We start from the raw sequence: 144179 nt of genomic DNA, 5'->3' as shown, positions 1-144179 counted from the left end.
TTGCAGTCCGTCAGAGGGGTCCTTTTAACTAGTTTTGGAAAGCTGTAATATCATTGGAAATCACCACGTGGTGTGTATTCTGCAGCCCCAAATGCACTGTAGGCACTGAGGGCTCTTTGCAGCATATTTTTCTTATGAGCTCTCTCCAGGCTCCTCTCCCATCTACTGCTTCTTCAGGTGTTCCTGCTGGCTACAGTTTTGCCCTCTTGTGCTTGGAATATTCTTATTTTCATCTCTACCAGGAAATAAGGGCATCCTTGTCTCGCCCTCTCATCTCCCTCTCATTTGCTGAAGGTCCCTTATTTGTTCCTGTGCTAAGAGCTTGGGAATACACTTTTCCTTCCCGCCAGTCTTCTCTCTCAGACAGAGCAGAAAGTAGTAGTAAATTATTCAGTTGCCCACATTTTAGCTGTAATGGGGTGAGAAGCAGATGGTTAATAGCAACTGTTATTTTTCTTTTCAGTACATAAGCCATTGCAGGGGGAAATAAAGGTGTTGGTTTGGCTAGGGAGAGGCGAGGGATTGCATGCATCCTGCACTCTTCTCTTTGGGTGAACGGGTTGTCATCAAAATCATATGGTCTGTGCTTTGATTTGTAGAACTTCTCCTGAACATCGGGCTTGCTTGGAGATGACATTCAAAAGTTCCCATATTACAGGCAGACAGATGAATGCCCTCAAGCTGAAAGTAAGACCTTGCTCGACTCAGAAAACTAATGTCATTTTCCTGGTGTTGTTATTGAAGGTAGTGTTATACTCCTGTGTATCTGAACATGACAGCAGTTATAGCATGGGTAAGTGCTTATAATCAGCTGCGATAGTGTTTATTTTAGAAGTTGAGTGAATCACTGGAACCTGCTTGCTGAATGATTTTATCAGGGAAAACTGTTGCCTTACAGCTATGTAAACTTACAGACAACTAGAAAATGATGTGTTACTGAAGCATCACAACACCTTAGATACATTCCATGTTCTAGGTATGGAGAATGTCTCAATTCAGCAGGTAGTATTTGAGAGTGCTCTTTGCTTGTCAACTACTCTTTTTTGCTTCTGTCCCAATTTTTCTTCCCTTGGTGAGAAAATGTGCTTTCCCATCCCCTCTTCCTATACAACTCAAAATGTCTAGTATTCCAGTGTACATCTGCCACCACTCTACATTCCCGTTACTGAGTTATTCTTCAATATTGATCATTGTCTTCTGTCACAAAGCTTTAGCAGCAAAAGGCCAGAGTATTCTAATCACATCTGTATGACTCCTTAGATGTTACTCTAAGCTTTGCTAACCCTGTCCAAGTTCAAACTCTTGACTTGTTTGTGAGTTCAGACTTCTTATCCCCAGGTCCTGTGAGTGATCTCTTCATGTGGGTGGCCTGTGTGCTAAAAGGTTGGGCCTTGCATTTTTCCAGCCAAGTCACGTGTGGGCCTCTGGAATCTCAGAAATTTTCCACTTGATAGAAGAAGGGGACTTCAGAAGCACTGCTATAAGTACTTGGAAATATAGGGTGAGAAAATGTTTCAGTGTGCTGCTACCCTACTGTCCTGCCCACTTTTGGAAAATGGTGATATATTTCTCTAAAACTGCAGCTTGGCATGCTAGTGGGCGTGGGCTGGTTTTGACCAGGGTTTACTTGGCTGTCACAGAAGGGGCATGAGGGCTTGGAAAGCTGCAAGATGCAAGTTTAAACTTGCATCAATTACAGGAGTATGCCTGGTCTTTGGTGAATTTTGAATTGACCCTTATGTCACAATAAGAGCTTCCTGGGGTTCAGGATACTGTGAAGGAACCCTGCCCCTTAGAAATCAGTATGTTAAAAATTCAGCAGATGTATCGAATTAATAACTTTTGGATTCCCGAGTTTCAGATGCAAGGCACTGTTTTTGACATAAGTACAGGCTTATATTATTAGTGAATGGTCTCAGCAGAGGCAAAACACCATTTACAGGTGAGAAAAATGATCAGCTTCTTTTTCCTTTAAGGGGGGAATGTATTCAGATGTTTCCTAAGTAGATATGAGTTTACAGTTCTTGAACGCAAACGACTTAGGTGAAGGCCTCTGTAAGCAATATGGTGGGTCATTAAAGGTCCACAGAGGAGGCAGTAAGTGGTGACAAGTATCTGCAGGTGAAAGCCAAGTAGATAAATATAAGGTACTTTGGCACCTGTTTTCTTATCTAACCTTTTAAGATTGTCATTAGCAGTTTCCTGTTTATCCTTCAGTTGAAATCTCTGCTCACCTTGAAGCAGCCGATTGTTCAGTGAGAAGACTCATTAGGAACTGCATCTTGCTCCATCTCAGCAATTGGGCAGTCAGCCCTGAGGTTTTATTCCCAGTTCTGGCTGCTTTGCATAACAAAATGTTGCTGAAGCCTGGTGGTATCTTTGGCCATCAGAACTTAACTTGCTTTAAAGCTAAAGGTTGTGTGGTTTTCATTTTTTCTTAATTTTTTTTTCCTTCTGTTTCTTTTTTTGGGCCCATTTTAAGATTAAGACCAGGAGGTATCTCAGGGGGGTTTATGGTTAGCTCACCGTATACAAAATTACACACAGTAGGAAATCTGGGGACTTCTCTCTCTTGCTTCAGTGACTCTAGCAGCTTGCCCAGCAATCCTACAGTGACATGTTGTAAGGGTCATGGGTTTGGAGCAGAGCCAGCAGTGGTGTTAGGAAGCTGAATTCCTTATGATTCCACTACTTTTTTTTTTCTTTTTTTTTTTTTTTTCCTGCTATTGGCCCAGTGCAGGCAGCAAAAGTAGCGTGTCTGAACCTGTTTCCTTGTCTGTTCTGTTGGCTACCCACTTTCTTCTCCCCCTCTCAGTTCAGGGAAAGTTGTGAAGAAAGGTTTGCCTGTGCCCAGCAGCACTGCAGGTGTCTGTCCCTCTGAAAGAGTCCCAGCACTGTGGGCGTGCTGGAAAGAAAAATCCCCAGTGACTTCACCCAGCTTGGCTTGTGGTGGTTACTCACAATGAGGTCATATTTTTTTTCTTTTTCTTTTTTTTTTTTTTTTAGCTCTGCATGTTTAATGCTACATCTGGGTTTTTGCATATGAGTGAAACTGCAGCTCCGGGACTGATTCAGGGAGTTTTCTCTGCAGAGTAGTTTTGGTGAGTAAACACAGATAAGAGGAAGCTGGGTTAATCCAATAACTCCTCCCTCAAGGGCAGGTGCAGCAATGTGGCTCAAGGTACAGAACAGAGGAAATGCCTTGTTGACACAGGTGATCAGAGAAAAGTGGCCAAAATTGATATAATGATATTAGTTAGCAATGCAAAGCCCTGCTTTCTCAAGGCTGCTATTTTCAGCCCTCCATAGCACGTCTCTGTTCTTTCACCTCCGTTTGGTCAGGCATCCTGTTGTGGGTGAGTTCCCAGCTCCTCTTCATGATCTCTTAGTAGCTGTGTTGCTGCAGTGCAGCTTGGACTGTGCTGTGTTAACCTATGAGAATTATTAAAATAAACTCTGAGTCATATTTGAGCTGTATGTGGGATAAGATGGTTATCAAGGTTTATTTTTTCTTATAATTAGGTCTCTTAAACATTGCCTCATTAGATATCTTCTGTGACTGTTGGAAAAGTCCTCAGGGGGCTAGCGGTTGTGTGTTTTCAAGTGAAGTTCACGTGATAAATAGCATACAGAATCTTGCCACTCTGTGGAGGTTTTTTTATTAATGACAATTAACCAGGCGTTTATCTTAAATCCTGTGTTCTTGTTCTGAATTCTCTCCAGCTGCTATTACAGCTCTGGTATTGTATAGCAAGTAAGAACATAATATTACAACTGTCTGTTCACATGTGGGAGATGGGGGAACTGCATTAAGAGCCCATCAGATAGGAAGGTAAGAGGCTGCTTAGGTTTGTATGGAGCCACTTCCAAGTTTGGCAAGCTGGGCTGGAGTGCCTTGGCCTGGACTGAACTCTGACTCCTGTCAGCACTGCTGGGTTTGCAATAGCTCAAAGCAACTCTTTTCCGTCATATCCTTGCATGTTTAGCACCCAGGGTTTCAGGGATGGCCCATCTTTGTCTCTGGGTATTCCTCTCCTTTCTCCATGCCTAAGGGGCCACCTGGGCAGTAAGCACCGTAGTCTTTCCCCTGCTCTGCAGTAGCGTGAGCTTTCTGTGTTGCCTGTCCCCTGCCCTCCTTTGCTCACGTGGCTGCCCGCTGGCTCACCTCCACTTCTCAGTGCCTCTATCTGATAAGACCGGTGCTGTTTAGATACGTTTTTGGGAGGTGTCAGAAAATATCCAAAGAGACATAGTTCTTTCTTTAGTCAACTTTTCTTCTGACCTCAATCAGGAAATCTTGCTCTTCAAATTCTGCTTCTCCAGTGGTCAACACAGTTCTTGCCTCTTGTCTGCCCTCGCTTCCCCTTCAAAAACAGGAATAACTGGCTTGCTGCTCCTGCTCAGAGCTGGTGGGACACCACATGTGAAGTAGGAACTGCTCTTAGAGAAAAAAAAAGGATGTTGCTGGTCCTCTGAGGCATACCTCTGCCTTTCTGCTTTCCACTGTTGAATTATCTCTAACTGCCACAAGTTTTAGGTGAGTTGGTTAGATAGAGTTAACTGCATAATACGATCTCTCCAGTGATAGCTTTTACAGTCAAACGTTGCAGGGTTTTTCCATTTCTTTCTTCATCGTTTTCCTTTGTATTCTCTAATTTTTTTTGTTTGCTAATGATGGGAAATCTAGGAGGTATTTTTAGAAAGAGTGGTGAATCCAGGATGCTCACAAATTTTAGTAGAAATGGCTTTTTTTTTTTTTTTTTCCTGCAAAGCTGTGCCAAAGGTTCATACATAATTTAATACTTGTCGGTATTCTCCTCAAGTCAAGAGTTTCAGCCATGTAGTCAGGGACAAGGAGGAAATAATATGTGGTCTACGTGATCACTGTTCTATCAGGAGCAAAGAGTAGTGAGCAGAGACCATGAGGCTGGGACTTGTTTCTCTGCGTGATTTGATGGATTGACCCATGAATTATCTGCAAACAGGAAGAAAAAGGGGATAATTAACAACAAACATGAAATTTGGAATGCATAATTTGACCAGTTGAAGCCGCAGATTAGCTGTTTTTTCAGATTCAGAGACTATTTGGAAAGGTTAAAGCTAGGAGGAGTTCTGGAATAGCCTGCATCAGCAAACTGGTACATTATTTACTCTGGCAAGGTTTTCAGCAGTAGGGAAAGCTATTCCAGGAGGTGTTAGTCTGGGCATGGTCAGCATTGGCTCAGAGTTTGTATAAAATGCAGATTCAGGAGATTACTGAGAACAGAAGCAGACTTTAGGAGTTGTAAGGCACCTCAGAACATCAGCCTGTTGGACTGTTGAATCTGCTGAGACATTCTGTTCTTCTCTCTGGAAAAGAGGAGCTGGCCCATGTTATGGAATGACTAACAAATTGTCCCTGAGGACTGGCCAGTTAGGTAGGAAAATGTTATTTACCTTAAAAAAAAAAAACACAACCAAAACCAAAACCCAATGATTTTTACGCACATTCAAGATGCTAATAATAAACTGTCGGTGGAGCTGTGCCGTCCGCTCATAACTGTGGTCATCTCTTCTCCACAGCATGACTGTTAGTATTTGTCATTTCACCCAAACTACTCATGCACTAAAACTAACAATTTGGCCATCACATCACTCCTGGGAGGTTTGGATGTGAATCATGGAAGAGGTTTTGGGTCTGTGCCACAAGTCATGGGAATTGTGGAAGGAAATTATTATATGCTAGATTTGTTTTATAGTAAACCACATACTGTCCTAGAATTAGGCCTCTACTTTACATTCTCAGGAGCCAAGTTGAGGACTCCTAACTCAGATGAAATTCCTCTTGCTGTTGGAAAGTTTGGCTGTCCCAAACATAATTTAGGTTTTCACTTGGCTTCTTGTTTACAGTTTCTTTTCTTTCTCATATATTTTCTCCTTGGATTCAGGTTTGCTCTTTCACATGAAAAAATATGCCTTAATTATTTGAGTGGCTGGTCAGTACTTTTGGTATTTATTTCTCTTCTCTTTCATATAGTTAAAGATATTTTGTTGAGCATCCTACCTTCACATTCTGGTCCATACTTTTTTTTTTTTTTTTCCTTCTGCAGTCTCACAGGGGAGGCAAGGGTTACAAACATCTTTCTGGAGGTGGCAGATACCTGGGGTAGGGCCCTGTTTAAAGCTGGGTTTTAGTACACACTCCCTCAGGAGCTGGGGGCATTCAGTACATTGCACATAAACCAGCTGAAGTGAACTCAGCTGCAGCAGAATATATGGCTATATAGTTGCCCACTCTGAGTAACTCACTGGTGGAAAAAGTAGACTGATAAACCCTGTGTACTGATTTCCAAGCGGTAGTAATTTCACTAGCGTGCCTTAAAAAACAAACACCACCTCCTCTCCCCCCCCCTCCCCAAAAAGAACCTCTACTCCTGCAAACTCCCCTACCAACACCAAAACCAAACAACTCTCCAAAACTGAACCGTAAACCCCAAACTCTGTAGAAGGGAAAGCAAAACTTACAGGGAGATATTGGGTTCATTCTGCCAGAAATGTATTGTCTGCAATATTACAGGTAAGGTCTTCTGCAGGGAAGTAAAATAGTTTGTGGGAAGAACTCTTAAACCAGCCTTGTAGAATCAACGTGACATTTTATTGTGTTGTTGAACTTGCTTTTATATATGAAAAATAACTAAAAGGGGAATACAAGTAAGCTGAAATTAACTAAGGCTGGATAAATTCAGCATAGGAAGTGATGACATCTGGGGCTTCACAAAAACCAACCTGTCGTGCTCATCCAAATGGTATTTTGAGATGCGTACTGAGCTTAAAAGAACTAATATTCCATTTGAAAAGAATAAAAGATACTATTTTGGATCTTATTCTTTTCTGAGGCACAGCTGAATGGTGAAACCAAGCTTTTTCCATACAGATATATGAGAAAGATTTCATACTCCACCAAATTAGACCTTTACGCTTCCACCTGCATATTATGGCTCTAATAAACACGTTATCAGCTCATGAAAATGATGGCAAACAGGTGACTGGAGGATTTGATAAGTCAGCAGCAAAGATTAACAGATTTTTCTCAGGCAAAAGCTACGAGAGATTCCTTTATTTAAAACAATTGCAGCATGTGAATTTACTGCACTTAAATCATTACTGGCAATTAGTATGTGTCAGAAAGGTTGCAGCTGGCTCCAATTACAGGTAGGGCTTTTAGAAGCTGAACTTAATTGTACATGTGATAGTGAGAGGCTGAGCAACGCATACCAGCATAATGGTGCTCCCAGTGCAGAAAAGAGGGCAAGATGTTACGAGCCAGGAGCTGATTATTCTAACTAGGCCTGGTCCCTGCCTCCTGGGAAATAGATATCGTAGGGAAAAAGTGCTGGGAATGCAACAGTTCACCTTGCTGAACTTCTTTGGTGGTGGGGATTGCTTAGAAACTATGCAATGCTTCTCGTTTGTCCCTCTGCAGTAGGTTTGTCCAATTTAAGGTCTTGCAAGTCATATCCAATCTGGGCTGCATAATTCATCCAGCTCGAGGCCAGCTCCCTGCTGCCTCACAGTCCCTGCAGCTGGAGGCAGGGAATGGTTTGCAGGCTGCCTGGGTTTTCTGATGGGGCTCTTCCTCTTGTGTAATTGTCATATGTGAAAAACTTTCCTTGTATGATGGCAGCATGTTGGACTGTGGTATAACAACTTGTGATCTCTCCTAGCTGTGTGCTTGGGATGCTTCTGCTCTAGTCATGTTATCAGGACCTCTCTAAGTTGCATGGTAGAGCTATGGCCATGCACCTTCACCCTAGTTGTGGACCAAAGCGAGCTTTTTGTCTTTCCAGTTCTCTCTGGTTGCATGAGTGTGTTTCTTGAAATGTGGCAAGATAGTGATATTTTGAATAGAAGACTAGGATGACATCATATATTAGGAATGGGGACCACAGTATGTGACTGCCTGTTCATACTTCCATAAGAAGTAACGTGGTCCACCTTGACAGAGAAATTTATCTTCAGTGCTCTTGAAGTTCCAGTTATACCAGCGATTGATATCTCTTCATGACCTGTGTTACTCTGCCTAACTCCTGTTACAGAAGCCTTGAAGCATGGAGGATAAGCATTAATATTCCCACTTAGGGATTCAATGCTACATATAAACCTGATGTGTGTCCCTGTGTCAAGATGATGCCCTCAGCTGGAGCCCAAGCTTACTGCTGGCTTGTGAAGGGGCTTGTGTACGTTTAACGGAGGAAAGGAGAGGGTGGAAAGGATGCTATCTTTTTGTCTCTTTCCTTCCCTGTCTTGTATGTCCACTGAAGGAGAGAGCCTAAACCTCTGAGATGTCTTAGCTCCCTTTCTCTAAAAGAAAGTTGTACCTAGCCTACTGCATTTTGAAATATTTTCTTGGACCATTTCAACTGTATGTTACTACTTCAGCTGAACTTATTCATAAGCTGCGGTATGACTGTATCTGTGTCTCCTTGTTCATTAGCCAGCAAACAGTGCTTGTGTGGGCAGAAGGCAGGCATTCTGCAGTGTGCTTGTACTTGGGCTGATGCATGGAGCGCAAGCATCCTATTGATTCTTTGTATTGCTCATAAACCCATGTTTGATCAGCAGGACATCTACCATGAAACTCATTAGAGCTGCTATTTTGGGAAGGCAGGGTGATGTTTCACATACCATGTGCTAATGTGAAAAGGATGCCATGCTTGTAAAACTAAACTGAAACTTTGTTGGAGAAGCGTTAAGCATTCCAGCAATGCACACAGACCGACTTTCCAGTAATTCCTCCGAAGTCTTCCCTCTTACAACTTTTCTACTTACATCCAAGTTCCACAAATGTTGCTATAATGTTGATAATCTGTTTTAAATCCCTAGCTCTTTCTCTGGGTTTTTGAGATGGTAATAGTAATAAAATAGCAACTGGGACCTGGGATTCCCAAAGTCTCCCTATGTTAATGTGCTTTTCTTAGTATCAGCATCAACAGAAGTACTTGCTGCTGCGTGGTCAAGTAGGGTAGTTGTTTGGAAATTGTGCTAGTTTGTTGTCTGAGGCCTTTGCAAACAGAAATGCTGCTGTCTCTCTCCATGTGATTTGTTCAAAAGCAGAAGACCCATTTTTTACACAAAAACATACTTCTTCTACAACTACAACAAATGATATGTCGTAAGTCCAGTAGATAATGTCTATTCTGCCCCGCTTATTACAGCTGGTGGAGTGCCCGCAGTGCTATTATTGACATTATGGATACTAAATCTAACATTTCATTGTGCTTAACTGTGCACAAAGAGCTAAACTTCAGCATTACTGGGTCTAGAGGGGAGCTGTAGAAAACGGGAAAGGTAAAGAGCAGTGCTCATTGGGCAAAGCCCCCTTTTCACAGACTCTCTGGAGGCCACCAGAGGGTCACAGCAGGGCTGTCTGGGATACTGCAGGGCCATGGGGTTGTCCTGTTGTCACCTCCCCATGAGTGCCCCGCTAGCATTGTCTTAGGGCTGTGAGCTGCCTTCAGCTTCTTTGGTAGATTCAGTGTTGTCAACTCCATGTAGTTCCTGCAGCTCTCCATGCACGCAAGAAAGAGACAGCTCCTTTTATTTTTTAAAATGAAAGCAGAGATGATCGTCTTGTAAAGTAATTGCTGGGATGATTTTGCCTTCTAAGAAACAAAACATTACTGTTCTTAATGCAAATTTAAACAAATGCAACACTGCTCTTTATGGAAACTGCCATGGGCTATGCAAGAAAGTTCATGTCATGAGAAAACCAGGCTGCTAATGGGCTGTCCTGGGTCTTGTTGGCCACATCTTCTCTTTGAGGACTCCAAGAACCATACAGATTTAATTATATTTCCACAGCTGAATACCCTGCTTGCTTTGTGGGAACAACGTCCGTCTTAGGCAATTCACTCTGAAGACTGGAGATTGCAGATAGATTTCTCTCCCTTAGTGGATTTATTTATTGGGAAGAGGTTCTGAGGGAGTAAAGTTCTGGAGAAGTAAATCCAACCTCACACGTGGGACACGTTCTTTCATACGCAGGACTCCAGCAGTTTGTTCTGCTCTCCCACAGCTCATGTATTAGAAGAACTTAGGAGCAATATACAAGAGACTTAAAGATACAGCATTACAGTACTAAGTAAGGAACTCCTTGTCCTTCTTTAGTGTTGAGGCTTTCTTAAATGTTTTCTTTTGTCTTTAGTCATTATAATCATGTCACGTACCAGCATTGACTGTACAGATCTGTTGGGGCCTTTCAGTGAGACCTGGGGTCTGGGAGAACTTTTGTAATCCTGCTGGCTGCTCTGGCTTTGTGTCCTGGGGCATAGCATTTTAGCTTTCTGGGCTCTTGTACAGTATGCTATGAAACAGCTATAGGAGTAACTATATAGAGAAACATAATGGTGTATGAGAGCTGCAGATGTGTAAAATTACCTGTAAGTTCTTTAATGAAAAACATGGTCTAAATATAAATTATAAATCCCTTGAATCTCGATCTATTTATGGATTTGGATAATGTATACCAACAACAAGAGAGCTTCTCTTTGCTGTGGCAATCCTGTCTCTGTGAAGCTCCTCAGCTCCTTACATGGCTCTTCCTCTCTCTTACCCACTCCCAACTGATACTGTCTAAAATGACTTTATTTCTAACAGTCTGCAGCACATTCATGATTATACCTTGTGTGTGAAAAGAAAAGGCTTTAAAATATGACTTGATTGGACTGCAATCCTTTTTGAAAAATGAGAGCTTTGCTGACCAGACCTGAGGATCCTGGGGTTTTAGGAACAACACCGGCTAGTGCAAAACTTGGGGTAGAAATGGGGAGTCAGCAATACTTGAGGTCACTTTTTTTGTTTTGGTCCCTACTGAAGACAGCAGCAACTGAAATGATTCTTTCTTGCAAAGAAGCGTCCTTCTATTTCTGTTTTACTTTTAATAACCTGTCTTCTTGTCTCCCTCCATGCCTCAAGCAGTGATAGCATGGAGTTCTCTAACAGCCCAGGTGGCATTTTGAAAACCATAGGACATTTCTTTCTTAAAAATCTGTCCAGTGAAAAAGCAGTTTCTTATTTTCACAGGTTTGTTGTCCCCCTCTGTGGGAGGCAGTCCCTATTTTGCTTCCTCCACTGCCATTCTCATCCCCCATATTTCCTTTACAATGTCTTCTCTGTATTTGGGCATCAATGGCTGGGCTTCACCGTCCTCGGGGCTCCAACTGGTGGGGATTTGCCTTAACAGCCAGTCCTTTCGTAGCAGGGCTTTTTCTAAGACCTCTTGCTCCCTTGGGAGAAGCTGTCAGCCCACACAGCTTGTCTTGAACAAGGGAATATTTGAAGGTTTTACTTAACTCACTTTCACATTTTTTCACAGATTAGTATTTTTTTAAACCCCGTTATGTTGTTTTAATTGAGTCTTGCCACCAAAACAAATGAACATTGTGTCACCACATCTCAGTTCCTTTCATACAACCACAGCTAAGAGAGTTTGGAGACGGTGCTACCTGCAGAAATGTTGAAGCCAATGCTATGTATAATCGTGATGGATTACATTCAAGCTACTCCGTACATAAATCTGGTCACACCAGAACAAGAACTGTGGAAAGTATATAACATTAATGTATACTCATTACATTCCTCCTTTCACAGGCTCCAAGGCTGTCACCCTGTCAGGGGGGTGGGGAACTTCGAGTAATGAGGAGTTAGATTTAAACATTTTACTAGAAATCACTGCAGTTCTTCATCAAAAGGGGGGTGGCCTGTAAAAAAACAGTGCTTCTGTCATGTACAATGGCTGCTAAGCAGTAATGAGTTCTACGTTTGTTGTCCTTTTATTGGTTGCAAAGAAGCTTTTCTCATTTTGTAGGTTTATTGAAAAAGGCAAGATTTAAAAAAAACACCTTGCAAAGTGTTTAAAATTTTTAGTGCAGCTTTCTACTCTCTTTGAAACCAAAGACAAATTTCCTACTGATTTTATCAGAAGCAGTATAAAGCCCTAAAAGATAAGTAATGTTCTTTCTACCTCATGTGGAAATGTGTCATATAATGGGGTTCCTCCCTGGATGGTATTGGCTATATCTTTACAAGCATACACCAAGGACTGAATTTGGCCCCATAGTTAACATTTTGTTTATTCAATTTGCAGAACCTTTGCTCAAGATGAAGGCCTAACTGGCCCACGAAGTGGGGTGGAGGAGTGTAGAGCAGGCAGCCATGTAAAGTAGGGTGTCTCCCTCCACGATTAGAGAGTGGCTGGACCAGAAGATCGGTAGCTGGGGTAACGCTTTGGAGCTGCAGTGCCTCACATTGGTGCTTACATCTCTCATACCGCTTGTTTTTCAGAGCCAATGAGTGGTCAGTGCCCCTAAAAATCCTTTTCTCTTTTTCAGGGGAGTAAGTGTGGATTCAGTCATCTAATTTAAGTCCCAGATTTGAAACTTTTGCTGCGGAGCTTGGTTGGTTCAGGCAGCGGATGCCATGTTACAACAGGTATTTTTCAGAGAAGAGCAGCGCTTTAGCAGCCAGCTCAAAAGGAGGGAATTTCCTTTCCAGGCAGAATGAGCAGACAGGTCTGTTGCTGATCACCAAGTCTGTGGTTTATTCAACTGTTTTTCTGTGTGCTGAAGGCCCTAGCTGGTGATAGGGCTGCCAGACTCCATTGCCAGCAGCTTACTGGTGGCACTAGGGCTTATATCTGACTTCCTACAGCTGCAAACGCAGCCAGCAGTAAGATTTCACAATGCCTGGGACACAACCACTGGGATGAAGGAGAGTGGCTTCTAACTGAATTTGGGCAGAGCGAGAGGCTCTAAGGAAGGGTGGCTTTCTGCAGAAGGCAAAGCTGATCATCGGATGAGAGCTGCCCCCTGCTTTTCATTTACAAAGCCCACTGCCCTTCCTGAGTTTATTCTTGGTTTGTTATGCCCTGAAATGTTTCTTTCCCAACTCTGGATATTTTTTGACTTTGCATCTTCCACTTGGGTGTGATTTGGCATGGTGATTCTTGTCTCTGTTACTTCCAGACCTCCACTCCTGCAATGGAGGATGAGGACGGAGGCAAATTGGAGACTCAGCTTGTGCAAGTATCACACCTTTGTAAACTTGGGAAGACGAGCCACTACCACCCCAAGCCTTTGCGTTGCTTCTGGCTCCCAGGCTATTGGCTGTGGTCTGGCTCATCAGAGCCATGTGCTAGTTACTACCATCTTGATTCACTACAGCCAAGAGTTCCAGGCCAGGTCGTGCTCGTGAAAACTCCCCTTTATTCACCATTGTCCTGTGATTCACACACCTGTGTTGGCATGCAATTACATTCCTTCCTCTGAGCTCAGCCGTGGCTTGCCAGTCAGCATGCTGTTCTTACACTAATAGTAGGTGCTGGGCCCCTCAGTATTGCTTATCGTTCTGCTGAGTCTGGTTTTGAGAAATGCTATCCACCTCCCCCTTCAGCTAAAGCAAAGGGCAGTGTTATATGCAGAGAGAGAATTTTATAGTCCCTTATAGACCTGCATGTATAGATATAAATAATATTTTCTATCATAAATAAGCATAGAAAATTCTAGGATATTGATAAGCCTCAGCTTTTAATACTGTTATGTGTCTTGACATTCAAGTTTTGTCTCAAATCAAGAACAGGTATTTTCGCTGCTAAGATGTTCAGGGGCTGCTTTCTGGTATGAGCTCTCTCTCGGTAATTCACTTCTCTGGGCTTCTAAGTAGTTGGTTTGCTCAAGGTGTTGTAGCTGTTGTTATCCTTGAGAGTAACACACAGGTCATGGCTGATACAGATAACAAAACAGACACTGTTCAAAAAAAACCCCTCAGTTCTGAGAGCCGATGTCGTTAATAATCCTTGATCTTCACTGGCTGCTTGCAAACTTGACAGTGTGCTTCAAGGGTAGACTGTTGGTATTTGCAGTTCTAACTAACAGGGAGCTGTGCTGCGGGGTGTGTGTTGGGATATCATTAGGATCAGGATTACCGAACCGAGTTACAATCTAACCCGAGATCACACCTGAGATTTCCCAGTTCAACATGGGACTCCCTCAGATCAGGTAGCTGTTGAAGCTCAATTTGAGCTTCAGAAAACAGGAAGAATTTGAAATTGGGGTCGGAGTTGGTGACATGACTCTGCCTGTAATGATGATAGATATGTTAGGAATTTACTGACTTTTTGTGCTTATTTTTTAAAGGTGGGCCTAGATATGAAGACTATTTCTGAGTTTTCCTGATTTTTCACTGTAATAGTATTCAACTCAATTCTGCAAGGGTAAATTGGCATGGGAGAACTCAGGCAGAAGAGAAATGTAGTAGGATAAAGCAAATACACATCATGTTACGAGACCATATGGGCAGACTTAGCCCTACCTAAATGTGAGGGGTGCACCCTGACAGCATCTGCCATGTCCTGTCAAGTGAATGGTGCTGTATCCCCTACTGCTGGGGAGAAAAAAGTCCTTTTGTTGTGTACCCTAGTGAAGCTGCATCTGTAGGACAGGCTGTATTTATTATGTGCATGTTGGAAAAATGAAGTAAAGAGAAGGAAAGAGGTTATAAATGTAAAGAAACATGTACATTTTTTTTCAACACAGCATGCTACAGATAGCACTGTCAGGCTAATTGGTAGTGGACTGCATGACTCCAGGCTCAGTTTAAATCCTGAAATTCCAAGACAGGAGGTCTTCTTTTGAACTTGCTGAGAGAGGCAGGCTGAATTTTGGATGCATTTGAAGCTGATTTCAGATCTGACCCTTGCGATAAAAGCACGTAGGATATGGTGTATATCTGATTTGTGATATGCCCCTGGTTACCTTATTCTGTGGCATAAGTTGATAATGCACCCAGCCGGCACAGATAATGCTTCTTGGGCCAAAATCAAAACAGGTATGCAAGGGTGGGAATGAAGCTTAAGTGTGGAAAAGTTGAACACAGTCTCAGGCTTTTCCCATAGGCATGAACAAATCCCTTGAAGCCTCTCCCTTTCTAATTTTAGTGATAGAAATGGTGCTTTTGCAGGAACTTATAATTGCAGATGATTTCTTTACATAGAACTTGTGTGACTTGTTTAAACAGCATTGCAGTTCTGCAGTTCTTTTGCAACATCTTTGAAGGGCATTAAAGCAGTATGACAGGCCTGACCCTGTGGGAGTTGAGACATGGGTTCAGAAAAGTCTTATTCACTCATTCTTTCTGCAACCCAAGGACAGCCATCATGTTCTGCACCCGGAGTTTGTCCAAGGCACAAGTTGTCCCTGCGGTTATTGCTTTCCATCCTCATACCTTTCCATGGCATGGAAATCTCTGAAAGGATCTACAGAGGTTGTGCACATCTCTAAAAGAATGCCTTTGTTTTTCTTGTCACTGCCATAAATGCTTCCCTGTGGGTTCTGGGTTATAGGAGAGGGTTGTACTTCTGGAAGTGGAACATCTATATACTTCCCTTGCAGCACCCTAGGTTAAAGATAACAATGATAATTGCCTGTTGCTGCAATATCCTTGTGGAAAAGCTGGTGTATTTCTAGAATAGAAGCATATGGCAAAAAGTGAGTAAAAGTTTAATCCCCTGGTCTGCCACAGACTGTCGGTGTGTCCTTGAGCAAGTTCATTGGTCTCTGTGTAACCTGATTTCTTATGAGTACAATTAAAATAAGTACACTTCCCTATTGTATTTGAATGCTGGGGTGAGAAGTGCATTAAGGACTGTAAAATACGTGTTGTCTGCAATGGTCAAGCCATATAAACTATTACTTTAGCTGTTAAAATACCTGAATAAACAATATGGCCAGAAGAGCCTGAGTTCTCCATGAGGTATTCCAGCCATTGCTGAATGCCTGTGCCAGCATGCTGTACCGCCTTGTATGTCACTGTTAATCAACATTTCCCTTCCTGAAAGGATTTGTTGAAGGAGCACCGTTTTACTCCATCTCAGACAATGCAGGTTGGCTAACATCTCTGGGATTGCTCATCACAGACAGTAAGCTCTGAGAGGATGCTAATACCTCGTACGGGACCCGCTAGCCTGAGGATCCTTCTGGTACTTAGGCATTAACTGGAGATGGTCAGGGCTTCTATACTGTCCTAGATCAACACACTTCATTGTAGTTCTCAGCGTACTGCAACGTGCATCAGATCTGTCCTGTTAAATCAGTGGAATTATTTAAATAAATTATTTTTATTAATTTATTATATGAAAAATTTTAGAGCAAATTCCTTTGATGTGTGATATCCTAATCACACCCGCAGGGCATTAACAGGCACAAGGCACATCTGAGTGTCTCTAATTCCCTAGTGGTGTGATTATATCTCATAATATTCACAACCCCCTGGAGCTTCTTTACTGGTATAAATAAATCAATTATTTAAGTCAAATACTTTGATCATTAGAAGCTGCCAGTGAGCGCTTGAATGCCTGAGCTGTGCGATTCACCAGGAATGATCCTGCCTCTCAAAATGCTGAGCAGCCGAGCTGAGTGCTACCAGCACTTCATTTCAATCTGCTTTATAAATTAGATTAGAAGTCAGTTTCCAATACTTCATCCTGGATAGCAAGGAAGGGAGAACTTTACAGGGGTGGAATTATGAGATATTGCTGCCAACAGATCCTTTTATCATTTAACACTGCTGTCATAGGTTAAATATGAGCTACTGTTCATATTAACTAATAGCTATTATACAGAAAACTGACACAGGGATTCTAGCTAATGCACCATGAACCTGGTTCACACACACTGCACCATATTAACTATTATTTGCACATATGGATGGAAAGGAGTTTTGAGTCACTTGGGATATATGGCAAATTAGCATTTTATATCATATTAATGAAGTGTTAATTGCTCCTTGCAACCTTTTTTTGTGCAAATTGAATGGGTCCTATTTGCATTGTCATGTAACTGCTGTATTACCTTGCAGCACTTTCATTAGGATGAGGCAGCACAGAGTTCATCAAGGAAAAATATTAGTAATTGTGAGATAATTAGTTATGAAACTAATATTGTTTAAAGTAGAGCAGAAATACTGCAGTTGACTTTGGTTTAGCTTGGGAATATTTTTTATTAATAGGTTTTATAAAGTATCTTTCATTTTGCATATATTAAACTGACATCTTTACAAACACAGCTCCCTGCTCCAATATTTTCTTTTTCAGTTCCTGTTTGTCAGGGTGTTTTGTATCTTCTAATGAAACATGAAACATAGCAAAAAAAAAAAACCTGGGGGGAGTAGTTTATTGCTGGCCATTTATCTAAAATGAATCACAAGTCTGGAACTTTTTGAAATTGTGAAATAGGAAAATATCTCTAAATATATTGTATTTTCAGGTGTCCACGAGCCTGATCAAACAACAGCAAAGTCTGTAAAACAATGTAAGACATGTTGAAGGTGTTATAGTCTTAATCACTTGAGGGATCTTGTTAACTATCACAGAAAAAAATCTCCATAGGAGTAAAATACAGTATGTGGTATTTTCAGCCAGGGCAGGTATTTTGGGGGAGAGGTAGAAAAAATGAGGCAAAGAAATGCTGAAAAGTAATTTCATGCTAATTCATGTTTCCATGATTGCAGAGGAAGCATGATTAATTTCTGCAGCCTCTGTGGGGAAGGCACCCAGACAAAATGACATAAATCTACATTAGAGGATTTAAATGTTTTTGCCAAGAAGAAAGTGAGCTGAACTTTAGGTAGCACAGCCCTTTGCTAGTCAATTCATCCAGATTTAGGGCCTGCACCTATTCTTTTTCAGTGACATATTGGATACGGACAGATTGCAAGTTACAGCCGAAGGCAGTATGACAGCTTTATTGCTATTGCATGGGCAACATGTTGTCTTTGATTGGGAAATAAGCTGTGGACTTACAGAAAGGTATGTACAAATAAATGCTTTCAGATATTTGTATTAGTAAAATAAAGCTTTTACAGATTAACTAGTATTTTAATTTTCTCTGTTTTTGCTGTGTATGCCTATGCATTTGTGTAAATGTACATATTTATCCAAAAGTTAGTCTCATCTTGAGAGAAAACTGAGTGAAGAAACTGTGCATAATATAATCTGTCACAGAATATATTCTCAAGTGTCCATAGGGGAGGGGAATTAGGTCTCACACCTCAAACAGATATCCTGAATGCTCTATCCAGCTGTACAAACAATTGCACAGGATGTTGTCCCAGGTAGGCATGAAGCAATGCAGCAAGTAAAGACCTTCTTGCTGACTTAGACTTAAGAGCATTTCCAAACAAGCACAAGCAGCTCAGCATATTTTTCCGTCCTGAAGTCTAGATAGGGGCGTTTGCAAATTGCTTTGTTTTGCCCTGTATGTGATCCTGGCTTACCTTATGTAAAAAATGTGGATCATCTGGCTTTCAGCTGTATTCTGTCCACCCAGGGGCCAAACCAGAAATACTTGATTATGGAGCTACATGCATCCGATTTGTTCTGAACCAAAGGAATTGTATTGGTGAGCTGGACAAAACTGGCTTTGCGACATCTCCTTTTGCCTTTGCAAAATGCTTTCTGCTCTGTCTACATGAGCTTAGACTTGCTGAAGTCTCTATGGGGAAAAATATTTTCTCTTTCTTTTTTTTTTGTGTGTAATTTTACTTTTTTTTCTTTTTAAAAAATATTTCATAGCCCTTGCCATGGTATTCTGGGAGACTTCAGTAGATGATTGAGAACACAAATATTATTTTATTGGTAAAGTTGGAATGCATCAGCAATGTCTTACCTGGCAGCAGTGCACTGAAGCTTGCTGTATAGTGTGCGTCAGAGCTGAGGTTTTAATGGGCTTGTTAGTTATCACAATAAATGTGGACCCTGCAGGGAATTGTTTACTGTATGTGAGAAGATGAGGAGGTCCTGGGTGTGGATAGAAGAAAAGGGCGATGTGGCAACCTCAAGAATTTTATGGGTTTATGTTAAACAAACAGCTGCGGTAACATCAGGAGGTTATCAGGAGCCTGAGGAGATCCAAAAGCAAAGCTCTGGTAGAGAGATAGAGGAATCGGATGCACAAACATTCTACCCTGCTGACAGGTAGGGCTGCACTGGTGTATTCCTCTGCTAGTCCAAACGAGTCCGGGAAAGGAGCTGAGCAGAAAAGGGAACTTTTGGTAAATGAGGAACGCTGCGTCTTGCTTCACAAGCCACTTCCTGTGTTACATGTGCATCTCTTCTCCAGGCACTGCTGACAGGAGTCCTTGCTGAGCTCTGGAGGCCAACACTGGGCTACGCAGCTTTTAAGTTCTAGTTAAGAGTCTAGCTTAAGTTAGTAGCTACCAAAAGTCATTAACGTGCGGCACAGCGTTCTGTGGCTGGTGAGTTCCACTTCAGTACAATTCCCTGCAGTTACTGTCTCTGGATGAAAAGGCACCACAGATTTCCTCCACTGGCCGTGCCTACAGAAATAAAGGGCTCTGAGCGAGCGTGTAGCAAAGCCAGCAAGTGTGTGCCAAGGTAGGGGGGGCTGCAAATCAGGCTTGGAGACACCTCATTGCAATGACATGGAGGAAACTTCTATGGCTGAGATATGTATCTCTTCCTTGTCTTAAAAAAGAAAAAAAAAATTTAAAAAGGAACACTTAATTCTACAGGCTGATGAGTAAGAAGCTTTTCAGACACCTAAAATGAGTAACGTGAAAAATTAATAGTTTGGAGTCCAAAGCAAAGTTTGTGTGACCTCAGAAAGGGAGAGAGAAAGAGAGAGAGAGTCTTTAAGAGAATGAGAAGAATCTAAAAATATTGATTTCAATTTGCCATGGGAGGGAGCAGGAGAAACAAGCCATTGGAACAAGTTCCTGAAGCTTCTCGCTAGCTGGAATGTTGAACAGCAGAGTGAAAACAAACATTTCTATAAGATTTGCCTTCCCAGAAAAGATTAAGTCCAGTCCCTTTTGCCTTGCACACTGTTGCTGGCAGCATCTGGTCCTGTTTGAAACAGCAAAGAAGGCAGGACTTCCAGTGCATTCATCTGGTAACACTGATCTGTGGAAAAAGAGGAAAACCTATGGAGGATGTCTTTCTTTGGGACGGGGGGTCTAGGCTGTGGCAGGGTCCAGCTTGTACACTTGCGAAGGGCTGTGCTCAGCCTCTGGGGCTGAAGGGAGAAGAGGGGATGGTTGTGCTCTGCACAGAAACCCAAGGCAGCACCCTGCCTTCAGCGGAGCTCTTCCAGGGGTGCCTGTGTCAGGCAGCCCTCTCCTTTCCCTAAATTCAGTCCTTGGTGCAGATTTCATGAGGCATCCCGAGCCTGCGTGATTCAGTTCTGTGTTTTCTGGGATTTCTAGTCAATCACTGTCTCAGGAATATTGCTCCTGGGTTAGGAGCCCCAGCAAATCCTGCTTTAGATGGCCCACCTTTCTCTTGATGGGGGAGGATACTGTGTGTGCGTGTGTCTCCAAAAGGCCAGGCAAGAAGGAAGCTTTGATATTTGACTTGACTTTTTTTCTCTTTAATATGGAGTCCAAGCAAAGTCACAGTCCCTGTAGCTTGCTGCCTTTGAGAATAATAGAGTGACTGAAATAAGATGATAAATTGAAATGTGGAAATGAAAATTGCTTAGAATCAATGCATCCGAAGGTTACTGGGCTATTAATGTGAGATGAACTTTCTTGTGACCTATATGCACGCAAAGATTGACACCTATACAGGATCAAAGGAGCTTATGAAAGGCTAGAGTACATGAGAGGAAATTGAAAATGTGTAGGTTGTCGATCTCAAGAGTGGCTTTTATTAGTTATTGTACATAATAACTATTGTGTCAGAAATGAAAGGGATTAACTCTCACCCAAGGTACTGCACCTGAGCAAATATTGTCTTGCCTGGGTGAAATTTGTGCCAACACAAAGAAGACCTGGTATGAGGCTATGTACTGCTTAAGTCTCACTTAAGTCTTCAAAATGAGGATTATGCAGAATTTTAGTGGTGCAAAAATATAGGGACAAATTTCAGCCCTTATATTACTGCAGTGTATGTCCCTGGGGCTTTGGGAGCAACGTAGAGTCTCACCAGAACACATGAAAGCTGTCAGAAAGCACTTTCTCTGCAGAATTACCATTTTACAGATTTGGGAGTTTTTCATGTCACTGAGCTGAAGCTCTGAAGGGATGATAGAGAGAAGCTAAGTAGGTAAATGGCTTTTAACTGCTGAATGTTTTCTTCTCTGCTGCATTTTCCAATGGCTCAAATGCTTTGGTCTATGTGAGCAAGCTGGGGAATATTTAGCTGTAATCAATAGGACTTTCTGAGAAATACTTATATGGGACTGCAGATGACAGTTTGTTGTTGGAAGTGTGATTAGAAAACACTTGAAATTTCAGAATAAAAGTAACAAACACTTTCAGGCCAGGGGAAGAAAATTCTCAGCCTTTAGTACGAAGGAAATATTTCTCATGCTGAATCCTTCTGTCTAGATCTGCTTTCAGCAGATGACACCCACCTTTCAATCGCGCTCTTGCATCTGTGCCCAGTTTGCACACCTCTTGCTAAATATTTTCCTGTTTGTGGAAGAATGGTGAAATGGTTTCACAAGAACGCAGACCATTTACTTGACAGCCGTTCCCATATTTAATTGTCTGTCTTTAGTGATAAGGCGTGCCTATGTAATCTGGACTGTAACCACCAGAGGGGAAAGGAATAGGATATAATGTACACTCAGCATTTTCAGAAAAGCCTTTCTTAGCTTTTTTGGGGATTCCCATATTTATTATGTCTTCCCTTCCTTCTGCCATCACAAGTTGAGGGGAAAAGAAATGGGGAACCTCATGGTGTCTTTCTATAAAGCTCCCCCTCCTGTGTATTAGCCTGTTTCCAGGGATACCTTGTAGAGATGCCTCTGTTTTTTCCATGTATGTTCCAAGACATGGAGATTGCTTAGAGGGTGTAAGAGCCTTGGAGACGCTGTTGTAGAAAACTGTTCCTTCTGAGAGGATGTTTGAAACTGCTTTGAAAATGCAGTGGTTTTGAGGGGCTTGTCACCTGCTACCCTCACTATAGTTTCCACATCATAAAAACACTTTTCTTCCCTATAAAGCTAGTATTGAACATTGAGCCCTTGCTCTATGGCTGACTTAATAAAGTTATTGGTTAGATTGAAGGATCATTTTACATTTTTTTTCTAGGCTTTTTACTTAAATGCTTTTCAAGCTAAACGTATTTTGATCTGATTTTATTAGATTCATTTGTCCTGTGCTCCCCTCCTCCCCTTTCCTTATTTAATTTGATTTTACACATATAGCTGTAAACAGTGTATTTTTATATCTTGCATCAGTATAGTGGTTATGTTCTGATCTGAAGCTGATTAGTGATCTGAGGAAGCCAGATCAATCTGGCTTAGGTAAAATGATCACAGATCTTTCCCCGGTGGCATGCATGGTTCCCTACCTTCCTGTCAATCCAGAGTGGAGCACCAGAGCAAAGATTGTTCCTCCTGGTAAAAGGAAATCTAATTTACTAGGTTTATATAGTACTGCAATCAGCATGTTTATAGCTAGTGGTAATTATATTGAGTTTGTTGGCTGATAAATTGATCCCATCCTACTCCTGTGTGCCTTTGGATATTGTGTTTCTTGTGTTGCCCTGGCCAGTATCTACAGATCACAGCGTCATTTGCTGTTGCTTCACAGCCTTTGCTAGCAAAACCTTGGGCTTCTCTTTTGCTCCTTTGAGTAGCTGATAATCAATAACAATAGTATTTACAAGCAAGAATGAATAGGGCTGGTTTTCATGCCAGAAGCCCTTAGTGCTTCTCTGACATGTGAGAAGGTCATAGGGTGATGATGGACTCCTTTATCCTTCATTTAATGTTTGCCTGATGTAAGAGCACTGCAAAGTAATTCATTATCCTCACAGAATCCCTGTGAGGTTGGCAGTACTGCTGTCACCATTTTGTAGATGAGGAGTTTTTTGGCAGAACAGAATCAAATGACATAACCAGCATTCCTCTAATATGTATATCAGATGGTGATATATAGAATGCAGGAATTCTTCATTGCAGCACCTTATAGCTCCTTCCCAAGTTTGGCTGAAGACTTTGCATTATTCTTGATTTCTGTCCTAGTCAGAATTGCTCTGTCATCTGCTCCAAATTAATTTTTGTAGGTTTTCCCTAATTTGCCAAATAAAAATACTGGAACAACTTTTGTGTCATGTTTGCAAACTGAATAGAGGTGAGAGGAAGTCTTGGAGGAGTCAGATCATGGATGTTACAACTTGCACCTGCGTGACTGTGGCTGAGCTGAGTAAGCGAGAACCTTTCTGTGCTAGGTGTGCTCCTTCTCAGTGGTCAACGTCAAGTTTTGGAAAGCAGGATGGTTTTCCTTTGATATGTTTTTGATATAGCAAGGCAAAAGTAAAGGAATATGCATTTCTTTATTATTAGGGGGAAAAATGCATTTAGATATTAGTTTTGACCAACTTGCTCCCACTTTGAAGAGAAGGAGAAAAGAAGAGGGGGAGAAAAAAAGGGGAGACAGAACGTGTCAGAAGTTTTTGTCTTATTTATTTCTAGACAAAAACATCACTAGTGAGCTTATTAGTATGGCATTTTCAGTGGAAATACAGTATTTCTGCTGGACAAAATGCAAGAATGTTTTATCTCATGGAATTTCCCACTCAGGAATGGAATAGTTCTTCGTACTGCCACGGCCGCCTTAGCTCCTAATATGGATTTAGCAAGTAGCTCAAAAATACCCATCAGGACCCAAAGACACAGCTGCTGTGGTGGTTTTTCAAAACCTTAAAGGGGCATACCAAAAAATATCAGGAAAAAACTTGCTACAAGAATTCTTGGTTGCCACATAGAAAAGATTCTGCATTTTGCCACTGAGTTTTTAGCCATTTGTTTTGATTTCTGTCACAGCAGGTTCTGCCTTGAATGTGCTATGAAATTTGTTTTGGTTTTGTTTCATGTGCACTGAGCCCAAGCAAAAGCCTTCTGTGAGAATGTCAGTGCCATTTTGCTCTTAGAGATTGTAGCTTTCAGCTTGATGCTGTCTTGTAATGACACTACTCTTGTTTGTCCTTATTTTGATGTTCTTTTGATGTAAAATGCATTTTCTGAATGAATGTGGTTGCTCCATATTTATAATTCAAATTACTAAAGCCTATTTTCACTGACTTTTTAATTACGCAGTATCTAAATCCAGAGTTCATTTTCTCTCAGAAGAATCCTCAGGGGCTGTTAAAAACCAAAATACTACTTTTGGGTCAGGAAGTCCCTAAGTCACAAGCACTTCAGGAGGGTGCACTGAGGGACTATCACTGCACCCTTACCCTGAGCTTATACTTTTTCCTAAGTTTGTGCCGTTGGTTAGCGTTGGACGCACTATGGATCTGTGCTCTCACCCGGTACAGCTCCTTTATGTCCCTACACACGCAAAACGTATGTATGTCTTTGTTCCGCATGCCTTTTTTTGGGTCTTGCTTACTGCGTTTATTATTGTGCACCTGGAAGTTACTTATGGAAAGGTAAACACGTTTTAGGGTAATATCCTAACAGAACTCCCAGAGTGTATCTGTGTTAGTAACCTGGACAGGGCCGGGAGTGGTGGCATGTGATGTTTAACTGTTAGCACGCTCCATTGCATGGTTTGCCTGTGCCAGCCAGCACTCTCCCCCGTGGTGCCTGGATGTGGGTTAGGGCAGCAGAATGAGCCAGGGACTATGCCAAGCAGGCAGATACGGATGAGGACTCCTCTTTGGGGAATGAGCAGAAGGACAGAGTTTAGCCATATGGACATGGGCTGTGCCATAAAACTTGTGCTCAGGGGCAGAAAATTGGCCCTGGACTGCTTTATTTTCGATTCCAAGGCAGGTCTGTTGATTTCTGCACTGCACTGCCAGGCCCTAAGACAGAATGCATTTACAGCTCTCTGTATACAAGACGTAATTTTAATGCCTGGCTCCCTCTGCAAAATATGTCACAGCAAACTTCAAGAGGATTGTTTATGTCCCCAGAACCTTAAGCTGGAATAATGACTCTAATTTATTTATGCACATTCTGACAGCTTGTTATGTTTTATTCCGTAAAGCTAGATGTGGTCTCAACACCTTGGAGTTATTGCTACTAAGTAATGATACCAGGGAGGGATGAGGTTTTTTGTCTCTGAGCAGATCTTTTCCACTCTGTAAGGATGTGAAACCACTGTCCTTCTGTCTGCATATCTGTTGGAGAAAGGACGGTGAAACTGAGGGGTGATGTGGCCTAGTTGTGTAACTGAGCAGGAACAGATCGACTCTACATCAATAGTGAATGCTTGAATAACCCAATAACCAGTGACCTTTGCGTGGGACCTGTTACACTCGGACCAGAGCTGGGGAACTCTGTCCTAGAGTAGAGACCTGTGAATGCTTGCTTGCTTTCTAATATGGCTCAGTTTCTGGTTTAGATCTGCTGAATGATACAGCTTGGATACCCACTTAGGAGACACTTGGTCTAATTCTTTCTCCATGGAGGTCTGAAAGACAGTTAGACCCCTTCTGGTCTGAAAGGGTTGTATCGTTTATGGGTGTGGTTGTATAATTTACATACCCACAGTGTTTCCTGGGTCTAATATGTTGACTTGGGTTTGATAATAAATTTACTGCTAATCAAGATGTTCATAGGAGCATTGAATAGTTCTGTAAACCAGCAGGATATGATATTGGTGGGCTGTAAGGCAGTTTTGACCAGGAATTTAAATGAAAACAGAAGAAGGCAACTGTAAAACCAAAGCACTATGAACTGGATTCTGTATGACTTTGGAGTTTCTTTTTTCTGTTCTCTACAGCAATGTATATGCTGCTGAAAAACTGTAAGGTAACATTCCCAAGCACAGCATTGTCTATGCTTAAAGTGTTAGAAGAGTCCCTGGCAGGCTTTGATCTGTGCCAACTAGGATTCTCCCAAATAATTTAGAAGCACCATTCAGGGATTAATTCCAACCAGGGACCCATTCTGAAGAGGTACCTGACCATCTTGTTTTGGAGGCTAAGAGGGTTAAACAGTATGAATAGGAACTATTTGGAACCAGCATCTGTAATCACAAAGTACAGTCCCAGGCTTGTTCAATTTTCTAGTACAGATGTAGCTAATGCAAGCTTACTTCTGTTCCATATACTTTTGGAAGCAGTGCTGCAATGGGGAAGGGGAGAAAGAGTATGTTTTACCTAATCCAGGATATATGGGGATGACAGAAATCACATTAACACAGACTCTTAATTCCTTGCTGAATATCTTCTATTGGCTCTAAGCAGTAGTAGCACAAGAAAAATAACACTCATGATGGGCCAGTGTGGATCCCTGGAGTCTCAGTAGGGACTGCTAAGAGACAGAGCTGTAAATATGTCATGGTAGACTGAAGAGAAAGAGGTACCACTCTGGGGGGAACTCTGTGCGTAAGCATTGACTCATGTTCCCTAACCTGAGTGACAGTCTCAGAGACAGACTGATGATTGCCTTTGGGCTTTAGTCCTAGTTTTAATGCATTATTTTTATTTATTTTAAAGTCTTCTCTTATCTGCTACTCCAACAGCACAGTTACCAGGGCCAAGCTTATTTACAAGTCACACGGAGAACAGTAGTTACTGCTCCAGATACAATGGGAGGGTGTTACTCTGGTGCTGATACAGATACACAGATGAGAATGATCAGGTTACCATTAACTTACTAAGTTTATAATCCAAGAGAGCGAGCTGTGGCTACACTAGAATTCATGTGTAAAGTCATTCACCATCAAATTCTAGTGGCAGATTTCGTTCTCACTCCTCTCCTGAGGGAGAGCTGTTAATGACCAAAGCCAATGTGGCAACTGACCACCTTTGCAGTCCAAGCAGGGAGATCTGCTTCAATGTGGAGAGTGAGCTGAATTCCCACCTTGTTTGCATTGGTCCTTAATATCAGGATTTGAATCTCATATTGTGCGCATCTCACAGGGATGTCAAGTTTATCAGGATGGCACTCACATATGTTTTTGTAATCACTGTGACAGTTCCCTGGTTGCTCAAGTAAATTCCTGGAAAAATAATGTGAAAATCGTGAGTGTTAGTCAGTGATTTATGGCATTTTTAAGTAATCAAAAGCAGCTGAAAATATTGATAATTAAAAACTTGGGCCAAATTTTGTCTATAACCTTATCTCAGAACTGTGTAAGAGTACTGCATGCTCCTCTGTCCTTTTCGTGAGAAGGCAGAAATTTGTTCCATTTCCTGAAATGATTGCTGTACCTGTTAGAAGAGGCAGAACTTGAAGGTTATTTTAAAAATGAACCACTGGGAGTTATAAGTTGAGTTACACCATCAGTGAACTCTGCTGTTGTCAATCACAGGCATTTCTCTGTGGCACTTTAGCCTTGGCTCCTAGTCTTAGGACTAGGTGTAAGTACCCGGTTTCTTTTCACAAGTGGCTGGTCCTGACAAGCTGTGTAGATTGCACAGCCTTGGACTCTGTTTCATCTGGTAAAATACACATAGTTCATCTCTAGTTGTGTCCCCGTTTTCGACAGGAGGCACTGGCAACAAGAAGTAGCTGGTGGAGTTCCTGCCAGCAAGTGTTTAATTTTATTTGGCTGTTATAGGGGTTTTTGATATACATGATTATTTTTTTTTCTTGTCTGTGAATTAATGTGAAAATGAATTACGAAGCTGAGGCCTGGCCAGCATTAGGAAGTTGCCCTGCTTTAAATTTATTCTCTGTACAGTCAAATGGGACCTTTGGGTGTTTGGAAAGGTCAGCCACCAAATTCTTCCCATTTTCACGCACTATGGGAAGGGGCTCTTGTTATACTCCTGCTCCAGAGAGATTCAGCCCGAAGTACAATAGGGTATTTAATTTTCTGATAGATAAGCAAATACATCATGGACAACATCATGGCAAAGTTGTAAACTTGGTGGGTTTTTTTCTAACTTTTCTGTTCATTTGTTTTTACCCTCAAGACCCACAGTTTCTGTGGCATGAGGTACACTAGTGTTTATCCCTAAAATATTGTCCCCTGATCTTTGTTAGCCCTTTGAAACCAAATGCACACTGTGCAGAAGTTACTCTGCTTAGTCCTTCAGCTAACAAATGGCTAGCTAGCTAGGTAAAAATAAGCTACTCCCTAAAGACTCTCATCTCCAGCCCATCAGGGTGCCAGAGTATACAGAGCTAGAGCCCACAGTAACTTTTAGCATTTTGCAGTGTATGGATATATGTGAAAAGGAGAGGAAAAGGTGACTTTGTATGACCTCTATAAGGAGTTGGCACAAGGTTATATAGTTTACTTTAGGGCTATATTTTCCTAGCTTTTTCACATATGGAATAGTACCTTCCTCTGGAATAATCTCACCTATATAATGGTGTCAGAATCCGTCCTACCAGCTGGAGTGAGCTATTTCACACTGTATCTGATATTGTTTCCTTTTTATCTGTTGAGATAGAGTGCTTTGCTGTGTATCTTGATATCCCATGGCTCTCTCTTTGGAGCTCTGTTCACACATCTTGATTCCATCTGTACTCCTGAAGAGGCCTGTTAGGTGGAAGATGTATCTGTCAAGCACATGTAGATTCTGGACAGCAGCCCTTTACGGGTCACGCCTTGAAACATTACTAATTTGATTTCAAAGGGAGCTATTACAAAATGTCTTTTGTGTTGTTAGGCCTCAGGAGAAGGACCTCAGTTGGACACAGTGAAATGCTGCATTTGCTATAGCTGTGGAGCCCCTTGTTGGAACAGATATAAGAATCAGTCATGTCTTTGTCTTGGAGCTCGGTACCTCTTCAGGAGGAGTCCCCTGATGAGAGAGGGGGATGGCCGAATGTCTGTTAAAAGGTCCAGGGGACAGAAACTTAGTGATCCACAGCATCCATCTGATGCTGTCCAAAGCTGTTGAGCCACCTCAGGAAATGAGTAGAAATCTGACTCTTGTTTGACTATCCTGAGTCCTGAAAGTGGGATCGTGGGTGCAAGAGGGTTGGAGTACACATCTGTGCACTCTGTGGCAGTGCTTTGAAGATCTGTGTTGTAGCCTGTGGCTTTTTATGATGCAGTCATGTGCATTTTTTAAGACTAAGAATTAGACACCTTTGTGCTTGAAGTTAGGCATGACCGTGACTCATTCAGCTGTCACTCTAACAGACTTGGTGTGAGAACCATATGGATGGGAAGAAGTAACCTAGACTCAAGATGCAAGTTCACGGATTGCGAGACGGGAGGCCAAACACAGAAACAGCATCTGACAAAAGTGAGTAATTGGTGGAAGTTTCCACTTCTATTCGGTCAAATTTCCAACATAAATTGATCCATTGTTTCGAAGTAGTGGCTTTTTCCCTTGGTAAGCTGTAGATCTTCCCCCACAGCTACTTCACTATTTGCAGTTAGTTACAGTTGCTCATAGGCTGCACAATCTCTGAGCACATTAGAGCCGTAGTAGTAGCTTGACTGGCATTCATAAACAGACAACGCTTGGGACTTAGTAATACTCTAACTCAGTGCAGTAGTGTGCCAAAATAAAGGTCATTTCAATTTCATGTTATGTCACGCAGTTTTGAAGTGACATGTGTTTAACGAGTTTTCTCCAGTAAATGAACGATAGCAAGTATTACACTAATAGGCTTTGATGATATGCCCAAAAAAAAAAAAAAAGGCAAAATCTTTCCAAAAACATTAAACTGATATTTTACTAGAGAAAAAAAAAAACAAACAACAGAACAAAGATTCAAACTCCTGCCCCCAAGCTTCTGTAATGAAGAAAGTTAGACTTTTTGGCCCTTTCCAGATGATGGTTTGCAGAAGTTTCACTGTAATTTATTTAAGTGTGCCCATCGCTACAGACATTGAGGCTGATCTTCTGATAGGAGTAGGAGAGCATGAAGGGCACAAGTTGAGCTTGTCACAGAAGCTGCATCAGAAACCTCATGACAGGACCACTAAAGGAATGAAAAACTAGTTCCTATGTGTATGGAGCTTATAATTGTGCATAGAAAGGTTTGGAGTAGTTTCTGTCTTCTCATATAGCAATGTCTGCTTGTCTTGCCACTCTACCCGGTACCCCAGCTGGTTGTTCCCTGTCATCTTTCTATCAGGCTATGGACTCAAACAAGCACAACCTGGAACACAGGAGGTGCCATCTGAAAATAAGGAAATACTTCTTCATGGTGAGGGTGGTCAAACAAACACTGGCACAGGTTGCCCAGAGGGGCTGTGAAGTCTCCATCAGTGAAGATATTCAAAAGCCATCTGGACATAGGCCTGGGCAACCTGTTTCAGGTAGCTCTGCTTGAGATGGATGGATCAGATGATGTCCAGAGATCCCTTAGAACCCTAACTATTCTATGACTCTGTGATTCTATGACTGCTTGATCAGAACTGTTGGCATCTTCTTGTTCAAAGGCTTAAAGACATTGAACAAAATCTGTTACCTGATCTTTTTCTTGGAAATGTTGCTTTTGGTGTCAGTAGTGGGTTGTCTGGCACATGAAAAAAATAAATAGTTCCTTCAGTAAAGAAGAGGAGGGAGAACTGTTTTGATTCTTGGTGGTGTAGCTTTTGAGTGTGCAGGAGGGACCATTGCATTGAGACCTCCTCTCCAAGGAGGATGTGTGAAGAGTATAGGAGGTATGGTAAACATTCATAGATGGCTGGTAGTGTAAACGCTGGTAATGTACACCTTTCAGCAGTTTGAAGCAAAGCCTATACCAGTTGGGTTTTGCAAAAGTTGGTTCTTAATATTCTATGTAATATTTAGTAGTCAGAGAATGAACTCTTTTGAGCTGGTCACACACTAAGTCTTGTCTTCTTTTTGTTCACTACTCCCATTGAAGTCAAACTGATGGTAAACTGTGAACTGAGAAGTCAATAACATATGCAAAATAAAGTGTCCATCTTCCACCACCTCCTCTCCACACAGTGAGCAATAGGAATAAGAAGAGATCAGGTCTGGTTTCCTGGTACAATATGGCATTAGGTTGCAATCCTAGAACTGGGCAGCTAAAGTCATTCTAATTAAATTCCTCTGGAGATGTATTTTTCTGAAAGGCAGTGGTCGTGTTATATAACACGGCATCTTAGGTACACAAACTGCAAAAATGCTGCTGTGTTGTATACAGATGCTAAATCTTTCTATGTTGTTTAGCTGATCAATTGCTTTTTTGGGTCAATGGTTATATGGCATTATTTAACAGAGGGCAGCTAAGTCCATATAAATAATAATTTAAAAAAGTAGGAAGGGACCACGTACTTGCTGTCTTAAGCAATATGATGAAATTTAATAATATGACCATTTGGTACCACTGTAAATTGTTCTTATGACCTGTTCTACAATGTTTTACTACCACCCAATAACCATGCCAAATATCATGTGATATTCGTATTTTTCCAGTACATGGGCAGGAGCACTTGCATGAGCTTCCATGATGATAATATTTGGCTTGCAAAATATTTTAACAAATTTTGAAGTGTTTTTAGTCATATCAAATTCAATGCCAGAAAATAAACAAAATGGTTTCAGGAATATTTTTGATGCTGTGCTTCTTATTAAATGCAGCCTAATTCATTCACAGCAATAGGAAACTGAAGTTGCTGTCTTTTGAATGGATGTGTCATAGAACTGAGAAATCTCTCAGGACAACAAAATACGATGTCTTTGTTACTTTTTGACTGATACAATGCCCAGCAAAGTCAGTAGAAATTCTCTTCTGAGTAGAGATAGCAGGATAGCACTGTACTTCTCTTCCTTTGCCATAGATTTCCGTATAGCTGCACGTAGATCGTGTCACTGTTTTTAATTGGCTCTGTTGTCTGGCAGGCTAAGTTATTCTTCAGCTCCCCTTGTACGTTCTAGGTGTGCAGTGTCGTCACGGTGCCTCTCTGCCTGATCAGCCCCTGGCACCGTACTTGGGTACGTGCACTCGGAAGAGGGGCTGAGGAGGAGGGGAATTGTGAAAGGGCTGGTGCCAGGGATGTCAGAGCCAGTAACCAGCCTGGCGTTATGGGCCTGGGGGAAACCGCCCCTGGGACTGCAGCTGTGCTGCGGGACTGGAGACAGGTTGGATTGCAGACGTATAGTAATGCTTAAAGGCTGGCTGCGCTGTCAGAGCATCATGTCTCTTGTTTCACAAGAGAATTGTATGCAGTCTTCGGGCCTTTCATGTCTTGTATTTTATCCTGAGACCCATCTCCCTTTGAAAAGACATTAAAAAGGGCTCTAACACGTACGTGGGTAGGATTTTTTTCCTAGCAGGAGAGAAATTTTTCAGACTTTGCATACAAATTGTTGGAAAGATGGGGCACTCTGTTATATAAACTTGGAGCATGTGAAATGTGAGAGGAATGTGTTCTGTAATTGATGCATTTGTTTGAATGAGTGATCACAATCAGACAATGCATCTTAATTGTTTTCTTTTCTTTAGAATAATCTTGCAGTCCAGGAAAGAATAATACGAACACCAGGAAAGCAGTATCCAAACTTTATTGTTGTAGAGTAAGATTTTAGATGGGATTATCTGCAGATAGTTGTTGGAAAAATCAAAGTTACTGCTTCCATAATAGCCGTGGCTTTGCCAAAACTGAATTTGCATTACATTTGCAGAGATCCTATATCTATACAAATGGGTTAAAAGACCAATGGTGGGGAATTCTCTTACTTGCCTGTAAAAAATAAGTCACTGGCCAAAAAAGAGGTGCAAGTTCTCTAAATTCTCTCTGTTGTTGCTTTTGACTGATACTGTTAAATAAAACTACTACTAAGTTGGCAATTTATTTTAAAACTTAAAGCTCAGTTTTTAAAAAAATTTTTTTTTAGGACTCTCAGCTCTTTGTGGCTTGCGTTAAATCTCTGTTGTCCTCTGGGTGCATCCTCTCTTTATTAGTCCTTCTGTTAAATTTCAAGATGATATATGCTGCCCCTGACACAAATGTATCTCCCGGTGGAACTTCCCATGCTGGCAGGGTTGGAGAAAAGACAGTGCACAATCCTTTTGGACTGATCTACATCTAACAATGGGAGCAATTGTGGCATCAGGACACATACCTTAGAAAGTAATTCAGGTGTTATTGGAGTGCTGGATGTGTTTTTGTTGTACAGAGCTGGTTTCAGTGCATTATAAGAGGAAAAGGCTCTACTTAGTATTCAAGGAGGGATGAACAGATTGGAAGTTATGTTTGGGATGGGCTCTTGTCGCTACTGAAAATAACTGTGGAGTCTCCAGGGAGTCTATTCAACTCTGCCACATCTATGTTAAAAGGAAACCACGTCAATTGTACTGAAGAACTTGGATGAGTTTCACAAAACCACTTCAGTGTGACTTAGTGTTCTACCAGTTTTTTTAAAGAGTGCTGTACCTTTTTCAGACAGGATAGGGATATGAAAAGTAAATAAACCATTCCTGTCTCCAGGATGAAGAAAAAAAGTGCATGAGGAGGAGCATGGAAAAACATACTGTAAATGTAGGTTGTACTGCACAAAGCCGCTGTGCTGGCCTTGGGGACCAGCTCTCCACTGTCCTGGTCTGTGGGCTGCAGAGGGACTGTGAAAGTCTGCTCAGAATGACCACATTCCACAGTCTCTGCACAGATTTAAATACCCATTATGTGACACAGCAAAGAATCAGACCCAGATATGGGTTATAAGCAAATACTCAGTAGACTCCATTCTAAATGCAGGAGGTTTCCCTGCTCATTGCAAACAAGATCTGCAGCCCACTCAGCAGCTGCTCCACTTAATTGTTCCACAATTTTCTTGGCCAAAATCTTTTTCCGTGTGTGTAAAAGAGCACCTTTAAGATTAACCGTGAAAAATGATTTTTAAGATGTCTTATTTGCCCTTGACAGAAACACTCTCTGTTGGGGGACTCTGTGTCACAAAGTGGGAGCTGTGGTTCAGGCTTGGTCATGCTGCTCCTAACTTTTCTCTGCATGACTGCACTGTAGCTTGAATTGATCATGGCAAGTAAATTGAAGCTGTTAGTTCATTTAATTGTCAGTTCTGTGTCTGTGCCCTAAGTCAGTCAATGATTCTTCTGAAGTGACTGCTGCTATACCACATAGCTGCTCACATGGCCATTGGATGTGTATTGATGGCACTAATGGAGTCACTGAGCCACGCTCACATCTAGCAATGTCACAGCCCTCCAGATATTGATCATGATGGCGATTTGTTCTGCAGCAGTGTCCTGAAAGCCCAGGCAGTATCAGAATCCAATGTTCTAGTTTGTAGATAGGATAACATAGCCCCAGGGCTGAAGAGGCTGCGTGAAACTTGAAAGAAGACAGTAAAAAGCAAAACCAATGGTGTTAATGATGATACAGAATGCACAGGCTACCTTTACAGTCATTGAGATTCAGCATCCCTTGCAATACCTTAAAAATAGTGAATGTAGTAATGACTTTTTTTAAATACTGAACTTGAACATCATATTTTAATTAAAAAGAACTTTGCTGGCCATTCTGAACCTAGCTAACATAGATGATTAATGTTTTATTGACTAGATGATAGAGCAGTTTTGATGAATGTTAGAAAGACCAGCAGCAATCTTAGAAGTTAGTCTAGGGAAAATTTTCATTTGACCTGAGTGTAGCAATGGTCCTATTAGATCTGAAAACCTCTTGTAGAAAACAGCTGTTAGGTCAGTAGTCCACCTACCCTGAAGAAAGGATTTCTCTTAACTGTATTCTCTCTAGAGATGCGTTTTCATGTTATTTTGACAGCTAATATTAATTTAACCCTATTTTGGTTCCTTTCCATCTTCTATGCTACTTGAAATAATCATTTCACCTCTTGGATGTTTTGCAGCCTACTAGTATTTGTAGACTCACCACTTCTGATCGCTGACAACCTCAGCCACATCTGAACTAGTGACCTGGAGATGAAAAGCTGTGTATTCCATTACTGACTCTTTGAGAAATACATTACCCTTCTCTGCCTCCTTTGCATCTAAAGAAAATTATTTTTCTTTATAGGCTGTTCTTCTTCCAAGATTTCTCTCTCTTTGTCTAGCCCTTTCATTAGAAATGTCTTTGAGACCTATCCTGGGGAGCATAATCATCTTCATCAAAGATCAAGAAAGCACAACAACCTGTAGCTTCAGAAAATTATTCCCCACGTCTACAATTGGATAAGATGGGATTGATGCAACATCTGAGAATAAGTCATTTCTTTTGCAGCAAAGGCATTTGATTTTTTTTTTTAAACTGATAGTCATTCCATCATTCTAAGAATTCTCCTAGAAAACAGGGTTCTGTGTATAAACTAAAAACTTGGCATTTCTGGGGGAGAAGGTCAGTGATGATATTCAGGGTTGTACAAATGACCTGGGATGATGATAAGTAGTTTGCAGCCACCTGACAGTGTGTGATGCAGCCAGAGAAAGGTGCCTGGGGTGTACTGGGGAGAAATGACACAGTTGTGTATTTATTGTGCTGAGATCAACTCGCAGGATCATGAACAAGAATTAGTTATTTCTCAGAATGGAAAAGGAAAAAAAAGTGTATCCCATTGGGCACCACTGGAGAAACACTTAGCCAAATGAAGGTGCTAAGCCTATTGAAATGTTGAGAGTAAGTCCTGTTTCCCTATTGCTTACTGTGCTGAAGCAAGACCATTATAAGACCAAAGCAGTGTATCCATGGGAACGTAGAACTCAACTTTAAAATTATAAGCTCTTAAGAAAGCAACTGTTGTTTTTTTTTTTTTCTCTCTCTTTTTTTTTTTGTAACAAATGGTCTAAAAATGGTACTTTATGAATATACCTAAGAAACAATAGGTACGTTATGGCACTTAGACAGGATGTTAATTTAATGAGTAAATTTGGATCTCACAAATCAGGATTATTTTGTAGTGTGATTCACTGATAATATGAATAAGTGTTTTCAGGATCAGATTGCACTCTACATTGGAAATTTCTCAGAGTTAATGGTTCCTCCAGCTAGTCATTTATTCCCAGGAAAGCCCTCCTTATTGATTATTATTGCATATTAATGGGTATATCAGATATTTATTTTGCAAGTTTCTTGGTTAAATTTTCTTTAGTGAATGTCTCAGGGGAAAATGAGCTGCAAAAGTGGAAACAGGCAGTACTGTTTTGCTATGTCTAGATATTTAAATGTATTTTCAAAATATCAAATTTATTACAGGAGCATTTGGCACAGGCATTTAAATTCTAATAACATAATGAATTGCAAGACTTTCTATTATATAAATGTGAAATCAGGAAAAGCTGAATGGACGATGTCAAGGATACTAGAATGTAAGGGATCACAGAGGGCCAAATTTCCAGTACAGTTCTAGATACCCATCTTCAGCACTGTATGTGAAGAAGTTGAAACTGTATATGCAAATGAAACTGCACATTTCCAGCTAACATATTTGTGTGAGCAAATGGAAATTTAGCAAGCGTAAATTTAGTAGTCCCCTTTAAATTGGTCTTGCCAGTGTCTGAGAGGTGATTGGATGAGTTTATCAGTGTTCCAGATATAGCTTATAATTGCTGCTTCGCATTATAAACAAAGCCATTAACTGAAACATATCTACATTTACTGAAATGACTTTCACTCATTGAAGACATTGGGGCACGTTTAATGCCTTTTTGCTTTGTGTAAAGATAACAATAAATCTTGCACATTTGCTAATATTTAAATCAAGCTTCAAAGTTAACCCAGATGACTACTTTGATGGAGGAGCAGGGTTTATGCATTCAACTAAAAATCTTTTTTTTACATAAACATTTTTTGTTGCAGGTTTATTTTTGACAGGCCCTTGTATAAAGACATTGCCTTCCAGAAAAAACCTTGGAATTTTAGGGTTACTTGAAATGAATGCATAAGGATATGTTACATGTCATGACTATGCTGCTCCATGTGCAGTTGGATAAAAAGAAATTGAAGTACTGCAATAAAACTCTCTAATATTTCAGTAGACACTGTTGCATGTGAAGATACTGCAGAATGAAGCTCATAATCCTGGACCTCCTCTCATGAGAGGCTGAATATATGAAGGTATTTCATAAAACAAATCAGAATGGAGACTTGTAACAGTGCTTGGAGTTACGTACTTCTCAGGGTTGCTTTTGGGGCAGCAGAAGGCTAGAGAGCAAGACGTAATTTAAACTTATACATGTGTACCAGGATTTGAATAACTGTACTCTACTGCAGTTAAATCCAATGGTAAAACTAGCCTGCTGATTAAACAATAATTGCAATGAGAGAAGAGGTTCATGCAGTGATTTTCCTACCTTGTCCTGCAGTAAGATAAAATATCAGATGGGCAACATTTTCAGAGTTACCATCTCTTCTCATGGGTCTATCAAATTTGGGTTGCAAATCTAAGAAATTTAAACTCGAGGTAATAAGTGTTGGCATTAAAAATTCGGTGTTTGCTTCTCAGTAATTATGAGTAATTAAATGCATTTTTTTTTTTTCCTCAGAATAAAGTCTAGTTTTGAACTGCTAGAGAATTAAAACAGTTGTTCAGAACACTTGAATTCACTGAGTTCTTTTTTGGAAGCACTTATTGGAATCACTACTTTTTACACATCAGACACTATAAATCTAAAATAGGTTCTAAAAATTAGGCTAGTCATTACCTACCAAGAACTGTTACAACTGATTATCTTTATGCCCACACTATGAACTTGGGAGGCCTACTTTTCATACAAATATTTTTTTTTTTAATATGAATTTTTATACAATGGACACAGTAATTCAAGGCTTTCTGCCTTCATTTGAAAGTTAATTTGGATGACAGTAAGGTTTGCATTTAAAGTGCAAAAGCTCTTCCTGTGTAACTGCATGTGTGGACGGTTCTAATTCGAGAATCAAAATGTCTTCTTGTTTCACTTAATCTACTTTGAAAATAGAAGTGTTTAGCTTAATCCTTCATTGAACTGGAACAGGTCCACTTGTTCCAGTCCACCTGTGAGTTATGTTGGAAAAGGAGTAGCTTTTCTGAATAACTGCTATTCATTTCAGAAATATTTTTCCAACTACTTTAGGTCTGAGCCTGATCTCAGTTGACATGCATTGCAGCCTTCCAGATCTCAGGTCTAAATTTTGCAACCATCCCATCAAGTAACAGACTCTGTTTTAAATGCTCGGAAGACTGGACTCCAAAACTGAATCTAAAATGTACTGAGTATTTGTGACAGAAATGTGACTTAGATTTTGTGGCTTTTACCAATCTCAAACCACAATTAATTCTTTGTTGGCTGTAGATATGGTAGCAGCAGTATTCTTTAACAGTAAAAATAGCAGTGATGATGGTCATTAATTGAACAAATGAAATCATTAATTGTTTTGGTACAGAGAAATCAAGGCATGTGCAAAAATCCCATCAATCTCAGTTAAATGGTGCCATGACTTAGGAATAACTCCCTGAATCAGGACTTAAAGCTGTCAGCTCTAAGGAGCAGGTCTTATCTCTGAGTGTCTGAACTGTGCTTAACCAACTAGAACTGTTATATGGTTGAGAACTTGAGACACAATTGCAAAATATTGTATAAACATCTTTTGAGCACTTCAGTAGATCTGAGAGTTAAAAATAAAATCCTTGTACTTAGTCTCTTGGGGGACTCAAATAATTTTATTTTTTGTTTTTAATTGAGAATTTAAGCTCCTCATGCAGTTTGTACAATGACTGATGTGCATACCTGGGTTACTCTGAAGGTCAAATACTCTGTGTATTGGACATTTCAAGCTGGTGTCCTGCTTAAGTTCCAAATCATTAGCTTAGCAAATAGGAGCTTAAATATAAGAATAGTCAAAGCGGAGGAAAAAAAGTCCACTGCATAGTATGTCTAGCAATAGAAAAATCTACAGAATGTGAACATAAATTTTTAATTCAACATTCCTTAATTTAAAAAAAACACACCACCACCAGTCCCCTCCCTCCTGACAAGCTTGCAAAAACTAGGTCTGAATTCCCAGTGGGAATAATGAGCAACAGCAAGAGCGAATGCTGGGAGAGAAGAATGCAATTGTATTAGGCTCCATCACAATGGGAGGTAAACCCAAATCATTTATAAAAGGTAAATGCTGGCAGAACACAGGGAGCTCAGAGCACCACACTGCAGGTGTGATTTATGAGGCTGGGGACTGGCTATAAATCAAACCCTTTTGTTTTAAATAGTACTGCTTCAACGCAGGAGATCAGTTTACATGTAGAGGAAATGATGAAAAAAATGCAGTACATTGCATCCCAAGAATATTAGAGAATCAGCTTTACAATGCCACTATCAGTACCACGTTCAGACAATAGATATCTGATGCGCAATTTAACGAATGCTCCCACTGCTTGAACAGAGGGCCCTAATCTAGCAGCTCAAGTTTGTTTCAAATGTATTAATTATGGGATCTCTTTTGTGAGTCCAGCTGTTAAAATCATTGCACTTATGATCAGGAATGCATTGGCTATTCCCGTTAACTAGCTAGAGGTGTCCTTTTATGCCACCGAAGTCTCTGCCTGTTTCTGTGTTAGCCGTATTTTTCCTTAATTATAAAGGTTTGTGGGTCTTATTATTTAGTGGCCTTGTCCTGTGGAAAGGGGTGGATAAAACAATTAATTCCTAGGGATTCAAATAGAGAGTAGGCATCCGGGAAAGTTCTTCACGATTACAGGAAAATACACACCTCTGGCAAAGAAAAGTGCTTTTCTCTCTCTGGTTGTATAATTATCAAATGGAAGAGATTTTAAAGGTTACAAGCAAAATTATTTCTTCTGCTCTGCTTTCCAGATCTGCCAGGGCTTATCTTGGCTGCATATTTTGCATTTATTTTGCATGCATACCACTGCAAACTATATGCCCGAAACCACACTGTGTGTCCTGCAACGTGGGCCAGAAAAGCACTTAAAAAAGCTGAGAGGACAAAAGGCCTACATAAAGGGAGGTACAGCAATTATATCAGTGTTTAAAGAAATTTATAATGAAACAAAAGCTAACTGTGTTACATTTGCACGTATCCTAGTTGTTTGATGTAATGGTCTTATATCAGTAGTGATTTAGCCATGTGAACGTAAGAAGTTGCCTTTACCTCACTGATAAGCAGAGTGCCTTTATGTCAGCAAGGAGCTAAGAGACATCTTGTATTGCAATGCTTTATTACTTTCCAAGAGCCCCAAATGCAAACACTACAGAAACACATGAGCACAATTTCCAGGATCTTTCCGAGGCTCTGATATTGATAGTCAGCATCAGCTATTGCTGGAGGCGCGAACATCAATTGCTAGTGTGAGGAAAATATCATTTCACTGAAATAATTGATTTTTTTTCTTATTATTATAAAAATACATCTAGTGCCATAAATTTATAGGGCATTCTATAAATGTAAAAACATATTCTCTGCTCAGTAGAGCTTGCAATCTAAATTGGACCAATATATGAAAAAGGTAGATTGGTGATGAACAGAGAAAGGAAAGAAGTGACTGAAATTGCTTTTACCAATTTCTTGAATCTGACCAGGTTTCCAGCTGATAATGGGCTAGACTTTTAAAAGTATTTGGGCTTCTGTTTTTCCAAGATTAGGACACTTAAGGATCAGCATGAATACAGTTATTTTACACGTAAAATGCACCACAACAAGCACATTATGTGGGAGAGGAGCAAAGATGGCTTTGTGCCTTACAAATCTTATGTTGTCCTGGACACTAGAGTCAATTTAGATAGATAGCCTTGAAAGAGGTCTGCTCAGGTTGTGTAATTCCTCTCAGATTGCAGTGCCATCTGTAATCTTTACAACATTTTGCGTTTTAACTGGATTCCTTAAAACTTTTTCCATCTTAGTGTTTTTTTGGTTTTTTTTCCTAGGCAAACACTCTGTCTCATTTCTTTGTCTGTTGGGTCCTGTGAGACAAATACTTTTGTGGGCCAGAAGTAGTGTTTTAAAACCCATTTTTTGCAAACTCTTCTGCCTTTTACACAAATAAAGATGTCGCTCAAGGGACCTTGTTGCAACACGCAAGAAAAAATATAATTAAAGCTGATTTAAACATTGAATTTCTTTGCCATCATAAAGGTTAAATACACGAAAAAGCAAAAGAACATTCATATAACAGAAACAATAATGAAGGGTTTACATCTGCAGCCTCCTTGAACAGTAGAGGTTGTGGCTTTTCCTATGTACAGTCATCAGGAATAGCTGGTAATTACCAAGTTCAAAGCCTATTGTCTCCTCCAAAAAGCCAAATTGTTTTTTTGGGGTTATTTCAGAATGACGTGACGTCTGATGGCTCTATTCCTTTTATAGGTCTTCTTGATACGCATTGAATCCTGACCTGGGATGGAAAGTAATTTTTGTGAACATATTTACAGAATGATGTGTAATAGATCTAGCAAAGGCTGAAGGCTGGTAATAGTGACTGATGTAGTACCGTGGAGAAAAGAAACCTGAACACTGCTCTCCGAGGAGGCTGAGCGAGGAGTGAGGTAATACCAGGTTTCATTGCCCAGTCAGGGTTGACAGAAGGAGAGGTGATTTTGCTCCTCAAATTGTGCTCAGAGGACAGGAGGCAGAATGCATTTTACATATATGCAGTAGGTGATGGGACAGCCTTGTTCGGTGATCTAGGAGACATTGTGCTATATACAAAGGTCCTCTGCAAAGCTGATGAATATTTTTTCCTATTGCAGGGCTGGTATGTTGAATGCCTCTGATAAGCTGAATCTTGAATCCAGCCTTGTCGTGGTTTGCTTGCTGTATAATCTCATTAAGCCAGTGGGGACTGCACTGAGGAAAAATCACCGGAGAATTTTTTGTATTCTGTAGCTGACAAAGGGAATGTCCTGAATTTATTCTACTGGCATGGTTTTACTTTCAGGTAGGTGTGGGCATGCACAAACCATTTCAAAATGTCTGCATCAAGCATGAAACGTTCCATAGGAGTTTACATAAAGCAAGCACGCTGTCTGTGGGTAGGGTGTATAAAGACGGCAATTTGTGAACTTTTCTTCTTAAATCGTAACCTTCCACATAGGAAGCTCAAGTAGGTCATGTGCTAAGGGGAGCCAGGAAATGCACATACATGTGTGTGATGCAAATCTGATAGCCTCTCTAGTAACCGGGAGTGGCCAACAGATGTGCATCCCAGTTTGTTGGATGTGTTTGTACATTTTCTGAGATGTTACAGATATCAAGTGTGTATCAGAGCCTAGAATCTGACCTTTAAAAGTAGATGTCTTCTAAGATTGTATTCAGCTTCCTTGTGATGAGAATTAGCTTTCCACCTTAATCAGCATTTGCAACTTGATTCAGCAGAGCATTGAAGATGTGCTCACAGCAATCTCCATTCAGCAAAATTTTTAACTCTAAATACATGCTTCAGGAACAGAGCTTAAAATTAATGTGGGTTTACATGCTTTGCAAAACTGAGTTTTGACTTTGAGCCTCTGGATGGGAAAACTAGTCATGAACGTTTGGTTCTAGTGTGAGATTTCTCCCTTTTTGCTCAGGAGGGGAGTGACACAGGAGGTGTCACTGGAAACCACCACTACTGGTGAACATTTTAGAACCCCTTTAAAAATAACATCTAAACATGTGAGTAGGTATAAAATAAGAAGAGGTAGTTTTTTTAACATTCGCATAGTAAAGAAAAGAAAAGAAAAAATTTTGGAAGACTAACTTTTCAATTTCAAAATTAAGTGAAAAATTTGTAATTCAGAAAAAGTTTGCAGTCATCTGTAACCCTCAGGGTGCTTATGCCTGTGGACAGATGTTCCCTCTCTAAGTCATTTTCCCAAAATCCTAGTTTTGTAAAAATGTAAAATAAATCCACACGTGTTTTGATGCTCTCCACCATTCCTCTGATATTGCCCTGTAGAATACAAAAAAGACATGAGGAATCAGAATAAAGGGATCAGGAATATCAGGGATACAGACTTTCTTTTATTCTTTGTAAGGAATAAAGACATAAGAATCAGCGCTTTGGAGGATGCCCTGTTACTGGACCCTAATACATGTTAGAAATGCCATCTTCAGCTGTGCTGCTGGTGGAGTTCTGCAAAGTCCACTCCACAAAGATGTTTGCCATCTGCACACGGGACCTCTTTTGCTTCTATGTGCCATTGGCAGCAGCAATATCTCACTTCCTTCCCTGCGATCTGCAGACCAGAAACATCACTATCTCCCAGCCATGGCAAATTGAAGAACCCAATCATCCTTATCTGCTCTCAAAAACATGCACCCGTGAGGAATGTTCCAAAAATGGTAACTTCCTCATGTGACTTAAATACTGCATCCTAACATCAGTGGATGGCTCCTGAATTTTTCAGCATTTGTGTGGGGTTTTTTAGCATTGATATGAAAGATGTTCTCTTACAAAAGAAGTTGATTAGTTGGACAGTGCTTTTTCACAGCATTGAAGGAATTAGTGCTCCAGATAAGAGCGCTTTCTGGTCTGGTGCCTATCTTCAGATTTGCCAGTGGGCAACACCATAGAAGCCTGACAATGGAAAGATTCTTTAAAAGCCCTGATTAGGCATTAATGCAGGTGTTAACTTCTGCCTTTATAAATTGTTACCATAGTTAGTGATTTGTAAGGTTTGAGTTAGGCTGTCTGGGAGGGGATGTGAGAGGGATGGAGGATCTCACCAGACAGCCTACCTCAAACCTTATAAATTGCTGGAAGTAGGGTTTTAGAGCAGGAGTCTGAATTTGTTTGTAATTACATATGCAAGTTTTATTGTTTAATAGGTGTGAAGAGTGTAAAACACGGTAAGCAACCTACTGCTTAAAAGGGAAATGTTTCAAAAAAATTTGAGAACGGCTGTCCTAATTATTGTATATGACATTAGTTTTCATTTCCAATTAAACTCTGAGCTAGAGAATACCTTACACACATGACTACTACTGGTCACTTGCATATTATGGAAAAAAGCATATTTTGCTATTTTTAAATTATTTATTTAATCTCCATGTAAAGTTTCATTTTTCTCTCTATAGTTCCAAGACAGGTAAGAATTTGGTTTTTAAACCTCATAAATTAGCAAAATTTTCTATTAATTCATCTGTCATATCCATTGTTAACAACATTAGATTTTTTCGTTATGTGTTGTATAATTGGTGATTGATCCAGTTTAGTTCTAACTGTCAGAAGAAGCAGAAACCCCTCTAATTTCCAGAACTTGCTTCACAACTCCATAGACTGTGTATATTCCAGTCACAGTCTCTATCTGTGTAAAATTTGGAATAAATGTATTGAAGTCAACAAAGCTGTTTTAGTTTAACATAACGTAATAATAGACTCCGTCCTCAAACTCAATCTATCATTCCAGCACTCGTTAGGCATTCTGGTTTTGTTCATAGTAGGAGCCATCATAAAGAAATTGATTTCCCTCTGTTCATTCATCCAATTTATTGCAAGAGAACTCCATGTTCATTTGCCCATTACACAGCATTTTGTGGGGTGAGACAGAAACAAGCCAAAAGAAATCAGCACAAGAAGTAGTTATCATGTTGGGTATAAATGCAGAACAGCTCCACTTCCCCCAGAGGAGTTCATTTGCATTTAGTTGGGTAAGACCAACTCCAGATTATACTCTGAACCCCCAAACTTACCCTCTCAACCCCCATTTGCTGCACTGAATTACAAAAGAGACTTATGATCCTGTAGCCTATGTGCTATGATTTCCATTACCTCTGCTATTCCTCCCCCTCCTTCGCTGCTAGTTGTGTTCCCCAAGTTGGGCAGCCAAATAATGTGTCCTCCATGGCTGTTAAAATTGCACTATAAATAGGCTGGGAAGCAATATTGTTGGAGAAAAGCAATTGGCACAGTCCTCTTTCCTCTCCCCAGTGGCAAAGTTGTTCATGACCATAACGCACCTGTTCTCTGTTATCCAGAGAGCATAAACCCGGGGTTGTTTCTGCATCTGGATCCCTCACAGGGTTGCACAAAGCATGGTGCATTTCAATAAGGATGCCACCATCACTATGTCAAACATCATACAAAGGCAACGACAGAAAATGAGAGCCCTCTCCTGCATTGCTCTGCACTATGATTAAGGTGTTCTTGGTAGAGCCAAATTGAAAACTTTCTGCACAGTTGGCTCAGTTAGAGATTTGCAGTCAGGACCTTATTAATGCCTACAAGTATCTCAAGGGCGGGCTGAGGGAGGAGGGAACCAGACTCTTTTCAGTAGTTGCCAGTGAGAGGACAAGGGGCAATGGGCACAAGTTGGAACATAAAGGGTTCCACTTGAATATGAGGAAGAACTTTTTCACAGTAAGGATGACAGAGCCCTGGAACAGGCTGCCCAGGGAGGGTGTGGAGTCCCCTTCTTTGGAGATTTTCAAGACCTGCCTGGATGCCGTCCTGAGTAACACGCTCTGACAAGCTCTGGGTGGTCCTGCTTTAGCAGGGGAGTTGGACTAGATGATCTCTATGGTCCCTTCCAACTCTAAAAATTCAGTGAAATTCAGTGAAAATTCAGTGAATGCGTTTAGCTGGTAAATCTGTAAGCTGTGAATTGCGTAGAGACTTGGCATGACAGTAGGTGAAGTGATCAAGTAGAGAGGTGGGTGTTGGCCTCTCGTCCCAAGTGACTAATGACAGGACCAGAGGAAATGGTCTGAAGTTGCGGCAGAGGAGGTTTAGGTTAGATATTAGGAAGAATTACTTTACTGAGAGAGTGGTCAGGCACTGGAACAGCCTGCCCAGGGAGGTGGTAGAGTCACCATCCCTGGAGGTATTTAAGAAACATGTAGACATGGTCTAGTGCCCCGGATTGTTGGTTTGTGTCTGTTTGTGGGTAGGTGTGGTGTGGTTTTTGGGGGTTTTTTTTGTGTGTGGTTGGACTCGATGATCTCAAAGGTCCCTTCCAACCATGAATATTCTGTGATTCTGTGTAGTAGTAGCTTTGCTTTCCCTTTATGCCACTCATTGGCTTAATGTTTGGCTTACATACCATGATATCTTCCCAACTTCAGCTTCAAGGCCTTACAGATGTTGCCTTCACTGCCATGTCATCTTCCTGTACTAGTTTACCAGCTTCATATCTGTCCCCTGCCTACAACTCTGTGCTTTCAGTTATATGTTTTCTATCCCTGGCCCAGTTTTTCCCCAGAACACCAACCTGCTTCTGTACGTCAGTAATTCTTTGCCTACCTACCATCCCTTTCTTGCCTTCTCCATCTAGCGTCGTTAGGCCTTTAAGTAATGGAATAGCTTGTTTTGGTTTGTTATGCATGCTGTATAGTTCTTTATGTTGGGTGGGCTAAGATCAGTACTATTCCTGTGGCATTGTGTTTTTGAAAGCTGTGTGTACAGGATCCTTGTAGACCATAATAAAAATCTCTGAATATATCTTAATTTCAATGATGTGAGGACAGTGAGGACAGGCTGAAACCAGTACTTCATTGCATGATCACGGCTGAAGTAATTACAGCCATCCCTTCCAGCTAAACATGTAGATATTGTAGATGAAGTGTTTATACATTTGTGTGATTCTGTGAGTAAAAAATAATCTGTTTGGAAATTCTGAATAATGGTTTCGATTAAATTAATATTTCAGAGACTCTCCCTTTGGAATGATGATTTGTCGGCAGCTTAGAACGAATCAAGCAAGAATCTTATACAAATAGCAAACCGTTATTTAAAATGTGTCGGAGCATGGTAGGGTAGGGCACCTCTGAGCTGGTGCTAAACTCTGCTTTCAAGTTTCTGGTGAACTCCCAAGCTCCATTTTGACTGGGTGCTTTGAAACACGGTCTCTTCTTTTGGCTTCTCTGGCAGTTTTCCAATAAACAGTCTGTCAGCCTGTTATGCTTTCACAGCTGTATTAGCCCCTTTGGCCTCCCCACCAAGCTCCTGACTAACACGTCGGTCCTACTGGAAAAATGAGTTTACAATTTATTCTTCAGGGATGTGACAGCTGATAGCAAACAGACAAACACTCTTTGCACTCTTTGCACACCAGTCACTTTTCTACTGAAATAGCGCAAGAAATGACACATACGCACACATACATGTATGTGTATATATATGTATGCATTTATGTATTTATTTATGAACACAAAAATGTGTATTTATGTACAAAAATGTGTATGTTTGTCTTTCTAAGAAGAAGAAATTATATATATATCCTCATTGCCTTTTCTTTCTTCTGTTTCTCTACCACTCCCAGGAGTTGTCTGTGTCAGAGCCTTCCAGGCAGTTCCCAGTCCTTGTGTGATGCACAGCTTTCCCTCTGGATCATGAGCTCGGTGTCCTTTGGTTCCTACTTCCTTACTTGGCCCAATGCCTTCTCCAGCCCTTTGTCTCAATTTCTTTCTTGCTCAGCTTTCCTCCCCAGCTTCTTAATCTGTGAGATTTTATCAAGGCAAAATATGCGCTTCTGTAGGATCGTATCAATGCTTCATTTCATGCTTCTGCCTTTAGGAAAATTCCCAGGCTCTAACTCCAGGACCCAGTACAGACAATCTGCCTTTTCCTAGATGTTAGCCTTCTCATTGCTCTGCCCTGGTGCCCAGACAACAACCCCTACATGAGACTTTTTTAAGGACAGATCATTTTTGGCCCTGCTTCCCTGCTTATTAACACAAACTGTGTTGAACCAAGGTATGGTGAAAACAGATGGATATAAAAGTGCAAATAATTCCTACACTGAAACTAGGATTTTGTAAGGTGTGTAGATGTGTCCTGGATGACTCCTGAAAGGTTTTGGAAAAAAGACAGACCTAGGGGACTACAAGGCCCCAAACTAAATTACTTACTCAGAAAAAGGTGTTGAGCTGTCAAGTTACAAAAAAGCCCCCTCTTAAACAATGCAGCAAGGGGACAGTTTTCACTTTCATGCAGTAAACAGGAGTTTCAGGAGTAACTTGATTTCAAATGAGCCGTATTTGACAGGCAAACTCAGACTGAAACCCGAGTGGAGTGTTTGAATGCACTTGGGCTGAAACTGAAGAAAAGCTTTCCATGAATCGCTGTAAACGGAAACCACTGTGTTAACCTAGATGGGTGCCCTACTTCCCAGCTGAGGTACCTCCTTCTGCTCCCTCCCTATGGACCAGCACGAGGCTGTAAGAGGTGACCTTGAATAAAGGGCTCTGCCCCAGATACAACACCGGGAAGGAACTATTATTCAAGCACAAACCATTCTGCTCCTCTCCTGGGCAGAGTGGATGACAGAGGAGGTATAAACCTTTCTGTGCTGTGTCCTTTCTTCTCTCTGCCGTCTGCTCTTGATACAGCCTTGTCCTCGTCCTGCTGTTGGGGTGTTCAGCCTCTGGGCAGCACATTTCCCTGCAAGCCATGGGTTGCAGCCCTCCCTTACATTTACTGGTTCTGTGCCAACACTTCCAGGGGCTGCTTGGGTGGTACCTTTTCAAGGGCATTTCAGTCTCATTTCACTTTTTCACATCTTTTTTTTTTTTTTTTTTTTTTAATATAAAAGTTACAAAGGACTTTTTTTTTCCCCCTCCACCCTGTTTCTTGTAGTCTATACCATTCCCTAAAGTATAGCCACTGTTGGGTTGAAAAAATAAGTGTTGTTTAATGATACACAAAAGCCCACACCATGTTTATTACCACTGTGCTAAGGAAAAGGGTTTATTTAGTGCTGCAGGTTTATGACACAGAAAAGGATCTTTTTTCTAAACTTATGGCAAGTTTTAATTTTAGATCAGTTTCCAAAGCTGTAGAAATACTAGGTAGTTAGATATATGCTTAATATTTCACATTACTGGATTGTAATTCTTTCTGATAGAGGATTTAGCTATTTTTCTTCATGAAAGTTGGGGAAGTTTTAGACTGTCCAAGAGATTTCACTATTAATTTAAGTCTGAGCAGAGTTCAGTATATGTCAGTAGTTCTGATTTGTGCTGGTTGTTGCACACCAGCACCAGCGCTGACTGAATAAAATGGAAAAAGCACAAAGACTGAAGTCAGTGGTAAGATGTGTGGCTGCCTTATTGCTGCCCCTCTTGCCCCCATCAAATCCCATCTGTCTGTATTGGAAATCGGCTGTCCAGCCTGCTGTTGATCAGACTTCACCCAGGTGCTTTTGGAGAAATTTATATTAATATTGTGGGTGTCTCCATGCAACTGGTAGCACCAACCTGCCACAAAGAGAGAAAATGGTTCAAAATCAAGGAAAAGTCAAAGAACCCTAATTTCTGCGGAATCAGAATACGCGCCAGTTCCTTCTTTGTGGCTCTATGCTGGACTTGCACCAGTAGGTCCATGTCTTTTGTACTGGCCTCCAGCTAGACTTCATGCTGCTGATCACAGCCCTTTGATCCCAACAGCTCAGCCAGTTTTCAGTCCGCCTCAGTGTTCATTTATCTAGTCTGTACTTCATCAGTTTGTCTATGAGGCTGTTACAGCAGATAGTATGGAAAGCCTTGCTAAAATCAAGATAAAGCCTTCCTAAGGTCAAGACCTTCAGGTCTGTTTCTGCCAGGAGAACCTTTTCTTTTCTGAGTTATACCGCTATTGAGGTCTTTTGTCCTTGGATGAGTTGCTTTGTCACTTAGTCTCTTTCTGTCTCACATTTTACAAGGCTGGACCTGAGGTTTGCAGTTGTAGGGAGAAGGGAGAAATGATCTTTCATAGAAAGTATTTTAATACTGTCAAGTGTGAGCAGTTTACACAATAAAATTCAGAAGTGAAAGTTAGGCACGGACCATTGATACCAAATATTTAAAATATATATTAAAAAAGTATTTATAAAAACAGAGCAGTTTGTTAAAGCTTTTGAAATTTATTGAACTTAGCATCCACAAATGTTAAACATGTACAGCTTTACCTTTAAGAGGAAAGGCTCTGCAGTGGGCATTTAGCTAGATTTGTACACCTACACACTGCAGATGGTTTAGTTTTATAAGAGATGAAACTGCATTTGGTGGAACTGATTAAATATAAAAACACCACCATCTGCCATTTATTCTAATATAAAATGGTTTGGGCAGATGCTGACATCTTTTGAGATGATTGATTCATCTCTGACAAGTGAAGATTCTCGGAGGGTTCCAGCTGCCCACTGCTCACACAATACACGCTTACGAGAGCAAACGCCAATCAGCGCACTGTGATTTGGATGTAGCAGGTGAACGAAGGGCACTTTAATAACCAGCAGCCTGGAATTCCTAACTACATCAGTGGTGGGGTATTTTTCTTCTTTTTTTTTTCTCCTCTCCTACACTTCTGGCCCACATTAAACTGTGAGAATATTTTATGCACACGGTATACTGCATTGGAGCACAGCTACCCTAGCACGGCAATAACTGGAAGAGCGTCAATTTCTGGCACAAATAGTTCTCTCTCATTTTTCAGAGTGCAAAGCCATCAGATACTCTCCACATATGCTATTCATTTAAAAATTAGTTTTTGCTAAGTGTCCATCAGGGTTACATTTAAACTTCCTGGAGTACTGTTTATAGAGTATGACACCAAATGCTTTGTAATAACTTAAATAACAGATGTCTATCTTGTTTTATTTGATAACATTGTCACACTCTCTACTGTGGTATGCTTTAGGATAACTTGCTGTAGCATCATCTTTCTTAAAGGCTTTGCTCAAACTTTTTAGAATGTGCATGATAAGTTATGGAAGAATGCATTTAAACATACTCAAGACCAGATTGTGACATCCGTACCCACACTGAATAGCTGTTTGCACCAGCAGTAAGTCCTGCTGCAGACAGACCGTTTCTTATGAAATATGGTCCTGACCCAAAGCTAGACTTGTGGTAACTGCAGTGGACTTTTGGTCCATCTCCAAGTGGGAGAAAGTGCGGTACAATAAGACCATCATGCAATAAGGAAGTAGATCAAATCAGTCCTAACATTGCAAGTATATAAACCACTGCATTTCTTTGGAATATCTTAAAAATAGAATGCAGATTGTACTGTCATTTGCTGTTCAGTGTATCTTGACTAGTTCCAACAAAGTCTGGAATAACACTATTGTACATGGAAGAATTTGGTACTACAATATGGGCAAGAAAACAGTCTGTGGGCCATTTTTAAGCTATTGAGAGAAGCTATTTGGAAAAAGAGGGATTCTTATAATTGGTACAGAATATTTTCTGCTCACCTGTTGCTGGAGGCAAGGCTATAGATAGTGTCATTTCATTGTTTCAAAAAGTGAGGGGTAAAAAATAAGTCAACCAGATCCTTATCTGGCATAAACTGGGATTTCAAGTCAGTGAAGCTAATCTTATTTATATCAGTTATATATCTGGGCCAGAGGATTCAGAAATTATTTTCCTTCACTTCTCTTCATATTAACCCCTTCTTTAGTGATGATGTTTCCTTCATTCAAAACCTAAGATTCTTCACATTTACCTTTTTTCCTTTTTTCTCAGGTGCTTTTTCAGCAGGAAGGGGCAATCTGACATCTTGTCTGAGAACAACCTGACTGGCCCTTGCTGGATACTGGTTTGTAGAAGGCACTGATGGATGCTTCCCCCTGTGAAAGGAGGACCTCCCATCAGTGAGTGACTGTGTTATTTCATTTAATGATCTGGGAAACTGGATGCTAGGAATTACCTCTGAGGTTGGGTTTACTGCTGTGAAAGAGCAATGTTTGTGTTAAACTCAAAATGCAACACCTTAATTTGAATGTTCAGTAGGTTTGATTTTTAAACAATGAAATAGAAGTGGAAAGGAAAAACAGAATCCTAATGAATATACAGTACTTAATATATGGAATGCATATCTGACTTTGGGGAAAAGACTTTTTTCTCCGTTTTGGCTCCTATTTCTTCTGACATAGAAACATAATACAAATCTAAAGTGTCTAATCCAAGAAACAGCCACCAGAACCTTTATAATGCAAATGATCTGACTGTTCTATAGTGTCTTTCTTCCAGAAAGGTCCCAAAGTGCTATACAAATTACATGTGGCTACATGAATCAGTTCCCACACCACTGAATTACAGGGAGCTCTGGGGAGCAGGACGTCTTTCTACCAGTGCACAGCAGCATTACCCAGCATTTTGGGATGGGAAGCAGAAAATACAAAGGAGACAAAATAACAAAATAAGAAAAGATGAAACAGATTGAAATTAAGATTCAAAGAGGACTGGGGAAAAGGATAAAATCAGCTCCATGTTTTTCTTTGATAGTGTCATCAGAGATGGTGATATATCTTGTTCTTGATAGCTATAGCTGACCTTTGCAATATTTATCAAGGGGTTCCCAGGACATGGGCAAGAGTATCTGGGCAGGAAACAGCACTGCTCTGTGTTTCTGCTTCGTTTCTCACTGCAACCTTTCCTCCTGTGTGCCCAAGCTTCCACGAAGAGGACCCTGGCAGAAAGGCAACGGGGTACCTACACCCTGGCCAGATGCGATGCTTTCAAGGAATGCTCTCAGCGTGCCTGAAACAGGGCTGAGTTTGGCTCCTTTGCCACTTCCCCCCTCTGAGCCACCCCAGCATCAAACGGCAGGGCTGAGTTTGATAGTGTCATCAGAGATGGTGATATATCTTGTTCTTGATAGCTATAGCTGACCTTTGCAATATTTATCAAGGGGTTTATAGCTGACCTTTGCAATATTTATCAAGGGCATGGGCAAGACTCTTGCCCAGGACATGGGCAAGAGTATCTGGGCAGGAAACAGCACTGCTCTGTGTTTCTGCTGCGTTTCTCCCTGCAACCTTTCCTCCTGTGTGCCCGAGCTTCCATAAAGAGGAACCTGGCAGAAAGGCAACGGGGTACCTACACCCTGGCCAGATGCGATGCTTTCAAGGAATGCTCTCAGCGTGCCTGAAACAGGGCTGAGTTTGGCTCCTTTGCCACTTCCCCCCTCTGAGCCACCCCAGCATCAAAGGGCAGGGCTGTAGAGCTGGCCTTGGACTCAAACCTCACCACTGCTGTTAGCAGTGCTCTCCTGGCTGCCACTGCTCCGGCCAGAGCCAGATGGAGCAGGGAAGGAGGAAGGAGGGACCAAAAATAAAAGGATGAAGGGAGAAAAAGAGGAGACTTTCCCACAAAAACAGTTCATCAAAAATGAACGGTTGTCCAAAATCCAATTTTTTTTATTTCTTAAAAAAGATTTCCTCAATTTAGAAATGGATACTCTTTTTATTTCCCTCGGGCTCCCTAGATTTGAAATTTGAAACATGAAAGAATCCCTCTCTCCATCTGATTTTATGTCAGCTGAAAATTTTGTTTGACAAAGCTAAAGCTTGCCATACAACTCAGTTTTGAGACTGGGGTTTTATGTGAGAAGCGCTCAACTATTGTCATTACAACTGTTGATTTGCACCTAAATTCTGTTAAATTGCCATTTTTTATGTTGAAAAGAGGTTGGTTGGGTTTTCTTGTGTGTGTGTGTGTGTGGTTTTTTGTTTGTTTGTTTGTTTTGTTTATTGGTTTTATTTTTGTTTTGATTTTTTTTTTCCCCCTCAATGGATAGCTTGCAATTCACTCTTGTGAGAAGTGGTGTGGGGCTAATCATTTCCAGAGCCTGTCTGAATGCAGTGCTGGTGACAGTGCTGCTACTTTGTGCATAATAGTTCCTTCACTTGTGGGAGACACACTAGGTAATTAAAAAAGTCTGTAAACAAAAGCTGAGGTGCAGCTTCGCAGCAGAGTGATGCAGAGTGACATTGTGGTAGATGATTAGTCTTCTTGGGAGCAAAATCAATGAAAGCAGCAGTAGTCAGATGTGTTCTGGCATAATTTTTCCTATGTGCAGGTGAGGTGTTTTACAGGAGTCTTAGGAGCTGTCGTTATTGTCACAATTTTCCACCAGCCCTACAGTCAGCATTTACAAAAGTATCTGACTGTAGATAAAACCTGTGTATGGGATTTAGGCAGGTCAGAAAAATGGAAAGGGGCAAAAATCTCCTAGCTTTCTCTCCATGAACTCTCATTAAAACTTCCCAGGTTTGTTCTCTTATTGCTGCCCACTCCTTCCTTCCCCCTCAGTACTGCTTATCTACGGGAAGAATCATGGCTGGAATTTATAAATGCTTCTCTGTTGTGCAAAAGAACTTTGATAGCATGAAATGAATAGCAGGTAACATAATAAGAAAAAGTATCTGGCTGCAGCTTTGGAAATGTAAATTCTTTTATCAGTCCCCCTGCTAATTGGAATTGCTGTTTGTTGTTTCACATTTAGTGGATTTCATTATATTTTCTTTGGTAATTAGATATTTTAACTATAAATTAAAAATACCAGACAAAAAAACCCCGACGACTCAACCCCAAACCACCAACAAAAAAACCTTCATTAAGATGCAGTCGAAGTTGCATATAGATACGACGTTAATTAAAATAATATTGTTAGAAGGCCCTGTTAAGGAAAACAAAGCAAACAAATGAACCACAAAAATTTGAAACTTGGAAAGAAGGACCCAATCCAGCCCTTCCCAGCCACTGCAAAGGCGCTTGCAGTCTGCACTGTGCTTTGGAGGGAGCCCACGTCCAAGTGAGAGCTCGAACTGAGGGGCAGGTCCGGGAGGAGGAGGAGGGTTTTGCCCCTTTCCTTCAGTCTCCTGGTGGTGCCTCTTTCAGACTCTTCCTCTCACGCTGTATTCAGCTCCAGCATCAGCCAGGTCCCAGCCTGATGTGGGCTACCAAATACTCCCTGCCTTGTTTGGACACAATAGAGGAGGTGTCAGAAGAGGATTTTTGCATCGTTTGTCATATGTCCGTATGGAAAAATCCTCCCCAAATTGATGTTGTTCCAGGTGGGTGGAGAAAGCACTCTGTACACCTGAGAAGTTTTTAAATGGGAAGGCTTGTGAATTTTTCATGCTTTTTTGATTTTTTTAAATATACTGAATGGTAAAAATATAAAGCAAAATTTCTTAAAAATACCTATGCTTCTTTAAATTATTTCTTAAGGGAAAATTTAGTAAGATGCATCACACTCCTGTGCAAATAGCAAAGAGGAGGTCAGAGACCTGCTGCTTGCACTTCATTGATACTGCAGAGCTAAGAGCTGTCCCAAAATGTATTTTGGAAGATTAATGAGCCTTTCTCCATTTGCGGCTTCACTTTTAGACCTGAGCTCAGACATGGCAGAAGGAAAACTATTGCACAAAGTTTTCATTCTTTCTGAGGCTGAGTTCTATATTATTAGCCTGAGGAAAGGACAACCCAAGAAGAAAATATCTTAGGTAGATTTGGGTCCAAACTTGTTAGCAAAATGAACCTCCCCTCTGTAAACTAGACAGACAGAGGCAGCAGTGTCTGAGAGATTATGAGGTCTAGAGACCAGTGTATAAAGTCAGCTCGTCTTTGAACAGGAGGAAAAAAATATCATTTACTCACTCATTTACTTCTTTGTCCTGTGTGAACTCCCACATTTATTAAGCTTTCAAAACAAGCTTTTTTGAGATTAATTGCCTTGTACTGAAAACATTAGATAAATGTGAAATATACCAAAACCCAAATGAATCAAAAGGAATGACATTTTTCTCCAGCTGAAGGTCAGCGCAAACACTGAACGCATTGCCATGCTTCCAGAATTGGCTTCTTAATTTCAAGTGTCTCCCTGCAACTATACCTCCTCCCTTTTGTATCACCCCTTCTATTAGTTTAGTAATATGCTGTCATCCTGATTTTTCTTAATTTCGCTTGTGATATTACTTCTCCTTTTCCTCCTCCTATGGGAACAGATTTCTTCTGCCATATGCCCATTTAAACCTAATTGTAGTATCTGAACATCTTGTGTGCTTAGCCACAGCATCCCTTGGGGTTCAATCGAGGCAGAGTATGTATGTGACCTTTAAAGCCATGTCAATGTGAGACTCTCTCAGCACATGGGTCTTTAAAGCCTGGATGTCTATGCTTCATACTAACAAATTCGACCAGCCTGCCTTTTTATGAGGATATCATCATTTTGGGCAAATTCCAGGTTCCATATTTTAAATCAGCATGTAGAGCACTTTTAAAATCTCAGTTTCCCCGAGATCAAGTTCCAGAAGATTAAAAATGAAAAAAATCAAAGCAGTGTTATTTTATTTATTTATTCCAGAGCAAATTTGTAGTAGTAACTGCTTGAACATGACTAATTGGCAATTTGTAAAATGGACTGCTCTCAGTAGCAAAGTTTTAAGCACGTCAATGCTGTAACTGTTTCCTTATTATGACAGTTCTTAAAAAGTGTGATAAGGTTGTTATAGAAAACAGTGAAAATTCCCTAAACTGCTGAGGATTATAGATTTTGTATTTGTAACCTAAACAGTCTTTATTTTCACACTTTTTTGCATACACCAGAAATATGATTGTGCTCGGTAAACAGTGAGCTGCCCTAACAGTCCTGCCATAATAATGCTATACTGTGCTGAAGTCTCATGAAATCTCTTTGGCTCAACGAAAGCCTTTTCACAAACATCCTCAGTTTGGATCTTTGTGTCAATCCACAGCATTGTTGCTGAGCTGTTGCCTTCCCAGAGCCACTCTGGCAGTTCAGCATATAAATTGTACAGATTTAAGTGCTTCACTAATATAGAAGTCCTTAAATATAAAAAGTCAGCTGTATCTCGATACTTATAAAACAAAACATTGCATTATAGCACTTACATTATAAAGGCTTTTAAAGACACCAATATTTGGGGTCTTAAGGATATTTTATGATGCAGCTGGCTGGCGAGGCTGGAAGAAGCATTGATTGATTTGTACTCTGAACTAGAAAAGAATGAATTTTACTTAAAATTGACAGTACGTTCTGGTAGCATGAGGATAACATACATTACACATGTATTGAAATTAAACCTATAACAAGTACATAAGACAGGAAATTTAGTACTAAAATGACACATCAATTAAATAATTATGAAAATACAGAATTATGACATCCATCCAAATAATATTAACTTTGCTCAGTAGTGCTGTATATCATGCAATAGGCTTTTGACTGTTAGGCATTTTAGTTCACCAATTAAAACTATGCATTTTAATATTCATATTCCAGCTTAGCTTGGTTAGTTACTTTATAAAAAATAGATACATGAATATTTTGTTACTTTCTAATCCTTCTGATATCTTTAAATGAGAATTTCTTATCCAACAGCCTACAGCTTTGAAAGATTTCTAAATATAGAATTGGTCCCAAATCTAAGTTTTGTCAATTGTTTTCTGCTGAGAATGTAGTAATGGAGAAATTAATAGCATTTAAACAGAAGACAAAACCAGCAGCTGGAGTTGGCAAATATTGTAAGCCGGTTTTAGTCCTTTTCTTGTTTTAACTCAATAGTGAGGAACTGGGAAGAGCAGTAGCCTTTGCAGTGCAGATTATGAACAAAATCAAATGCTAGGGGACTTGACGCTTTATGTTAATTCCTAACTCAGCCATCTTTTCCATGTTAATCACTTCCTAAACCTGATTATACCCTCTCTCTGTCCAAAGAAGAACTCAATTGATGTTCCTCTTTGAAAGAAATTTTTGTGGGGGATGCTCAAGGGGAGAAGTTTGAGTAGTGAGTACATCTTTTGGGAGAGGTAGCTTTTGTAGACTCATAATGTGTGAAAGCCAAGCTTATGTGTTGACCATTTGCCCTGTTAAGCCACTGTCAAACCCCCATCAAGCCAGAATAAAAGTAGCAGCAAATGCGTGATTTCCACTTCCCCCCTGCCGCAAACACAATTATTTATTTTGGTCTCCTCCTACACAATCTTTGAGCTGCATTTTTTTCTTGTGCACATTATTTCATGATGAATGTTATTTTTTATGTGCCTTGAAAAAATAAACATCAACGACAAATGCACCTTACTTTAAGAAAATAGACACAAACTCACAGCATACAATTACAGGTGACGTATATGTACGTGTAGGGGTGAGTGTCTCATGTTATTCATACAACTTTCAAGTCGTGGGCCCCCTCAGAGAGGGTCCTCTTGAGCGAGTGGTTCTTCTGAGCTGGTTGGCAGAACCTAAGGGGGATGCTGGGGTAAGCAAAAGGCACTTGCTGCGGGGAGGGATCCGACCCCCGAGTTCAAGTGATGATGCAGCTGAGTGACTGCGTCAGAGGAGAGTATGCTTGTGTAGTTAATACTGGCTCACAGTTGCACTTTGGTTTTACTTGCTGTCTATATGATGAACTGTAGTCAAGACTTTTTTCCTTCAGTGATATTATCATATTTTTATTTGATGCTTGAATCAAAGATATATTGCCTTTTAATGAATGTTATGTTCTCCTACACATTTATTTTCTGGCATAAAGAAGGGTTATCTAGAAGGTCAAGGGCCAGAGAGAAAGATGGTATCTTGTAGCTTGAATTAATCTAAAAATAAGAAAATAGATTTTTAGAGAAGAAAACAGTATGAGCCTGGCCTGAATTGGATCAGGCCCAATATCCTTCTGTGGAAGAAATAAAGGGCTTGAACCTTCTCCCACTGAGAGCAATTACAAACCTGCAGTTGACTATAATAGCTGTGTGTGATAGGGGCATAATAAATTTAAGGTCTGAGATAATCAAGGAGGACTGTGTAATCTTCTGCTAATGCTTCTGAAAGATGCTCTGGTAAAATGCTAGTCAGGAAGAGCCCTACACTACTCTGTTAACAGAAGAAATAGGCTTAAGCCACTTGCTTGTTGCACTGAGATATAGCCGATCCTATGAGTCTGATTTTAATTTGACAGTGATTTAAAGTGAAAAAGTTTTGAAAATAAAATCTGTGGAATGATAACTGTGAATGTTGTAACTGCGGGGGAATGGGGAAGAGGAGAGGAGAGGGAAGAAGTTTGGCAAAGATACCTGCCTGATTTTCTGTGGAGTACATAAGAACATTAAAAGGCCATTTTAGCCAAAGGTCCCCAAGCTTGGTGTCCTGTTTTTGACAGAGGCCGACAGGAGATGCTCATGGATGGTACAGGAGCAGGGCCCTCACACAGTGTGCAATCCCAGCCTCCAGCAATGTACAGCTCAGGGATTTCACATGAATAAAGTGCTTTTCAAGGAGAAGCTATTGCTATCCATTTAAATGTCTTCCTGAAACTCACTTTATTCATAGAGTAGCTTATTCAAAGACATTCATCAGGCATTTGCAAAATGTAAGGTTCACTGAGTTTAACAGAGTAAGCTAAAATGCTTTATGTCCTTAGCTAAATTAGATAAAAATATGAGTTCTGATCCAAAACACCACTGTAGCCATTACATATCTTTCCATTGACTTAGGTAGGATTTGGTTCAGAACCTATATGACCTGTATTATTTATCAGTTTGAAGTGTGACAATGGCATTTTTTTCCCCTTTTCCTAAACTGGCTGACTTGCAAAGATGTTGCTATAACCTTACTTTATGCCGCATCTCTTCTGTTGATTGTCTTTAGTTATACCTTAGCTAAAATTTAAATTTTAGATTTCAGAAAGGAGACACTTTTATTTTTTGTCTTCTATTTTGAATCCTATAATATAATAGTAGTAACAGATCCTAGAACTTTGTCAGTATTTGGTATGAAGATAAAGATACATATATATAGCTTTTCTGCTGTAGAAAGCATATGAAACATTATAAATATCTGGCAGAATTACCTACCAGTGATAGGAGAATACTTTGAGAAAAAAACCTGGGAGTTATTTTAGTAGAGAAATAGGCAATATGTTCTGTTAACCAAAACTTGTTCAGAAGTCAAGAATATATCAAATGTTACTGAAGATTATTAAGTTTGAGGGAGGTATTAGGTAATTTCCTATAAATCCCATAGATATGTAATTTTATATGCAGATTGACCAGTGGTGGGAGTTTTGCTGCCTTTTTTTCCTCTCTTCTGTTTTGCAGCTTGTGTATTTCAATTGGCATAATTTGTGAACATGAAAATACATGTTGAATCTCTAGTGAACAGCTGATGGATAAGAAAAAATAAAACAAAAATGCTTTAGCTTATTCCATATAAAGACATTGATGTCCTAAGTTAACTTTCAGCTAATGTGCTTTAAGTTTCAAAGCTGAAACACATGTGAGGTTGTATGTGGAAGCGCTGCTGTGGATGTAATCAGTGTAAATGGGATTTAACCTATCATGTTTCATACAGGCAAGTTCTGTAACCACCTGGCTAATGTGTATATACTAATCCTTCTCTCCTAATAAGAAGTATATTTTATGCTGAAATTGAAATGAAACATGTAAAATCATGCATTATATATAATAAATATATATATCAATATGCATGCATATCTAAACAGACTTTGGAGTTTTGGAAATCAGTTTTTGAATGGTCATTTCTCATTTTATTTTCTGAAGAAACTTGGTGGATTCATACACTTGTTTAGTATATGCATTTTACTTGCAGACTGAGAGGCTCCAGTACTTAAGGGAACTACTGACAGCTGAATGTCAAAACCAGTTTCTGGTTAAATGTTATCCTTGGTTGTCGTCAGGAGCACAGACTTTCCAGACAGTATATTTTCTACAGTATTCCTGGTTTGTGCATCATGTTTTCCTTATTCTTCCCTAGACACAGCAAAAATGGGCTCCATTTTATAAGCACGGTAGTCAGCAATTCCTAGAAACATGAATATTTGTTTTAAAAAGGAAAATATTGCAAGCAAATGATTAAAAATTCTGCTTTCAGAAGTTAATAAAATTTCTATTAGTAACGGGAACCTTAAATTTTTTTATTGCCCATGGTGTTAGAACTAAGCTAGAATTCAGAAACACAGCTAGAGTGTTATTTCTTTGGCGTATTGCTTTGGACCTTTGGGGTATGATATAAGGCACAGAGCATTCAGTGCACTGCAGCAGATTGCTGCTTACTGAATAACCAGGGGAAATAGCTGGAGAATGGAGTCAAGGGGAACGATGGTCAGAAAAAATTCTGACTAAACAGTTTTTCATTGGCAAATGTCAGATTGCTCTAATCCTGGGATGCATTAACTGTGACAACACTGGTGAAGAGTTTCTGGTCACCTACCCCAGCCTGTAGCCCAGACTAACCAATAGCCCAGTGCTTAAGGGTGGGCAAGAAACGTAGCTCTCCAAAAGTACTCCTGAGCCATTTTGTCATGAGCCTCTCACTTTCCTGAATTGAAGTTGCTCTTGTTAGTACAAACAAATATACTTTGAATCAGGGAGAAAAAAATGGACTTTATACAGTGAAGAACTCCATGGAATGTGGAAAGTTACTACTGAGATTTCCTCTCCAGTTAATATGTGATTGTTTACACAAAAGGAAGTTAATCCAACAAGGGAGCTGGATAGAGTTTAGTCCAGAATATCCCCGTACCAGTGACTCAGGCATTCAAATGGAAGGTAGAAGATTAAGGTTTAAGCCCAAACCTGCATCTAACATCTCCTGGATGTCCTCAAACTACTGGGTTGCAGTTTTTCCTTTGTTGCTCTGCCTTTTTCTTTTGTTTTGTAAGAAAAATGTTCAAAGGATATCAGTGGTGCTCAGAAATCATCCAGAGCCCGTGTTTCTTAGTGCCTAGTTTCTGCTGTCACAGCCCTGGGGGCACGAGCCTCTGTACAGCACAGTTGCTCTTGTAGATGCCCAAATCTCCATGCCTCATTTCCCATATTGTCCCAAGCATAACAATAGGAAGAGAACTGCCAATAGTAGAATACAGCATTAAGCAAAGAAATAACCCCACTGACACCCTTGTAACTTATCTCCCGTTATCTCCTGACTAATACCCAGTTTGCCTCTGTGATGCCTTTGGAGGTACATGGACCCTTGGGCACTGTGTGGGTGGCCAGCACCACTCTTGCTGGAAAAATCACTTAGTTGTGGCTGTGCCTGACATGGAGCTTGGCCATCTCCATCTCCATCAGCTGTTGCCTGGCTGAAATGTGAAATAGGGCAGATTTGGACCCACACATCATCCTCTTGAGTGAAAATATGGTGTCTGCCTCTCAAAGCGGGATTATTTAGCCTTAGTTCAGGCACCTGAGCTCCGTATGCAGTACATAGGGGATGCCAATACGTCAAAACTGTTTTTCCAGAGATCAGGACATAAACTGAGGGTGAAGGCAGTGAATGCCTGTGCTAGCAAACAGCAACTCCTCTTTCCACTTCTTAATACCCTCTGGTGGCCTGGGATGTTGCCTTTGGTAAATCAGGATGTATAACTGAACGGCTTCCTGGGTGTGTGTTTTGCCTTGGGAAACCTGGACCATTCTAACTTTTCAGGAAGCAGCTACTGGGAGAGATGGTGACAGAGGTGCTGAGAGGACCCTGTGGTGAGAGCCCATGCCCAGGGAGCAGGACCTTCTGCTTCTGCCTTCATCTGTGCACTGCTCACCCCCAGGAGAAGCTGCACATGTTGGTTACAGCCCTGCATCCAAGTGGGTGAGCAGTGGAACACTCTTAACCTCTCCACGGTGTTGAGTGGGTATTTTGAGGATCACACTGCTCTGTGTAAGGCTCTTTTTATGTGTCAGGCTCCAGTATTGCAGGTCTATGTATTATCTGCACCATTAGTGCAAAGCTGTGCTTGGCTTGCCTTCTTTTGTTGTGGGGAGGGCATTTTTTAAGTAGCCCCTTCATTCAATTAGACATTTTGGGGTTTTGTCTTCTGTGTATTTCCCATTTGAGTTGTAAATGAACAGCACTGAGGAATATGAACCTCCACATGACTGAGCAGCCAAATCAAGCTGGTTCATGCTAGAGCTGCCATCGGTTTGGCTTCAGATGCAGAATGGGGACAGTTCAAAATTCCTAATATTGATATCACAGGAGCATTGGTTCCTGCCTGTTGAAAGGACCCTTGAAAGGATCTCTCTGCAGTGTTTTTAACAAATCTGTTTATTGGAGGAAGAGTTTATCCCCATGGGTGTTTCCCCAAATTGCAGCACACCAAGAAGTGATCTGTTGGCAGAAGCTGGCTGTGGACTCTGTGCCTATCCAGCCAAACCATCAGAGCAGTGGACATGAACATCAGTAAAGCAGACCTGGTTTGCTGCTGCTGGGGGTCTGGCTCAGCATATATAGCTTTTTGCCCTGTGGGTAGTGTGGGCAAAGTAATACCACAGGGTGAGAATCACAACTGGATCCCAGCTTTTATATTCGGGGGACGAGGGGGGATGTTTGTATTTCATTAGTGTTAAGTTTGCCATTTCCAAGGATTGGGAAGAAAAATCTCTTCCCTCTTTGCTAGAATATAGAGTGGTGTTTACTTTCTCATTTTGAAATTTTCTCATCTTGTGTAACAGCTGTGCTAGGGCAGGACTCGCTCTCTGCTGAACTGCTGCTTTTTCCTTTGGCCTTTGTTAAAATTTCTGATAAATAACAGACTGTCTACAGCTGTTCAAATGATGTTGCTTTTTCTAAGTGTCACTTCGGTGTTCGTTCCCACCAATGTGGGCTTTGCTTTAGAAGGTAAATAAGGGACAAATAGGGCTTGCTGTTGAGTAAAATTGAACATGTGGGCAGTGGGAAAAGAATCTGAAATGTGAATTGCCCAAGCCTACAGAAGCCATCCACCTCCGGCTGTGATGGAGACACTGTGGCATCTTGGCAGCATTGCTGTGTGCAATTTTCTTTAAATAACTAGTGGGGTTTTTGTTTGCTGCAGTTGGTGCTATTTCTTCACATTTTCTCATTTGAAGGTAATCGGCTTCTAAGAAGTGATTAGTGTGATGTGTACATGGAAGGCTTCACTGGGCTTTGAATTTTTGCAGTGGCACTGGCTATGCTAGTGCTACCGGGCTCACCACTGTAATAAATAGTTAGAAGATTATATCAATGACTTACTAGTATACTAATCTATTGTTATAAAGATAGCTTTGAATAGTTTATATTAATCCACATTTTAATCTGGAGGCTTTCTTTAAAAACTTTATAGTATCTTATGAGTGAGGACTGAAGATTTTCTATTTCACACACTGTATCTCTTCTTTCCATAGCAGTATTTCTGTCCATTTCTTGCCCTTAACCCTAGTGTACAGATCACTGTAAGAAGCTGAAAGGCAGAAATTGGTCTGCATTTGAAAAATGGATCAAACAAGAAGAAAAAATATGAATGCAAAGTTTTGTCTGTGCTTGAGATTAGAAATTGAATTTCTATAGTAATATTTAGGTGAGTTTAATACTCAGATAAGCTCGATTTATTTCCTGGTGCAAATTGCTTATAAAGGCAAAAATATATAATTTATAAATCCAAAGAGAGAAAGAAAAGGGAATGAACTGAAGTAACTCAACTCTGTCCTTTCCACAGCTGAGGACACAAAGTAATAATTGTTGCTTAGCTAAATTATCACACAAAAGAACAGCAAGTCATTCATTTCCACATGAAAAAGCACAAAAATAGGGTTTCTGTGAGACTGATTGGAAGGCTTAAGATGAGAATGTCAATGTTAAGGTTTCTCTTTAGAGGTGTTAGATCTGTTTAGGCTGAAATCAGTCTTGGTTTTGCACAACCATAGCTAGTACAAACCTGTAGCAATTGAATAAATGGAGAGTCAGTGCCATGGTTTAAACAACTTTTTGACAAATATGATGGGTCACATCCTCAGCTCTTCTTGCTTTTGTAAACCTTTCTCAAGGTTGTCGGATTTGAAACTATTTACATTGTATATAAGCCGAAAGTTTTGGTGCCAGTTATGGTACCAGTACTCCAGAAAGATGACAGATCCAATGGCCCAGTAATTCCTGGCCAACTCCTTAAATACAGGACGCCGTCTAACAGCAGTGCTGCCAGGCAGATGATAGATATCATTCCGTTGGAAGACATCAAATTGTGGTGCTTTTGGAAGGAAGCTGGGTTTGTCGGTTACAGGGAAATCTCGAAAAGCAACTTGAGAATTTTGCAAGTGTGTGCTTCAGGTTTGCTCAACATTTTGAGGCAAGTGTAAATCACTTCTCAGTAAGCTGCGACGAACGAAATGTTCATAATTACAAGCTGCTAGCCAATCTTTATTTTTGCCAGAGTACTGCTTAAATTACTGCAGCATGTTTTGTAGACAGAAAAGTGTGACTATTTAATACCTGCAACATCAGTAGAATCATGTAGGAATAACAGTGAGAAGAAGCCAAACTAACTCCTTTGGTTGAATATGACCACTATTTCTTGGATTATAGGTAAAAATTTGGGTACCTCAGTTGAAATCTGGCTGACCAGCTACTCCAGGCACTTTTCACCAGCTCAGCAGAGAGGCCAGGCACTGAATGGAGGTAGAAGTTGAACTATGCTCCCGTTCCCTGAGATGGCTCCTTCTCATGAGGGTTGTGGGCAAAAGTGTGACTAATGAGAAATGCATGTCCTGCTGGAGCACAGCTGCCTGTGTTCGTTGAATGAGTGAAGACCTGCAGGCCACTTTTCGGTTGCAAGTGTTTTAATGGTGATAAACACGGGATTTTTATCAGATTTTTCAGGCGGTGTCAAAAATGCACATGCAAATTGTTGATCTTGGTTGATCTCAGGACCTATTTTTCCTGTGACAGCTGGGGCCATCTTAGAAGAAAGCAATGATAACACTGCGATAAAAGCATTTCTCTACAGCTTTGTAGTTGGTGAGAGAGGATGTTCAGTTTACCCCAGATAGTAGCCATAACACGTAAACAGCAAGGCTCATACATGCTATTTTCTGAAGCGTGGTTCGGGGAGGCTGACCACTAGCTGCTGCTAATAGCAGTGGAACAGCCACACTCCGAACGTTGGACAGATAGACATCTAGGTCACTGCTGCCGGCAGCCAAAGTGTGCGGCTGCAGCCACTCGGCGAGTGTGTCCTTATCACTGCCGTTGTGCATTTCTAACTGTTGTACCCAGGCCCTACATCTACAAGGAGCAAGGCTTTTTTGTTGAATATTTAAATGCCTTTGAAACTGGGCTTTCGTAGGAGAGAGAATCTGGGTCTCTTCGCAAATACATACTTGGAGAACTGGAAGATTTTCTAGGTTCATAGGGTCACTTGATCATTAGCTTTATTAGCGAGCACAGCAACCCTGTTCAGTCTCAGCAGCTTTTACCCTGGTTTGAAAGCAGAAGTGAATCCAGGAATACCTGCATTGGTAGAAATCAGGCAGGGCTTTGCTGTGTCAAAGCTGGTGGTGTATGGGATTTTGCCTTCAACTAGCTGGTGAAAATTGTAAGTGTGGAGATATTAATCAGCATCATGGTTATGCTATGTTGTACTTTCATCACCGTGTTTTTGTAATGAAAGGTGGCTTTCATATACCTACAATTGGAAAGCATTCATTCCTGATGTGTACTGTCTGGATACAAATATTGCATCTAGAGACTGTGCTTTTAACAAGTAATTGCATTTTCATAGTAGGTACAATAGATAGAGAGGTTCTATAAAGACAGGTAGTCCTTTGCTTTTCCACAAGGAATTCTACCTTTTCAGTTGAATCATAGTGTTTGCCTGTGTGTTCAGTTGAAATGCCCAAAGCAGGATTTCTAGATCCAGAATTAGAACTCAGGGGTTCCTGATTGTCATTCCCTTTTCATACCACTTATTCTTTAAACTGTCTTATAAGAATACTGTTAAAAAAAATGGAAACAAAACCCAACCTCCCCCTCAACCCTTTACTGCATTGATATTTGTGGAAGAAAAGCTGCAAAAACACTTTATGCAGAGCATATGAAAGGTAAATGATTTTACTTTTTAACCATAATATTTTACTTTCCTGAAATTTATCTTCTCTCTTGGAGGTTCTGTACAAGGAAAGAGAATCTGTAACCCTTCCTCTGGTGTTATTTGGAATCTCTTCTAAACTTTCTCTAATTACAAATGTCATGGATACATTGTTGGAAGGATTTATTGGCATGATGGGGTCAATTAATATATTAATATTTTGGCTTGTGACATATCCTAACAGCTTCTTACTTGCCTATGTTTTTATGCATATAAATTTCCTATTAACTCCCTATGCCATTATATTCTCTGCTTCCCACAGTAGAATTGACTTTTTTTGCCTCTTTTCCTTTCAGTAGTGAGCAGAACGTCCTAAAAACGTACTTGTGTGCGTGTGCCTGTGTGGCGTCCGGTGTTTACACTCTTAGTGGACATTTCACTCTCAGCCTTTTCCATCCCCGATGCTTTATGTGGTCAGCTGTGGCTCTGCAAACCTGGCCCGCGCCTGTGGGAAGGCATGAATAGCCCTTGTTGTGCTAGCACACCTGTGTTCTGCGCACAGCTGTTTGGTTCACAACAGGGTTGCTGTTAGCAGTTATGAAACGTTTTCACACCACCCACCCACCATCCACTGGTTTATAACATTTGCTGGCACTTCTGTCCAGCTTGAATTTTTTTTTTTTTTTTTTTTTAATTTAAAGGACACCAGGATACTTTATGTATAGGAATAACAAGCCAAATTGGCACAACACCTTGTTAAAAATACTCCCTCTCTCCTGTGTCAAAGATTACTCTTTTTCTGTCTGTGGTAAATCTGCAACTGTAAGAAAAAAGTGTTTCTATTTATTTTATTCCCCCCCCCCCCAGTTATCAGACAGTTTTGTGTTGGCCAGAATTTAAATGGTCTGGAACATTATTTTTTTTCTACATATTGTTGGAGATGCAAAGTCACCCATTTGTTCTATGTTTTAGCAGTATGTTGTAACAGGATGTTAAGACACAGAGCAATAAAAGGCTACCCATATAACTAACTTTTTAAACTACCCCAACTGCTTGGATGGATAACTCAACTCTTCTGAAAGGAAGATGGCTAAAATCTCACTTTTCTGGTAGTCTAGATGACGTCAAATCTCCAAAATGGAAAACAGAGCTAAAAGAAAAAACTAAATACAAAATGAGGTGGCAAAGTGAAGCAGGTGCTCCGTATGGAGGGGAAAAAAGACAAATTAATGTAAAAACGGCTTCATTTCTATAGGAGAATGCTATTTAAATTCATAGACTAGGAAGACAGCTGAACTCTTCTGTGTAGTTTTATCAGCTGTGTTTTGTATCTCTCCATGACACAGTATGTGGCTCTTTTCTGAAAGCAGGACAATGTGTTTTGACAGCCCTTGGCAGTAAGAGCAACAGTGAGAAAAGCAAACCAAAGTGATTCAAATTAACACGAGCTGGCTGTTGCGAAGCTGGACCGTACAAAGCGCTTCCCATGAATAGAGAACCTCAGATATTGTAAGATGCAACATAGCCAACTGGGTTAGAAACGAGGAAGGGATGCTGCTAACACTGCTCACCATGCCACCACCTACAGAAAACATATTTTTTCTTTGGTAAGCTATAGGGCATTTAGCTCTAGTCCTGCTTGACAAGGTGAACAGATCCTACACCGAGCTCCTTTTAGGACCTGCAGGGAGAACAGCATCAAGCAGAAAGTTAAAGCTGAATTAAAATTGCTTTAGGTAACCATGACCATTTCTGTAGGGGATGGTTTGCATGGGACTTTGTTGCTCTTCTAGATCACATACGGGTGTGTGTATATTTTTCCATAATAGCTTGTAGCTTTTATTTTTTAAATATTTTATTGCCCATCAGAAGGAAAAAGACTGAGAATTTAATATAGCCTATTTGTTTTCTAAAGTTTTTTTTTTAATTCAAAGGAGAGGCAAATGTCTTTGGTGACCTTAGAATTATGGATTCTCTGCTGACGCTACAGCAATCTCCATGAGGTCTGGTCCTGCTCACTTGACTCACAGATGACTGATTTGAGGAATTCAAAGGGGTCCAGAAAAGAAAATCCTTAAAAGTCCATTGAAGCTGAAAAATCTGATTTCTGTCTTTCACTTACTTCCCTTCCTCTTCTGGTCTTGCATGACAGTCTTTTCATATTCCTTTGCACAGGAATATAATAATAATATGTTCTGACATATAATAATATGCAAGAACATATTATTTTCTGAGGTGTATAGTGCTATTAGCCATCTCTCTGTTTTGTGTCACATAATTACTTTATCCCATGTTCTGACTTCCTAACAATTTTCCTTTCACTTAAGATCCTTTCATTTTGCTTCTCTTCTGAGTGTCTTCCCCCATCTCATCACAAAATGGATCTTGCTTTAGATAATTCAAAGTTTCTGTTGTTTTCTTTTCCTTCCCACACCTGCCCACATATGAGTGTTCTTATCACTCTCATTACGAGTTGGAGGTCCTCCTATTCTCATCGTAATAAACCCGTTTTTTAAAAAACTTTTCCTTATGAATTATGAAGAGGACAGTAACCCTTCTACTGGTATTTCAGCCCCTCATAATCTATAATACATTTTATCTGCACTGTGCCCTGTGAAGCAAGGAATTGTTGTAGTTGCAAGAAATTAAGTGATTTGCCCAAGGACACAAAGAAAGTTAATGGGTAAATTAAGCCCAGACCTCGTGGATCCTAATCCTAGCTGTGGAGGCTGTAATAGCAATAGCGAGGAGGGTGGAAAGTCCAGGCAGATGATTTGTATTCCTTGCTTATGGCCAAATATGACACAAATAGAGGCACCCTGTTCCTGACGAGGAGAGGCGGGAGAGGGGGACATAATTCATGCTATTCAGATTCTGCTATTTAGCATTTGCCGATCCCTAATGGGATATTTGCAAAGTATAATATTTTCTAACAGCTGTAAGGACAAGAGAGCCTAAAATTTCTCCCTATACATAATATCCATGAAATTGCATTGAATATTGTAATGATGTGTTATGCTGCCATTAGTTCCCTGTGAATACCTAATTTGGAAGGTTAATGAAATTGACAAATGTGTGTACTGTACGTGCATTGTCAGTACTAGTTAATGGCAACTCTCACATTTTTATTTGGAAAATTATATAAAACTGAAAGTGACAATTATTGTAACTTCATCTTTTTTGGAATCTAGCATAGTGTGCAGTTTATTTAAATAGGGTTGTATGTATTTTAAATTTGTATACCATCATATGAAGTCCTTTGCTCATCATGTGATTATATACTTAATTTTTGTATGAATGAATGCGTATATTGGGGTCTTTTATAGCATATTGGGCCAATTTTTGGGGTTTTGTGTGTATTCCACACTAAAATACCATAAGTCCTTGTCTTCCTGTTGGCTCAACAGTGGTTGATTACAAAACTGGTGCCAGTTAATTCAAAGAGACATCACACATCCAAAATGAATTTTCCCAGGCAAGGAAAGTGTGGTAGAGTACACTGGAAGAGTATGCTCTTCTATTTTCTGTAAATGATTGAGTGCCATAAGAGGTCACTTGCAGCTGCTGCTGCTTTCATATATGGATTTTATGACATCCTTGAAGTTTGGCCCCTAAATATTTCTGTGGCTCTGGAAAGTACTTCTTTAGGTCAAGGTTACATTTTTAGGTGAAAAAATTCTGACTTGATATCTTCTTCTGGTCTAAAGCTGTTTGATTAAACAGAGCTTCACATAGTGAATGATCCCTTATGGTCCTGGGGAACTCAGATTCATCTGCTGGCAAGGAAGAAGAGACATTATGATAATCCTTTGTGACACGTCGCAGCATGGATGATGTTGCCTCATCTTTACCTTGTGAGCTGGAAAAGGGTGGATGGAGTGAGAGCTGCACAGCCCACTTCCCCTGTTACTTAGTTTTTGGGCATCTCTTCAACTCCTTGTGGAGTTTCTTCTGAAGGAGCAGGTGCCACAGAGGAGGGCCGCTGCCCTGAGGAGACCGTATGTGTCACTTCCAAGAACAAAGCAGTCTTTTAAACCTAGTGCTATATTGAGCCTGTGAGTCATGAATCTTTAGATCAATAACCAAAATGTTTTTGTGTGTGGGGGCAGCCCCAAACAGAGTGACTCAGCGCCGGCAGTTCCGCGTTCAGCACACCTCTGTGCAGGATCTGGTTTCAGATGACTGATCGCAGGAGTGGGGCCGGGTGATGCGTGGAGGCTGAGGTGCTGCTTGTGGGCACGGGGGAGCAGAGTTTTCTTTTTGATACTCGGCACACCTGCCCCTCATTCATCCTCATGCAGGAGCTGTGTTCTCAGGCTGTCCCAGATGCCACCTGCAAGTCAGCAGCCCATCTGGCTGTCTCTGGCACTTTTTATAGGTGACTTGGAGGTGCGAGGTTTAAGATGTTCTCAGGCTTAGATTTTCTTGTGGCTTTTCCCCCTTTTATTATGTTGTGTTAATAAATACATGGGGGAAGAATATGTCTATTTAAACCCTTTGCTGTGGATGTCAGAGATTCCAGTGGTCTAAAACTCTGAAGAGCAATCAAATGTTTGTCCATCTCTTGCTTGACAAAAGGGACTCCTGCTCTTGCTCCACTCCTGGTGGCCATCTCACATCAGATTCATGGTAACCCTCTGGGAGAAGCTGGGGTCCATCAGTCACCCCACGGACCTCTATCTCAAAAGCACAGATCACACTTAAGTGTTTGTATCAGCTGTGGTTCTCAAGGTGTACATTGATTTGAAATAGGAAATTTGGGGCCTGAAAAAGCATTACACTGAGGTTTGTCATGTTAAATGGAAGTGTTTTGCTCCTCTGTGGATTAATGATTTACTGATAGCTCAGTAAAGGATAAGGGATGTCTGCACCTGGCCTATTGAATGGACATTTGCATTTGAAGAAGTTAGGCCAGTTAATAGTCAGAGAGAGGACACTGAAACCACCCCCTGGATGGAGGAGGGGAAATGAATTTGAACGAACCTTCAAGCAGAACTCCAACAGGGAATACAGGCTTATAAGGTTTAGGGACATTGTTTAGTGGTGGACTTTGCAGTCCTAGGTTAATGGTTGGACTCCATGATCTTAAAGGTCTTTTCCAACCTAAACGGTTCTATGAGTCTCTAAGCTAGCTTCCTTTCATAGCCCCAGGTTCACTCCTGTGAATATATATTTGGGATGGAGAGTGTACATCAGCTCTGAGACCCTGGCCATGTAGATCAGGTGGGGTTTAGATCTTGTTTGGCAGCAAGATACACAGTGAGGCAGGGACAGCAAAAAAGAGAGTGGTAGGCCTTTTGGACTTGATTTTAGAGAAAGTTTTCTCTCCTTTTTGCCAGCCATATGTTATAAAACTCTGCAACTGTATTGGTTGTTTTGGTTTGGATAAATATTTTCCTTCCTTTTGACTTGGATTGTGCTGAGGATGATTTCTAATGAAGGCTAGAATAAAAAGACTACCCTGAAAACTGGTGTATAGGCATAGTCTAGTAACATGTAAGTCCTGAACACATTGCTCCATGATATCCCATGGTCAACAGAAATTGTCATCTGTGTGTGGGTCAGTATAGGAGCTGGTCAAGTTGGCGGCCTATACTAATGTAGAATTTTTGGTTGGCCAGCACAAGTCAGAAAAGGTCTTGTGCACACACAAGTGGGTCACAGACCATATTGATCCTCCAGGTTTGGGTTCCTCTCCAGGGATCTCAGGGAGCACATAAAAAGCTGGTAATATGTTTTAGCTTTCCATTGAGAGCTCTACCTCTTATATATGGAGAGTTATTTAGTAGATCTCACAGGACTGAGCATATTTGATACACATATGAATTATTCTATTCTTATCTGACCAATTTGCTTCTGGACTCTGTGTTTGCAGGAGGGAGATAGATAAGATAAGATTGCTGCTGCTGAATCAGATTTAATTCAAGGTAAGGAACTAAAGTTATGTACTGTTAACTCATGAAATTGGAGTGACTTGGAGAAAGAAAGTAATCATGAGGAAATATTTAAAATTAAATGATTTTTCCTCAAAAAAGATAAGAAGATCATAAAATTTTTAGAGCGTTTTACCCTTTCAAGCAGAAGTAGAAGATTAATTATGAGTTATTTTTAGAGAAGGTGCTGCCAGGGCATTGCAGGGTTTGGGGACCAGGAACGGCAGGGGATCCCTGGGCTGTGAACAAAGGATCATCACCATCCAGGGCCTGTCCCATCACCTTCAGCAGTGATTTCTTCTAGGAAGTTTATTCCTGCCCTGAAGGTGGTAGGTGTGGAGCCCTAACTCCTCAAATAACATTGGCTTTTTCAACAGCTGAGAGGCCACTGAGAGAAAGGAATCCTCTTTAGCAGAATGATCCCTTACCTTTAACAGAAAAAAGTGTGCTGGAAATTTGGCTACAGGCACAGAGTGGATGCAGGGCAGTATAAAAACATGAAACTGAGAAACATAACAGAAAGCTTTCCCGATATCTGGGGAACATAACAGAAGTCCCAGCTATCAAGCAAGTATGCATAATTATTGCTTCATTTATTTCAACATCCAGTGTTTTTTAACTCTCGCTAACTTAAAGAGATGCTGAACTGAGCCCAGGGAAAGATAAAATGTAACCCTGGTTGTTTACCTAGTAGAATTTGGAGAATGAAGGTTTCATTTATTTTCTTGTAAAAAAAAAATAAAAATCTCTTTTCACCAGGTATAACATACAGAGAGCCATGTTATACCTACCCTTTTCCCAGCTTCCCTATCACACATTAGGGAATGTGTGATACCTGAGGTGTAGGAAATGGTGCTACACTAGCAGCAAAAGAGGCAAAATTAAAGTTCACAGTATTGGGAAGGGTGATTATTCTGTTGCTTCTTGAATATATTTGTTTCATCTGTGAAATTCAGCATCTTTTCCTAAAATGTCTATACTATGCAAAAAAAAAGAAGGGATGCCATTTGTCTGAATGCGTTTTGTACAAGCCATAGCTCTGCCTGTGCAGCTGTTTCCCAAGCTAGAAGATAAAAGAATGCTTTGGTGCTTGAGTGAAGAGTCTTGATAAAAGATCATGGTATCATCTCTGACTTGCTAGCCTTTGATTTTAAATGTAAAAAAAATGGGGGGAATACCTTCACTGAAATAGTTTTATTGAATCAAGGAGATACAGATAAAGTAATGATGTTTTGGATGTGAATTTTTGCTGTGTTACTCTCTAATTGTGAGGCAAAAATTGAAATATTGCCTCTTATCTGAGGTTGGGGGGCAATAATCCTTCTGAGTCCGACCTATCTGGATTTCTCTGCTGAACTTCTGCTTTCACAGCTGATGAACCAGCACTCAGAGTATTTAGCTTTGACATATGGAAGCTTTCATGGCTTTCACGGTTCTTCTGATCTTCTCTCTATCCTTTAATTAAATGTATGTTGGACATACCATCCAGCTTTCAAAAATTCCCTCAATTTCTTCCGTGACTAAGTTTGTCATAGTCAAACCAGAAGTTCAGGCAGGTGGAAGGACTCTATCCATTGTCTACTCCAAAATGGTTCAGACTATGTAGAATTAACTTTTCATAACTGCAATCAAGTGTTAGCAGTGTATTTTGCAATCTGCTTGTCATCCTTGTTGCCCCGGTAGAAAATCATCTTTCTGGATCACATTAAAAGCATTCAAGTGCCACAGGGATCAGGAACAGCATTACCAGGGAGGTAGAGGAGGCTGTCAGCTTCACACCAGCACTCCTGGATGAGGTGCAATTCCTTGTCATATTATAGTATGTCACATCCCAGCTGTGCTGGCAGCCAGCGTATAAATGCTGGAAATAAAGAACTGTGCCCATCCCAGTCTCTTTCCTTCCTCTGTGCGCTTTGTGGCTTTAGCTCACTATGCCAATCTTTGCCGGGCCTTTAATTTGTTATTATTTCCAGCAGAAATAATGCTATCTGAGCAGGCTCGCCCTGTAGGAGCGGGTTTTGGCCAGCAGCTTTGTGCTTTCCAGACAGTATGTGGAATACAGGGCATGAGGGATGCTCAGCACCCAGCAGTATTGGAGTCTGTTTTCTTGACTTTGGTGAGTCTGCCTGGGTGAATGAGGCTTACCTGTGGGAGTTGTAAAGCATGTTGCTAAGCTTATTTTTGGTATTTCTTGCTAAAATCTTCTGTGCCTGTTGCCAAACATACGAGGTTTGTTTTCAGACTCTTAACTTCTCAGGTAAAGCTGTCATGTTTATTCTGACTCACTACATCAACACATAAATATGTGATTTTTGTTTACATTTATGGCTTTTTGTATATCTTTAAATAGCCTAGAAATATTGTTTTTCAAGGCTTTATTCATTTCCCAGATATGAAAGAATGAGGGAGAAAGAAATCACTGTATAACTTAATCTCAGAAGATGAGTTTGGGCCTGTATGGTGGCTATGACACAGTTCATTATGGTTAAACCTGGTAGAAATCTGGGTTTACATCTTCCGGGATAAGTAACAACCTTAGTTGTGACCATCACTTGACATTAAAAAAATTTTTCCACTTTTCAACATGAAAGCTGTGAGTCATCCTTGAAGTGAGCGTCGCCCCCGTAGTGCATTTGAGGAACGGTTTGGGGCAGGCTGACTTGCATTCACAGGTTCTGTAATCTGTCATCCACTTTGCAATACTTTAACTTACAAACATTTTCACAGGCTGTAGACGGTGGCTCTCTGCTCGGATTAACCACAAGCTCATTCTGCTTCACCACAGTTTGACCTCTCTGCTGAGCCACACATTAATGTGTTTACAGGCTGTGTATGTATAGCTGGCTATAGATTTGTCAAGGCATGCACACAGTCATTTTTATTTTCAAATGTGTTTGGTTTTGGCTGTGGTCTGGCTGGTCACTTATTCCTGGTAAATTATTTTCATGGTGTCAGTTGGTCAGTGTTGTGGAGCGCTGTTAAATATTGGCCCATCCTTTAAAAAAAAACAACCCAGAGAATGTAATCCGTGTGGATGCTACAGAATGAGGTCGGAAAAGACCTTGAGAGGTGATCTAGTCCTGCTGTGTCGGCTTAAGGTAGGCACTCTGAACCAGTTAGCCCCCCCACTGTCGTCTCCAGCCCACTCTGGAGACTTGTTCTGCTCCCTGATGTCTGAGTGGGAATGCTCAGCGCCCTCTGAGTCACCACAGTTTATTGGAATAGACCTCAGTTTATTTTACTAAGGCAAGCCACAGACTGTGGAAGCCAGGCGAACGCTCCTGCTCCATCTCCTTGACTAGGAGGTTGGAGAGGGGCAGAGCAGACAACTGAAGGTCAGGACTGAGCTAGGACAGCTGAAGCTATCTGCCATGGCACGTGCATTCACGTCCTCAGCTTGAGCTTATAACTGCTGAGTTTGGGCACCTGCTTCTCAGCTGCACCAGGTCTTTCACAGCTTACCTCAGCAGAGGCTGTTCTGAAGCGAGAAGCCAGCTGACCCTCCTGTACCTTAAATTTATACCTGCAAGTGGCCCCTGTGACTGGATAGATAATCAAATATTTCAGGGAGTCTGTACTGTGCCACAGGAATGCACGTTCTCACCTGAGGCATGAGGGTTCAGTGCAGCTCACAAAGAAGCCTTTGCAATGTGCTGCAAGGTTGGCATCTCCAGAGGACAATGGACCTCACCACTGGTGAGGGATGTGGGTGCTTCCCCATGCTCTTGCACTTCTCTCCATCCTTTGTAACAGTTCCATACTGGAACATGCTCTTCAGAGCTGCTAGCCTGTTGTTGGCTGCACCTTCCCCCAGGGGAAGCTGAGCGGCAGGAGAGTGTCGATGCCCATCCTGCCACCCCTCACGGAGTGCTGGCTGTGACGCATTGGGTTGCTGTGGTCTGCAGTGCCCAGCCTCACGCTGTGGCTGTGGGGATGTGGGTGGGTAGGCTGAGGGATGAGTAACGTCTTCCTTCGAGGCCAGGCATAAGTCGATGCCCCTTAGTCACTGCCTTCTGACCCAACCTGTATTTTAATTTTCCATTGCTGTAATTTCAAAGGGGGAGATTGTCCATGTGGTCAAACAAGAGCAGTCCCAGGGATTTATACAAGGGTTTCAGCTGATTTATTTTTGAAATGCACTTTCTCACTTGCTCTGACATAAGGCAAGCAGAGGTAGTGTGCTCCTCTCCCTTTCTCTCTTTTTTTTTTTTTTTTTTTTTCAGCATGTAGAAACTTGTTATCAGTTTCATTGTGCAGCTGAAAAGCTATGTCTTGAGCAACATCTATAAATGTCACAGAGCTGGGGCTTTTTGAGTGTTTACTGAGAACATATTATGTTTTAGTGTCTCTATCATAAATACCTTTTTGTTAATCTTTCACCCTCACTAAATCTATTACAAGCTTTAATCAACCTTTCTAAGCAGTAATAAAATGTTATCAGCAGTTGGCAGAGATTATAAGTGACAGACCCTAATGTTTTCTAATGATTGTCATTATTTAGAAGGTTGTTTGTAGTTTTACAGAAAAATAATTAGATCTATTGCATACATTTGAAGAGAGGTGGAGTGTGCCTCCTCTGACAGTTTACTCTCAAGAAATCTAATTTGTAAATAATTACTTAAAAAGAAAAAAACTAAACAAGCCAAAGCTGAGTGGAAATTCAAGATATATTTAGGCAAATGCAGGCTGAAGAGAACATGTTTTATGCTAAAAGACAGGATATGCCCCAGATGAATACATACAGTTCAAGTTTTTCACCTGTTATCAACAAGGTCTGAAGTCTGAATTTTTAAGAATACGTCTCCTTCTTTATCAACCTGTCACCTTGTTACACACACAGGAATAGGTTTATGAAACTATTATTTTATATTATGCAAATTATTATCCTCTTTAAGAACAAGTCAATACTCTTTCACTTACATGCCGTGTTTCTGCAACTGGTGAAGTGAAAGGTTTCAAATGGGACATAAATGAGGTGAGATTTTCTTGGTTCTCTTAAAGCTTAAAGGGCTTGGCTGTTTTTTTTCCCCACATAAGAGAAGATCCTGTAAGCGCTGTGTTCTGGCCAAATTTCAGATTTGATCTCAAATGAGATACATTTCCCTCCATTCTCAATGGTGTGACTATATTTTAATTTTTACTGTCCTGACTCTCCCCTATTATATGACCCCAGACGTGTCTGTTGAGAAAGGGTATCTACGAAGCAGTGCATCCAATACTTGTGAATACATCTACAGTACGTCCAGCAGAGACTCTCCAGATACTTGCATGTCCCCCCAAAACTGAAATTCTTGCCAGCACCAGGCAGGGAGCTTTTTATAGTTTAATGTTGTTTCATGCCCAGTGAATGCTCACTGCTGACCTGCTTTCAGAGGGTATAAAAAAATCTGTGCAGGTGTTTAGGTCTCATTGATATGTACACACAAGTAAGCACACACACACACACATGCATGACCCTTTAGGCTAAGTGACCAGTTTAAGCAGGAGTGTGGGCCAAATCAGATTAGTGTAACTGAACTGGATCTTAGCTTTTTAATCACGGACCTCATCCAGTCTGCTTTTAAGCCTCAAACTTGAAACTCATTCCCCAAGTACATGATCTTCTCTGATTTCAGCTTGCCTCTTGCTCGGCATGAGCATCAGCCATGCACTCAAGATGAACTTGGGCCTTTTATTTTTTTGCAAATGATTATTAATTTCTGTGTATTTTTGAAAAGTTTGGTTTATTTCTTGTGGTGGGTTTCTGTTGGCCAGTGTAGATGTTGACTGTCTTTATTCCTGTCATCACCCCATAGGCATTTCTAGAGTGTTATGCTGACCACCCTTTTTTGTCTCTAGTGATCTCTGTTTCTGCACATCCCAGAAATTTCCTTGTTTAATTCTGCTTACAAAAAGGATGATATGTTTAAAAAAATTAAACTGATTTTTAGGTCCTTAGTAAAAACTAAATGGTGAGCTTTTTCTAAGCAAACCAGGCATTTTTAGCAATTAATTTCTTTTTGCAAACTCTCCATTACCCTGGAGAAGGATGTGCATCCTAAAGATATTATAAAGTAAGCAGAAAACCCAACTTGAAAGGACTGGCAGTGTTTAAAGTTAGCATTTGGAGTATATCTGCAAGAAGCAGCAGCAGTGTTTAAATGGGAAATTCCAGACTATAAATTCTTTTTCAGCTAGATTATATGCAGTACAAGTGTTGACTTTCAATTTATACCTTTGATATGACTCATTGAATGTTCTGATTCTTAGTTTATTTGTCCTGTCTTCAGCAAAATGGATTGAATATAGGGTTATCCAACCATGATGCGTTGTCTCTGTGCCTCAGATGTTATATTGATGAAATCTTAGTGTCTGGCACTATCTAAGAGGAATATAAAAATTTGATTTGGTCTGCAGCCAGCTTTCCTCCCACTCTGGAACAATGATGGAACATCTGGGAGAACGTTGTATTCATTAACCCAAATCCTGAACACTTCACATAATACCTGATCCTGTAAGAATCTGCTTAGTTTTCCAGCCTGCGTAATTTGTGCTGGATGCAGCTAGAGCATATTCAGTCAAAGGACCCTGTCTCTTTTACATTTTTGAGCTTTTATGTGACATTATGCTTTGTCATAATTGATGATAACAAGATTCCTATTTGTTATCTGATTTTAAATGCCAGTTACATGCATGGTGGCTCACTTCGTTCTCTCTCCTCCAGAAATTTCTCTGTATTTGTCATTTGTATTTTCAGCTGGAGACCTTAGGGCTTTATCTTGCCCATCGTCTCAGCTGAAGCCATATGCCAAGAGGCCTCTTAACTTTCCTGAGGATGGATCTTGGAATATCAGACTGGCGTCAGTGTGCCACCTTTATTGTTTTTCCTGTTTTCATAATCTCCCCTTCTCACAGTGGCAGATGCACACCAGCATTGTGCCTGACAAAATAGCCATTTTCCTCCTGGGGTTTGGTAGTGCGCTCTGGCCAGCTGCTGTGGGGTTTATAAAAGGGATGCAGTTGGTACATCCCAAAGTTTGAACACCCCCTGTGATTTCATAGTCTGTGCTTGCCTAAGAAAGGGATTGTATTTGTGTTTCCTCATGATCCCAGATCCTCTGCATGGATTTGACTGTTCATGAGACTAAATAAAGCTAAACTCCTGAACTGTTATTTAAAGATGGCTGTCCTAATGCAGAACATGGGAGCTAAGTTGTCTAGTTTAAGAGAAGAATTTAAGGCAGTGGTTAGAACAGCAACCTGGAACTTTTTTCTCCCTTTGCTGTATAGATATACTCTGTGCTTGACCTTGAAAGTTGCACGGGCTGAGATCCAGAAAATACTTACGCACCTAAATCCCACTTTGGGATTTAGCCACCTGGATAGGAGAAAGGTCCACATTTTCAATGACCCTACATTTTTCAGAGCACCTCAACTGCAAAATGAACATGGAAGCTCATGGGTTTCTTTAGCAAGATGTCATGAGAGCAGATGTGCCATGTTTGTAACATATGAACTGCTCATCTTTGCCAAGCCCAAACACTGAATCAAAAGGAGGTAAAAGTGTATGCTGTGCAACTACCTGCCTCTTCTACTGATGTTTTAAAAATGTACCATTTCCTTGCAGGGTTTGGCAGAGATGGAAGGGTGTTCAGGACCAAAGTGCAAATTCCATATTTGCATTTTGTCAGTAGAGCCTACCAAAGGTTTACATAAAAATGGCTCAGAAGGACCACTTTTCAAGGCCTTGACATCAGTATGGCTGAAAGAGTTAAGGCCATTAGGTGGGGGCCATAAAAATACTTAGTATCTAACATCTTCAAAGCAATGTACAAATACTAATTAATCTTCAAAATAGCCTTACCTCCACACCCCACAGTCAACCCTGATTAAAAAGTAAATATTCCTCTTGCACATGTAATCAACACTCTGAGCTTTATACTCTGAGAGGGTAATTGACTTGTGCCTCAATTGTGATTTTGATAAACAATTCAGAGTGGTTCAAAGAATGCAGAGGTTTGTCTCATGCAACTGAGACAGTGATATTTTGAAGTAAAAACACTTAGGTGACCGCTTATTGGAAACTGTTCTCATTAGACTTGAGTATTCATGATGCTGCATCAGGTGAAACTGCCCAGCATTCTGCAACCACCTGCTGCTGCACAGGTGAAACTCTTGCAAGACCACTTGCTACTTTTAAATGTTTTGGTATAATAGGGGATGTACGAAATCCCATTGCAATAACCAGATATCTACATGTGGAAACAGATCAACAAATAAATGCTAATAAATACTGAAGATCAGGGGATATGGATGCCTGGCCTGCAGCCAGCACCAGGCTCACTGGCTCTGCTTGTGGCAGAAGGGACATCCAGAGCCCTGTGGATCAATATGCTTCCCTGTGGAAGGGAGGGAAGCAACACCTACCCATCCACTTGCTACTCTATGGGCTCAGCTGTTGATCAAGATACTGAGATAAGTTGTTATGGTTGTGTTTACCCTTGATTTTAGTGCATAGGCACACTGATCACTTGACTCTTAGACCTTGTATATGTTGACACAAATCAACTGATTCATGGTCATATCTTGTTTGTCTGAGATCTGAGACTTAAAGGATGCACTTTTGGGGTGAGAACAGACTCCTTCCAAGTGACTGCAGGAGGTCACTCTGTCTACTCACTTGCAACGTGTGAGCTATTTGCTCTTTTCTACTCAATGCTTTAATGATAAGTATTTCAGGTGCTGAAGTTTATTACTGCTGGGGATCGGGGTTAATATGTACAAAGTTTAAAAAAAAAAGAAAGTCTGAAAGCAGGGAGTTGAAATTTGTGTAGATGAGTTGGCAGGGTTGGATATCTGCATCATGAGATGAAATGTACTTTTAAATGCAGCACATTTAGGCAGCAGCAATAGTTGCATTATAAGCGTGGTATTTGGTCTTCTGAGTGCTAAACTTGCGACTTCAAATTACCATTAGAGTACCTGTATCAGTAAAATGTTGTGTACCCACCAACCCAATAGTGTGCTGATTTTGTGGACGTTTTAAGCACCATGTAAATCTTATGGGCGAACCAGAGTTTTAAAGATCACAAAGCAGTTCTAGTAATGAGTAAAATGTACAAAAAAGCCAGTAAATTAGAACACTTGACAAGGTATTAAAATATGCTGTCTGAAATTCAGGTGTGGTTGGTTGAGTAAAAAATAATGGATTCTCACTGTGCACAAATTGAGTCAGTTTGCAAGATATTCCTGGTCTTGCTTTTGAATATTAAAATTTCAGTGTTTGTCACAAAACCACTTCAGCTCAGTTCAACACACCTGGGTGCACGCCACAGAGAGATTATCTCTGATCTAATCACTAGGGAAAGTGGTCTTTTCAGGTCAGGACTGAGGTCATGGTTAGATTGTAGATAGAAAATTATGCCTCCTCTCTCTGAAGCATGCTTATTTACAGTATCAGGTGGTATTCACTCATGTCTCCTCATTTCATCATTGAAATGCTAATACTCATTCATCAGTGTCACTGATACTCTGTGTGTGTGTGTGTGTGGCATGTTTTATATTCACAAATAGGTGGTCTGGCATTGCAGTATCATTTTCAAAGGTAGAGCTTCCTTAATACATTTAGGTAGCTCTATGTATGTATTTAGGTCAATGGCTTCAGTAGATATTAAGTTTTCATCCATAATAATAATAGTATTGGGCCCTTTGTATTTAGCTTGTTATTAGTAAAGCCATGAAGCACATGTGCAAGGTTTTAAGCAATTGCAAACCATAAATCATTATCTTTGTGTTGCAATATTAAATATTCAAATGCCGTGAAGTTCCACGTACCAAGGATGCTCCAGCAGTATGAATTCACTGCTTGTCTACTGTGCTTTCTGGTTTATATCATACCATAGCCTTATCAGCAAATAATTGATTAAAATGCATATATTTAACAAGGACAGCATTTTTATTAGAAGTGAGATTAATATTTTGAGGTGAAATATTGGAAAAAAGGTGAAATGCAGCTGAAGGCAATAGCTGTAAAAATCTTTTGATCCTTTCTGTTTCCTTGCTATCATTTTCCTGGATCTGTTTTGGCATAGAAATATCCAGAGGCTCTGTCTGTTCCAGCTCCTCCTATTCCTCCAGACTATTATGTCAAAACTAGGTGTAGTTACTCTCAGCTCTTGACCCATAGCATCAGCTTGGTGTTTCTCTCCTCAGGATTTAAAATCCTCTGCAAATGTTAGAGCCAAACTGGATGTGATACGGAGACAGTAAGAGATCAAAACAGGTTTTAGTGGTTTTCTTCCATTGGCCTACTCTTCTGTATGTAGAAAGTAATGGGTTTTAATATTTTTTTTCAAGATCTTGAGACATGGTGCATGGGTCAAAATATGTTAGATTCTGAGCTGTCATGTGAGATTAATCACCAGTAACTGTCTGGATGGCCGGACTCAAAGAGTTGCGGTGAATGGAGTTAAATCCAGTTGGAAGACAGTCACAAGTGGTGTTCCCCAGGGCTCAGTATTGACGCCAGTTCTCTTTAACATCTTTATCAATGATCTGGACAAGGGGATTGAGTGCAGCCTCAGTAAGTTTGCAGATGACGCCAAGTTGGGCGGGAGTTTTGGTCTGCTTGAGGGTAGGATGGCTCTACAGAAGGATCTGGACAAGCTAGATTGATGGGCTGAGGCCAATGGTATGAGGTACAACAAAGGCAAGTGCCAGGTGCTGCGCTTGGGTCACAACAACCCCATGCAGGCACTACAGGGTTGGGGAAGAGTGGTTGGAAAGCTGCCTGGCAGAGAAGGACCTGGGAGTGTTGGTTGATAGCCAGCTGAATACAAGCCAGCAGTGTGCCCAGGTGGCCAAGAAGGCCAGTAGTATACTGGCTTGTATCAGAGACAGTGTGGTCAGCAGGATCAGGGAAGCAATCGTCCCCCTTTACTGGGCCCTATTGAGGCTGCACGTTGAATTCTGTGTTCAGTTTTGGGCTCCTCCTTAGAAGAAAGAGGTTGAGGTGCTGGAGCATGTTCAAAGGGCAATGAAGCTGGTGAAGGATCTAGAGAACAAGTCTTGTGATGAACAGCTGAGGGAGCTGGGGTTGTTTAGCCTGGAGAAAAGGAGGCTGAGGGGAGACCTTATCACTCTCTACAACTACCTGAAAGGAGGTCGTAGCAAAGTTAGGGGTCAGTCTCTTCTCCCAGGTAACAAGTGGTGGGATAAGAGGAAATGGCCTCAAGTTGTGCCAGGGGAGGTTTAGATCAGATATTAGGAAAAAATTCTTCACTGAAAAGCTTATCAAGCATTGGATTAGGCTGCCCAGGGCAGTGGTTGAGTCACCATCCCTGGAGGAATTTAAAAGACATGTAGATGTGGTGTTTAGGGACATGGTTTAGAGGTGGACTTGGCAGTACTAGGTTTACAGTTGGACTTGATCTTAAAGGTCTTTTCCAACCTAAATGATTGTATGATTATAACTATTTATGTAGAGGGACATGCCTCAAAAAGTGGGTAGTTCCTGGGAAAATGAAAGCTAGATGTACAGATAATGTCAAAAGTTATGAAAACTGTGGCTAAAAATAGTAAAGATACAGGAAGAACAGAGCCCTCTGTAGCCATGTACATGGAAACGGAAGATAAAAAAGTAGGTGGAGTATATAGTACAACGTAGATGAGTGCACTGTAACTGCTTAAAGTCTGAGCTCATTTTCTAGACTCGCTTAGCAGCCATCAAAGAGAAATAGGTACTGCCGGGTCCTTATCTGTGTCAGCCTAAATTCAGCCTCTCAGTTCAGATTAGTGCAGCCTCCATTTCTCTTTGTTGACTAGGAGAGGAGAGTCTACCCTGCTAAGTCAGGCACAGACACCTACTTTATGGATAATCAGAAACTAGTGAGGTAATTTGTATCTGGATCATGCTGGAGACACGCTGCATGGTTTTTATCCACTGCACATCATCCGACTGTGAATGGAGGGTCTGAAAGAGCTGTTTTATGCTGGTAAATAAAAAAAGGAGGGAAACCCTCCACAAAAGGCCAGGTGGGATTTCATGGTATCTGGAATACAGCAACATGAACTTCCCAACAAACAGTGCAGTTTATTCTGTTTCTACTGATATCAAATAGATTCTGGTGAGGGAAGAGGCAGAGCTGGGCCCAGCATTTCCATTTTGGAGCCCTTATTAACCTCATTTTGAAGCAGGTGAAGAGCAGAATGCAGATGTTGCTGGAAAAATAAACCCTAGATTAAATAGTGCACATGTATCTTTGCATTAGTCCTGCTCAGATATGCTTGAGGGATAATGTGTGTGTTGAACTCTATGCTTTTTCTTGGGCACAAACCAGTAATGTACCTTACATGTCCTCTTCGGATATCATGCACACCTACTAGAAAACATAATCCAGTTTTGTCATCCAAATCAGAAGCAATATTTTTTAAGGGTGGTAGAAATATATGTTCTTGCTTTTTGAGTGTACAATAGTTTGAAAGCTCTTTGATAACTACAGACTTGTTTTTCTCCCTTCCCCATTCCCCAGTTTCTGTAATTGATTTTCTGCTCACATGTAGCTTGGGCTCATCTGCACCGGTGTCAGCAGTAAGCACTTAGAGCAGCATGGCTGCAGTGCCACTGAAAGCCTTCCTGGGGCTCATTCCTGACACCACAACAATGCAATGCACTGAGGCGGGAGCTGCTGGCGTTTCAAAGGTGCTCAATTGCCTTAATTTTCATCGTCTGTGATCAACAACAGCTTGGCTGAGCTGCGGCCGCGGCGAAACCTCGGCCCCTGCTTCTGGTCCTTCTCTCTGCTCCAGCCCTGTCCCTGCGGAAAGCCAGCAGCCTCCACCGGCATTTTAACTCCTCTGCCACTGGGCTAAACTGGGCTGCAACGTGCTTGTGCGGGTTTCTTTTGTGCTCAGATTCCTGGATGTCGGCAAGGGCTAAAAAAAAAAAAAAAAAAGGAGAAAAAAAAAGGAAAATCCAAACCATTCTATTTTGCAGTAGGAAAATCTTTGCCAAGTCAAGCCATACATTCCCGGGGTACTTGGATTAGTAGCTAGCCCTCTCTTTGTTTATAGACACATATACAGCTGGTATGAATCTCTTCCTACATTGAACACTATTGCGGCTTAAATAGTGCTCCGAAGGAAGGCTCTGTAATCTGGCAGTACAATTTGCTTTGCGTTTAAGAATGGGGAAGAGTACCTGTGCTCTGCTAGAATATCTCCTAAATATTGCCAAGGCTAATCTCTTTAAGCATATCTTTATTGTACAAGGCAAAAATCCATCAATATTTATAGTCAAAGAGTTCTGAATCTGAACTAGCACACTGATCCAAACCTTATGAAAGGGAATGATTCTTCAGTACACAATAGGCAGGTAGGGTATGGAGATATTTGCCACAATGTACTTTTCAGGTTGAGTTTGGTAAGATTGAATGCTATAGCGAGCTGAGCAGACCTGCTCTCTCAGAAGTGCAAACTCTATACTCCTCATATGTGAAGCTGTAGCCAGCTGTGTTGTGTATTGTAATACAGTGCATTCCTTTTTTCGTGTTTTATGCAACCATTGCATGAAAAATGCTTGCAGTCTGCTGAAATGAGGACCATTTAAATATTCAAGTGTCTTATACTTGCTTTGATAATTCTCTGCCTGGGACTCCTATACTTGAAGGTGTACACTTCCAGAGACGTGTCTTCTGTTTCACCACATGGTATCTTCCTCTGCACGCAGTTACTGTGACGGAGGAATAACTATTGGTGAAGCTGCTTGACTTTAAGCTTTTGATTCATTATATAGAGCAGAAACTGCAGGCACAATAAAATGGAATATGGGTCTTAGGCCAATGAATGTTTGCTTCTTTTCAGTCTTGTTTGGGCCAGGTATGTCTGTGCTGGGGAGGATAACCACAGGTGTAAAACTCAGAGAAGGGTAAATGTGCCTTGCTCCCAGGCCATTCAGCTCTTTTGTGCATTTACCCCATTTGCAAACACATCTAGAATCATTTGTTGTCTCTGGAGACCATTTAGACTGTGAACTTCCCAGAGGGATCGGCAAGTGAAGGAGCCTCTCTAGCATTCATGCTCCTTAGAGATGGCCCAGCCCCAAACTGGTCATGATGTGGCAAACCAGGTACATGTGGAACACGTGAACTGCCATGTCCCCCAATAGTTGTGGTCCTCTGCGCTGGAATCAACCCAAGATCTCCGTTTGCCTTTTTAAAGCCTAGGACGTTTCCTAGTTGTTTTGAAAGGTGAAGGCAGAGCTAATGATATGTGTTTAAGAAACAGATGAACTGTGCAAAAATTTTAACCTGACATGCTTATTTCATGCAGAGGCACCAAAGACTGCGAGGGAGGGTTAAAACATCAAAAACTGTTATTTCCCACTGGAAAAGAAAAAAATCAGTGAGTGAAACATGTTTCTCAGTGTGAAGCTTTTCATTAAGAGATTGGCATGGTGTGATATGAAAGAAGAAATCAGGGGTTACACTGTTTTCCTAACAAATGAGGAGATTTTCTTAATGCTGAGGCACTTGCAACTCGATTTTCCTCTGTAAAAGTCAAGGTTTGATTGTAGTTCCTGCATTATTATTTATAGTTTAGCAGTTATACATGCCATGTCCTTGGCTGTGGCATTGCAGTTTGCACCATCTATGTCTGCTTCCTAAATTTATTGATCTCATTAGAAGATAAAAATGACAAAGATAGCTCATAATACTTCTGAGAAATGTAAAACCATTAGCAGGTCATTGTCAAAGTTATAACATGTCCTTTTAAGCTGCTTAGCAAACTGGTGGCAGCCTATGATACAGGGATTAACCTGTGCCAGGAGTGACTGAGTGGATCGCAGTGGATGGTTAATATTCAGCCTGCCTACAAAGCTTTGAAGCTGCCTCACAAAATGATACAATGAAGCGATAAACGGAAATGCATTAAAAACAAAGGGAACAGAAGTTTTTCCTTTGCTCTCCTTTATCTTGGTCTCTGACATATAAGAAGCAGAATGGGTGTTAGAGCTTTGGTCTGAAATTGGAGTTGCTTTTTCGAGTTGGGTTTTACTTCCCCAGGCGAAGGAGCCTCCTGGGCTTTGCTCTCTGGGTGCAGGCTGACCTTGGCTGAGACCCTGCATCAGCTTTTCCTGTGGTGGGACCTTGGAGGTGCTATCCTAGAGCCGTGTTTAAGGTATATGGTTTTAATAACGAGTACTTCAGACACACGGTGCACAGCTGTATTTTGAAGCCAGCATTTGTCGCCCTGGGCGTAACCTCTTCCATACTGCCCAGTACACCCACCAGTGCAATGGGCATAGCTGCATAGCCAGATTTCCTGCTTTTTTACAGGAGAGCCATCATCTGGATTGTTATTGTTATTGTTTACATTTATTCCCTTAGAGAAATGGCTGCAAGCACTGATTGATTATGTTACTGCTTACTGGACTGTTTGGGTTTACAGAGAACATTGTTAAACTGGGTGGACCATATACTGCTGTATAAGACTTGGGCTGGGAGCCCAGGTTTTCTGCGTTGGTTCTCAGGGATAAGAGCAGGATAGGTGGTTAAGGAGAGAAGGACTTCAGCAGAAAGACTGGTAACTAATGAGTCTCTTCAGTGTCTCACCTGACTCTTCACTCATAATAGAGGCCCATAGCATAAGCGTGTTCAGACACAGTTACTGCCAAATCCTTTGCAGGTAGGTTGGACACCCAGAGGTAGGCTCTGGCAAGAGAAGTAAGAGGGAGAAGAGAGAAAGAATAGAAACCACTTTGCTACTGTTGGGCATCATGGGACCTGATTTACACCAACGCGTTACTCTCTTTCAGGATCATTTTATATGCACGTTGCAGTAACAGGAAAACAAGTGTTAGGACAATGAAGAATTAGCCTAGACGACAGTTTACACATTACAGCAGGAAAGAATGAGTATTATAACATTATTAATCATTTCAGTTATTCATTCAATTTTTAACATATTAATGACTATTTGTTTATTTTACTTATTGGGGAGTCATAATTGTCTGGAAAGGGACCCAAGAGCACTGGCACACAGGCTTCTCCTAACAAAACTTGGTTCTCTTTTCTGGTTCTATCTACATAGTACTCATTTTAATTTGATGCAACTGTGCAGTCTTGGCTTGACACACGAATCTATAAATTAAGTGTCATACTCCTATATTTTCTACCTCACCAAGGTGGTTTTGGGTTAACAGATGAATTTCAAATACTCAGAATGCTTCATAACCATGCTGTATAATTATTAATGTGTATAGGCATTCTCAACCATTAATTGCACTATCATTGTAATCTGGTCTGCTAGCATTTGATTGTAATAGAAATATTGTTTTCTACTTGATTTAGCAAAACAATCTTCAAAGTTTCAAGAGCTATTTTCCAAATCACAGATCTTGTAAATGCTGTTATGGGATGCAGTCAATAAAGAATGAAAAAATGCTAATATCATTAATAAAATTGTGTGAGGAAAGCTGATTCAATTTCCTAGAGAATTCTGAGCTTTAAAACAAAATTGTTTGATTCTAATTCAGATTGGAAAAAACCCCAAACATACTAAAATATAAATTCTCCTGTCAAAGACTAAATTCTAGAGGCTCTGGCTCTGAAGGTCTTTGCCTTGTTTTCACATCCAGTCACTGGGTAGAGAAAATTCTTCAATTTCTGTCCCAAGAACAGCCTCCCAGCCTGGTTTAGCTGGGGCTATGCAAAAAGCTGACGGCCATTGACTCTAATACCATTCCCGTGGTTGGTGCTCCAGACCTAGGGATGTTTCCCATGGATTTCTATCCCGGAATCCTGTAATCCTTTTGCTGAATGTCCTTATTCCTGAAGGATTAAGGCAAACTTGAAAGGTTGCAGAAAAGAACAGCAAGAACAATTGAATGTCTGAAAATCCTGCCTGACATTGAGAGATTAAAGAAGCTCAGTGTACTTAGATTGTCTGAGAGAAGGTTAAGAGGTGACTTGATCATGGTCTCAAAGTCCCAAGTTGAGAAACACTTTTCCAGCACACGGGGGAACCTCTAATTTAGTAGACAAAGCCATAGCAAGATCCAGTGATTGAATGCTTAATCTGGGCAAGTTCACACAAGATGTAACAAGTATGAGATTGTAGCAGCTAAGAGAGGGTACTGGTGGAGTCTCAGTCATTTTAAGATTTTAAAACCTGTACTGGCTAAAAGCTGTTCTACCTTGACCAGAAATTATAGGGTTTATGCAGAAGTCCTTGGGTGAAACGCTATGGTATGTGTTGTGCCTAAGGGCAACCTATACAATCATAATTTCAGAGTATATTAATTCTTTAGCAATGAATGTTCCCTACTGCTACATAAAACGGGCCCATATAACATATTAGCATTTGCAGTTTTCTAGCCCTAACGTCAATATTCAGAAGCTCGTCAAAACCCTTTTGTACCTCTGTATGCTTAGCCCAAAGAAAAGGAAAGCTGGTTAATAAAAAAGGTATTTTTAGCCTTTCTGAAATCTTCTTATGCCAATCCCTAAAAAGAAACAAGAATTTTCTCCAAAAATGCAAATGCTCTGTCTAGAAGCAAGAGTATCGTTTTCAGTTTTAACTGCTTCGTCATTATGTGTCACTCCCTATGTATAGTAAGTGCTGCGTGACAGTTGTTTCTAAGAGACAATCAGGGACTTTTCCAATAACTACATAATTATATTTCATAACATATGAATTTGTGAAACATGGGGCTTTATGTGTTCAAAGCACCCAGCGGTTGTTAATTAATGCTCACAGTACCTCTATGGAACAGGTAAGATGATATAATAAAGGCAGATGGACCTCCAGACCAGACAAAGCATTGCTAGCAGAGAAAGGAACATTGCATGTTAAAGTCTCCAAATCAAAACATCATATTAGCTATATGACTCTAGAAACACTGTTTTTAGTATTATACCCTGTAACTGCATCTCTTGCAATGGTTATTAGCTATATGACTCTAGAAACACTGTTTTAGTATTATTGGCCTACTACACTAATACAAGGGGTAATGCCGTGGCACTCTGCATAATTTGTCAAGATCAGCAACATTAAGTTCTGTAGTTCTTACAAGGGCTTGACCTTACTTATTGGGCTAGTCCTAACTGAAATTAAATCACTGCATGAAAAGTATGTTTCATTAAAAATAACTGTGAAGAAGAAGTGGTACTGCTTATTTTCAAAGTTTGCTTTTATTTTACAGATCAATGGCATTATGATATGGGAGTAATGTCCATAGAGCAGCAGGGGCTAAGTGCTTACTGTGCCAAGCACAGCCCTTGCTGTTAAAAGAGTGCTTTATACAAGTGACTACTTAGGTAACCAATACTAGGCAAGCATAAATGAAATCTATGAAAGACCTTCCAAACTATTTAGAGTCCATTCTTTCCTTTTGTATGCAGAAGGGAAGTGGACATGTCTGCTGCAGAGGAATATCCTTTCACAAGGGATTTCTATGACCATGGGGCTCCACACCTACCCACAGCCTTTGTCCCTGCTCCTTCACCCTACATGTCTGGCAGAAGCATTTTGAAATCATGTGTAGGTGCTGGGATGGCAATGCACAGTCCAACCAGGCCTTAATAATGAATAAATCTCATGCATGCCAGACCCGAAGGAGGAACTGATAGTCACCTATCTCATCCAGAAACTTTTCAGTGCCATGTTATGCTTTTATATTAAGAAAACTGTATGTTCAAAACGTGACTTCCTCTCTGGATTTATTTTGCCCTGAGTTTTGGGCACGATCAGGCATGGCTTCTGGACTGCTTTCTCCTTGGGACTGTTACTGTACCTTGATGATTCAATAGAAAACTACTGAGAGATGGACTGAATAGGGGAAATGGGTGGACTGCTATACAGTTACTTCAAAGACAATCACAAACATATAATAATATATTTCAGAGATGGATGACTGGATGAATAATCTCATAGCAGGCATTCTGAGTTTGTATTTTGACCACTTCTGATGGAGACTAATCCAAAAACCTAAGAAAATACAGATTCTACTGGGCTGCCACTATGTGTGTTTTGAATTAGAAAGGGAAAAATCTTCCCCCCCCAAAAGACCAAGTTTCCTTTCCTCTTTTTGGTTTCTGGCACAAGACATGCAAATGTGGGAGGGAGAAAATATCCCGCTCAAAAGAAGAAAGTATTGGGAAGTCAGCAATATATAAAAAAGAAAAGTTTCTTGAGAAAAAACCCACCAATGCAAACTCAGTGTTTCACCACAAAATGAAAAGTAAGGTGCAAAGAAAGCAGCAGTCGCAGATCTGTTTTTTTCATGTTTTCAACTCACCTCATTCCAGATAACTTCTGGTCAGCAACTTCCATGCCACACGGGCTCATCTCAAAGGCTTATGCCATGAAGAGAAGAAGCACCACCAGTTTTGCAGAGTATGGTCCTGGCAGGTGGAGAGATGAAAGGCCTTTACAGGCAATGATCTACAGAGCAAAAGCAGATCATTACCTCATGAATGAGGTAGGTTATTCTTGTGAGAAGTGAACAAGAATCTTGACATTGGAAAACACAAAACAATCAATCTGGTAAGATCTGTGCATTCTCTGCATTTTCAGATGCTTTTTTTAAAGTTCATCTATATTATGGTATCATTTTATGGCTTGCCAGTGCAGCTTACTGATCATATAACAGCCCAATAATCTAACCATTCGCAAAAATCAATAATGAACAGTAGTCAGCAATTGAAATGGGCTGGTCCATTCCCTTTGAGGAGGTACACTAGCACTTCCTATAGAGGGGAAACACGAAATGGAGGAGGAACTTTAGCATTTCTGGAAAAGTACATCTGAATTATTGGTTAAGCTACTTTCAGTAGCATTTGGATGCTGGATATTAGCTTTCTTCTCAATTCCAAAATCACTCAGCTCAAAAGAAAAGAGAGTGCAAGAATTGAAAGCAGTGGGAGAATGGAGGTTTTCTGCACAGGTTTTGAAGGGGAAGGTGGGGTCTGAACTCGTAACCTCCATCATTGAAGTCTGGGGCTATGGTGCATACTGAGAAATGGTATCTAGCCAGAGAGCGCTGCTCATAGGGAAGGGAATAAAGCAAATAACATACAACTGCTATTAGTCACCACCATAACATCATTTCCAAGTCTAAGCACTTTGGGTTTGGGGGTATTTTATTAAGAATATCACATTTTTAGAAGAAGCAGATGTTTTTGTGAAAAGCTGACAGTAGCCCAACACAAAAACCTTTCCAGAACTATTAATGAGAAGTAAAGTTTAGTTATGTGTTTTCAACCAAAAGGTTGTTTGTTTGTTTTTTTTAACTTCCAACCCTAGCTGCTGGATCAGAGTTCCTAAATTTTGCAGTGGGATAATTTAGGAAGAACCTTCTTTTGTGAACAATATGACAGAAGTACCACAAGAAGCACCAGTAATGAAATTGTGCAGAACTACCAGCACTTCATCCTCATAAGTTGATTTCTAATACTTATTGCATCCCATTCTCCTCGTTTTCTGCTACTCTGTAATGGCTAATTAAAAACACGAGGATAAATGGTCAGCTTTTCCAGTGGAAGTTCATCAGGGAAGTCCGCTAAAGATGCAAACGTCTGTTCGTAGAAAATCTGGCAAAAGAAATACTGGAGTAACATAGCTTACAAGTAATACAAAGCTATTAGGAAAAATAAATGGTGGAAAGAGTTGCAGAGGAATACTATGATACCGAATAACTGTGTGATAAAACACCAGATACAATTCAGTAATAACAGTGTAAAGCAATGCTAACTTTAGGTACACAGTAATGGCTTTTGGACTGGCTCTCACCACTCAGAAGAAATCCTTGAGTTCTCCAAAAACGTCGGCCCAGGGCTCAATACAGATGAGGGCAAGAAAGGTGGTCAAATGTGTGGAATATCTTCCACAGGCAGAGTGGTGAAATAGTCTAGGGGTCTTCAGCCTGACGGGAGGAAGTGATAGAAATCCCGGAGATCATGACGTGTGAGAGGAAGGTGAGTAAAGAATGGTTGTTCAACCCTTCTCATTACACTGCAACTAGAAGGGATCAAACGTAAACTACTGTATAGCAGGCTTGGAACAAATAGACAGTGTGTAGTTAGACTGTGCAACTCATTACTTCAAGAGTACAAAAAAAGTTTAGACACACACAGAAAGCTGTTAAACAGGTTCATAGAATAAAAATCCATTGAGAGCTACTAAAATATCTTCACATTGGAGAGTCCCTGACTACACATCGTGAAAGGATGGGTGAGTGATCTGAGAAACTATGAGTGTATATTTGCCTTGTTCTTTTACTCTTCCTTAGCTCCATTGATGGAAATGTGACAAAAGACTGTAAGGACTCTGTCTCATGCAGAAAAACTGTTCCCTTGTTGAAGGGTACTTTCAGATATTCTGGTTTGTAATCTATATGATATGTGAAGTATATGTGTGAATGTGTGTGGTAGCTGGTGACGGTTGCTGTGACCACAGTGAAGAGATGTTCAAAGCAGAGCCACTGCTTCCCAGTCACAGCTTCCTCATTGTGCCCTTTGGTGCTAATGAACATGAGAAGAGGGAGGGGAATTCAGAGTTTCTGTCTCTCTTACTCAATTCCAGTAAAGTTGCGCCAAGAAATGGTAAAACTTACTTCTATGAAATGGCGAGGCCAGTATTTTGTGGCTTGGTTGCTTTTTTTTTTTTTTTTCCTGTCCTGATTTAATTTAACCAGGCAGACAAACTTCAATAATTCTCATCACTTCTTGACTCACTGTTTTATGTTGATGTTTATTCATGTTCTCCTGATTGTACAACTCACCAATTCCCCCTCTTTAATGTGTTGATACCAATGTTGAAGGATGGTATAAAAAACTGGAGCAAAACATGGTCATTTACTCCTCTGGTCTTGTTTGTTTGCTGCAGAAGCACTTGCACTGACACAGATAGACTTTCCTTGAGCATGGAAAGAGATAAGGTTGGGGGTTTCTGTTTTATTTGTTCTGTACCACACATATTTTCCCCACCCACTCCCTCACTCACTTTTATATATGCTCACACACAGATGTGCTCGCATACTAGCAGGTTTCAGAGAATTTCACTCAGTTTAGGAGAATGTGACCAACGTCTGGGATGAAATGTTTATATTTTCAGCATCACGAGTCATTTCCACCAATCTTACCATCACAGGCGGGTGTTTCTGGGAAGGTGCTAAAGCACCTATCGCTCAGCATTTAGGACATTGTGAAAGTAGTGCTACGAAGAGTTGGGGTGCATTGTGTTGTCAGAAACTATTTGCTGCCTGCCCAGATTACGCCCATGTTCAGAAGTGGAGAAGTGATTTAGCTAATAGGTAGTGCAGTTGCCTGTGGTTTTCTGCCTATTCCTTTGTTGAAAATGTTGATATGGCTCATAGCTCTGCCTCATTGCCGTACCTTTGACTACTACTTTTCATGTGGGAATCTGCACATAGATAATTCAAGTGTTTTTATGAACAGAGGTATTTTTCTGAATCTTTGCTCAAGTGTTCTCCTGAAGCTGGGTGTCTCTGCAGATAGATGGGTGCATCTGCAAGTTTCAAGATGTGCAGTTTCTGTGGGTGTGGTGGGATGAGTGTGGTGGGGTGAAAGAAGAGAAGAAACGGCTTCTGGTGCCTCACATCATTATCTGTTCTCTTACAGGTTCTGCTTTTTAAACAGTGACCTCAAGAGAAGCTCTGCAGGATGAAAGGGTTATTATGTGGCTGGACACCTTGAGTCACCTGGGGTAAATTACTACAGTCTCTCAGTTATTAAGTTAAGCCCCTGTGTTCTGGTGAAATCAGTGGAGCTTGTTTTCACTGGTGTAGTATCTGAGCCATCAAGTTTAATGAATCGTTACAAATAATTTAATCTGCACTTGCAGGTGCTATTAAAACATTTTTTTTTTACCGAGAGATTTTTTTTTTTTTTTTTACCTAGGAAGAGCAGTCTCTCTGAGTCACAAACATGAGTTTAAATATGGAAAAGTGGGATAGGTTTTGCTCATTAGAAAGCCTGATGCTGAATTCAATATTCCCTTCTGCTAAACTTACCTCCTCCAGAATTTAAGACTTTAAGTTGCAGGGGATAAAACATAAGGCCCGTGTTAATTGCAAATAAATAGTGCCAGAAATCTGTACAGATGGTACCTGAAGTTCACTGCTGAAGACTATCCAGTAAACTATATATAATTTGCACAACATGTATGTACAGGAAGCAGGAGAACAACTTTTTTAGTGGTTTCTCACATTTGTAAAAAAACAAAACAACAGAAAAAAAGAAATCATAAATGAACACTCTCAGTCTGTGAAACTTCTTATTTGGGAAAACACCAACCTGTATTTCTATTTATTTACCTTAATTAAATTAATTAATTTAACAAGTCTGAAGATTTCAGCATTTTACAGGATACAGGTGTAAATATCTGGCGAGTAGAGTGTATATATTAAACTACATCTACTTAGCTAGTAAATATTTTGCCGCATTAGTTTGCTCATTCCCAAGCAATCAGTTGTGAACTCCAGTGTTGTAACGGGTCCACAGGGAACATTTGTGCTTTGGTTGGCACTTAGATTAAATTCATCAAATGATTTTTTTTCCCCCCTTCAAGGCTGACATTTCAGAATGTTTTTTTTAAAAGGTTGTGTGCCAACTGCCAAAGTCAATTAATTAAATGGTAAATCTGAAATTTGTAGGGGAAGACTATCATTCTATTTTGCTGTGTGACCTTGGAAAAGTGAACATTTAATCCACAAAACACATGGTTTACCAGAGGGTCCTGATTACCTTGCATTTAAAGTAAAAGCAAAACTCCCAGAGATTTTTTGTGAGATTAGGGATTACCTCAAGGATGACATTTTACCCTGCATTTTCCTTCTGCTTTTCATATTTGGTAGTAATGAGAATATCCTTTGAGGTCCTGCTATGCTTGATAGCTTAAAGGATTCAGCACTTAGTAGTAGGAAAATGTGCAAATTTGTGGCCTCATTTTCTATATATTTGGAGGTACCCCAGGAGAATGTATGATGTACAATCCCAGAATTTGTGATTTCTATGCTGGCTAAAGAGCTTAATCTCAGATCCATAAAGGAGATCAGAGGCAAAATTCAATAGACAAGAGCAGATGGTGATCCTATTCTAAGATAACGTGGGTACTACAAATACCTCTCCAAAACACACACCTCCCAAGGAGTGTATATGCCTTCAATGGCTGCAAAGGCAGCCTGGTTTCACAGATTAGATTGGACATTACTCCTCTGTCTCTCACCCCCCATGTCACTTTTTGTACATCTTATTGAACTCCTAATACTGTATTTGAAGCCTTGCCATCATAAGGTGCTTGGAAATGAGTGCAGTGCACGGACTGTTCTTCAGCTGTTATTTTTCTGTCATTATTTTTATATTTGTTTTGCATTTATTTATGTTTTCCCTGCCTGAAGACCATGGTGCAGACCAGGACCCTGTATATGCCTGGAATAGAAACACAGCCCGAGAACAACATAAAAGACAGTGAATAGGACAGGTGGGTTGAGACAGACATAGTACTTTTCTCCCTTTGTCATTTTAAATTCTTTCATCTTGTATTTTGTTACAATTTCAAGTTCAGGGCTTGTTCCTAATTTTGCATGCCCATTCCCCACTTGTTTCATGAAAGTAGGTGTTTGTTTTTTTGGGAAGAGAAAAGCTGCCTAAAGAGAGTGGTTTCCTGCATAATGAGAAATTTGTTAGAATTTGGTCTCTAATTTGACAACTCGGCATGAGGGGGGTAGAGTTCAAGGAAAGGCACTGATCAGCCATCTGTAGTAGGGAGAAGTGGTGAAAACTGCTAGTGCCAAGGGGTTTCTTAACTACGCATCTTGTAGGAATGTACATGCTATGTATTAAGATACAGGAAGGTAATTCTTCTCAAGATTCATAATCTTGTGCCTTCTCCTACCCTTTTGCTTTATATAGTGAATATAGCAGTGGTTCTTTCTCTCGAAGTCCTGTAGTGCAATTCTTAGGACATGTTTATTCCTCCGCCACCTCTTTGTCCTGCCTGTCCAGATATGATCTCATGTTTTCCTCATTGTTCCTTCTTGTGAAAGAGACCTACAGATGTGATGGCCCAGAGAGATGAGTCACATAGGTGTGAACAGAAGTTGGAGATCTGCAGTGCTGCTTTTCTGAGCCACTGTTAATGTATTCAACCTGAGGGATATTCGATATAAAACATTAGTAAGAATGCCTCCAAGAATGAGACAAATGAAGTATGCCAAGCTGTAGATAATGCTTGAGGTCAAAGCTACTTTCATTTCCCAGCTTCTTCATACTGTAAAAATTGAAGTGTTTTTACCTGTGCCTAGAAGGAGAATCCCTAAAGGGTCTTGGGAAACTTTAAACACTTGAAATACTTCATCTGGTACCAAGGCTAAGTGATAGATGAGTGGAAGTTTAGAGTATTGATTTTTGGTTTAAATCCTATCGTCTGAAGCACCTAAAACATTGCGTGGATCTAAAACTTACCTCATGTGTCTTTAAAATTCCTTCCTGTATGATGGATTTGTTGATATTTATCTCAGAGAAATGTGTGAAACGCTCACTTATTACAGTAATAACTGTACCATATATGTACTTAGACAGATAGAAAAGGTGTTTTAAATGGCTTATAAAATCTGGCAGAGAACAAATCTCATTAATGTTTCTAGATGATCACTAGATTACCAAGTTTCCCTTAACTAATGTTGAGTGGTTATCTATATTGTTCCTGTGCAAAATGCCTGTATCTCCCTGTGAGATGTGAATCCAGTTTTCCAAGTGATCATTAAACATGAAAGAACTAAACATCCTAATTTTTTTCCCTAAAGTTGTATCTCAGCATTGTCTCCATCAGTAGCCTTGTCTGCAGGAAGTGTAAAGTTTCCTGCTATGATTGTTTGACTGCTGCCAATTATCAGATCTGCTTTTGGCAGCTTTCCCCTCAACCTGCTGATTAGCTAATGTGTGGTTACTAATACAATATGGGAAACTGGTGTAAACGAGGAAGCAAAAGATTTATTAATTTCATGTGCTAAATACTGTTTGTAATATAATTATCAATACTGTGAAGAGAAATCCTGGCTTAAGAAATAGTCAGGTTTCTATGCTTTTTGTAAAATGAGGCACAAGAATTTTGTGCAGTAAACAGGCATATTTTCCCCTTGATACACACACATAATTTTCATTAGATTCATAGATTCTAAAGGCAGAAGAGGGACCATTAGAGCATCTAGTCTAACTACCTGTAAAACACAGGCCACAGAATTTTATCCAGCTACCCTGTATCAGAATTAATAGAAAACAGGAGCCAAATCCTGAGTTGAATGTTATTCCACCAACCTGGAATAATCATAGAATCATAGAATCATAGAATCGTCTAGGTTGGAAGAGACCCTTGGGATCATCGAGTCCAACCGTCAATGCTGATTTATAACAGCTGAGAAATTGGCAGTAGACTTAAGTGACAACGAATTCTTTTTGCATAAACCTAAATGAAAATGGTCACTTATATTTCAATAACGATGTCAAAAGAACCTTGCTTGGAGTGAGTTTTTGCAGTGTATTTTAAACTTTAGAAGAATAGTTTTTTTTTCCCAAACCTTTCTGGGATGATTGTATTCCCTGTTGTAATTTAAACTTGTCCCTTCACCGAATCTCCTGAAGAAAAGGCATAAAGTTAGCAGAAGAAGAATGCTTCTCTTTAAATTGAAGCCTGTGCCCAGATTCTTATTTGTAATTAATTCATGCCCTAGGATTTTAGTGGGAGATGGAAGAGCTAAATAATGTAATAAAAACCTAGTTTTCTCAGAGCTAAGAAGAGCTTGAACTCACAAGGTCAAAGATTAAGTCTCCGAAGCTAAAATGTAGAGTCTGTGATTTCTTTCATTAGGTTCCATATTTGGCAAAACAAGATGTCTCATCACTCTTTTGTAGCCATTTGTACATGTGTGTGGATGATGTTATTATATTTATAGCAGATATAGCCTTATCATTTAGCTACAGACAGAATTCTACCTGCTCAGAGCTACAGGGTTTAAGAATGCACTCAGACAATATTGACACAGCCAACGCCATAACATCCTGCAATCTGCACAGAAACTAAGACTTTCTGCACACCAAAGCTGAACAAAAAACTTCCTTCCTGCTCCCCTAACCCAGCAGAGAGTGTTTAAAGGAAAATACCAGTGTGGGGAGAATATTCTTCAGATTCCCTCAGATTCCAAACAATTTTCTGTCATTTCTGTCTTGGGAGAAGGCAGCAAAGGCATTTCTGTTGAGCAGTACAGAAATCCGTGACTACCACGTCAACATTTGGAATACATAAAAAGAAAGACACCTACTTATTAGAGTCGCTCCTTGTGTGGATAGTAAGCAGAGAGAACCTCCTCTCATAATACTCACACTCCCAGTCATTATAGGCCAACTGCTGGTTTGGCTGATGAACAGCTGGAGGTGCTTTATATTTGCTCTAAAAAAAGTAAACAGACTACATACATTTTAATACATTCCCCATATATCTTTCCCCTAGCACTTTTCTTCTTCAAAGCTGGAACTCTGTTTCAGCACGTCACAGCACATTTTGGTGCCACTGTCACATGGAGAAAAAAATGAAAATAACTTACTGCACAGATAAATATCAGAAGACATGTTCTGAAGCTTACCAGTAAACCAACTTCTCTCTGTCTCTTTTTTCTTTAAGCAGGATTAAAAGAGCCAACCCCTCCTCGAGAAACAAGGTTTTGCCATTTGTCCTTACCCAGAAGGATTTAAGTGTCCCCCATCCTTTAGGAAGTCCTCGTTTACCTCTATGGTACCAGTAAGTATTTGGTAGCACCACACTTGCCTTAAAGCTTGTAGCAACATCACATGCTTTTGCCTGCTGCAGACAGCATCTGCTTCATGAGGTGCACCCAGCTCCTGAACTGTTCTTCCTACATCTCCTACATCTTCCTACATGATTAGACCGAAAGTTCATTCAGCATTCCATAAGAAAAGAGAAAAAAAATACCTCTATATCTCTTTTATGCAGCCACACAAGGCCAATCAGCTAACAATGCCATTTTAAATATTGTCCTTTCATGAACATCAGCCTGTTAGCTTGTGTTAGATGCTACTGTGAAGTGGATCCACAGGAATTAAACACTGGGAACAGTGGCTTATGAGTGAGGGCAACCTTTTGCAGCACACTGCCAAGTTTGGTGATGTATTGCAGCGTGTAGAGGCCACTGCCCATTCTTATCCTGCCTCATTATGGTATCTTCTACCCAAAGAAAGATGTGTGTAGAATGTGCCAGCATATTTGCATTATGATACAAGGTAAGACAAGACAAAACGTGAGTGCCATGGAGAAGCCAGACAAGAGGGGCTCTCACTGAGGTCTGAACTGTGTGTTGTGGGTAACTCAGTATAATCCTGTGTTTATTGCTCGGTTTGGTCCTTAATTTCTCAGGCCACTAGGCTGACCTCCAAGAAACTTTAAAAATATTGTTTTCCAAAGTCTGAAGTAAGGCTATTGTTACAGAAAAATTGGCTGTGGTTTATGGTCTTGCCAATTTAAATTTAGCTTCAGTGAAGGTGACATGAAATCTGTATAGTATAGCCTCACTGGTGAATAAAAAGGCTCCTTCAGCCGAGTCATATATAAATATCAGTAATATAAAATTCTGACAATTGTAAGAGCATTGCATTCACAGAAGCTTTGCACTTTCAGTCCAGTGATAAAACATCAGTCTGTATATAGTTCCATTTTGTCGTTTGCTTGTGGAGTACTTCTTTCCTACACTAAAATTAACATTGAAAAGACTTTCTTACTTTTGGGGAGAAGAGCACCATTGAAGAGAAATTCTCCCTGGCAAATTAATAGATAAGGTCTGCCGTGCTAACTCAAAAGCAAGTAAAAGGTAAAAATTGAATCTCTGTATCACAGTTAAGTCATTTTTCTAAACTGAGGAAATAATATAGGATGAATTATATAGGATAGATTTTCTTACATAAAAAGTGCTTTTTAAACTTTAAAAGATCCATAACTAATATTGGGAATGGTTATAAATGACAGACTTCTCTTTTAGATTATGTTGCATTTATTACATTCTACCAGGACTTTATGGAGATTCTCAAGGAATTAAAGTTATATTTATGATAAAAACATGGAGCTGCTTCTAAATAGCATTTTCATCATATTAACTGTTGCCTAGATAACAGGCATATCTCCTCGAGCACCTCTATTCTGGTTTAGCACTACAGCTTGCAAATTAATACAGTCATTATAAGACAGCAAAGCTATATCACTTACCATTTCATTATTGTTCAAATCAAAATCCATATTTTTTCAGTTTCCCTAGGGTTACAAACTGGATAGGGAAACGTTATCATCTTGCAAAATAATCTCTCAAGACTCGCTCTCTTTGGTGTTAAGAGGAGCAGTTAATCATATTACAGTAATTTTCATATTAATAGGTCCTGTGCAAAGAGAGAGTTAATGCTCTCCTTCAACATTCAATCCTCCAACAGTTTTTTATATATACATATATTTATATATGTGTGTATGTGTGTGTATATATATGTAGATATATATTAATCTGCTTGGAACTAGATTAGCACAAAAGATATCACGTCCTACTCAGTATATGAATCAGGGTCAAATCAACAGCATACCCTTAAATTTTTAATCAAAATGGCAATCTGTCATCCCTAAGAGAGTTAGGTAATGTTTAAGTGACTAACATGAATACATACCATGTTTTAATGGAGAATACAGGGGAGAACTTACTGAAGCACAGTACTTTGCACATACTTTACTCCTTACATGAGAAGCTGTGATCCTACAGCATGTGTATCCACTCTAAAATGAAAATCATCTTTAGACCTGAATTCTATTTTTTGAGGGATTAATGCATCTTTTACTTTTCAGATCTTGCATACTGTAATTTTCTGAAGTCTTCTCGTATAATGGTGTACATGTAATAATGTAATGTTGTTAGTTAAATTCAGAGCTTTAACTTTATGCATGAGCATTTTCTGGTATTTTTTTTTTCGCAGTCTGTTAACCTGAGTAATGCGGTCTGTTCAGAACTTGAGTGTGAATTTAAGGAGCTGGCCAAGGGGTCAGGTGTTTGCCTAATTTTCCGTAGCCTGAATGTGAAAGAAAGGTGGGTCAGGTCTGCAGAGACGTGGGAAGACACGGCTCTGCTCCGCTCCTGCTTTGCCCCGGTGGGAAACCATTCCACACAGGAGCCCCAGCGCTGCCCAGGTGTCGTGGCTAATAAGCCCCATGGAGAGTGGGATGGAGACCTGGAACGCAACGCCGACTTAATGTGTCCGTCTGGCTCCCGGAGCCGGCTGGCTTAGCCCAGGAAGGAGCCCACTGCCTCAGCTTGGACAGCGAGGGAAGATGCTCCCTTGGTAAACCTTTACTTTCTGTCAGCATCCGCTGTCCTTCTGCTAAGCTCTCTCGGCGTCCTTCATTATTCTTCCCACTGCTGTTCCCAGGGGGTCTGATTAAAATCAGTGGAAAGCTCCCTTGGATTTTACTGGCTTTGGTGCTTGGTCTCTGCTCCTTAATTTGCCTTTCTCATCTGTTTCTAACTCCGCTTTCTGTTTAGACTCACTTTGCCACATTCTTTGCATCCCTCATCTTCCCCCACTTTTGTATACTTTTATTCCTATTCCTGACCTGCTCGACAACTGTTAAACTACTTAGGCAGTGAGTAAAATACAGATTAAAGAAGTGCTTTCAGCTTTGAGCTAAAATGTGTTGACAGGACTCACAAGAGGCCTAGAGGAGACATGGAAAAGTGGCATAATTTTGGGAGAAAAAAAGCTAGAAAAATGATTCTCATCAGATCTGAGGACTCACTGTGATTTTGTGGCAGCACTCCTGGCTGCCTTAATGAGGTCACGAGTCCACTAATAGTGTGTAGGAACAGTTTTAATTGGTGATAATTTTAACACTGTTAAACGAAACTTAAAGGCAGCTGGAATTTAATTCTATCTGCACTATACCGGTGTAAATCAAAAGTAATGTTATTCAAACTTATGTTCCTCTTGATTAGCAGCACTTTAAAAGAAATCAGACTGTAACGCACTCCCGAATTTCAGATATCATACAGTATTTCCATTTATAACCTGACATAATTCCCACACAGCATATGGTATTAATCTGGTGTAAACACCATGTTATGATGATACCCGAACACATACAGCTGACATGAAAATGTCTTCAACTACAATATTTCCAAAAGCAATTATGTCTATATGGTTGGTAGTTAGCTTGCTGTGTGAATTTTTATTTCTTTTTCGTACGTACATGAAAGTACACAGGATGAAACATGATATATGAAAAAGAAGATATTTTCATTGTTTGCAGGGAAAGAAAAAAAATATTGAGAAAGGTCGACTTTTTTTGGCCTGTCAGGCTTTCACAAGGAAATCTCACCTTGATGTGAACACAGTATTTTTCAGTGCTGGTATTTTCTTAGTTTGCATCAGAGGGTGGATGTGTAGAGTACTGCAAGGAATACAGGGACACAAAGTGAAAATGATAACATTTTTGTAAGAGAAAATTGTCTCCAAAATAACTATTTTGGGAGATTTTGATATTCTCATTGAAGGTAACACTCCTGTTGATGTGTGTATGCCCCAGACATCACCCTCTGATGGTAGCCAGGCATTTTTCAATGTTCCTTGCTGAGAGGGGCGGGAGACCAGCTTCCCTTGCCCAGGTAGATGCATGTGTGAAATCCTTAAAAAAGTTGCCTAACATTGGAGTTGAGCCAATCATTTTCTTAAAAGGAGATAAATAAAAGCATGTCTTTTGGAAAGTAGACGGTTCCGATGGTAATATTTTTGCTTGAACACTTGCCAGTAGGGCCAGATTCACAGCTGGTGTAAACTTTTCTAGTGCCATTGAGTTAACATTAGTTTGAGATGGAAAATTCATTTATTAGGATGAAGTGCAGGTTTTCACAGATTGTTCGTAGCTCCACCTGCTACCCACACTCCCTATTTTTTTAGCCTTTCTGAGTACCTTTTTTTTTTTCCTGAGGATCCTTTCTTAAATTTATTAAAAAAGACAAATGAAATAAGGTAACCTCACTATCACGTTCTAATAAGGAAAAGGAACTGCCCAACAATCCAGTTCTGCACTCGTTAGTATCAGTATAAATTTGCAATGACTTCATTTTAATTACTTCATATTTGCACTCCAGCGAATAACAGTATGTTAGGCTGTCGATGGCTTTGTAAAGTGAGCATTTCTAGCTCATCCCTATTATTCAGTACAATATCTTAGTTTTAAGAACGGGACAGCTAAACAAATTGTAATGGGGCGAGTGTAAATCTGGAATAACTCCACTGAAAATTTACACCAGTGTGACTAAGAATTGGATTTAGCCCATTTGGTTGAATTCCTTTTAATGGCTTCTGCATGTTCAAGCATCCACCAGAGATTAGATGGAGCCCAGCAGACTCGCTGTTATCTGCCACACAGGCAGGACAGCGGAGGTGAAAGGGTAACGCATTATCACACTGCGCCACCTGGCCCATCCAACACAATTTGAGCAACCATAATTGTATTGATTACTTCTTGTGCTCATGACTAATGACCTCTAGCTGCAACCTTGCATTTTCTAAATCTTTTATATTCTGATTTAATAATAAGATTTGATTAAAAATTGCCATTAGCCAATGCCAATGATTAGTCAGCAGGACCGAATGCCGCCAAGTTGCAATGAGTTTCATTATTCTGGAATTAAAAAGGACAGAGAACTTCTCTGGGTTAATAATACAATGATTCTGTCTCAATCAGGAATGAAAGAAAACAACTCTAATGTACAAATGTAGCAAAATGTATGGCTATTACTAATAGCTGCATTTTACAGAGAAGTGTTTGAAGAATTAAAGGGACTTTGTCACAGGTGGTGGGGACAGTTTGCTTTTACTTTTTATATGTGATTGGAAAGCCAGTGTCAGATGGTGTGTGAGGGGACATTTTCCTAAAGAAAGTCATTTCCTTTGATGAAACAAGAACATAGGGTTTATTCAGTTTCTCCATGTACATCTCTGCTACAACAAAACAATGCAAAGTGTATGTAGGCAAAAATGAATTGTGGTGGCTTTAGAAAATGACAAGGGGATTTGTCCAGGTTATTTACCTTCTGAGAATGTATTAACCTATGATATTTATTTATTTATTTTCAAAATGATGACTTAATATTTAAACTAAAGGATGCATTCCTTTTGTCACATCTTCCACAGAAAATAAAAAAAGTATGCTGTTTCCTTTCAGGAAGGCAAAATATTTAAATGCATACTAATTTTTAGACATGTAGCTAAATTCTGCTGAAGTGGTATTTGGTTAATGATATGCTTAAGTGTGCACCTATGAGCTCTGCTGTCTCTGAATCAAGGCCCTGGTGTTTCTGAAGATGGGGTGCACTAGAGAAGATGCTCTACGGGGGAAACATCTGCTGTGGGATGTGGTGTTCCCTCAGATCCCGTTGAAGCTGACTGAAGGACTGGGTGACATTGAAGTCAATGAGAGCTGAGAGCACTCAGCACCTTCCAGGTTGAGACCTCTAAATAATAAAACACCCTCGAGGCACAGTAAAAGCATTTCCCCCTGTCACACAGGAGCAAGAAACCTGTCCTGTCTCACTTTCATCCTCCAGAAAACAAAACACGTCCCAAACCTGAGTTCATCAAGATTTTTAAGGTATTTGAATAAAGAAATACCTCTCTTAATTGCTGCGTACCTAAAATCTTCTGCCACCTTCAGGAAATAATTTTTAAACATACTTTGTTAATATAGTTTGCTTTTGGCACTGTTTTCCCCGCTTATTATAAGTGCCTTTAAAATGTTTCCATTAATTAAGGCTGCTATTATGGGCTACATCAATTTAGTAAAATTACAGAAAGAAGTGCTGCCGACACATCTGCCATTGACTTCTGTTTGCCTGAGCATTTTGTACCCCCGTGAATAGCACAGTGGGGAGAGAAAGCCGGCGAAAGAGAATGATAGAAAGAGGTGAATTCTGTCCAGCAAAACATGGAGGTCAGGAGAGACTCAGCTGATTACAGACTCATGTTTTCCAGGATTGCACGAGGAGAGTGGAAAGTTGGTTGGACTCTAGTTATAACAGAATAGCCCTCTTAAAAAATACTAGTTGAAATGCTCAGAAAATAAAAATGCATAAAATGTGAGTTTGAATATATGAGGTTGTGCTTTGGGGGAGCAGGCAAGAAGGAGGTTGATCTGAACATCTCAGTATTAACTTACGGAGGTTTTTATACACCCTCAGCTGAAAGCATTACTAGCCAGATTATAATTATAATTACCTTGGCTTCATCTCAGTGTTTATCTGCCATGACACCCACCCAGCCACCTGCCTGCTATTAATTCATTCAACACTAACTTCATCTTTTTTCCTTTTATCTTGTTTTTTTCCTGTTATCCTAACTTTAAAAAATGTGTCCGTTATTAGAAACAAACTAACACAATATTTGTTTGTCCATGACATCATGTGTTCCTTTGTTTAAAAAAAAAGAAAGAAAAAAAAGCAACCCAGAATTCTTCATATTATAAAAATAACCTGTTTGTATTTTAGAGTGAAAACTGGAAAGATCTGGCATTTGACTCAAAAACTCAGAACAGCTGATAATCTTCTTTAAATTAAATCTTTTTTTTTCATCTGAAATATTGCCAGATATTCAAATAGGAGGAAATTCATGACAAAGGGCAATAAGAGCAATACACAGTTGGCTTGTAGGGTTCCGCTGTACGAGTCCTGGATATTTGTTGCTGTTGTTGCTCCTGAGGTGCTGAAGTTTGTCATTCGCTCTGACAGAACAGACTCTCCTGTAAAACCATGCCTTAAAAAAACCCCACAAAACAAGAACATCTTGAAGTAACAGCCATTCCCATGGTGCTTAAAGCCTCAGAAGGACTTAACACTGCATTCTGCTATGGAGCTTATAGGACAGAAAACAGTTCTCCCCAGTATGCCTGGAACTGTGAACTGGTGCTGTTGTGTGGATGTCCTTTTGGATGTTCAGTGAGCGGTAGATTGAAGAATAAATGGTAATGTGTCAGAAGGAGCTAATTATAATAATGGCTTGGGGTCAGGTAAATGCTTCACTATTTATCTGACCCAACCACTGTTTATTATACTCCTTGTGTCAACACATTTTTACAGAGTGAAAATTAGCGACTAATTAATTTAATTTCAGGATTTAATGCCACTGTAAAGGAAAATAAGCAAGATTTATATTGAGTAGTGATTTTTCTAGAAGGGAGCACTATAAACATGGAAATGAAGAGTCTTTAAAAGCAGCTTTGAGTTGAATGGTGTAAAGATCTGATCCTGCAACCATTCATCAAGCTTCAGTTCATCAAACTGCACTTAACTTTAAGTATCTGGTCAAGTCTTGTTCAAATCAAAAGCACATGTTTAAATGCTTTCTGCACTGGGGTCTTAGACCCTGCTCAAGCAACATTTCTAACTTCGTCAAGCCTGCTTGCCTAGGGAGATGTGTCAGGGGGAAGGCCTAATTGCCCGTATTCCTTTCTCTACTGTCGATGCTCCTTTTTTCCATGACATTTCTGCTCTCTGTCAGTTAAAGTTCGGAAATGTCAGAATGTAAGACATGTTACCCAGACCTCTGTACAGATTTCGGGGGCACAGTTCAAGCAAGAAAATGAATGAAGGAGAATTTCTGAGGGAGTCTTCTTATTGCTTATTATATTTTTCAGCTCCCCAAAGTATGCAAGCTACTGTTTATCATTGATTCCTGACCTGTTTCAGCTAATGCAGTCTTCCTTGGTGTAACTCACAAAGGCACAGCAGCACCTTGTGTATATGGAGACAGTAATTCTTCACACTTTTATAGTCTTTTTAACCTGAAGACTTTCAATACTGCTGGGTTTGGAGGTTTGCCCATCTTTCCTGCTTTGTATCTTATGTTCTTAGATTGCTTTCCCCATTTTTCCTCCCCTCTATACTTTTATTCTTAAAGGAGGTTAGTACTGGAGAAGTTAAGGAATGCTCTTTCCAGGTCCTGGATGATTTCTTTGCTTTCAGTCCAAGCTCTACCAGTGGATGAAACTCCCTCTTCCCTGGAACACCAAAAGAGAGCTGTGGTGTGTCCCAGACAGATCCCCAATTCTGGATGAGTGAAGGTCCAGGGCTCCAAAGTGCACTGCAGGCTGCAGCTGGTGAACAACTTCCTGCAGTTTAAGTGGCTAGCCTCAGGAGATACAAGAAATCTGTGGCAGAGCTTAGAAAACAATCCAGATATCTTAGCTGTTCTTCCTCAGTCTTAGGCTTTAAACAGATTTCACTCCCAGTGCTGAATCATTGATTGCTGGGATTTCTGTTACCCTTTAAAATTATGGGCCACTGCAGCCGGAATCTCTGTTATTAGATGTATTTTTTTCTGATGATAAATTCAGGAAATATTTTAATAGCATGCAATTATCAGAACATGGCCACCAGTCTAAAACTTTTCTCCAATACCCTGCTAGTTTGGCACTGTGTAGCCAGCCTGGCTCTGTCTTGAAAGTCATCTTTTGTGTCAGACAGCAACTGCTGCAAGGGAAGTATGTACAGCTACAGCTTTCACCAAGACATGGACAGCTCTGAGGCTGGGGACTGAGGGGGCCATGCATAGGTCTTATGATCTTCCTTATTTCATTGGAAGAGGTCACAGAAGTCATCAGATTGACTGCAGAACAGTCCCTCAGAGCAATGCACCTTTTGTACTGAAGAACTGCTACTATTTTTGAAGCTGTGGTCCATGTGGAACACAAATCTTTCTTTAGCATGTATATCAGTGCATTAGAAATACCCTCAGGGGATGAGGAAAGGCTTCCTGTTCAGTGCAGTATTTCAACAAAATATTCTAAATTAGAGTAACATAAAACAGGCAAGAAAAGCCATTGTTGGGTTTTGTTCTTTATTTTCAAAAGCAACTCAAGGAGAAACTGAAGCGTGGAGATCCTTGACTGTAGTCAATGAATGTATTTTTTCTCATAAGGAGGTAAGAAGAAGAAAAAGATCAACGTACTGGAGGTCTGTGAATTCTTTCTACATTACAAAACTCATCAAGCTAAAATGGGTTGAGAAGGATGGTGCTGTAGAGACAGCACAGCAGACCACGGACTGTGTGTTTTAGAGGAGAACTTTGAATGTGCCCCATGTCCTCTGCTTCTACCACATGGGCCTTCCACAAAATCTATGCCCGTAAGATGGTCAGCCTGTGCAAAGTATAAAGGACTTTATACAGCATATATTACCCTCGTTCAAGAAGTATCTGCAAAACAGCCATCTACCTAAGAGGCAAATGTCCTAATATGCACTCAATAGCGATAGAAAATGGCCCTTTATTTCACATAAGTGAGTTACAAATGGAAAAACCTCTAAAAAATATACAGTCAGAGGTGTCCATAAAGTATTTTCTTCTACAGTCTCAGGAAATATTTTTCAATTGCAAATATTTTCCTTTTTACCGGTGCCATGCGGAAAAGGGCCCCACGTCATGAAGAGGTTGATCAACCCTCACCCTGCATGGGTCTCTGCTATGTCTTACAATAGGTTTGCTAGCAAGTGTCCCCTGCTGCAACCAGGTACTCTGCCTTCAGTTGCTGGCACTGGCCCCTGGGTAATGAACTAATCACAATCCTGCCAATCACCTGGCACTGCACCTGAAAGAGAGGTGTAAACTTCATGGAGGCCTGATCCTGAAATGACATTCCATATTAATCATGAGTGACCATCAATAATGGTCACTGTTCACTAAATCAGCTGTTAAATTCAGTCATCTTTCTCTTGATCGCTGAATGAAGACCATGAAGGCTCGATAAGGCTGAGCTTTGTTACTAGGCTTGTCTGACCACCAATGTGTGACTACTCAGAAGTGAGAATAAACCCAATATGGAAGGAAAAAAGCCCGCCAAACAAATGATCTTTAATGTCTAAAACATGCTCACTGGTTTTCAGACGTAGCACTACAAACTTTCTTTACAGAGTTTTAAATTAATTTAATTGCTTTTGATATCTTTGTACACAGGAACAAGAAAAAATATCAACTCTTCTGACTTCTGTGGCTTTTCCACGGGCTCCAGGTGTTCCTATAGGTAGGTCACCTTATCAGTCAATGCTTCATTAATAATATAATTTTTATTTCCACATTTTTTTTCTTTCTTCTTTGTATTGTGAGCTTCTGGAAAGCAAGGATTTTCTTTTGTCATGGTTTTGGAAGGCATACCAGATGTACAGTCTAATATGAATCTTCAGGTGTGACTAGAATAGAAACAAATAATAGTAAATTATTATGATTCATTGTTTTAGGCTATAGGGAAATGTACAGGAAAAAAATACCATGCTAAACTGACATGTTAAATCACTGGAAATGGACCCAGACTAAATTTTCAAAATCAGGGTAAGCCAAGGCTGTTGCTGGTTACTTCTTAATTAACTAAATGAAGCATGCACAGTCAATAAAGATCTAACTTTTGCAAGGTAAATAAGCTAGGACTTTTATGGATGCCAATAAAAGAAATGTTGTCTGGAAGATATTCATTACCTGAGTGGAAGATGTCTGTAGAGGCTATGGTCCAGAAAGTTAGTGGATTTAATGGCATGGGCACCGAGGATTGTGTAATAAAGTGCTGGTAACAGCAAAGAAGTAGCACTTCTTCAGTGCGAATATGTTTCATTAAACCAGCAGTAAATTGCATGGATTTTTATTGTTTCCTGGACTACATTAGCCAAGGTTTGACTAATGCTAGTGAGTCTACCCATTCATTTGCAGAACAGTAAGACTGGTTTACTGTTCCTCACAAGCTGAAAGGTACATCAGTAAAATGCACTTGGGTGCCTATTGTGCATGTGGAAAGGTGAAGAAAGCATTTGTGAACCAGCAAATTCTCAGGTATGTCTAGTACCCATTGTATGGTTAAATAAGAAAACTGGAAAGTCTTAACCTTTTCAGCTGTGGTTTATTCCCACCCCAACAGTGTTCTTGCAGTTTTGAAACTTTTTCATACTGAGACATGTTGAGGAGGAAGGAAGGAAGGACTGAAGTTTCTGGACAATGAAAATTATCAGCAGAAGCAGAAAAATGGTAGCGTGGTCAAGAGCAGCATTATGTACGTATGTCCTGGTATCACTTTAGAGTCATGTGTGCCCCTGCTTTTTGGTCAGACTGTGAGGAGGCTGATGACCTACCCTGTACCAGCTGTCTTTTAGAAACCCCCGTGGTGTCCAGGAGCAATGTAATGACTAAAGTTATTTCTCCAGGGGACAGATAGTTTGTGAATATGATAGCTGTTCAAGTGATACATGAAAGAGCGTGTGACTCAATATGCTCTAGTGGCTAGGCAGTTATTGTGCTGAAATAATCACTATTTCTAGCTTTTTTTACTTCTTTCTTGCTCACAGACATCCTTACACTTTTGCAGAGGGTGCAAAATTTTGCCTTCCTTTTTCAGCTTTGTTGAAGGTAAGGTAAGCCAATAGCAGGGCCAGGGCCAGGACCAGAACCAACATCCCATTAATTAAATCACCACCACTTCCAGTGTCTCCTGTTTCTTCCCAGTTGTTGGCTGAGGTGCTGATCTATACTCCTTTGGTCGTGTTTTAGGTCAACAAAGGTGTGCCACCCTGGGACCTTCAGTGCTTCCAGTTATCTAGTGCCTCATGTCTCATGGAAAAAAGGCATATCATCATGTAACCACCCATTTTGTCTCCAAATACAATGGAAAAAAGCTGGAGAAAGCTCAAGAAGATCAAGCAAGTTTAAAATATGGGTTACTGATCAAAACCAGATGTGTGATTAGTGTTTGGGGCACATCTAGATACAAGGATTCCATAATAAATGTGCATGTAAAAGGCCTATAGGTGCTGAAATAATACATAAAAGAATGACAATTAATTGTGTAATTGATTTTATTTTAATGATTTTTTGAATCTCCCTCACCTCTTGTAGCTTCTCCTGCAAATGGATAATGCCTGGCAGAATTTGGGGACTATTAGGAAACTAACAGTACATTCTGCATTAGATGACAAATGGCTTGTATGATTTTCCAGCTGAAGTATGCAGAGCTGTGGAACAGTTAAATGTATGTTAATAACTTTCCTCGGTTCTTACCTGGGACGTTTTGTACCTAGGCTGTCAAACAATCATTTGAAATCATGTGTTGCTCTTTTGATGCTAAAGTGGGGGCTAGTTCTGCTTAAATTTTGCATCATACCCATAGGAATATTATGCATCCAAGAAAAAGGTAAAAATGGCTACGCCAACTTCAGTGTTGCAAAACTGTTGGCTGTTCATCTTCTGCCACTCCATAACTGTTCTAGTACCTGTAATCAGAGTGCTAAGATGAATACCTCTTTTTGTCTGGGTGGATAAACATTGATGAAAATTGCATAATAATCTTAAAAACTAGAGAGAATGTTTTAGTTACTATAGCAGGGCAGATTTAGGATCTGCCACTGAAATTGTACTGCGCACATGAGTAACTGGTCTTATGGTGTGACTCAGTTGCTAACTGTTTATTTCTGATAACCCTAATATTTACAGTTTCAGAGCCTTTGTGGGATCCATTATTTTTACACGGGCACTTACAAAACTTCTTGAATAAATCTTGACTGCAGGCTTAAGAGATGCTCTTCAGACTGTCTACAGCTGGTGTCCAGTTTGGCTGCCGTGGTTGCTGTTTCCCAACAAGTGAACTGAGACTCAGGACATGCCAGCAGTAAGTAATGAAGCCTCACCAACTCCTTTAAAGGTAGATGCTCTAGATACTGTGGCATTTGAAGTTATTCTGATATAGGCTACCTGAATATGATCATATTGCCCCCCCTGATATAAGTGGAAATGGGCCTACATCGAAACTGTGGTATTGAGGCTGCCCTATTTTAAAAACTTTTTGGAAAAGACCCTACAAATATGAGTAATTATATTTTGTTGTGGAGAACTAAAAACATGGAAGCCTCTTATTCGCTTTTCTCCAGATCACTGATTTAAGAAGAAAAGGTTATCTTTCTTCCTATCCTTGGCCTCTGGGGAATTCATGTTCATTTTTAGTTAATAGCTGAAGCACTAGTGCAAATGCGAGTTGTGTCCCCGCATCTATTAAGATATAAATACCCGCCCTTTTCTCCCTCCTGTGGGTCACTATTTTAAAACAGGCAGTCGTAAATTTAACACCCAAGGTGTTGTGAGTGGAAGACTAAATGCAGGTGAAATAAAACCTACAGTTGAGCTTTCAAAAAAAGCTTAATTTTCTGATAGTTTTGTGATGAAACTGAAAATGAAAGAATTGCACCTCTGCTGTTGGAACAGAAGCCTCACTCAGAGCATGACATGGCTTGCTGACATGTGCTGACTACACAAACAACTCTATTTCTTCTTGCTTCAGCCTCTTCTTTTCATCTTTGCTTGAGGCAAAAAAAGTAATCGTGAAATACTTGCAGAAAATTAGAAGAGCTTCAAAATCCATGTGCATACCTTGGCCAGATAAATGGAGTATCGTTGTAGCTCAAATTTTGTTTGCGTGAAAGATTCCATTGAAGGTTATAGGTGATGTTTCCAGGGGATTTCTTCAGCACCTTGAGCCCCCATTATGTTCTTGGAAAGGTGAGACATTTTGGGTGATGATGTTATTTCTTTTTTTAAGCAAAAAAATTCCTATTTCATGCTCTTAAAAGCTTTGCTTCTTAGTGAAACTCTGGAATGCGTATTGATTCTCTTTCTTCTCTCAGAGGCAGAGGTGTTCTTATTCTCTGAATCCAAAATAATACTCCTAGTAACCATGACGGTCTGGAGAATATATACTGAGACAGGTATATAAAGAAAGATATAGATGTCTTATTAGGACAACTGAGTTGGGAAAAGATGATTGGGCTTTCACCAACAAATCAGATCAGTGATGTCTTAGGCCATGTCTGGAGCTTTTGGCTGCTGCAACTTTGCACCACAGTCCAGGATGCATCCAGATTATTTGGGTATTGCAGTGATTTCATTGTGGTATGGAGAGGCCTCCCCTCAGAGACTGAAGAGCTGTTGATATTAACCACTTTATTCTGAGGCCAAGGGCTCTGCAAGCTCTTCATTGTTGTCCTGCCAACACTTTTTTTTTTGTCCTATGCTTCTCTGGAGAGCACAGACTATCTCTTCAGACTCCAGTGCTGATATCACTAAAGATTTGGTGGTGTTGTGTAGCCACTTACTTATTCATTATTACAGAACATGTAACTTTTATTTCTGTTGCTTTTTAAAGCACTTTGAGAATTATTATGAGCATTGTGTGAATTCAGCATTATTTTTATCAGTTATATATACAATTTTACACAAGAAACTCAGATCACTGTTAACATTTCACACATTTGACCACCGTGTTGCTCTCTAATGATTCACAAGTAGTTTGACTAAGATATGAATCAGTAACTAATAAATACCATTAATCTGTCAGTCATTAGAAATCTTGTCTTCTTAATTGTTCGATGATCTGCTTGTTAAGAAAATCTAAGGGCTTTAAAGTTTTCAAAAAATGTAAATCAAATAAAAAACTTTTAGCCTTTTCAGATGATGTAGCCATCAACTATTAGCAAACTTATTATCCCTCAAAACCAGAAAAATTGTACTTTAGTTATCAACACACATTTAAACATAGTTGGGACTAAAATGTTCTCCTTAGTTAGTACCTTTGGGGATACATCTGCAGCTTGACCTCACCATGTCTTTTTCTATATTGAGCTAGTTTTGATGTTTTAATAGGCACGATATTACAACTTCACACTGTGACATAATATTTTGCCTTCAAATACATACACATAGGCAACACAAGGGACTGTTTGTTATCTTCCATGCGTAAGAACAAGTGCAACGTAAGATAAAATTGGAAGCAAAAATCTTAGGTAGTAAACTGTGTTTTCTTCCTCCTGGTTTTTCCTGATGAAGTTCCTGATGAAGGAAAAGTACACAAGTTGTTTGTTTGTTAGGTTTCCAAGCTGCCAATATATACAGTAGAAAAAAAAATAAATAAATCAAACTTCTGACAGGTGCAGAAAGAGAGAGCTCTGAGGCAAACTCTGACTCCCCAGGGTATTTCAAAAATTTTCCTCTTGCCAGACCCAAAATAAAATTCAATCTCTATGTCCAAGAAAATAAACAGTTCTGTTGACTTGCCAGATATCAGGGCTTGTCTCGGAGTTTTTATGAGATTCATGTAGCTGAAATTCAGATATTTCCTTTACCATAGATACTGGGCTGAAATGATACAGTTGTGGGAGAAAGGTAACATTGCATTTTGGAAAGCAAAGGTTTTAACTTATGGCAGCTGATTGACACGAGCTGTTTCAGTGACACCTGAGGAAGCATGCTTCAGCAAGCATGTCTCAATTCTTATTTCATCCCCTGTCCTTTTGCTTGGTGCTATTCCCTATCTTCTAGTCCTTTTCCAACTATCCTTTTCTTTCAAGTAACTGCCACTAAAAATTCCAGTCCAGACAAAACTGTCTAAATATGTGTAAAATGTTACAATGATTGGGACATGTGAATGCATGGGGAAGATGGTGGAGGTGGGGTGAATACTTACCTGCATGAGAAATAGTCACAGCAGTACCATGGTGTATGTCTTGGCCATCTATTGCCCAGCTGTAACCATACAAAGAGTGCTAGGTTTGGTGATGGCAAGTTGCATAGCCCCTACTAACATGTCCCTTAGTGGTAGCTTGTGCTGTGAAGGGATGTGCTGCTTGGCTTGGAGCAGTAGTAGGATCTCCATTACGGTTTGGAGGAGCCCATTCAGCTCCAGTTGCCTGACCCTGTACATGAAGCATGGCTCAGGGACCTTCCAGATGGCCACCCCAATCCCATATGCCTCAACTGACATGCTAGTACAGCCATAATTGTACCCACTGTGTTTTAAATCTCAGTTTTGAGGAGGTAATCCTGGTTCTATCACAAAATCTCATAAATTAAATTGAAATCGGTCACATTTATGACTGGTTGTTAAAATGCTGTAAGTGTTATGAATTTATGACACTGTGCTCATATTCAGCTGTTCACTGCTTCTGCTTCTAGGTCTTTTTCTCCTATGTGGGATAAAATTTATATTTGTGGGTGAGATCATTATAAATCTTTTATGTACCACAAGTGCAATTTTAAATGTTTGCAGGCATGGAGAACTGTGCCCATGAGATATCAACTATATTTCATGGGTTATTGCTTCATAGAACTGACAAAAAAAGAGCTTTGCAACCAGTTTACACTCACACACACTTCTTAAGTTTACATGTTTGACCTTTAAAAGCTGGTAGGCAGCATGAAATGTGCAACTTAGGAAATAAAATGCTACATGGTTCATATTTTACTTGGATGCCAGTTTGCCATGTTCATTTTCTTTCAAAGCAGCTTCTCAGAAGACTTGCCCGTGCCCAGTCCTCCAAGGCTTCTTACTGATTCCAGTTACAATTGGACAAGTTCCTCAGGAGTGAGTGTAGTTCATAGATACCTTTGCATAAATCAGTGATGAAGCACAGGCCAGCAGCGATGAATGCGTGGCTCACACTTCATGCAAGCCACTCTGAGTTCTGTAGCCCTCACACTGAGCATTCCTATCACAGTTGCTAGAGATGATATATTTAAAAACATGCGGTACAGAGGAATATATTTTTCAGAAAAAGGTTGTTTGGTTTTATTTCTGTGTGGAAAGATGGTACTAGAATTGGGTGATCTGTTAATAGATGACAAGCTCTGAGCTAGGTCTTAAGGGTGGCATTAACTTACAAGAGCACTTGGAAGAAATTGCGTTGAGAGGCTGGGAAGCCTGGAGTTTCCTAGCTTTGTAGCTGGACTACCAGAACAAATAGATTCACTTCTTTGAGACTTACCTAGGCATGGATTTACCAGGGGAAGAGAGGCTGGAGGAGCTTTCTATCCTCTCTCTCTTTAACTCTGATTGCCAGATACCCATGGTGCACTGTGCAAGGTGCTTGCTCTTTCCTGCTTCCTGGCCCGTATCGCAGAGTTGGACCATTTACCATGCCAAGCAGCACTGGTGAGAGCTGTCCTCTACAATGCCTCTCCACAGTGCTAGGGACACATCTCTGAGACATGACTTAGTTTGAACATCTACAGGCTTCATTGAAGGGAGGGTGTCAGGAGGACGGGGCTGGTCTTTTCTCACTGGTGCCCAGTGACAGGACAAGAGGAAATGGGCACAAACTTGAGTATAAGAAGTTCCACCTAAACATGAGGAGAAACTTCTTTACTATGAGAGTGGTAGAGCACTGGAACAGGCTGCCCAGAGAGGTGGTGGAATCTCCTTCTCTGGAGACATTCAAAACCTTCCTGGACGAGTTCCTGTGCAATGTGCTGTAGGTAGACCCGCTCCGGCGGGGGGGTTGGACTAAATGATCTCCAGAGGTCCTTTCCAACCCCATATGATTCTATGATTTGCTCCATCTTGTTATTCACCTCATTTGCCCAGTTTGGACAAAAGGCTCCTGGAGATCCTATGACTGTTCCTTACTGTGTGTTACTGCTTTTGGTATCCAGTGTAAATACAGTAAGTAAAGATAATTTGATGAGATCCTTGTATCCTTCATACCACTGTGATGAGTTTGGGAAGTACCAACTAGCTCCAGGGAATATTTCTTCATGTTTCACCTATGAATTGTCTATGTATTGTGTTGGATATTTGGTAATTCAAGTATTATTTTCCTTTATTTAACAATCTATGCAATCTCTTTAGCTTTCATGACTTTCTTTTTACCTCAGGCATTACATGTTGTACATGTTGTATTAGAGTGATTACGTAGGACACATATCATTGTCTCTGTCCCCTGATTTGGATACATGAAATTTTGATGAAGAGATGTCAAGATGGCAGTGAGAATGTTACCTCCATCAACATTAGTACAAATGTGCTTGTAAATGTTTTAATGCATATGGGCTTCTTTTGAATGTTTTAACAGCACAACCTAACTACTGAATATTCACAAAACACAAAGCCATTTCATTCATGATTTCTATTTTAACAAATCGGCACAACCTTCTTTAATGCACCATTCATCCAACTTCATAGTATGCATCAAAATACATTTGAATTGTTTATGATTGATGTGGTCATCCTCTTATGATTCCTTTGGGCTAGATAGAAATAGAAATGTAGGGCAGGAGTCTCCATTACTGTGCAGCTGCTTTTCTCTGCACAGTCAGCATAAACTAACCCAAAAGCTGGAGGATCTGGCTCAGCGTAAATGTAATTTTGAGATGATGAGCTGCTGTGGGGCACCTATGTTTCTCTTCCTTAGTGTTGTTGCGATAACATCAAAAGGATGCATGGCCAAAGGGGACGTCAATGGGGAAGGCAACGTAGTGTCTCGCACTCATTCGCATTGACTGTTGGTTGTGATTTTGGTTCACAGTGTGTTGCAGCTGAGCATTAACTGGAGCAGCTTTTGAGCATTTCTGATACAACGGAAAGCAAATGGCCCTTTCACAAAGCAGCACCAGTTCAGATATAGCCAGCTAGGAGGTCAGGTTTAGATACCGTGGGACCATAGGTCTGTATTCTAAAAAGCCTGTAGATATCTGAAGGCTCATATAAGCACCTAATATTACTTTCCAATAGGGTTTGTGACTACAGACACACATTTCTGAAAAATGACAAAGTTCAAGCAATTTGTTCAACTATACCTGATTTCTGCAAGTGACATAGGAGCCTATTTCTCCCCTTTTGGTGAAGCTCAAATTCTTATTTTCTTGGTTTTCAAAGTGGAGTTTATCTGTGATCTTTGACTGGTAATGAGCTTAGGAGCTTCTGAAACTGTTGACATCCAGACTGAAGTCTGTTTGTATCTTTCTGTGACTGTGATCTGCGCTGTCTACAAATGTCCAGAACCCAGGATCTGTTCACTTTCTGTTTTGTTAACAGTTATATTAGAAGGAATTTAAATACTGGACCTATTTCTAAATGGAAGGAAAAGTAGAGGAAAGAAGCGATGTTGCAATCCTTCATCAAAAGAAATCTGTCTGATATTATTGGATGTACCTTTCACTAACTTAAATGTGTCTAAAGGAAATGGATATTGCAAGAATTTATTTTGCTCTCTGACTCTGAATATTTTGCATTAATTAGTTTTGTCTCTTTATAGTTCTCTACCTCAGTAGAACCTGAATCCTTGACTAAAAAGTAATTAAGTCTTTAATTTGACTGTAAAGATTTAAGCAAACACACAGGCAACCATTGGTTTCCTTAATCAGAGTAACCCCATTTATTTATTCTTTTTTTATATAGTCTTTTAATCCTTCTAACATTCCCAAAGACAAGCTAACTACTGTCTGTGTACCTGGGGGATTGTGCAATGCAGACTGACTTTGCAGCAGCTTTTTTTCACTTCTGAAAAAATCACAATCCGCTTAATCTGACAAGCGAAACCTTTGATTACATGTTACCTACACAATACTGCTTTTTTTCTTGCTAAGGCAGACAAGAAAATAAATGCAGAAATATGTCTGCTAAATTTCCAAGTTAGCAATCTGTTGAAGGAAACCGTGATCCTGACAGGTGCAAACGCTGGACTCTCGGGCTTAGGGAGTCTCGGGAGCCTTTCAAAGGTTTCTCACCTCACTGATCCAAAATAAACTTCAGTGCTTAGGAAAAATCAAAACAAGCAAAATGTTTTATGTAGCACAATCTGGTACAGAAGCAAAGAACAGGAAGAGAGAAAGAGAGGGAGAAGAAAACCACAACGGGTTATTTCTGTACTTTGGCCATTAATTACCATTCTTCTATAACTTGTCTTTTGGAGTTGACCTTTTCCTGGATGTCTCCAGTGCTGAGTGTAGCAATAGAAATGCTACTGTTTAAATATTAGCTGTGTCACCAGTAGTTAAAATAGCAGTTGCCTCTCTAGTAGCATTTAACAATTTGTGTAATGAGCATTGTGGACACTAATCCTTTACCATTGCCTCTTTACTGTAAGGACAGTTGCAGGTTTTGGTTATTGATCAGCTTTCGAGGTTTGTACCACTACACATCTCATACAGTAAAAAAAAAAGTCAGGAGGAAATATGCTGTGAAAGGAAGAGATATATCATGCATGCAGTTATCTCAGCTGAGGTGCAGTCTATGACTGGGAGGCAAATCATTCTGCACGTCTCTAATCTTCAGGTGCTAGGAAAAGCACTGCTTGAGAGCTTTTGGCTAACAGTGGACTAAAAAGGAAAGAAAAGCCCTAATACAACACTGTTTACCTTTAGAGTACAATCACTGATCATCTTCTGCCTAAAATAAGTGACTTCAGCACAATCCTCAGCTTCAGTCATCAGGTTTCAGCCGCAGTACCTCAAAGATGTGAATATGCACTTGTAGGGTCATGGTGTTTACCAAGGTTTCTTTTCCTTCAGCTCAGGCACTGTAAAATAATAATAATAATAATAATAATAATAATAATAATAATAATAGAAATAGTCTGTTCCTCTAGAAGGGCTTCTGAGATATTAGTTCAGCCCTAAGCACATCTAAAATTAAGTATGAGACAGATTTATAATTATCTGTGCCACATATATATGTATGTATACACACACATTCCTGTAGTTTGTCACCTATGTATACATGCATGAGTTTGTTTCAGGAGGAAAAATACAGTGGGATCAACATGCAAGACAGAAATAGAGCATCTTCCTGTCTTGAGTAGACTAAATTATTGCTGAACGCTGAGGTTAATGTACACTCTGAATTGGGGCCTGCACAGCTGGGATTCTCAGTGCTGTTTGATCTGCCCTTTCAAGCTCTGATGATCCTGCTAAATTGCATTTAATGGACACAGGGCTGAAGTACAAAAAAATGAGAGGGCTTGTTATAAAACAATAGAGACAACTTAGCTCACATGTACACCTGTTCTTTGTACTTCATGAAAGACTTTGTCCTGATCAGGGGGGAAATATTTTACGAAACACTCCGCTGGCATTGTTTGCTTGAGTTTCAGAAATGCGACTGCCATTTTCAGGTAGTTGGACTTACAGTCACTACAGCCACGGATGAGTTTTATAGGAGGTGTTTGTACTTGGCTAGTCACATCAGAACAGAATGTCATACACCTGCACACTCCATTGGTAGAAAGAAAACTATTATGAATAACTATTAGCCAGACATATCTGATTAAAATTGATTGATTTCACCCACGCAGGCTACTGAAGACTTACACAATTGCAGTAGCTTTATGAAAACATCCTCCCCACTTTTCTTGTCTGGCGAGATGACATTCAAAATTTATCACAGCTGAAAAATGGGAATTTTATATTGGTGTTCTTTTTTGTAGTTTCCCAGGATATTCATAGTAGAGGGAGGTGCAAACTGAAAAATTTGTCTTTTCTTTTTGTTGAAGATTTTAGTAGATTTTTCTAGATGCTTGTTTCCAAATAAGCATGACAAATATTTCCTTTTTTTTTTTCCTGAAGTGATTGAATGTACTTTCCATCTTCTGAACCTTAGGTTTATATACCTATTATTCTGTTCATTGCTAAACTTATCTGTGTGCCCAAGATTGCTCATGAGATCCAGTTGCTGTGTCTAGTCTTTAAATTCTGGTAATAAAAGTGGTCCTTGACAAATTGCTATGATCCTAAAATCAATATGATGCTATATAAATCTGGGAAAAAAAAAAAGCATTTAGTTGACACAAAAAAACCAAGGAAAAACTGATTCACCTATATTGAGTAGGAATATAGAAATAAAACGGTTTGTCTCCTGTTTGTACGTAATCTAGGCAGCAACATTTAGTCTGAAAATAACCATCTGAAAACTTTACACATAAACTATATGTATAATTTCTCTGTACACAAAAAACAAGGAAAATGTGCAGTGGAATTATAGACCTCTTCATACTGATATTCTGATTTCTTTCAAACTTGACCTCAAATATGTACCTGAAAGGGGAGCAGTATTCTCTGAGGTCCACACTTATCCCTATATTACATGTATTGATTTTATGAAAACTGCATGTGGAATTGTGGAAGCCTGTCTGAAGAATGTTTCCTATCATAGCATGCTTGATATTGCAAGTAGTTGAGGAAAATTTTGGAGACTGGCTAATGAAGAAGGCATTTTCTCTTTTTTTTTTTCCATGTGTTAACAATCATTTTGGGCCACTTGAGAAATAGTGGTAGTCTCTGTAGGTAAAAATGTGTGACAGTGCTGTATAAAGACTACTGCAGAACAGGTCTATATTTATGTATTTTATTTTTTGACTCATACAACTGAGTAGGTTGGAAGGGATCTTTCAGATCATTGAGGTCAACCTAACACCAACAAAAACCATCACTATACCATGTCACAAAGCACCACATCTACCCATCTTTTAAATACCTGCAGGGATGAGGACTCCACCACTTCCCTGGGCATCTTCTTCCAATGCTTAATAACCCTTTTGGCTCCTAATATCCAATCTAAACCTCCCCTGGCACAACTTGAGGCTGTTTCCTCTTGTCCTTTCGCTCCTCCTGATTTTACCTGAATTAGTTCCTGCTTCAAATCTATGAGTTGTAGCTGAGTTGGGATATTAGATAAATGCTTGTGGCAGAAGTCTGAGAGGTGACCATAATGATGTGATCTCTCCCAGCCACTCCAAAATTGGAGTTTTCTAGCTACTCTTCTGAATTATTCACCTGACTGCTAGATGGGGATGAGAGTAAGATGGTTTCCATCAGGATCTATCAGCTGTATGGAAACAGGAGAATAAGGAATAGTGTTATTGAATTTTGCAAGTGCTATTGAACTTTGCATTTCAGGTCCTTAAAACTCACTCTGGAGGAGCTCCAAAGTACTTTGCCTCTCCTTCAAGGAAAAGAATATTACGCTAAGTGGTAGATTGTTTCTTCTGGGAAACTGATAGGAAGCATGGTTAGAAAATAGCCAGCAAAGGTGAAATGGGAATATAAAATTGTAGGGTAAGAACAATTAGCTCAGCTACTGTAGGGAGGTAATTTAATTAGATGATTCAGGGAAAAGCAATTTAGGTTGTCTTTTTTTTTTCTTTTCTTTTTTTTTTTTTTTTTAAATCAATGTGTTAACTCTGAACTAGTAAGAGAGAACAGCAAGAATACAAAGCAAAGATTGCCAGTAACAGGTAAGTGTGTTGTTCTCTATGGTGACTGGTTTTGAGGCAGGCTGAAGATGGCAAGCTGAGAAAATTGGAAAGAGGAGGCTAATTTAAAGAAGAGATAGTCTTGTTTCCAGTCATATTCCTGCTTGAATTCCAAATGTCTGCAGATCATGGATTTAGTCTGGCCTATTAAATATCTAACTTTCAAATCCAGATTGAGATCCAAATCACTGCTGAATTTACACTTCACTGAAGGTAAGAGATTAGATCCAGATCACTGATCACCACAGCACTGCACAGAAAATCCAGGTGTGTTTACTTAATTCCTTAATTTATTAATCTTTACCTACTTCTTCCAAGAAATCTACTCCTAAAGGTGGTCAGATACCACAGTTATGAGAACAATAAGATGCTCTGGACTGAGCTTTTCTGATTGATTGTCTGTAAGACAGTGGTTGCTCTGTAAAGCCAACGTGCCTCCTTCATAGCTGGCCCCAGGCCCCTGCAAGCAATAGAATGTTTTTTATTGAAAAATTTTTGATGTATGTACAGAATAGTCTGAAAGAAATGGGCCACTAAGCCAAAAGCTTTTCAAAACATTAAATCTGATTGTTTTTGTCTCCGTAGTAAACCCTTTTGTTTCCACCTGCCTTTTCTGTTTTGATTGCTGTGTTTAGTACCGTAATATGAAAATGGCCCCAGCAGGCTTCTGATGCTAAGAATGGTAGGTGACTTAACATGGCTCTATTTTTTGCCTTAAGTATCTTGTCTCCTTATTTCCTATATTGAACACTCCAGGATGGAGTTTCCTCCAAATTAGAACGGCAAGTGTGTGGAGTGGCTGCTGCAGAACTTGCTGGGAGTGCCGAGCAGCAGTGCCTCTGGAGGGTGCCTCCACGGAAAGGACTGGGAACTACAGAGGGCTGGGGTTCAGGAATGAGGTGCCGCAGCTGCGGAGACGCGTGCCACCTTTTATCGTTGCAGGGGTTTCCTGAGAGCTTCAGGTGATGGTGGATCACTGTGCTACTCTGCTCTTACACTGTAAATAACTGCTTTCTAACGGAGGGGCTGTTTTAACACACTAGTTTATTGGATACAGATAAAAGAATAACAGTTGGATAGTTTAATAAAGAACAATGGTATGATAGTATAACAATAGTTTAATAAACACAAGTACTTTTACTACAAATACATGTAACTTTATGTAAGCAGTCTGTATCAGCAAAACTGTGGCAGTTATGGGGAGTTCATTGTTAGTATTATCTAATTATAAAAAATGCAAAAGTACTAATCTGAGTAGAGACCACGGTACTCTGGTATTTTTAATAAGAAAGGAGGCATGGTCTGCTTGTTGGGGACTAGAATGGTCTTGGTCATTCATATCCCTGCACAGATTTACTTTCTGATCTTCCCTAGCCACTGAGGTGAAGATTTTCAAGCACAGATGAAGTGCTTATGTCCATGTTTTACCATTTAATAAAAGTGGCTTGATTTTCAGAGTATCTGTGTCTCCCCTATCTCCTAATTCCAGTGCAAATCATGATTACTTGCAACTGAGGTGAATTTGGCAGCTGGGACTGTAATTACCCTTCATCCTTCCCACTCAGTGCAACTGATGGTAGTGGTGTCGTCTGGATTTACTGAGCTGAATTTTACTCTTGGCTGAGCAATTCAAGCCAATATTTTCAAAGGCATCTATAGGGAGTTATGTCCAGATCTTACCGAAAACCAGCAGGATCTTGGTGGCTATTCCTTTGGATTCCCTTGGGAAAAAAAAAGAGCCTAGATTTCCTGACTTTGATCATTAAAAGAGATGGTGGAATTTGTTTCCACCCTGTAAGAAACCTTTGTCAGGTCTTACTCAGAGGCCAGAGCTGAACTATTCACAGAGTGATGATGTCATATTAATGATGGTAGTATAACTATGATGCGATTTACTTCTCATCAAGAAAATAAACACAATTTATTAGCCTAACTACAGAATCCTGTATTATGCTAATGCACTTCCACCCAGCAATGAGAGGAAATTTTTTCCATTACCTCTTACATTTCTATTTCAAAGGAATGAAATTTCATATTTCTCTAGAACTGTTCTATTCTATGAAGAACTTGTCAGTTTTTAGGACTGATGTAAGATTAAAGGATTGGCAGGGGAGGAACTAAAAGCCCAATCGCTGTTTTCATCAGCACAGGGCTGGTGTGGTGGGTGATCTGAGACATTTAATGATGACTCCAGTAAAGATTGCTGCTGCTCAGTCACCATCATGGGGAGGGATAATGGCTCTCTGCTAACTGTCTGAAGGTAGTTTCCTTCTCATTCTTCACCTGAATGGAAGACTACTTTTTCCCCATCCCAGAGGGATCTCTAATTCAAGGGCTGAATTTGATTAGGGCTCAGCTAACTCCGACTGTCCTGCATTTACAGCTGTGTGGAAATGTACATACAAGCTGCTATCACAGAGCAGTTCACGCAGGGTAACTTGTCAGCCAACCTCCTGTTCATACGCTCGTGCACCATGGTAATGTGAGGTGATTCAAGGTAGTTAACTTTCAAGGAGACAAGGCAATCCTTGTATTTGGGATCTCTAAAAGAAGAAAAGCTGTCTTTGCATTGCTTTAAATACAATATGTGCTTTTTACAGTGTGAATAACGTTCTCTAGTATCTGTATTTGGTTTAGTAACTACAATAAATCTGACTCTGGAACATAAGCCTAGAGAGCGTTTGTTTCTTTTTGTTGGAAGGATGGTTTTATTTCTTTCATAGGATATTTTTCAGATTTCTTTGCAAAACTTTTTGTTTCCTATGAAGGGTTTTGTCTGTGTTTGCATCTATCACTGGAGCTTGTACAAACTTGGAAGTACTTTCACAATATGCCAGCAGTCATTTTCCTTTCAGTTCTGTCCATTTCTAGAAGAAAGAAAGAAAGTTGGCATGCTGTGGGGCTTGAATACAGTATGTTTCCTCTTGTCATACTGTTCCAGCAGTCAGGCAAAGATCACAGATTTTTTTCCCTTCAGATGGCCATAAACCATTTTACATTAGAAGTTTTCAGGTAACTATCTGTCACTAAACCAACACATAAGCAGCATGATTTATCACAGTGAACAGAGCTGGCTCAAAAATATTCATGAGTCGGTGAACATTTAGAGCTCAATCTAAAAATGTTGCATGCAAGAAAAAAAGGAGAGCATTTAATAGAAGCTTCAGGCTTTAATCTCTCGGCTTTACAGACATGCTAGCATATGGATTCACATGTGTCTGCCATGTGGTAGAGTTTGTACTTCTCAGAATCCAAAGCAAATAACATTTTAAGCTTTCTTTTTCAGGGGAAGAAGGGGACAAAACATTCACATACTAATAGCTCATACAACTGAAGAGGAAAAAGCTCGGCCCACTCAAATCATGTAAATGGAGAGTGACAACAAAAGCTCCAACCTGGGATGTTTGCATGGACTCACATGTACCAGGACTGAAGAAAGAGAGGTGAGGCCAGCTAACACTTGCATGTGAAGCCTCTGGGGCAGGAGACCTGGCAAAGGAAGGTGAGAGCTAAAAGGCAGTGGATGACTCCAGCGATAAGGAGAAGACAGGTGCCTGGAAGGGCCTGTCACTCGGAAGGGGAGCTGGGCATGGGAAGGCATGCTGCACCAGCTGGAGAGGATGGCCACAGCCCTGTGTGGAGGTATCCTAAGCATCCTCTCTGAGACCGTGCAGGGCTGAGCTCCATTAACTAAGGGCAGAGAGTAACTGGCAAATCCCAGCCTGATACATATATAAATATAGCAGTCAGCTCAGAGCAGGTGGACTCTTTGGCGTTCGGGCGGGATGGGTCTGACGGGTCTGATTGCAGGATTGGTTGTCCTTTATTAAGAATTTATTTAGATCTATTTTTTGCAATGCTTTATTATTTAAATGTTGCTTGTGTATATCAGAAGAAGAAAACAAAAACCCCCATATATTACAGTGTGTTCTTACAACACATCAGATATAGAAAATGCACCTCACTTGTTTACTGTCCACTACTCAAAAATTCCCAGACAGTATATTTGTTCCAAAACAAATTACCCTTAGGGATTTTTTTAGATTATAATATCCAGGGTGTTCCTATATATACAGCAGAAGGGTTATTAAAAATAAATCAGATTCTTAATAATGGAATCATTCCCTTGAGTACAAGAGCTGAGTGGCATTTGCTAGTTGAAGGACAAAACTTTCTGTCAAATTGAAGATTCAGAAACTTCTAATCAAAGCCAGAGAGACCCCTTCCTCCTCCTCCTCCTCCCTTGCTGGAGACAAGCGCTAGTTAGCTGCCAGGAGGCAGATGGGAGGTGTATTTAAATGCACAATAACGGCGGGTGCGATGGTTTGATAGGTGACAACCCCACCAGACCACTCCAATTGCATGACAGCTGCCTGCAGTCAGCCGCACGCTTGTAGGTATAGATAGATGCATTCTCCCGGCGGGACCCTGCAGACAGCCACATTCTTCCAGTCTTGTGCTATAGTCAGCTCGCTTTCAGCGGCTTATATTGTAATCAACTACATTCTTATATTAATATGTTATAGCCCTCCCTCCTCAGGGCTGTATGTTGCCCTGCCAAAGTCACTTGCTGTAGTCAATCAGACAGGCACAGCCTGATAGGTGTATGAAGGGGACAGAAGTTTTTACTGGGAGGGAAGCACATATGCTCTGGGCTGCTGTAGCATTATAATCCCATGCTATTACCAGACCACTGTCCTTTAAAGTATAATAAGGAGTCAGAGGACATAACCATATGCTGGCTTCCATACGTTTTCACCGAAATCACTTCACTCTCAGGGACTATGCTGCCAGTTCCCAGGGGGCTCTTCTCCATCCAATAAGCTGGAGTGTCACACTTGATTTGTTGTTTGTCCCTAAGGTATACCTCCCGTATTCACCTGCATACTGGTGGCTGTGTAGATATTGCCTAACGAGCAGCTGAGGCCTCTTAAAGTTTCTCAGGACTTTTACATTAGCCTCCTTTCCCTCTATCCTGCACCCCATTCCTTAAATCTTATTTTAATTACAGGTACTGTCACTGAAAGAAAGAAGAAAACGGACAATTGCCTTTTCTAGGGGAAGCCAAGTGAAAGGCCAGAACGGGGAAGAGCTACAAACTTCTCCAGCCTCCAGATTTTAATGAGCCTATTAGTGTGTGGAAATGCCTATCCCTCAGTGTGCAGAGTGCTGACAAGCAGGTATCATTCATTAGGTAGTCTTGCTTTATATATCACGACATTGCCTACAAAAAGCTAAGTTTTGGAATAAAGCAGTTCCTTTTTTTCCCTTATGGGTTTTTAAATTAGTGGTGGATTGTCTTTCAGACGGACAGGCTTGTATCTTCCTGCATAACTCCTCACTCGCTCTAGAAGAATCCACAAAAGCCAAATGTCTAACGGGTAGCAATTATAATCCCAAGATACATCAGATATTGTCTGGGATGGTGCTGCCCTTAGACTGGTCTAATAGAAGGGCAATAGGAATATGAGAGAATTGCTGGCACCAATACTGGTTCATTTCTCTGTTTCTAATTCACCACCCACCGACAGAGTCAGTTATTACTGTTTTCTCAACCATCACTATTTTCCTTCATGTTGCACTTAGGTCATCACTTCCTTCCTTTGAGATGTCAATAGTATTAAGTTGTGGGACATCAGGTGTTCCCTTTTGTAGATGGTGCTGTGCACCTCAATGAACTAATTTCATTTACCCCCTTTTTTTAAGACAAGAACCTAGTCTATATTTTGCTACTTGTTTAACATCAGATATATTTTTATACCATATAAATTACCATATATAACATAGTAACGTAATTACCATACATAACAACTACTGCAACTAAGAGATGATAGTTCTTTGAACCAGTAATACACCTTTGAGTCATCACTTGGTGTCACCTCTGAGTGACTCAAACTATCACCTTTGGGCCATTATGCCAGAGAAGCTGTCTTGTCTATATGGTAACAAGACAAGGCTATGATCAAATATGATCGTTATTGAAGTCTCTAAAAGCATTTCTTACAGAATAGAGGTGAAGTGCCTGCACACTGTCCAAATTCCTGTATAATTATAGTTTGCTTCCCCAAACTCTTTCTGTAGCTTTGATGACAACTTTTATTTTTGCATGAGCTTTCTGAAGCTGATGGTTAAGAACTGTTAAACAGTAGCTCTTTCTAAAGAAAGCAGAGCCTTGTGTAGTGCATCACTTTTCAGAGAACCAGTAGATCCACTGAAGTTGAAAGGTGCTATGTAACTGTAAGCTCACTGTCATAAATAAAGTAACTTAGTCCAAGTCTGCCCTTGTTTACACACAGTGTAGCTTCATTGCATTTACTGTAGCTGCACATTGTACAAATCGGAGTAGAATCTGGTTCACTAATTCTAATTCTGTTTTGGCTGGACAAACAGACAATGTGCCCAGACAGAATTGTCATTGCATATAAAAGAAGTGCTTTACATATTTTCAAAGTATCATTAAGACACTTATTTGGGCTGCAGTCTAGGAGCATCTCAGAACACAACCCCAATGACATTGCAGCTGTTGTGCTTGGGCATTAAAAAGGCAGTCTTTCCTTTCATTGTAATCATTTAAAAATTACCAGTCATGTGCGGACTCTACGAGCCTGACCCTCAGCCCCTGTGAGTCAGGATGGGAGTCAGGGCACGTCTTTCCATTGAAGTGTGCATGCTTTGAATCACTCTCTGGATTTTGACACCAGGTAGTGGACTGTTTATTGAAATAATCTGAAATACTTAATATCTGAGGACTGAGTTCATGATGCCAAGCACAGCACAGGTGGGAAAAGGGGGTTTTGAGCACTTCTATTAGTGTAATATTGGAATTCCTCCTCTCAAGTGAAATGAGGCAACTCTCTGGCACTGTTAGCTGTAGGACAACCACCCCCACAGCCTTCTACTCCACAACAGCCCTTTGAATCTGCAGGAAAAACATCATGGTTAATCTGTGATTCATTACAATGTGTGATTGTGCCTGTGTTGGAGGGGTAACATCTCTCTTCCTGCAAACAGCAATGCTGTATGAGAGTAATCTTATCTTACGTTATGCTCAAAGCAGCATTCCCTTTTGCCACGCGCTCTATCTGTTGTTAAGTGTTGGCTCCTTCCACAACTTTGTCAGCCCTATTTTTGTGATAGAGGGGGGTCCTATTCTGATATTGCTCCAAATCAGTGTTGCACAACTGTTGAACGTGGCTGAGAGCTGTGCTGTTCCTGGCGGCACAGCCCTAGTTGCCGTAAAGCCCCAGGAAAGGCACTTCATGCTCTGTCTTCATGTGTGGGCTTCTGCTTTAAGGATGTAGCACAGTGCGCAGACATTGCTAAATTGTCAGAGTTGCTTGGGTGTTAGTTTGGCTCATGCTGTCTTCACTGGACTTTTTCGTGTGGGCCAATATAATGAATAGTATTATTTATAATTTATAGATGTATAAATTATAAATACAAATATGTTAGTATTTTATATGGAGAAGCATATCAGAGGAAGGCAGTTCACATGATCAGGATGTTGGCTCATGCAGCACCTCACATCAGATGGCAGAACTGTAACAACAGCTTAGTAATAATAGACAGTAAATCCTCAGGTTTATGCAGTAGGAGCAGTATGTGTCTCATGTGCCACATTGCCACCTGTCATAGGATCACAGGAAAATTCAGGTTTGAAGTGACCTTAGGAAGTCATTTAGTCTAACCTCTGCTTTGCAATTTTCTTTGCCACTTACTATATAGAAAGCACATTTACAACAGCAGAGTGGATCTGAAGTAGTTTCAGCATCTGTTTGCCGTGGTGAGGTGTTGTCTCCCATAGTGATGCCTGGCAGCAGATTAGTGGGCAGTGAGTTAGTTCTGCAGGAATCAGTGGTCTTTAAAAGAGCCACAGTGCACACACATCTCTGCAAATGACTGAAGATCCAGAGGACAGTCTGGATATAAACATAAGCGCAGAAGCCTACCAGTAATATGGAAAGAGTCTGGAATTATTCTAAGACAAGTTCTTCACAAAGATAAGGGATATTTTGGGGAGTGACTCAGAAGGACTTCAAGGATGTTGTGAGGTTACACAGGGAGAAAATTAGAAAGGCCAAAACCTGCCTAGAAATTAATCTGGGTGGAAACAGAGCGGCAAAGAATGATGAAACGGCTGAGGTACTTAATGCCTTCTTTACCTTAGGAGTAAGAACAGTTGTCCTCAGAGTGCCCAGCCCCCTGAGCTGGAAGGCAGGGACAGGGAGCAGAATCAAGCCCCCATAATCCAAGAAGAAATGTTTAGTCACTTGCTACACCACTTAGACATACACAAGTCTATGGGGCTTGATGTCATCCACCCAAGGGTACTGAGGGAGCTGGTGGAAGTGCTCACCAAGCCACTTTCCATCATTTATCATCAGTCCTGGCCAACTGGGGAGGCCCTAGTTGACTGGAAGATAGAAAATGTATAGGCCAATGGTATGAGGTTCAACAAAGGCAAGTGCCAGGTGCTGCGCTTGGGTCACAACAACCCCATGCAGGCACTACAGGGTTGGGGAAGAGTGGTTGGAAAGCTGCCTGGCAGAGAAGGACCTGGGAATGTTGGTTGATAGCCAACTGAATACAAGCCAGCAGTGTGCCCAGGTGGCCAAGAAGGCCAGTAGTATACTGGCTTGTATCAGAGATAGTGTGGCCAGCAGGATCAGGGAAGCAATCGTCCCCCTTTACTGGGCCCTATTGAGGCTGCACGTTGAATTCTGTGTTCAGTTCAATTCTTCCTCATTAGAAGAAAGAGGTTGAGGTGCTGGAGCATGTTCAAAGGGCAATGAAGCTGGTGAAGGATCTAGAGAACAAGTTTTGTGGTGAGCGGCTGAGGGAGCTGGGGTTGTTTAGCCTGGAGAAAAGGAGGCTGAGGAGAGACCTTATCACTCTCTACAACTACCTGAAAGGAGGTCGTAGCAAAGTTGGGGGTCAGTCTCTTCTCCCAGGTAACAAGTGGGAGGATAAGAGGAAATGGCCTCAAGTTGTGCCAGGGGAGGTTTAGATTGGATATTAGGAAAAAATTCTACACCAAAAGGCTTATCAAGCATTGGATTAGGCTGTCCAGGGCAGTGGTTGAGTCACCATCCCTGGAGGTGTTTAAAAGACATGTAGATCTGGTGGTTAGGACACAGTGGTGGTCTTGGCAGTGCTAGGTTTATGGTTGGACTGAATGATCTTAAAGGTCTTTTCCAACCTAGGCAATTCTATGATTCTATGAATTCTATAATTTTGACTTCTCCTGGCAGAGTGATCCAGGGACAAGGTAGTGAATTGAGGAATCTAACCTCAGCTCTACTAAGGAGGTCATCTGTGGTCTTTGCTACTTTGATGCTCAGTTTTACCTCTTTTGGATAGAATGCATGCAAATCTGCAGATAAATGTTATCCAAGAGCAAAATTTTTTCTTCATCATTAAAAATCCTTGCCACATGAAATAATTAGAAGTAATGCCAGGTTTTAATTACGAGTCAAAGCACTTAAAATTTAGTATGTTTGAATCTGGTAGCATTCAGTTTGAATTTGATCTGTAGTGAGGGTACAGGATATAGGACTGAAACAACTGCTAGAAAAGAATATGTTTCCTGGAGAGTGACCAGCATGGGCATACACAACATATCTAATGTTAATGGTTTCTGCACTCTGCTATGCCTCACCTTTAACAGTTGTAATTTGTTCCAGGCAACCAACCACTCTTTCTCTCTTTGTTTTAATTCCTACAGATAATAGTATCGTGTTCTACACACAGTTGGAATCTGAAGGGTACTAAGAAGAGGAGAGGCATTATATTATAGCCACATTGTACTTGAAGGAATTGCCCTTGCTTCACTTTCAAGGATCCTACTGTTCTCTACAAATTTGGTCTTCTTTCATCATATCATTGAAAGTGATCTTTATTAAAGAAATATGAGCCTTAGAAAGAATCCTGTAGCAGCTTGTTTATTAAATGAATAATGCTTTAGTGGTTCATCCTTATGGACATTGGAAAATGTTATCTGAAGCAAGCTGAAATGTACAGAATCACAGTATCATAGAATATCTCGAGTTGGAAGGGGCCCATAAGTATCATGGAGTCCAACTCCCTGAAGCAGAGGTCTTTATAATTAATTCTTTGGGCTGCATGCAGGTATGGTGATGTTGGTGCCACAGGTCTTGTGATGAGGAGGTTGAACTGCACTAACTGTTGTTAATGAGAAAAAAGGTGCCTTAGAAGCATTACCTCTCCCCCTGGGAAGTCCTCCCATGGTTCTCTTCCGTTACGGCAAGGATGACCACTGCGGCTTCCAGGGAGCTACATAACATTTGGCTGCCTAGACAAAGTATTGGTCTTTCTGGAGACAACAAAATGCTTTATTTTGTAACTAAAAATGATTTCCATGTGCAAGTAATATCTGATCAAGGACATATGTCTGCAGAGGCCTGTTGTTTTTTGTCTGGAGTGCCTGCTTACTGATTTAAAGTCAAATTCTGCAACCTTATATCAACACAAGCCCATTGTCTCCAGAGATTGAGAACAGAGTTTGGCTCTGGCACCAGAGAGGTCTACCACAAACCATGTAATTCCAGTGTATGTATGATGTGCGACTTGTAACCTTGTTCTCTGCAGAGTAAGTGGTTTGTACATCTCTTATGGAGACACGGTAAAGAATTCCAGCTCTGCAGCTGAAATTCATTCTATTTTAAATTGCCCTCCTGCATTTACAAACAACAGAGTTTGCCCACTTCTGTATAAACAATGATTGTGGTATAAATAACCTTGAATACTTTGTACACTGAGTCTGTGGTGGGATGAGCTAAAGGTCAGAACGAGGCTTAGAGAAAGTACTATCCAAATAGGAAGAGAATATCTAAAACAAAAGCTGTACGGTTAAAAAAAAATATAAAAAAACCCCCAAACATTCTGCACTGGTGTAAACTACTCTTCCTTAAAGAAGAGAGTGATATGTGAATTCTAAACCTAGGCTTTCCAGTTAGGAACTGTTTTTTGAAAGGTCGGTCTGTGATGCTTTTTTCGATCAAAGAGGTTTTAAAAAGTTTGAAACCCAAATTCTAAGTAGCATTTTCTCTTGTATTCTAAACATCTGTGCTGTTTATTAGGAATGGCATCAGATTTTGCCAATTCAATCTTATTTTGTGTGTGGGCCTTGAAGTAGTAGCACCACTCTTTCTTCAGCGCAATTGCTGGGTTCTTGGGATTTCCTAAAATTGCTAGTAGAATATCATCCTGGAAGTAATTTTTTTTTTTTTTTTATTTTTTTTTAAAGGGGCAAGGACAGAGAGAGAAAAAAGGCACAAGATATGGTCTTAATTTGTGCAACATCGATACACATTGCAGAAATTATTTGCGCTTTCAGTTCTACTGCCAGTTTCCTATTTTCTTAAGGCAAAATTGTCACTGTATTTGAAAAAGTATCTGATTAGTAATAATAATTACTGTGATATTACCAACTGTGCTTTTTGAATAGATTTTTAAATTGTCTCTTATGTCTTTCTCCTTCAGTTGAGGTAATAGTAAAGAAAGAAAGAGGATATTATTTTTACATTACCATTAGTTTAAAGCAGGGAAACCTCATTAGGAGAAGTTTAGTTCCATCTGCAGTAGAAAGTGCTATACATGCTGTGCACGAAAGTGTGAGACATACAGCTTATTATACAAAGACAAGACTCAGAAGCAAATCAAAAATGGATATGAAAACTGGCTTTACTGTGTCCATGTAGTGCCTGTAGTTTAAGTATAGAACGTTTCTTGAAAAATAGGACACAAACCAAACAATATCTGCAAAACATATCAACATTTTAATGAAGTTTTATGCATGCATTTTGTGGAAGCTAGAAGAATCCTATACAGGATATTGAATCCCAGTGTTTCCAGCTGATCAGACTAATACTACCTCTCTTTAAAGCCTGGCTTATTGTGTATCTTGAAACACCTTTTATTTCTACATGTAATCTACTTACCTACTCCTTTCCCCCTTGCGCTGTTAGGGTGCATTGTAGCCTTGCCTTCACTTGAAAAAATCAACCCCTTTGAGCTGAAGAGGCCTCCGCACTTCTCAGGTGCTCAACCTCTTGCATAACCAGCCTGGGGATGCCTCCTGTGGTATGTGCAGCTCAGGAGCCGAGGCCCTGGGAACAGCTGTCCCCTCATGAATCATTCATAGGGGTGAGCTGTGATGATGAATGATCAGCTGTGAACAATGCATAACATCAAGAGAAAATAAATGCATTTCACCCTAATTTCATTTTTTGCCCCCAGAGGTGGGGCAGAGTCCCAGGTGTCTCCATGGCAGGATAACTTCAGTGATGGAGCAACCTGGCCACTCCTTTCCAATGACCCTATAGGTCTTCTCGGGACCTTTCCCAACAGGAGATGAAACAGCAGTGATGATAACATAAGACATTAGGTGTGGGCTAGGAAACAGAAACATTTGTTCAAGCCTTTAACTTTTGCTGTATTCCCAGATTTTGGACAATTCATGAAAAATTAAATGGGTGACTATTTTCTGGCTGGCTGGGGAATGCCAAGTCACATGCTATTGTTTCTGCTCTTTGACTGGTTGCCTTCTATAGCTAATCAACACAGTGTCATTTTGAAATTCACATCTGGGAACTCTTTGAGCTAAATATGCACTTTTCATAAGCTCTGGCAACTGTAAAGCTCCAAATGCTTGAATATTCAAGGAAAATAAACACACATGCTAAGAACGTGACAAAATGGAAATCTGTGTCAAGTTTGAAAGAACACTGTAGGATATCCTCTGCCCCCTGCTCTCCACTCGACTGTGCTCAGTACCAGGAGTAGATGGCAGAAATATGTGTCCCTTACGTAAGATGTGCTCGCAATGCCCCTGAACTTTTGGCATCGGTTCAGAACGTAGTGAACTGGATCGTGCCAGTTTAAATATATCTGGTCATTTTCCAGTACACTGCTCAGCTGTCTACCTTTCAGAGCCCTAGCTGGCATCTCAGTAAGCTCAATCTGCATTTCTGTGTTTGCTAATGCTACTGGGTTCTCTAGTGGGAAACTGGATATTATTATGTTGAGAGCACGGGGCTGGGAACCACAAGATCCGGAATAATTTTTGGTGGCTACTATGATTTCCTGCAAACTTCTGGAGACGTTCTTCTGGCTTGTAGAATTTAGAGCAGATTCACAGACCCCAGTCTAATGAAGTACACTTTTAATTTTGAGCATGTGAGTAGTCACATGGCATTCAGAGGAATGAGGCTTTGATCTCTTTAGGGTTCAGCTTCTTGTGTGTATTTCACAGTATCTCTGGATAACGAAGCCCAAAAGAGTTTGGAGACTATTAGGAGGAGTCACACAGTCATGGGCAAAATGACATGCTTCAGATTTCTAAAACAGATATGCAGATTTGGATATTGTTTGCTATTACTTGCACCAGAAACAAGAAGACCCTTCTGAGTGAAAGAAATGTTCTGAGGAGCTGCTGCTGACTACATCAGACAATTCCTCTTTCTGCCCAGTAGACTCCATGAAATCATCATGACTCTTTGCTTATATCAATTTTTTCTCTTTTTACTATATTACTGTATAGAGACTCACACAAAGGCTGTTGACAAGATTGATCTTAACAGTGACGCAACTTAGCTATAGACAGGAATAAAGGTCACTGCCTGCAAAATTTCTCTGCCCTGTGGAGAATAATTCAAATTCCAACCTGCTCTGAACATCTCCGGTTTTACTCTTCCACTGTCCTTGAAAGGGTAATAAGTACGGTTCTTTAACAATAATCATGAAGTACAAGACAAACATGGTACCAATGGAAAATTGTTACACCTGAATTCCTTGCTATGGCTGAATTGAGGTGCCTGTCGTGCCTTGACTCCTTGGCAGAACTCATTCTGAAATTAACTTAGTTTCTAGCTGTGGATTCTATGGATCCTCATATACTGCTAAAAGGCTAAAGCAGAAGGGAGGGAGGAAAGATTAAAAAGACCAGTGCCAGTTATTTGGGGAAGTCATTGTTTGTCTGCATTTAGGAAGAAAGGGACACCATTTGGCAGCATGGGGTGCCACTGTGTTGGTTCCAGCAAACGATCATTGTGTGAACTGAGCTGTAAGGAGAGCTGCCCATTGACCAGCATTGATTGCTGTCGTCGACAGGTGCTAATGTTCAGAGGGCAGATCACAGCTGCTTGCACAGGGTTCCCATTATCCTTTGCTGGGTATTGATTCTCCCTGTGGGATGTTTCCTTCCTAGCTGTGTTAATTTTCAGATCACATATTTGCATTGGTCTGTGCTGAGAGGCATAGGCAGAGGTGCCTTGGCTACGTTTAATGGCCTTACCCCCTCGCCTTTTACCCCACTCCTTCTTACCCCTCCCCACCCCCCCATCCACCGAGTCTTTAGAGACCATGTCTGTTGGGATCCAAGTTTCCTCTAATTATGGTGCACATTAAGGGACAGGCTCTATGAAGAATATCATTACTACTCTTGTAATTGCTTCAGGTGCACTCAAAAATTAATCAGAAAGTACACAATGGGGGTTTTGTTTTGGTGTGGGTTTTATTTTGAATCCTTTCTTGCTGCCTATGTGTAGAACTCACACAAGTGTAACATGGAAGGGATGGAAAAGTAGTTCATGAGGTTGCCAGGGCAGGGACTGTTGTGTCCCTTCAGTATGATTTTGGCGCTGCACACAATTGATTAACTGATGGACCTCAGTTGCCATCAAACCAGAGTGATAGTATAATGTATTCATTTTGCATTGGTATAAATATCTTTCAGGGTTGAATGGATATATGGGTTTGTCTATTCATAGGTGCCTAGAGCTGTGATGGGATCTTGCAGAGTCTTTGTACTACATAAAGCTACTTAGAAGAGTAGTGTTTTAGCTCTCTACTGTAATAAGTCAAAGAAGCCTAAGACAGAATTTTTTTGCAGAGAAGGGAGTAATAGCAGATAACAGCAAAAATCTTCATCAGCTGAGGCTTTTGCTTGTTTTGGCAAGTGTAATCACCTCAGTGCAAATGCTGCCTCCACATATGAAGAAATGCTATTAATTTTGTCTCTGTAACATGGAAATGGAACAACTAATTTAGGTTCTCTGAGTAAAGTATACTTTTGCACTGATATGAATCCCAATTTCCAGTCCTTCTTTAAGGTGTCTTTGTTTATGTGATCTGCATGGAAAGAAAAGGGTACCTCTGAACCTAGTTAGCCCTTGGGCTGAAATAGTTAGGTTGTGGCGTTTCTGTAATCAATAACAACTAAAAGATGTATGTAATTATCTTCAACTTCCTGGTTTAAATGACCAGGTAGTCATTTATGGCTTAATATCCTTCAGCATGGGACCAACACTTGGATTAAACCCTCTGAAACCATATCCCAACATTTGTGATTTCCTTGTGGAGTCAGCAAAAGAAGCATTATTATAAAAACAGCTCTTCTTCAGGCTTCAGGGTATCAAAGTTGTTATCTCACCCTGGAAGTATGAAGTCACAAAGATCGTATTCTAACACTAGGTATTTTCTTGTTTTTCTAGAACACGTTTGCTATACTGCATGTGCATGGCTTTGGAATGGTAAAGTCTACAGACATGACTGTTAGAGTTTCCTTTTTAACCCTGGCATGTTCACAGTTCAGCTTTCAAAAATGAAGCATGGGTGGGTGGATTAAAAAAGGATGTGAAAATGCACAAAACAATGTACATTTGGAAAAAACAGGTGGGGGATTTCAGCAGCATCTGAACAGAAGGCAGAGGATGTGTTCCTCTTTTCATTTTTCCACTGCTGAAGTTGCTTTACCTTTAACGCACAAGGGTTTCTGCTCATCTTGACTTTCCCAGGACTGCAATCGCTTCTGTGGTTGCTGGAGTGAGTAGCTTGTGCTGCAGTGCATGCAGGATTGAAAGAGATGGTTTAATCCTCAGTTGCAGCACATCAGCTCATTTAAACAGCCGTAGTGATGCAAGTGTGGACAAGGGTACAAGTCATCTCATTAACTGATAACTGCTGTATGCTGTTGGAGAGTGCAGACTTAAGCTGCTCCTGAAATGAAAAAAGCCAGCTGTTCAAGATCAGCTGGGACATCTAATTTAAAAAGTAAAAGGGGAAAAAAAAAAAAAAAAAGAAAGAAAATCCCAGCCCAACAGAGAGCCTGAGTCTGCTCCTGCTTAAGCTTGGGTAACTCAAGAGAAATGAAACAGAAATTAGTGCAGTGAAGCCAGTGTAAAAGCAGTAAAAACAAGATCAGAATCTGTGCCCAAGAGAGACAGATATGTGAATTCTGTAGGAAGAGGGGGAGTGGGAAGAGAGAAGTTGGTAGGGAATGGATAAAGACCAGGAATATTTATTAACTGCTTATTGCAATGCTCTTCCACCTTCCTGGGATCAGGAATATGAAAAATTTTCCCATTTCCAGTTGCTTCCCAGTCTGTTCAAAAGGAAACATTCCAGTTTTGTCCAGGAAAACATCACACTTTACTGGGTTTTCTTTGTGGGCCTGATTCTTTTCTCTGCTGGAAGGGTACAGATCTTGTGCTGGTCATTTGGGACCTACAAAATTGCATTGATGTGAAGGAAGAAAAAGGAGAGAAGCCTAGGCCCTGTGGCTGGAAAGGAAACTCATGAGTTAAACCAGAATTATTGGGGGGATTAGAAATACAAAAAATAAATTAGAGATTCAAGACTTAAAAGAGGCAGGTGAAGCTGAGAGACAGAGCTTTATTGAAGGGGGTGGTGAGATAGTGTGCTGTGTAAGACAGGAGTTAGCTGAAAGAGAAGAAAATAATTAAATTCAAATAGAAGGCTAATTAAAAAATAAGAGGGAGAAAAGAATATATTAAAAATGAAAAAAGGAAAGAGAAGGGAATATGAAATAAGAAAATGTAAGTACTGAGAGGTAAGAGATGAATAAAAATATCTTTATCTAAAGCAATTGTACAAAATAAAAAGCAGCAGCAATTTTATAAAAGTCTTTACCTTTGGATTGACAGCCACCCTAAAAGATCTCCAAGAAAAGCAATTCAATTCAAATTTGACTCTAGTTAATTAAGACACCAAAGTAGATTACTGATTTGGGCAGCAATTCAATGCAGTTGTAGTGGAGTTGTCAATCAGTACAACTGCAATCCAAATTAGATACCAACAAAAAAAAAAAAAAAAAAAAGAAAAATAGAGAGCTTGATCTTGCTTCTGCTGAAGTTATTAACAAAACTCCCTTTCACTTCAATCGGACAAGAAGAAACCATACTAAAGAAAAGCTCATTATTGGGAAAGAGAGCAAAGGACAGAGGTTAAAGTCAAAGAGATGATTTGGGCTGCAAGCCGTGATATGAAGATGGAAAGTGAGAGCTTCCTTCATACCAGGCCCTTGCTGGTTCCTGATCCATTCTGACGTGCTGAATGTAGGTCAAGTGGAAAGCTGAGAATGGGGCTGTATTTTCACAGAATTATAAAATATCCTGAGTTGGAAGGGGCCAGCAAGGATCATTGAGTTGAACTCTTGACTCCGCACAGGGCAACCTTAAAGTTAAATCAGGTATCTAAATGCGTTGTCCAAATGCTCCTTGAAATCCAACAGGCTTGGGGCCATGACCACTTCCCTGGGGAGCTTGTTCCACCCTCTCAGGGAAGAACTTTTTCCTAATATCCAGCCTGAACTTCCCCTGATGCAGCTTTAAAACATTGCCTCATGTCCTGCCAGCAGACACCAAGCAGAAGAGATCAGCACGTCCTTCTCTGCTCCCCACCTTGAGGAGGCTGTAGACAGCATTGAGGCCACCGTTCAGTCTTCTCTAAGCTTGACAAGCCTAGTACACTCAGCCACTCCTCATAAGGCATGCCCTATTGTCCTTTGTTGCCCTCCTTTGGGCACATTCTAAAGTTTTTGTATCATTCTTATATTGTGGAGCCCAAAACTGCACAGAGTACTTGAGGTGATGCTACACCAACGCTGACTATAGTTGGAAAATCACTTCTGACCATTTAGCTGCTCTGTGCTTAATGCACCCCAAGTATATGGTTGGGCCTTTTGGCTGCACATTGTTGACTCAGACTATCATCAACCAAAACCCCCAGATCCTGTTCTGCAGGGTGCGCTTCAGCCTCTCATTCTCCAGTCTATGTCAATTTCCTTCTTCTCTTCAAGGCAACCAGCGTGGACAGTGTAGGAACGAAAGCGTGCCTTCTTCCCTTGGCTTGGCACACACAGGAAAGAAGCTTGACAATACTTCAGAGGAGCGATGTTGAGCACAATACTTGCTGGAGCTACTTCAAAGATGGTGCAGCTCACTCACCACCCATTATTTCAAGCTTTTCCTGAAGATGCAATTTAATCCCTAAACATTAAAGGGACAAAGTCTTGCAAATCCTTGAGCATGCAAGTTATTATCCATGGACTAAAATGGAAATAGTCACTTATAAAACATGTCATATACCGATGTCCCTACCGGTTGCAGCAGTAATGGATCTGGAGAGCAGCCTCTAGCCAGGATGTTGCTCAGTGCTCAGGCTGCTGGAGGAATTTACTGTGTGCACATCATATCATCTGTGTGCATATCAGTTCCACTTTGGGGAATTAAGTTGCTCTTTTACTCTTTCGCAAAGGTGTTGTAAGAATAAACCTGTGACATTTTAGGATAAAGTGATAAATGAAGCCATTCCAACCCGTGGCACAGCCACACAGAAAAGTAAAGGTCTGCAAGTGTCTTTTGGACAAATCTTGTTCTTGTGCAGATGGATATAATATGGGCTATGTCTCAAAACTTCCTACCTGCTAATCATTAGCTGCAGCTGCAGAGCTTTGATCTTTGGCCCCTGCTAGCCAGGGGAGGCAGGGACATGCTATATAGCTCGGGTACAGGGGTGTGGGAGAGGGCACGCTGATCGGGGGGAGTGGGGTGTACAGGTGTAATTCAGGATGGTATATAGCCCAATGAGTTTAACAGCCCTGCCTAATGACATCGTTACCATACTACACAAACTCCCATTGAAGTTAATGGTATTTCACATAATAAAGTACTGTGCAAATACTCAGTTATGTAGAACATTAATGTGCCTTTAAAAAGTCATAAAAACAGAAAATCAATTTACTCTCTAGTTGTATTTGAAGTGGGGGCTGGTAATAGAAGCACCAGCACACCTAAAGATGGAACTCTTCAGCTTCTGAGGTTTGTAGTCATTTGTTCCCCATCACTTTAATCCAGTTAGAGATTTTAAAATAAGAATTATTTCCTCTCTGTTTTCATTTTTTGCCTGTCAAACATAGTTTTCCCTTGGGTTTCTTCAGTCCAACAGAGGACAACATAGATTTATGGTTTTTGTTTTCATGTGTATACGCCTGACTCGCGAGTGATGCTAGCAATGAAGTATTTTTTGTTGTTGACTGAACTGAAAAAAACCCACAAAATGAAACATTTGTGCTCATCCAAAACAACATTTGTTTTTGTTCCCTCCACTAAACAAAACACCAACTCTTTAGACTTCCCAATTTAAACATGTTTTCCTAGAAATCACTGTTGGCAAGTATGTGAGCATGCTGTTTTACATTGTAAGTATTCAGGAAGCCATGGATATTTTTATTAATACCTTCTCAGAGGACTCTGTTCAGGTTTTCTGAACTCCTTTGCTCCTTACTTACTGGCACAAGATAAACATGATAAATCCTATATACCTTTCTTTGCCTTTTCCTTATTCCTCTGATACACCATTTAAGCTGTAAGCACGTCCTCTGACATCCTTTTAGATATTTCTCTTGCTGCTTTCTGAATGAGGCAATGTTACCACATCTTGACCTGATCCATTAGCTAAGGAAGGTCCTCCCCATCACATAAATGTACATGTTTCTTTGTCCTCTGAGTTTTGTAACCCTTCTCCATCACTACTTTTGTGTGTGTCTCTAAAACCCTTCTTGAGATTTTTCTATTCCTCATTCTGCTTGGCAGACAGGCAGTTAAAGCTGGTTCATCAGTCAATCTCTTGAGCCAAAGTTGGTCAAATCACAGTTCTTAAGAATAGCAGTTCTTCAGGGTTCCTCATCTTGTGAAAACAGCTGAGGTGAATTCATAGAAACATTTCACAGCCGAAACATTTCACAGCCCAACCATTTAACTTGTAACTTCATTGGTGACTGGAATTTGTCAGGTGTACTGGGGCAGATTCACCAACTCATCCCAGGAGGCACCAATGCAACATTGTTTGTCACCTCCTCTGTGGATGTTTTTCTTAACAGAAAATTTGAGAATTATAATGCCTATAATGACAGAAGCTGATGTCAGAAGAAAGGGGGACTCACAGAGATGTCAAGTGACAGATACTATATTCAGATACAACTACATATATGAAGATTGCGTGCCGGGAAGCTGGCATCACATCATTCCTGTGACAGGGCACACATGTGTGATGCCAGTCATCAGTCCCAGAGGGCTGGACTGTTGTGCAAGTCTCCCCTAGAGCCTTAGGAGGCAATTCAGTTGTGACACACATAAATGAAAGAGATCTGAAGAAAGTAACACAAGAATTGCAGAACGTGCAGCTAAGAGTGCAGAAATGCTCCCAGCAGAGTAGGTAGCGATCCACTGGGCTTCGAGTCTGGTGCTCTAGAGCAGCACTACTGTACGTCTCTATTTTCAGTTCTATAATCATCACCCCAGATAACCCACATTTGCATAAAATCAGAGGCAGAGACAGGAAGGGTATTACAACAGAGAGAGAAAACAGACCACAGGGAATTGAGGGGAAGGGGGTTAATGCAGGAATTGAAACAGCCAATGGAGACTGAAAAAATTCTGAGGGAATAAGCACCTTGGTTAAACTTTC

The 144179-nt window shown here is 40.4% G+C and overlaps 1 long non-coding RNA gene across 1 annotated transcript; it reads left to right on the top strand.

Moving 5' to 3' along the window:
* Positions 1–41204: 41204 nt before the first annotated feature.
* On the top strand, positions 41205–133945 carry LOC106896618. Its single transcript, XR_001413649.1, has 15 exons — positions 41205–41336; positions 41541–41728; positions 51217–51344; positions 91549–91721; positions 94882–94966; positions 96660–96742; positions 99941–100054; positions 102277–102639; positions 110302–110368; positions 111046–111165; positions 111251–112354; positions 112890–112990; positions 126679–126835; positions 128404–128572; positions 133117–133945. It is a non-coding gene; the product is annotated as an uncharacterized LOC106896618 (long non-coding RNA).
* Positions 133946–144179: the final 10234 nt, after the last annotated feature.

This window comes from Calidris pugnax, unplaced genomic scaffold (assembly GCF_001431845.1).
Source record: "Calidris pugnax isolate Ruff unplaced genomic scaffold, ASM143184v1 scaffold171, whole genome shotgun sequence".
Classification (NCBI taxonomy): Eukaryota; Metazoa; Chordata; class Aves; order Charadriiformes; family Scolopacidae; genus Calidris; species Calidris pugnax.
The sequence above is the reverse complement of the archived record's forward strand: the minus strand, read 5'-3'. Positions and strand labels throughout refer to the sequence as shown.